Source organism: Mirounga leonina, unplaced genomic scaffold (genome assembly GCF_011800145.1).
Source record: "Mirounga leonina isolate KUSES-001 unplaced genomic scaffold, KU_Mleo_1.0 Mir_153, whole genome shotgun sequence".
Lineage (NCBI taxonomy): Eukaryota > Metazoa > Chordata > Mammalia > Carnivora > Phocidae > Mirounga > Mirounga leonina.
The window spans coordinates 37127012-37252272 of NW_023270387.1; the positions used below are offsets into that span (position 1 = coordinate 37127012).

The following is a 125261-nucleotide window of genomic DNA, read 5'->3' on the forward strand; positions in this document are numbered from 1 at the left end:
ATGGTTTCTAAAAGTAACTGGCCCCATGTTGCTCCAGCTGAGTTTTAGCACCAGGAGGGGGTGGGGCTAATTTTAGACTTGTCCTGGATTAACATCTGAGAAAAGGCGAGGCCAGGCAAGTCCAACCTGCCCCTTAGTATCTGGGTTGGACTTTACAGAGAAAGGTTGGGGAGATTTTGCCCCAGACTTTGTGTACCTGTATCATCCCAGGCACCTTATTGGGAAGTATCTTAAACTATTTGCCTCAAAATCTATTTGGATTTGTGCCTCAGGTGCTGTGCTGAGTGGGAGTAACCACAATGTAAACCAGGGTTTTTCATATGTTAATATTTGTGTGGAGGGGCGCCTACGTGGCTCAGTCGTTAAGCACCTGCCTTTGGCTCAGGTCATGATCCCAGGGTCCTGGGATGGAGCCCCGCATCGGGCTCCCTGCTCAGCGGGAAGCCTGCTTCTCCCTCTCCCACTCCCCCTGCTTGTGTTCCTGCTCTCGCTGTGTCTTTCTCTGTCAACTAAATAAATAAAATCTTTATTTATTTTTTTTAAAGATTTTATTTATTTATTTGAGAGAGAGAAAGAGAGAGAGCATGAGAGGGGGGAGGGTCAGAGGCAGAAGCAGACTCCCCGCCGAGCAGGGAGCCCGACGCGGGACTCGATCCCGGGACTCCAGGATCATGACCTGAGCCGAAGGCAGTCACCCAACCGACTGAGCCACCCAGGCGCCCCTAAATAAAATCTTTAAAAATATATATTTGTACTGAGCTAGGATGGATTATTATCTCGGTTTACCTCAGGGACAGGATCAGACAGATGTGAGCAGGGCCCCAGGCCTGAGATCCTGCAGGAAAGAGGCTCATGAAAAAAATAGAAAAGGTTATTGATGTATTTGTGTTTTAGAGAAACTGAGAGAGAAATGAGATGGAGCAGTGCAGTGATAGCCTGGTTGAGAAAAGGAGGGATGGCATGGAAGCTTCCAGAACAGGCCTGGCCCACAGTAGACGCTTAATGACCGCTTGTTGCCTGAGTGTGGAATGAGAGGCTTCTAAGGTCGGGAAGAGATGCTTTGAGGAGGACCCATGAGTATCTTGTGCTTTGTAAGGAAGGGCAATTAACTTTGGGTGTACAAGTGTTGTCCAGGGGACCCACAGCATCTGGAGGGATGGGTATCCTCTGGGTCAAGGAAAAGCGAGAGGGAAATGAGCTCTTCTGTGATCAGGACTATAGACTAACAACAAAGAAGGGTTGACACCACACCCCCCTCCCCATGAAGAGATACCCACCATTCTCCCACTTAATGCTGTATGATCTCGCGCAAGTGACTTCATTACTCTGAGCCAGTTTCCCCACCTGTTTATTCAACATTCACCAACAGTTTATTGAGCATCTACCACATGTGCCAGCCCCTTGGATACTGTAGCAAACAGACAAGCTTCTTGCTCTTAACAATTCGGTGGGGAGGCCGACTGGAGAAAAGTACACTCATGAAGACAGATGGTGCTACGGGCTATAAAGCACGCCCACAGGATGACGTCATGGAGGATAATCTGGATAGGGAAAGCTTCTGCAAGGAGGTGTCATTGGAACTAAAGAGGGAGCCAGTTCTGAAGAACATTCTCAGCAGAGGGAACAGCAAGGGCAAAGAGCCCCAAACAGCAAAGAGCTTGATCAGTCTGAAGAACAGAAAGGAAGCCAGTATGGACAGAGGACCGTGAACTGAGGAGAGGGGTGAGGGAAGGTGAGAGAGGGGGGCAGGGACACGCCAGGCCTGCAGGAAGAGGGATTCCCATCTCTTGGGGTTGAGCAGGAGCCACGGCCTTGGAGGACGTAACTGTGGGTCAGACTCTGAGGGCAGAGGAGGTGAAGTGTCTGAGATTAGGAGAGGGACCTGGATCCTTAGAAAGCATCCCAGATGCCAACTGGGACCCGATAGGTTGGAGCCCTTGTAAGAGAAAAAACACTTTAAATCTGGTCTAGGACAGAACCTTTTTGATTGATGTAATTCCAAATCGACTTCTGGGAAGAAGTGGGAGCATTCCTGATAAAATGATTAACCAATCCATTTTTTTATCAGCTTGAAAGAGATTAAGCTTTGTTCTGGGCATCTAATCACCCAAACCCATACCTGCTGACTGTCAGTCAATTGTCTTAGTGTTTAATCAATTGTTTAAAAAATGATCTCTTTTCTTCTTGTATCTTAGACTAGTTATGAACTAACTGATCTCTTTTCCTACCAGATGTCCCTACCAGAAGTGAATCTTTGACTTAACCTACTGAAGCCCTTTTCACTTGTAGCAAGACTGTAATAAAACATTGAAATGTGGGGGGTGCCTGGGTGGCTTAGTCGGTTAAGCGTCTGACTCTTGATTTTGGCTCAGGTCTTGGGATTGAGCCCCACATTGGGCTCCTTGCTCAGCAGGGGAGTCTGCTGGAGATTTCTCTCTCCCACTGCCCCTCCCCTGCTCACACTCTCTCTCTCTTAAAAAAAAAAAAAAAAAAAAAAAAACCTGAAACAAATAAAACATTGACATGTGCCTTCAACTGAATTTCCCAAAAAGCCTGCAACCCCACAGAGTGCGTGGCCAGTAGGCATGGGAACCTTCCTCGTTTTCTGTGAGTGGGTCCACGGCCCCCTTGCCCCCGAGCTCCTGCTATGCCCTTCTTGTCTCCAGCGGCACATGGCCTTAGCCATGGGGCTTCCACCCAAATCCAGTTCTTACAGCCCTTGTAACTTGATGAGGAATGAGAGGAAGGCTGCGTGGGTTGACTCGTGTCTCCTGTCCACCAAAAGCTATGCTGAAGTCTGAGCCCCTAGTGCCTCATAATGTGATGTCATTTGGAGACAGGTTCTTTCCAGACGTAATAAGTTAAAATGAGGTCAGTAGAGTGGGCCCTAATCCAGCATGACTAGTGTCCTAATAAAAAGGGGAAATTCAGAGGCAAACCTACACCCAGGGAGGATGCCACATGAAGATGAAGGCAGAGATGAGGGTGATGCTTCTACAAGCCAAGGAATGCCAAAGATTCCCAGCACATCAGTGGAAGCTAGAGGAGAAACATACAGTCTTCCCCACAATCTTCAGAAAGAACCAACCCTGCCGACACCTTGGTCTCGGACTTCTAGCCTCCGGAACAGAGAGAGAACATGTTTCTGTGGGTTAAGCCACCCAGTTTGTGGTCCTTTGTTACGGCAGCCCTAGCAAACTAATACAAGGGTTTTAAAGGGAACATTACCAAGCTTCCTTCAGCATGCCCAGCATCGGGCAGTCCAGAATCTTCCACCTACCCAGTCCCCACCTCCCTCCACTTTGCTGACTCTTTCCCCCTGCTTCCCCTATCCCACCTCCCTCTGAGAAAAGCAAACGTATCTTCTTGTAGGATGTATAAGGGTCTCACTCCCATCTGAAACAGCTTATCAAATTTTTTTAAGTAAACTTTTACAGAATTATAACATAGAGCCCCAAATCTTCAGGAAAAACTAGAGGAAGCCCGGGTTTCCTGCTGAGGCTTCCTTCCGCTCCCTCCCTGTCACAGTGGATCCTAGACACTCAGCGTGTCGCCCACGCTCATCAGTGCTGCCACTTCCCAACCTTGAGGTTCTCCTTTCATCCAGAGAGACCCTTTTAATTTTAATCACCCAAGGAAAACAAGTTGAAGGTGTGTGTGTATATATATATATATAAAGAGAGAAATGTGGGGGATTAACAAAGATGAAGGTATCTTTCAGTTGGTTTTTTCCAGCTCCTGACTTCAAGTTGACAGAAGAGAAAGTGCCTCTGGATTTTTGTCTTCTCCTTTTAGTCCCGAGGGTGGCTCACACCTCCCAGACTTCTAAAAAGGCATTTGACCCTTCTCTCATAAAGTTTCTTTTCCCCAGCACAGGGCCCGTGAAGCAATTAGAGTAGAAAAATGGGTGCCCCATGGGTTGAGTTAAATTTGACAGAGATAGACCTTGAGAGTTAGTGTGCAATGTGAAAATTGCATGGAACTCAAAATAGCATAGAAAATCTCTTAAAAAGGTATCATCTTGATGACTGAGATACTATTTTTCAATAAGCCAAACACGACAGTTGCAACCTGGACCACCGTTTCTTCAGCTCAGGCAGACGGCTTCTCGGGGCCATGTTGCACGCACATTGTCTGTTGTTATTCCAGAATCCCATTCAGTGGCAAATAGGTCTCCCTGAAGCTGACCAAGGGAACATGAGGTTCATGTCCCCCATCTCACATTCCTTCTGGAGTACAGCTTTATTAAGCAGAATGGTTTATTAAACAAAATTGCCCACAGTATTTAAATGGTTGTTTTCTTTCTCTAACCTGAAGTGATTATGGTTGGATCTGCTTCATAATGAACTTTTACTACATAATAATTCAAGTTAATTTTTATCATCGTGAAACTTCTTTTGGTGAAAACCACCTTGAAGTGGAATTTAAAAAGAACACACAGAATAATTTTCAGCAGGCCAAACCTCCCACTGACAGACAAACAAACAAATGACAAAAAAGCTGGATTTCAAAACCAGTAGAAGGCATTAGAGTGTTTTCTGAGGAGCTGGACTTGAGGTGCCAAGGTCTCTGAGAGAAGAGGAAACTCCTTGAGGGGAGCCTGGCCCTCTAGGCTACTTTTCTCCTCAAGGAATTTGCCAGCTCATAAGCATTTTAGTCAGTCCGATCCCTGACTAGACTGCCCTGGAGAAGTCACTTGGGCTGTAAACTCACAGTAGGTCACTGCTGCCCACTGATTTCTGGTTACAAAAATAAGAAGAGGCTCTAAGTCACTTCAAGAAGGCAGCCCTTGGCAGGAATTCTAGAACTGTTGTGCTCTTCCTCAAGCTTGGTGGTCTCATGAGACATGGTTGGCAACACCTGTCCCTGCGTCAGGCATCACCCTGAATGTGGTTAATTTGATGTATCCCTGTCCTCAACAGGCTCACCATCTATAGCGGGAGACCAACAGGCAAAGAGCTGATGGCCACCCAGTGTGACAAGTGCTATGAAAGATTTAAAAGGATGTCCTGGTAGCTGAGGAGAGGGGCTCCTAATCTATCCTTGAAGTGGGGGTGGAGGATAGGTGAAGCCAGAGGGGGCTTCCCAGAGGAAGTGTCACCTCAGCTGAGTCCTAAAGGACTAGTAGGATTTTCCCAGGTGAAGAAGGTGAAATACTAAAAGCCGAGGGAACAACAGGTGTGAAGAGAGAGAGAGCATGGCTTGTCCAGCAGAGAGAAAATAATTCTGTTTGGTGACCATGTATCACTTTGGGAGACTCAAGAGGGAAAGCTCGAGAGACAGGCAGGAACCAGACCCTAAAGAGCCTCTTGTCCCAGAAGTTAAGGAGATCCTCAAGCCATGCTCAGCAATTTCAACAAGTCTGCTTGAGGCAGAACATTGACCTAGGGCATTGCTGCCCAGGAGCACAGCGTTTCGTTCCCTCTGAGAACTCTGCTTATCCTCCTATCTTGAGCTCTCATTGTCAAAGGCACATGCCTTAGATGAATAAACTAATCATCAAAGAGGCTAATCTTGCAATGTAGGTGGCACAGTAATGGCTTGAATTGGTTTGAGGTCTTGGAAAGGGAAAAGATAGGAAAGATATTTGGGAGGTGGACCTGACTGAGTGGCCTCAGTGGATGAGGACGAGGGAGTCAAGGATGGCGCCGGGGAGTCTAGCTTGGGCAACTGGACGAATTTTCTTCTGAGAAATAATTGTAGTCTTGGGCCTGATTTAATCTCCTTTCTAGAGTGAAAGCATCAAGGAATTTGGAGCCAAGAATTTGTGGAATACCAGCTACTTATCAGGCACCTCCATCTTCTCGTTCATTCTTCACGACAACGCAAAGAGGTGAATATTATTACTTTTACCATTTGGCAGATAGAAAAATGGCTCTAGATCCCCCAGACTGTGAATAGGTGACTTAGAATTTGAGTCCAGGTGCATGTTACCCTAGAACCTGAACTCTTTAATACTAAGCTTTTCTAGGAGATCAGACTTATATCTGAACATAAGGCTGCTCTGAGTTGGTTCCAGTTTGGTGTGGCTCATAAAGCTGGCCCCGCCATCTATGGGGTGAGTTGGTATTCCTAGGTCCTCTGACACTGGGAGCCTTAGATGCTGCATAGATGGAAACTGTTCCAATGGTTAAGGTGGGCCCAGCCCTGGAAATGGAAATCCAGGGGCCCGGGACTGTTCCTCGCCTCCTGCCCTCTGTGGGTCCCATCCTGGGAGGCTCAGACACATGAGCTCTTCCCAGCCGTTGAGTGCTTCTGCGGAGCTGCCAGACTTGTGCGGAGAACAATTAGTGTCAGCTGGGAGTGCAGGTGCTGTGCCTGGGAACGTGGCCTGCACCCAGCAGCAGGGGGTGGGCAGGGAGCTAGTTACCACAGAGCCTGTGACATCTCTCTTCCTCCAGAAAGAGCAGATGGAAATGCTCTATTGCATACCTCTCTGAGAGGCCAGTGGCCCCCCCTTCTCTCTCTCCCTAAAATGGCAGCCAGGGACATTTTAATCAGTGCCTCCCGATGACCCTATGGCTTATTTCCTGCAAATTGTCTCCAGACTCTACCTGGCTTTATTCCCTGGGTCTCCTGGCCCAAACCAGGGAGGGAGCATAATAATACTGATAATCAGCAGCAGCATAATCACAGTTCAGAATTTGCAAAACACTTCCACTTGGGTGATCTCATTTTATCGTTGCCACAGGTTTGTGAGATGGGCAGGGTAGGTTTATCCTTCCCATTAGTTTACAGCTGGGGAAACTGAGGCCAGAGCAGTGCAGCAAAGCCGGCGTGTGGCTGGTCCAGGGCTAATGCGGCTCTCCCTGGATCCTTTCAGAACCAAGTGTAGACGGAGGCAGGGAACACTGGTTCAGGCTAAGGGCTCCAAGCCAGCCAGCCAGGTAGGGGGGCTTCTCAAAGGCTGTAGAAGGTGAGCGTGTGGGAGGGGGCCGGGGCTGAGGTGGTGCTGGGGTGATTCGTTGGGAAAAAGGAAAACTTCTGGGCTGTTCCCTCCTTTGGTGGGTGCCTGGAGGAGCTTGTTTTAGGAGCTGCCTGGAGCCAGCCCGAATGTATCCGTACAAGCCTACCCCAGGCTCTTGTGCAGCTTAGAGGGCCAAGAATCTTCACCCACAGCTGTTGGGACAGGTCTAGACACCGCCCCCAACCCAGTTAGCCTAGGAGAGGGATGTCAGTCATCCTCCAATGCTATGCTGACGGGCCTGAAGAGAAAGGACTGGAAGTGGTGCCTGCCATCTTTCTCACTCCCAGGAGCTTTGCACATTGAGTTTGAATGGCGTCTAGTGCAAGACAGGCAAATTGAAGCACGTTCTCCTTTAGAGCTGATGACTGCTCCCCTCCCCATGCACGTTTGTTGTTTATTTGGACAAAGCTTACGTGTCTATTTGAAAGATGCACATTTCTGTCTCCAGAGACAGCAGAATGCCAGCTCCCTGCCCCGGGCCCCCGAAGCTCTTTGCGAGGTCCTCGTCTCCATCGATGAGAGCTCTCCTCACCTTGGATTAGCCCCCTTCCTCCAAGCCAGCCGCTTTGTATTCCCAGCCTTCCAATATGAGGAAGGAAGGAAGGCAAAGAGTGAAGGGGTGAGGGCCCCTGGTCAGTTACATGGTCAGTTACATCACCTTCTTCTACCAGGGACAGCAATAAGGTTGTAATTTCAAGAAACCGGGAGCTGGATCCTGATTCTGCCACTCAGTTTCCCAACCGTGACCAAGTACTTCCACGTTTCAGAGCTGGCTTTGCCCAGCCGTAGAATGGGGATATTAACACGCGCTCTGCCTGACTCAGACTTTTCAAGGATCGCATCAGCTAAATCAAGGCAGAGGCCTTGGTGTCAGCCTAGGACAGCCTTGCTGCTGGCTGGCACCTTCTCTGTTAGGCAGTTCTGATGGGGAAGGCTATGTTATAAATCCCAGTGTGGGCATGGGGATTGAGAAAAGTAGAAAAGAAGCAGTGGGTCGTGGTCATCAGTTAGGAAGGCATCAGGATAGAGGAAAGCTTCGCTCAGAAATGCCATCTCCCACAAGTTCAGCCTCCCTCTGGGCCTCCAGTTTTTACATGAAGGGCTGCTCTGTTTATGATCTCACCGAGCCTCACACAGCCCTGGAATGGGGAAACCATTAACTGAGGAGCTGCAACGAGTTAAGAGATGGGGTTAAGAGATATTAAGAGATGACCAAACTCTATGCCTCCTGAGGCTCGTGCTTGTACCTTTCTCCATGGTGACTGTCCTGATGGGGAGGAAAATTTTGACCTGGGGATAGAGAAAGGAAGGCTGAGATTGTTTCAGAGAATGGGCCACTTCACGGGGATGAGGCCTGGGGTAAGGGAAAGTGCATCGGGACCTGTCTAAGAACCACACAGCATAGAGTGAGGGCCCTGGGGGTCTGAGCAGAAAGTAGAAGAAGTAGTGCAGAAATTCACTCACTGATTGATTCATTCATTCATTCTGATAGCCCTTCCAGACCAGTGAGCGGCAGCTGAAATGATCAGACCCAGACTGGCAACTTGGGGGCCAGTGGGGTGGGATGAAGGTAGGGATGGGGATGGGGATGCTGTTGGACCACCCATGGGGGTTTTCAGAGGCACCGGGGTGAGTCTGAAATGATAACCAGAGCCACGTGTGCAGCCAACTCGAAGGGACTGGTCAAAGATCTAGTTGCAAGGCCTCAGGACTGAAACTTGGGACTCCAGAGCAGAGTGACAGGGTTTTCAAGGCTGCAGCTGGGCACGAAAAAGGTAGCCTGAGAGCAGGAGTGAGTGGTGGGAAGGGGCTGGAGAGGTGAGGAGTCAGATGAGAAAGATGCAGATTTATTCCTGGGACACGGGGAACCATGGGAAGATTTCAGTAATGGAAGGGGCCTGACTGAGTGTGCATTCTAGAAAGAGCAGTTTGGCTGCTGTATGGGGGATAAAAGGCAGGAGTCATTAGGTGGGAGGACGAGTACTTCGAAGGCTGCAGAGGGCCTGAACTGATTCAGTGACGATGGCAATCAGGAGAAATGCAAGGTATTAAGGAGGCAGAATCCTTTGGATTTAGTAATAATTTGCCTGTGGGATGGCTTGTCAAGGGGAAGGAGATGTCAAGAGCGCCTTCAGTTCTGCCGACCTGGAGGCTAGAGAACTCAGTTCAGGCTGCACTTTGCCATTACTTTCAAACTTTCAGAGCACAGGGTCACTGTCCCCTGGAGGTCTCTGCTTCTACTTCTGGGAATAGGAAAGTTGATCTAGAGTAGTGGTTTTCTAATTATAGTCCTCAGGGCCATTCTGCTGGGTGTGGCTGGGCCTCAGGGCAGAGCCTGGGGCTGGAATCAGAAGGTCTGGCTGTGTCCTCCCTCAGCCTGTGACAGTAGGCAAGACGCATTTATTTCTGAACCTGGGTCTCCTTTTGTATAAATGGAGATAATTTATTCATTTGCTCAAGAAACAAACATTTGAGGCAAAAGGTAAAAAGAAGGAGACTTGCTCACAGCTCAGGAGAAGACATCTAAGCAATTACAAAGGAGCTTGCTAAGTGCCCTAGTGATATAAACTGTATGCAGAGGAAGGTGGCGCAAAGGAGGGAGGTGACTAACAAGTGCTTCTTCTACTAGAGATAGGACAAGGGGTACCCAGTAGATCAAGGGAAAGTATGATCTGGATTGAGAAAGATAGGTGGCTCTCCTTCTCCCCCTTCCTGTTTTGGCCCTTCCTTGACCCTTACCTCCTCCTTCTCTCCCTTTTCAGTAACAATCCTCTTCCTTACCTGCAGGTGAGCCCCCTGAAGGATTCTTCCAAAAGCAAGACACTGATCAACACCAAGTATAACACTGAGCCTGCAGAGAGGTAGACTAAGCCCAATATTGAGGGTGGAGGCCCCAAGGATGGACTTCCAGGCATCAAAGACAAGCCTTATTCCAAATTCTACAAGCTTGTACCCACATATGTAGACTATTCCTTGCAGGTTCTGGAGAGCAGATACCGCACTTAGCTCATAGTTGTATCCCCAGGGCCTTATGCCATGCCTGGCACGTGATAGGTGACGAATAGTTGTGTATGGAATAAATCGAGCTCCACAGAATTTTTCCATTTTGAAAGGTCATTGCCTCATGCATTTCTCAGCCTCCAGGTGAGACTGTATCCCGACCACCACACCTGGAGCCTGTTGAGACTCTTGAACAGATGAGATAAAGAACTCTCCCAGCACTGCCTCTTTCAGTGAGGAAGTCTTTCTGTAAACAAACTGTCCTCTGGGCGCCTGGGTGGCTCAGTTGGTTAAGCAACTGCCTTCGGCTCAGGTCATGATCCTGGAGTCCCGGGATCGAGTCCCGCATCGGGCTCCCTGCTCGGCAGGGAGTCTGCTTCTCCCTCTGACCCTCCTCTCTCTCATGCTTTCTCTCATTCTCTCTCCCTCAAATAAATAAATAAAATCTTAAAAAAAAAAAAAAAAAAAGAGGGGCTTCCCCTCTTTCCTATAACAAACTGTCCTCTGACCTAAATCGTGTGTTTAGTGACCATTGATTTACATTCTGGCACAAGCTTCTCCGTGGAATCAGTAACAAATCGTTTGTAGACAGGCAGCTGGTCTACCAACCACACCACTGCTTTGCAGCTTACCAAGGGCTTTCACACAAACTCAAGGGTTTTTTGGCCCTCAGAAAAATCCTAAGAAGTCAGCAGGGCAAGTATCTTAATATTCATTTTACTGGATGGAAATGGAAACTCAGAGAGGTTAGGATTCACGCCACACAGCAGGTGAGCAGTGAGGCTAGGATTCGAAGCCTGGAGTCCTCTCTCAGCCCCCTAGGTTGTGGGGGAAAGCACCACTACTTGGGAGACGGCTCATGGCCAGCAAGTCCCTAGGAAGAGATGCCAGAGAGGCTGATATAGATGGGTCATGCGTGCGACCTCACATGGCATTTCTTCTGTTCCTCTGTCTCATATTGCTGTCATATCATAAATAGAGGCAAGATGACTCTTCCTTTCCATCCACCCACCCTGGAGCCACCCCCACCTGCCACCCCAGGAGAGCTTCCTCCAGCTCAGCCCTCTGGTTGACATTTCACTACCTGAAAGGGCTTGGCATTGGCTCCGTGGGGTAAGATTATCTCATGGATACAGCAGGCATCTACTCAAAATAGGCTTAGCTTTCCACAAATGCCACTCTGGGGCATGTTGTTCTTACCCTGGCCAGTGAGCCATGGTGCCATAGTGAGCTGTCCTGTCCTCACTTGGAGCACATTTCCCTGGGGATAGCCTTTCTTTTTTTTTTTTTTCTTTCCAGGTAAAGAAGCCAAGGGCGTGTAGAGACAGATATGGGAAAGGTCACATGGCCAGGAAGAAGAGAGCCTCCGGGCCTCAGGAACCATAAATTGGCAGCTACAGTTCCTCCAAGCAACAAACTAGTGGGGAAAGATCCAGAGGCCCGGGTCTGTGTTCCAATAGCCATCTGACTATGGGAACATTCTATGAAATTGGAGCAAGCGTCAAAGGGTCAATGGCTCTAACACCTGGCCTTCTGGAACACAGCCATGTGTCCTGTCTGAGAGAGGTTCCTGCTTGGAAGGGCATTCAGGCAGGGCTCCTCACATCTGCAGACCCTCAGCTGGGTAGCAGTCTGGGTCTCTAGCCTTCTAGTTGCTGAGCCTGGGATGCCTGACGGGGGTGGGGGGTGGGGGGGGAGGGTAAAGGAGGAAACAATTGGAGATATTCTTGCTATATGTGTCTTTCCTTCACTTTGGCCTGAGTCCCACATTCTGCAGTAGTACTGTAATGGAGAAGGGAACAGAGCACTGGATGGCACTCAGGAGACTATTGTTTACTTTTTCTTTTTTTCAAATTTTAATTTAAATTCTAGTTAGTTAACAGACAGCGCAATATTAGTTTCAGGAGTAGAATTCAGTGGTTCATCACCTACATACAATACCCAGTGCTCATCATAACAAGTGCTCTCCTCAATACCCATCACCATCTAGCCCACACCCCGCCCACCTCCCTCCATCAACCCTCAATTTGTTCTCTATCGTTAAGAGTCTCTTATGGTTTCTCTCTCTCTCTGCCTCCCATATGTTCATGTGTTTTGTTTCTTAAATCCACATATGAGTGAAATCATATGGTTTTTGTCCTTCTCTGACTTACTTCGCTTAGCGTAATACACTCTAGCTCTATCCACATTGTTGCAAATGGCAAGATTTCATTCTTTTTGATGGCTGAGTAATATTCCATTGCATATATATATATATACCACATCTTCTTTATCCATTCATCAGTCAGTGGACATTTGGGCTCTTTCCATAGTTTGGCTATTGTTGATAGTGCTGCTATAAACATTGGGGTGCATGTACCGCCTTTGAATCTGTATTTTTGTGTCTTTTGCATAAATACCTACTACTGTAATTGGTAGATCATAGGGTAGCTCTATTTTTAACTTTTTGAGGAACCTCCATACCGTTTTCCAGAGTGGCTGCACCAGTTTGCATTCCCACCAACAGTGTAAGAGGGTTCCCCATTCTCCACACCATCACCAACACCTGTTGTTTCCTGTGTTGTTGTATCTCATTGTGCCTTTGATTTGTATTTCCCTGATGATGAGTGACATTGAGCATCTTTTCATGTGTCTGTTAGCCATCTGGATGTCTTCTTTGGAAAAGTATCTGTCCATGTCTTCTGCCCATTTCTTAACTGGATTATTTGGTTTTTGGTTGTTGAGTTTGATAAGTTCTTTGTAAATTTTGGATTTGAAACTACCCCTTTACCAGATATGTCATCTGCAAATATCTTCTCCCATTCCGTAAGCTGCCCTTTTAGTTTTGTTGATTGTTTCCTTTGCTGGGTGGAAGCTTTTTATCTTGATGAAGTCCCAATAGTTCATTTTTGCTTTTGTTTCCCTTGCCTCTGGTGACGTGTCTAGTAAGAAGTTGCTATGGCTGAGATCGAAGAGGTCACTGCCTGTCTTCTCCTCTAGGATTTTGATGGTTTCCTGTCTCAAGAGGCTATCCTGATCCCAATATCAGCTCTTCTTTGACCCAGGGCGGATCCCTTAACCTCTCTGGGCCTCTGTTTTCTACTATATAAACTGGGGGTGCTGTTAATGGTCATAGCTGCCTCAAGAATGGTAGATAATGGCCAAAGTCATTAGGGGAGGCATCACACTGCAGCTGGCCATTTCCCTGGCCACAGCGTCATAGTATTTATCTCCCTATTCTGTTTACTTAGATCCATTGGTCCCATATACTATGATTTTTCTTTTCCCTCTTTCCATTAGAACAACCTTATAAGATCCTCCCATGCTGAGAAATTTCTATTTTCACCTAACTGTGAGCATCTTGTAGTCAGGGTCTTCACCTTATCTGTATTCACAGGACCTAGCACAGTGCTTACCTGACCTAATACGTGTCTATTGAATGGATGCCTGGTATTTTCCCCCAACAGAACCCCCATGACTCCAAAATATTTTTTTATATTTAACAAGCAGGTATATTAAGCTTACAATGCACCAGGCATTATTCTGAACATTAAACACGTACGAACTCATTTAGTAGGTACTACTGTTACACTCTCATTTTATATATCAAAGTCCATGTCTGATAAATCCAATAACTGGGTGTCCTACTGGTTTGTTTCTCTTGTCAATTTTTCTCTTGGTTTTGATCCTTTTTGTTCTTTTTCTCTTGATCTGTCTGATGATTTCAGATTGAATGCTAGTAATTGTTCATGGACAATGAATTGTAGAGACATTTCAAGGTTCTGGAGGATGTTACTGTTCTCCAGAGTGGACTTGCTTCTGCTTCTGAAGTCAGTTAGGAGAGAAGCAGATGAGGTTAATCAATTTTGATATTAAGCTGATCCGAAGTGTTCCTCAGTCTGTGATGACTGGCATTTCAGGTTCATCTTTGCTCCTAGCATGTTGCCTTTCAGGGCCTTCCACTCTGATGGGCCCTTAATCCAATTTTTAACTTTCCAAATCAAAGTGACTACCGCAGCTCTGCTCGGCTTCTTAGCTTCTCAGCTCCCATGTCACCATTTCCTGCTCAGATTCTTGGTCTCTTGGCTGCTGTTCAGAAATCAGCAAATATCTGGAGGGGAAAATTTACTTCAAATATCAAACCAACTTCTCATTTTCTTCTCTTCGGGATTTTGACCATTCAAGTCCTCACTTCCTTGTTCCTGTCAATACCTTTTAAAAATTATATATGTAATATATATGTACATACACATTATACATAATTATATATACTTTAAAAGTATATACTATATTGCATATATAATTTTTATATATTTATAAAAATATGTATTCGTTATAATACATATATTACAGCTATCATAATATATATTTTATAGTATATATTTACATATTTATGTATATATACACATATAAACTCTTAAATAGACATATTTATTATATTTAAATATATGTATTTCTGTTTTTATAGCTCTGCTTTTATGGTTGTTCTTAGTGAAAAGTTATTCTAATATAGTAGTCAGTCCCTTCTGATCCACTGGGGATATGTTCCAAGACCCATAGTGGATGCCTGAAACCACAGATAGTTGATGCACCCTATATATACTGATTTTTCTTATACATACATACCTATGATAAAATGTAATCTATAAATTGGGCACAGTAAGAGATTAACAACAGCTAGTAATAAAATAGAACAATTATAACAATATGCTGTAATAACAGTTATGTGAATGTGGTCTCTCTCTCTCAGTATTGCACTGTATTCACCTTTCTTCTTGTGGTGATTTGAGATGAGAGCATGCCTACGTGAGGAGATGAAGTGAGGAGAATGATGTAGGCGCTGTGACCTAGTGGCAGGCTACTATTGACCTTCTCACTACAGTCAGAAGGAGGATCATCTGCTTCTGGACCATGGCTGACCATGGGTAACTGACCCTCATGGAAAGTGAAACAGCAGATAAGGGGGGACAACTGTACAAGCTTGTCTGCCAGAGTTGGAAAATACAGTGCTTATCCCTATTTTATACATGAGGAAACTGAGGCATAGGAATAACTTGTCAAATTACTATGTTTAAGTGAGACATTCACTCATTTATTTTATTTTATTTTTTAATTTAAATTCCATTAATTAACATATAATGTATTATTTGTTTCAGGGGTACAGGTCTGTGATTTTATTTTATTTTTATTAGAGAGAGAGAACATGAGTGAGCGGAGGGGAGGGGCAGCGGGGGGCGGGGGGTGGAGCATAGAGCCTGACACAGGGATCGATCTCACAACCCTGAAATCATGACCTGAGTTGAAATTGAGAGTCAGACTCTTAACCGACTGAGCCACCCAGGTGCCTCACATTTACTCATTTATGTTTTAAAAATATTTACTAAGCACTCACCATGTATTAGACACTGTCCTGGGCACCTGGGACACAAAATTAACGAGCCAGTCCTTGTCCTTCAAGATCTCCCTATCGAGTAGACATCACTTATACTTTGGTGTAGCCAGGGACGCTACTGAGGCAGGTAAGGTGCTCCAGGAGCTCAGGTAAGGTGATAGCATGCTGACCTGTACCTCCTTCCCCGCAGAAATTTCTCTCCTAGTATGCAGTGAACGTCGTCAGGTGGCTCACTTCACTTCTCTATCTCCAGTGCCTAACAGTGCCTGGAACAAGGCAGGTGTTCTGTAAACACCTGCTAGATTGTGTTGAATTAATTTTCAAACAGGAAAGAAGAAAACTTGATGGGAGGAAAGCCACAAGATGCTGGAGCCTCGTTCAGCCTGGTGGTCAGAAGTCCCTGGTCCCCCAGCTCTTCCAGCGGCTCTCTGTGTGAACGTGGCAGGTCACCTCCCCTGTCTGACCGTGTTCTCTCATCTGCAGATTGAACACGCTGGACTAGATAACACCTAAGGTCCCTTCCAGGGCTATGTCCCTGTAGCCGAGTATGACCCCACGGAGGTGGAATGCCACAGCTCACCCCCAAGGTCCCCATGTCCCCTTTCAGTCCTGCAGCACAGACAGTCGGTCAGACAAAACCAGGGTGGCTATCCCTAGGTCTGTCTCCCTGTTTTCTCCTGTGGAAAGATGCAGCATCGTAAAAGTTTCCCAAGCTCACCTGGCCAATGCCAGGAGTCTTCCAGAGCCGGGAGCGTGAGGAAACGCTTTTTAGGTCCTTCGGCTGGGTGTGCTGTGGCCAGCCTACTCTCCCTCCCACTTTCGAAGCACAAAATCTGCTTTCCTGTTTGAGAAAATAGCTCTGTCTCTGTGGCAAGCACAATGCTTGTCCCAGCTCAAGCGTGGGAAGGACTCCAGTGACCTCGCCTCAGTGGCTGAGCGGGGATTCTCTCTGCAGACACCCATCTCCCCATCTCCCTGGGATCTGGACATGCTCACAAAGGCTTCCAGAGAAACAAATGGACACAGATGTGCACTTGGACCTGCAGCCCCTGAGAGAGCGCCTGCATCCACAAGGCTCTGCGGAAACCCCTAGGCCCTAGCACCAGAGCATCAAGGGGTGGTGTAGACGTCCAGCCGGCTCACCTCCTTTTATGGATGAAACGCTGGACCCCGAGAGCCCATGGCTCTCTGATTTTCAGGGTAGGGCATGGAATCTGATGTCACCATGAGACAGCCCAGCGGGGCCCCGGGGCTGGCAGCCCGGCTTGACTTCACTCTCGAACCTCACGATCAACCTTCTGGTCTTTTCTCATCACGCGTCCTGTGAGCCACAGAGCCAGCAGCCCCCCAGCCTCCCGGCCCAGTCCTCACCCCACACACTGAAGTCAGCTGGGGGAAGCATGTGGGCCCAATTAGGTATTTCCAAACAGACAACTCCAGAAGGGGTGGGGGGAGGCAGGGGAGGCAGCCAGGGTTGTTTTCGTGGATTATGCAGTTACTGACCTAAATTTCAGGCTGGGGGAGAAAAAAAAAGGGAGAACTGCCTCAGGTAACACTGACATGTTGGAGGAAGTGCGGAGGAGATGAAATGCCTGCCTGGAGTCTTTGAAAATGTTGTCTATTTTAATTGGATGTGTCTCTTCAGACCCGGCTGGTGCTGGGCCCATCACAGGCTCCTTTTAATCAGTGCCTTTCACATTTCCCCGCTGCGGCTTCACACAGAATAAAGAGCAATGGGGCAGGGGCCGAGGAGGGGAGGATGGGATTCCAAACTGAAATATGATAATTTAGGAGCGGGATTTTATTTAAAACGGAATTGCTGGGCTCCTTCTGCTTTGTGCCTCCATGAGTACATTTTTTTCTAAGGAGAAAGAAACCATTCTTCTCTTGGAGTCAGAGCCTGGAGTGAGCTCCTGGCCCATTTTCTTCTCTTTTTCTAGAATATGCATGTGTGGGGGGGGTGTTCTTTTCCAAGGTTTCCTACAGCAGAATTCACTGCTGCCCAGCCCAGTGGGCAGTGGAGAAAGAAGGATGGGCGCTTGTGGCTAAGGGTGGAGAAGATTTGACGCAGGAGGGGCCGGGCTTTGTCGTTGCAAGGGCCGGGCAGGAGCAGAGGGACCATTGACAGAATTACTGACATAGCTAAGAAAATAGCCGATCAATCTTTGTGGTGGGACAAGTATGAGAAAGGAAGCTATGAGAACTCAGAGCAGTCTGGTGGTCAGTCTGTGCATCCAGACAGGCTTCCTGGAAGAGGCGACCTGCTGCTGTAAAGGAAGTAGTCAGGGGGAAGAGCTGGAAGAATTAGTTCCATACCAGCAGAGCAGAGAAGCAGCTCCCAATGGCTACGCTTTGGGGAGTCAGGAGTGCCGGAAATAAGATGCAACAGAGGGTAAAGACTCTGGAGAGTGGGGCAGGGGCCATGCCCTGCAAGATTAAAATGGACCAGACTGCTGAGAGTCACCTGTCCTCTTCCTGGGCATCTTCCCGACTATTCTTCCCAACAGACATCTTCCCATGGTTCTGAAGCTTTTCCCTACAAAGGGAGCTCCGATTCGTCATCAGGAGCCCTGGCTTCGTGCAGAGGTCAAGTCCCGCTTATGGCACTTGATAGATACGGGCTGGATCATAGGTCTCTCTGAGCCTCAGTTTCCTCTTTAGTCAAATGGTGATGACAATGACCTCTCAGGGCAGCCATGAGGACCAAATGGGAAAACGCATATGAAAATGCTCAGAAATGCCCCAGAAATGCCAGGGTTTGTTGGCTGGCAACACTCTTACTCCAAGAGAAGAATGGTTTCTTCTGTGCCCTGCATCTCTTACAGGTTTCTGTCCTTGTGTCTGCTCCCACAACCCGTACCTTTCCTCTTCCTGGTTTTTCTGAGCTGTGGGGTAGCCCCAGATCTCTTGTCCTGAGGTTCAATGGGGCCACGGCCACCCCTTCTCTGCTGAGAAGAAAGCCGCGTCCACTTTGCTCACTTCCCCGAGATGCCCAGGAAGCAGCGTGGACGTTTCTGGAGCTGCCCCTCAACGTGGCCTTGCAGGACCTGCAGCAAGCGATCTGACCAGGGAGCAGTCCCCGCTGCGCTTTCTCGGTCCCGCCTCGGAGTCCGCCTCCTGCGGCTGGCCTGCCACCAAGTCCCACTTTGCTCTCCTAGAAAGCGCTTCTCCCTGAGATAAGTGAACACGGCCTCTGACTGGCTCTGCAGAGCCCATACGGGGCAGCCCTCTTCCTCTTGCCCTGTTCTACTGAGGGCGGTCCAGAGAACATCTCGGAAGGCCTGTGGGAGTGAGGCATTTCAGTGCTGTGGCTCAGTGTGCAACGTGGCTTGATCACCCACTCCACCCCTGCAGAGGCTCCAAGCTCGGCCCAGGGGCACAGGCCTGGGTGCAGTGCAGACCCTAACCCCTGAGTACACGTCACCACACGATGCCTGGAACATCTGTTCACGCGGACTGGAAAGTGAATGACACCTCCTGGGTTGACAGTGCGTAACCTGTGCAGCTGTCCGTGATGGCCCTGCTTACACATTCTTAACAGTGTGTTTTTACGGTAACTAGTAGAGCTCAGAATTTCACTGCTAGCTCGAACTGATCAGGCATTTAGAGCTTAGCGATTGAACAGTTCTAATAGAGGAGAAAGCACGGACTGCGAGTCAGCCTGACCTAGGTGCTAATCCCAGGCCTGGTGCTTACAAACTAAGAAATGTAGAAAATCTCTTTAAGCTTCAATTTGTTCATGTGGGAACATAATACTTAATTTCTGGAACTGTTGTGAGAACAAACATTTTACAGGTAAAGCACATTGTACAAAAAAAGAGACGACACAGAGGTTGAGGGCTGGCTTGAACCTAAGTGTCCTGGCACCAAATTACATATAAGAGGTATCAATAAATGCTTGATTGACTGAGAAATCATATCCACGACAGGCCTTCAGGGGATGGTTCTGTGGGAATTTTATTTAATCAAAGTAATTGTGAATACTTTCCAAATTTCTAACCATCAGTATGATGAGGCCCGAAAGAGAAGTTACTACTGAGCTAAGCCTTGGTAAGTGACCAGGAATGATCCAAGTGAAGGAGGGACAGCATGCTCTGGGGACAGAGATGGCACGCACAGAGACAAAGCCCTTGGCTCTTTGATCCTGGGCAAGTCACTGACCTCTCTTGGTCTCAACGCTCTCTTCTGTAAAATGAGAAGGTCGGACCAGCTCTCTGGTTCTCAATCCTGGCTACAGGTCACGATCATCCGGGGCACATAAGAAGCCACCAAAGCTTAAGCCCCACCTCGTATTAATTCGATCAGAATTACTAGGGGTGGAACTCAAAAGATGCTACTCTTGAAGGCCCCAGGTCAGCATGAGGGGCAGCCAGGACTGGGGACCACTGGGCCAGGAGGTCACTGAGCTGCTTTCTGAGTTTTTCTCTGACAGTCTATCTTACAGATTGAGATAAGTCTGATACAGCTTTCCCTTTAATTTTGTTTTCGCTAATAAAAATTTAATAGCATACAAAAAATTTTTTTAAAAAAACAGCAGTTGCTTTAAAAAAAAAAAAAGTACAACTGAACAGAAAGAAAGTTTTGGGAGAAAAAAACAAAGCAGAGGTTTGTTTGCATACCAGTTAACTGCTGCCTGTTCCTTCAGGAACGAACGTGGATGGAATCGTCCCTCCCGACCACTCACTTCAAGGCTTTTGGATGGGTGGCAGTTCATTTACCAAATGTAGAGAAATAAGTCACGGTCCTCATCACTGTGACCAGGCGTACCTCAAATGCGCCTGAGGGATGACTGGCTGTCATGAGTTTGCTAATCAACCGCCACAGCAAAGTACCATAAGGTGGGAGGCTTTGAAAGAACAGAAATTTGCTCCCGCACAGGTCTGGACCTGAGAAGTCCCAACTCTGAGTGTCATAAGGACGAGGCTTTCTCTGAAGTCTCCAGGAGACTCTCTGCCCCAGGCCCTTCTCTTAGCTTCTGCTGCTGCTGGCAAGCCTTGACATTCCTTGGCTCGTAAACCCATAACCCCAGTCTTTGTGATCACCTGCTGTTCCCTCTGTGAGCGTCTGCGACTGTGTCTCTCCTCTTGTAAGGACAGGAGTCACGTTGCATTAGGGCCCACCTGACATTCTTCTTCTAACCGGATTACACCTGCAAAGACCTTATTTTCAAATAAAGTCACACTCACAGGGACTGTGGGTTAGGGCCTCAACATACCTTTTTTTGGGGGGGAGTGGACACAATTCAACCTATAAAACTGGCCAAGGTGAGCAATTTGGTGAAACCCTTGGGCAGCTCAGAAAGCTGACCTAAAACACTTCGTTCTTTGAATAAACTGATTGAGCCAAATGATGAACCGACTAGACACAACTTCAATGTTCACTACTGAGGTGGCAATAAAAGAATAAAAATGCAACAAGAACATCTAACACAGGTCAGTATGTGAAATCCAAACTTACAAGGTAGGCAAATTATGAGAGGATTATGGGAGGGCATTTTGATTTGTGAAAATGTTTTACTGCTTCTCCAGAGACCAACATTTAGACATCACGTTATACTTTACAAATCCCTTTCATATATACTAACTTTCTCAGATACTCTCAACAATCTGTGACAGAGATGTTATGAACCCATTTTACCGATAGGATGAAGAGACTCCCCTAGAAATGGGAGACCCAAGGCTCCTCATGGTCCCACAGACACCGGGCTCTCCCCCCACCCCCAACACGCCTTCTCTTCAGGGTCTTGAGAGTAAGCTCTCCCCATCTTACATAACTGAATTTCTGGAATGTTGATTTGCAGCTTAGTGGGAGCATAAAATTCCTGTGTGAGACTGTGTAAAATAAAACTTATCTCTGCTTGTGGTCAACCCTAAAGCACTGAAAAGAAGAATCAGATTTTCTTGAGGAAGCAAAAAGAGCTTGGAAAACTTCATGCAGAGCTTGGTGAATTTTGCCCACTCTCAGTGACAGACAGGCAAGATCTGTCCTCCCCACCACCTAACTCCAGTCCCTTGGGTGCTCAGCACTTACCGACTCCTTGTACTATTTAAAACAGCAGGCTGGTGATTTTCTGTTGACATTTAACAGTAAAATTGGCATTGGGCTGGTATGTTTTCTCCGGTTAATTTAGAAAGAGGTCTTGTTTGAAAAAAGGATTTCATTAAGAATGAGGTTTCCACTTGGGAAAACAGTATCACAAACAAGTGCCTCTAACAATTATACCACTCTTAATTTAGTTCCCATATTAACTTGTGTCTTACTCGCCTCCTCTGAGAGAGGCCCAGAATCACATACACTCTCTAAGGACTGACCTTAGGCAAAATCCCATTGAAGTATTTGGCAAACACTTTCTGGGCACCCAACGTCTCTCAGCGTATACGTAGTAAATAAAACAGCAAAATCCCCATTCTCTGCTGGAAAGGAAGAGAGATGACAAGCCCACTAAGTAAAGAAGTCCTATACAGTAGCTTAGTAGGACAATGGGGTGAGGGGGAGAAGGGCCTTATAAGCCAACGTGAGGACTTCAGCTTCTACTCTGAGAAATACGGAGGTCTTTGCATAAAGGAGGCTGTAAGAGAGGTTTTTAAACAAAGTGACATGATCTGATTTATGTTTTAAAAGGATCATTCTGGCTGCCATTTTGAGAATAGACAGTGTGGGTTGTAGATGTGTGACAAGAGTAGACAAAACAAAACAACGAAGAATCTTGTATACCCAGGAGGCAAGTGAGGATGACTTGGGCCGGCGTAGCGGTGATGGGGGCCGCGAGGAGTGGTCAAGGTCTGTGTGGAAGTTAAAGCTAATAGAAGTTTCTTGATAGACTGGATGTGAGGCATAGGGAAAAGAAAGGAATCAGTGATGTCTCCAAGATTTTTGTCCTAAATAACTAGAAAGGTAAGAGTTGTCATCAACCAAGATGTGAAAGACTGAAAATGAATCAGGTTTGAAGGAGAATATGAACATTTGGAGAGTTTTCATATTTGAGATGTCTACTAGGTATCCTCGTGGAGATGTCTGAAGTTCCAGGGAAGTTGGCAGCATATAGGGGAGAATTAACCTCCCAAGACTGGACACAGTCATCAGGAGGATATAGGGACAGAGAAGAATAGACCCAAGGGACCCCAGGCACTCGGACATTTGGAGGCTGGAGAGATGAGGAGGAACCAGCAGAGAAGACTGAGAAGGAGTTGCCAGTGAGGGGGAAGGAGAACCAGGTGAGCCTGTGGCCCAGGAGCCATGAAAAAAGGAGGAAATGTGATCGACTCTGCCAAATGTTTGTGCAAGTCTGTGGATTGACTTTTGTTTTTGTTGTTTTGTTTTTAAGATTTTATTTATTTATCTGAGAGAGAAAATGTGTAAGCATGAGCAAGGGGAGGGGCAGAAGGAGAAGTAGATTCGCGCTGAGTCAAGAGCCCGATGTGGGACTTGATCCCAGGAGCCTGGGGAATCATGACCTGAACTGGAGGCAGACGCTTAACCGACTGAGCCACCCAGGTGCCTCGGGCTGACTTTTGGAGTAAGCAATGCAGAGGCCATCTTTAATACTAAGGGCTATGCCTAAAGATTTGTGTCCAGAAAATTTGTCGTGATACCATCAAGAATCCTGGAATTTGCAAATTCTTCTCTAAAATGATTTTCCCCACTGTTTAATTCGTTCAAACTTTTTTAAAGCCAAGAATAATCACATCCTTAAATTTCTCCAGAGTCTTTTCATCCCTTTTCACCATCTTCAGAAATCACTGGTGCTAGCTATATGTTCTGTGTTCCATTCTGTTAGTTTTGACCCTGAGATTGACTCCTGACTTCACTTGCTAGCAGTGTCAATGTGGGAAAATTACTTCAATTTCCTTATCTATAAAATGGGAATTTTAATAAGAGCTCATGGAAGTTTTGTAAGGGATGAATGAGAAGATGTTTGTATAACACTGAAAAGGTCATGTTGTTGGTAGAGATAAGCAAAGTTTCTCATCCTTCCATGAGATTACTGCCTACATGACCAAAGGCAGGCAGGACAAGTCACTTTGAGAGGTAAATGCTGGGTGGTTCACTAAATTCCCTCACTAGCTAGGAACTCCTTTCTAGACACATGCCTCCCAGCATACAAACTGGAGCCTCAGCAAAATCAGAAAATTCGTGTATGTCGTGGATGTTCCAATTGCTTGAGGACATTCAAAACCCATGCAATTTAAATCTGCAATTACTAATAAGGATCAATTACACTGGTGGTACAGTCGTTGCAAGAAGGAGCAAGTAGGGCGAGGGGTGGAGTAATTAATACCCCTTGAGTGGGTTTTCCCAGAAGACTCTTGCATGTAGTACTGATGGCTTAAAAAAAAAAAAAAAAAAGATATTCCAGGCCAAGGGAACAGCATGTGCAAGTGAACAGTCTTTAAAGAGCATGGCTTTTGTGGGTAAATAGTTCTGTAAGGACAAAGAAGACGGTAAAAGGGTCAGGGTAGGGGTGGGGCAGTGGGTAATGAGAAAGGAGTTCAAGCAAGAACGCAGAGACATGTCAGTGAGGTCCTGTGGGTTATGCCAAGGAGTGAGCTTTCCCAAAGGAAGTAACTAGAACCACTGAAGAGCTTTATGTAGGAAGTGGCATGGCCAGATTTGTATTTTAGGGCTACAACTTGGATGGCAGAGTGTAAGATGGTCTAGAGGGGAGGACAGTGGAAACTAAGTCTGCTGACACCATTTCCAGTTCTCTCTATATGACATATTCCGTTCTTCTTCAATCTCCATGGATGTCATGCGAATTTTCTTCTAGCATATACTTGAAGAGATCTCCCAGTTTCAAATGTCGTCACTCTATTCTCTTCCAACTCTGTTGTTCTTGCTCGTCCCAGATACTCTGAGACCACTGGAATTATCCTGAGAGATTTCCTTGATCTTATTCATTAGTATTCCAATGATTGCCCCCCCCCGCCAAATTCCAAATAATGGTGGCAGTTTCTCCAAAGTCAGCGACACCAGCTCTAGTAACAGATGACATGATGGATGCCTTCTCCTCACCAACTCCCCATCTTCTAGGCATGCTGTACCTGTCACTAGGGACTCCTGGGTCAGGATCAAGGCCCCCAAAAGGACTCTTCTTAGGGTTCAAAGTGTATAATCATCTTGAGATAATTCCTCCCCGAATGAGGTTTTATGGGATGCAAAGAACAGCAGCTTTGGAGTCAAGTGTGTGTCTTCTCAGAGGCCCTGCCCCTCTATATGTGCATTCTGGTACCTTCTTTAGTCCCAGAGAGAGACAAAGCTGCTTCTCCCAGGCTGCTCTTGCTGCCCTTTCCTCAGCAGGCAATGTTGAAAATAAAGATGCACTGTCATTGGCCTCATAAGTAGCTTCAGACCCTCTGTATCTTCTGTTGAAGGTCACTTCCCTTCCATCTTGCCCCTGTCCTCTTCCTGCCAAATCTCACGCCATCAGCCATGTCCTAGACATGGTCACGCTTGCTGAGATTTTGGCTTCCCAAGACTCCTATCTCCCAAGAACTTCAATATTTGGTTTCCACCAAACATCTTGTGGAAGTGCTATTTTGATTACATGCTTTTCCTACTCCTAGAAACTTCCACAATTACATGGAGTAATAGAATTGCAAGTTGGCCTCTCGAGGCCCTTCTGTCCTCCCTGCCTCTGGGCAGGAAAATAACAGAATAAAATATTTTGCCAAGGAAAATATTGTGGAATATCTGGCAAGTCACAAAATGTGTATTCGCATGGCTGGGAGAATGGCTTGGGAACTCACCTAGTCACTTGAGCCATTCATAGAGACAGACAGAATCTCCTCTGAGGATCTGGGCCTGGGCCGCAGGAGGAATCAGAGCACGGTTTGTGCACTTCCAGGTAGGTTTAATTAAAAGGGAAAAAAAAGGAAGAAAGGGGTCTTTTTTTTTTTCATCTTTCTCAGAATGCTGTATCTGAATGGAAGGAACAGATTGTAGCTAAAGGCCAACTTCCGGCTAATATTATGATGGGGCAACTCATCTTGATATTTGTCAGAAGTTTTTACTAATGTATCCTAGAAGAATAAAATGTAACTGACAACAAGCAGAGAAAAGTTAGCATCATTGAGGCTTTGAAGCTAATGGGGGTGAAGGCGAGGGAGGAGCTGAACCCAACCAGGTTTCTACTTGGGGACTCAGACATATTGCTCTTTCAATATTTTAAACCATCTCTCAATAAAAGACACAGAATCATCCTCACTCAAGCATAAATGAATAACAACAACCTACAATATGTCTGTTTTTTGAGCAAGGATCAAAACTTGAAGCTAAAAGTAGATGCACTGAACAATGGCAAGGAGGTATCTGGGACAGAGTTGGCTCAATGTTCTGCAAACCAGAAAGCATGAAAGGTTGGCCATGGCTTTCTTCACATGTCAGCCGGGTCCACCCTGAGGTGAGACCTGTTTAGAGCTCCCAGCTGCTTATTATACCCGAAAAGCCATTTCACACCTCCATGTTCCCTTACCCTTCCCTTGAATCCTACTGTTCTGCCTTCAAACCCAACTCAGACATCCCCTTTCCCCTCCTCAGACATCGCCCCTCCTCCAGCTGACCTCTGAACCCAGAACACATCTCTATCGCCATATTCTGGATGCTGTTTCATAATGTATTTGTTCACATGTCTGCCTCCTCCACTGGCCCATGAGATGGCCAACAGAGCACTGTGGCCCACAGGATTGGCACAGAGTAGATGTTCAGAAAATACCGGTGACTTTGAATTGAATTGAAAAGTGGTTGGATCCCTTCAATCTCTCACAGTGGGGACTGTTCAGGCTGAGTTTCTCTGGCAGCAATTTCTAAAGCAGACTTTTTTATTATTATTGTTGTTGTTGAAGGCTCATTGGGTTATCCATTTTGGGTATAGGACAAATGACTCCAGCTTTGCAGGTGAATGTCAGGGCAGTAATCTCACACATCATGAAGCTGCCATGTTTTATCTGGACCCATTCCAAACCAACTCTTAATTGTTTGGGAAAAAAACAGTTCTTCCTTACTTTTTCTGAACAAGCAGTTAGGGATTGCATTCTGACATGGGGAAAGTGGGTCTTATCATTTAGACCCCACCAGCCATGGTCCCAACCCTGCCACCCCTGCCAGGTAGGAAGTCTCGGTTATGAGAACACGCCCCCCTCCATCCTCACCTGTAGCTCAACTGACCTAAACCTGACCAGCTTTCTTTCTAGATCTTTACTGTGTCTCACCCTCTAGTCTGTACATTTGTGTCTTATGCCTCTTTAGGTCTCTCCCATCACCTTGCAAAATGACTAGTAGTAGTAGTACTGCTACAGAGTACTACTAGTACTGAGTACTGCTAGTACTGAGTACTACTAGTACTAAGAACTCAGTAAATATTTCTTTTTTTGAAATTCAAGTTACTTTTTTCATGAGCCCTCAATTTCAAATTCAAATTACCTTTTCCATTATTGCTAATGAGAGTGAAGAATTTTTCATTCAGCACCAGAGTCAAAACATACCAAAAACTGTTTTTTGAGTATATGCATGCTGACAACATGGTCACTAACATTTACTGAACGTCTCCTCTATGCTGGGTACCATGTTAATTTTGAATGCATTGTCTTACTTTTGTAATAACGTGTGAAGTAGAGGTTTTGGTCATTTGTGATACGGAAGGGGTGACTAAGATCCCCAACATCACACAACTAGCAAATGCAAGAAGCAGGATCTGACCCCATCTTAGATTGCAGCCCTGTGTTTTTCTACTACCTTGCTCTTCAAGACGTGGCAAGACACCAAGCATGAACTGAATGCCACCAAATTCTTTTCTTTCCAGTCTGTCACTCTGCATACATTTATAAACCCTCCCACCCCCAGGATTTTGAGGAGAAAATTTAAGAACCATTTTTTCTAAAATTCTGAGTCATTCTCTTGTCATTGTCCAGAGCAGCAGTCTTGGGTTTCAGAAACTGTGGTAAACCAATGGGCTTAATTTCAATACGGTATTTTGAAGATTTTATGGAACAAGACATTCCCCCATTCGTGTTACCTAACAAGCTATTTGTTTTTTCCTACCTGGGGAGAAGTTCAATGTCTTCTTCAAAGAGTCTGATCAAACAAGTGAATATCAAGTGGAAACATTTTGCCTGCTTTCCTGATCCTTTGGGAATCCTTAACAATGGGATATTTGAAGAGCTTTTCTAAGTTGGGTTATTTTTAAGAGCTTTTGACAAAGTTGAGGCCTGGTTGGCCTTCCTTTGTGATCCAGCTGCTGTGGGGAAGAGCCTGGTTTTGTCTTTGTTCTGTAAGAAGGAAGCAAACACAAGAAGCCTAAAAGAGAATGAACACCACGGAAAGAGGGAAATCTTTGATCCCTGTTTCTCCCTCCCCACCACCGTATCCCATCCGCATCCCTGCAGCCCCACTGCCATGGCACATACCATAGCCTTTGCTTGGACTATAGCTCCTCTTTTGCCTCCCTGTTTTCACTCTTGCCTTCTTCAACCTCCAGTCAGTTCCCTACATGTATTTAAAAATACAAATCTGAATGTGTGACTGCCTAGATTGAACACTGTCAAGGCTTCCTCTTGCTCTTTGAATCACCACAAAAATCTTTAACCAGAACTCTAAGGCACTTCGTGGTCTGGTCCCTGCCAGTCTGCCCAGCCCCATCTTGCCCTACTCTTCCCTTATTTTACCCTGCAGCCATATGAACATACTTTCCTCTTCCCTGAAGATGCTAGGCTATTCCCTCTGTCTGAAATCCTATCTCACTGCCAGTCTTCTGGTTAACAACTTTTGGCTTTTAGATGTTAGCTTAAATGCTATTCCCTCAGAAGAAAAGTTCCCAACTCTCCAAGCTAGGTTAGAGACCCCTCTAATAAACTCTCACAGAACCTTGCACGTCTCCTTCGTTATCACATTTTTAAAGAAGATTTTATTTATTTATTTGAGAGAGAGACAGAGAGCACGGTTGGGGAGGGGGGCGGTGGGAGGTGGAGAGGAACAAGCAGATTACCCTCTGAGCACAAAGCCTGCTGTGGGGCTTGATCCCAGGACCTGGAGATCAAGAACTGAACCCAAGCTGGATGCTTAACCGACTGAGCCACCCTGGTTATCACATTTTAACTAGTTTCTGTGGTTGTTGTTGATGGCTCAGGATCACACTTACCTGTTCACCGCCACATTGCCAGGACACAGCACAGTGCCTGGCACCTGGAAGACCCTGGGCACATCTTTGTGGAAGGAACGAATGAGCAAGGGACTCGCTGAGAGGAAGGACTGCTACTACCAGGCCTGGTTCTGCCACTCGCTGAGCTGTGTGATCTTGGACATTTAATCTCTCTGAACCTGTTTCCTCCTCTGTGTTAACCTTAAAAACAAAACTGCCAGTTATTTTGCCAGCAAAAGATGGGTTTATTCGGGAATAATGGAAAATGCAATCCAGGACAAGCAAAACAACAGCAAAACCCCACACAAGTCCCAAGAGCAGAGGAGAGCCATACTCTTTTACAGAGGAAAAGAGGGAGTTGGGAGGGCTGTTATAAACAAGAAGTCCATTGGACTAAACTGGGCGTTGGAAGTATAGTGGCTTCTCATTGGCTGAGCTGTGGCAATCTCTCATTGGCTGGGCTGTTGCCAGGGGAAAGTTGTGACTATCTGTCATTAGCTGAGCTGTTGCCAGGGGAGGAGGTAAGCCTTTCTTCCTCCGGCGGGGATAGTAAGTAAAGTAGTATCCACATGCAAGGTCTGTCTCTTCCTGTTGGATTTGCAATTGACCTCAAGTAGTAGGGCATGAGAACTCCCCCTGCCAAACCTCTCCACTCCACCTTAGTGAGACTTCCCTGTACTAATTTGCACAACTGTAAAACAGGGATGATGACAAATGCTTTGCTTCCAGGGCTATTGAGAAAACCAAGTGATAAATGGAGCTTAGAGTAATTTGGAACCTGTAAAATGTTATATGGATGCCATATATTATTACTCTTTTACAATTGGGTTGGTTACTAGAGGATTCAACAGCCCCAACACCCAAATCTCAAGCATCTTAGCCTTCAAGTTTTCCAGAAAAGTTCTGAGTGGCCAGGGGCCTTCTGGTGCCTATAACTTGTGGACTCTAGCCAATGGCGGAATGAGATGGGTGCTTCCTGCCAGTGCGGAAGCTCTGCCTAATTTCCTCCTGAGAGCCCTAAGTCCATGAAGAGATGAGGAAAGTTCTATTAGTAAGCCTTGTGCTCACATTTTATGTCAGAGCCAATGCAGTCTCACACGTGCTTTGTCCTTGGGACGAGGCATTCCTAAAAATCTCCCTCTCCCACCTCTGCCCTCACCGTGGCAGTGGCCGAGCTATTCTTTATGACAAGCCACCAATTCCACAGAAATCAGAGCCGAGTGACGATTTTCACAAGATTTCATGGAGGTAAAAGGCCAAAGGATAAAAAGTGAGAGGTAGGAATATAGCTAACTGACCTCTTAGAATCCATCTAGATGCTGGGACTGGAGTCATTACAGATCAGACCTGAAGGAGAAAGCTGGTTATTGTTTAAAGGAGAGAGAGGTAGGGCGGGGGCTTGAATAACAGCATAGCTAGTCATGAACTTTCTATTGCTGTGTAACAAATTACCACAAAACTAATAGGTTAAAACTGAAAAGTTTCCATACGTGAAGTCCGGTGAAGCACGGTGTAATTAAGTCCCTGGCTCAGGGTGTCATGAGGATAGAATCAATGTGTCAGCCCACCTGGGGTCAAGTCTGAGGCTCCGGGTAGTTGTCCAAGCTAATGGAGTTGTTAGCAAAATTCAGTTCTTTGCAGGTGTAGAGCTCATGCCTCTTATGCCTTCAAGAGCAGCAGAAAAGACTGAATCTCTGACCTCTAGACCCTCTTTCAAGGGCTCATCTGATTAGGTTGGATCAGCCCAAGATAATCTCTTGTTTGGTTAACTTACAGTCAAGTGATTAATGACTGAAAATTCCCTTCATTTTACTATATTCTATGGATCAGAAGCAAGTTACTGTCCCTCCCTCCAGCCCCACAACCTAAGGGGAAAGGGTTATATAAAAGCATGGATACTAGAGATAGGAATCACAAAGGCCATCTTAAAATTCTACCTGCCACACTTGCATTTGCTGAGCCTCTACTCTGTGTGTGTGTGTGCATGTGTGTGTAAGCAGAAATCAACTTGCTCGAACTCACCTAAGCAAACAGGAAAATTTGTTTTAAGGAAATAAGGATGTCTTGGAGACCAAGGCACTTGCCTCATCACGGTCTCTGTGGACCAACTTTATCTGATCTACAATTTATGCTTTACAGGTCCAGCCAATGAGAATTAGTCTCTCTCTCTGTGTGTCTCTCTTCTTCTTTCTGCCTCTCAGTCTCTGTCTCTCTCTCCCCCACACAGCTCTAAACTCTAAGAGAGGGAATCATGGACCAGATGCTCATCTCTAGCACAGTCATCTCTGGCAGAATGGGAGAGACTGATGCTACAAACACAGTCGTCACTCATGATGACCATGGAGAGGGGGAGGTTGGGAGTTACTCGCCATAGAAAGAGGCTGAAGTCCCAAAAGACGTCCACCGCTCAGTGTAAGGCATTGTCATCAGCGGCCAGAATGTGCATACTCCACACCATCTTGCATGTGATTTAGCAACAAAGCCCTTCACGGAGCAGTGGAGGGAGAGAATGAGACCTTTTTAATGGTGTCCCACAGGTGGTGCCATGTGCTATATGATCAGGGACCTGTTTCCAGCCAGAAGTGACTTTTCCCATCAAAATGAGTTTAAAACTATGCTCCCATTAGCACAGCACTTAGAAGAAAGGCCATCCCCCAGAAAGAATGTAGCGGCTGCAGAGAAGGCAGGTATAGGAGCACAGGGCCCAATTTAGATATGAGCTACAGTAGCATCTTACAAAACCCTTCCTAGTAATGGCTGAGGAAGAGCATGCTTTGAGGAAGTGCATAAAGCAAAGGAGGTCTGGGTAACCAAAAGCCCTGAAGGAGGGAGGGAATGTTCCAGCACAGACTATACTGCCCATGTTCTGATAAGAACAAAGTGAAACACATCAAAAATAATCCAGACAGCACCAGTAGCTGCTTAAAGCCTCTTACCAAATTGTATTTATAAGGAATTGGTATCAGAATCCCCCGTGTGTCCTACAGCTGCCTTATATAGATGTATATAGTGATGTGTAAACTCAGTGTGGGTTCTCACTCTAGGACGTGGGTGAATTACCATCAGATTCTTCTGTGGTCTTACTATAGTTCAAAGTTAAAGGGTCATTTCCAATGTTGTCAGATGTGTGTAAATGTGTACACCTGGACCAGATGGTCTCTACTGATGATCATAGTCAAGATTCTGATGCTCAGAGTAGGTCAAATCAGAGTAGGTAAATACTCCCCAGCCCCATGCCCTTAAAAGACCTTGGTTTGGTGAGGTTTATTTCAGTGAGGCTTTCCCTGAGATGTTCTACATGCTACCATAAAATTCTCAAAAGTGGGGATTTGACCTGGCTGGTGTTGGAGTCCCATTAGATTGGGCACATCTTGGTGACAGGGTCAAGGCTTGGGCATCTTCATATTGTGATGCTAGCATACATTAGGTTCTTAAAAATTGTTTCTTGAATGAAGAAAAAGATTACTTATAATTGCCATGTCATATAATAACTATAATTATCATCTCCTATCTGTCCTAATAGATTGTGATCTAGAAATGCACTGTCCAATATGATTGCCACTAGCCACATATAGCTTTTCTTTTCTTTTTTTTTTTCACATTTAGCTTTTCAAATTTAAATTTAAATTAATTCAAATTAAATAAAATTTAAAATTTGGTTCCTTCACCATGAGAGCTACATTTCAAGTGCTTAATAAGCACATGTGGCTAATGATACCAAGTAAAATGTTCCCATCATCACAGAAAGTTCTACAGGACAGCGCTGCTCTGGAAGGTGGTGGAAACTCCTCAGTACCCTTCAGAGAACCTGTATTAGGATCATACAGCATTGCGTTCGACAACTATTTCTTGTACTAATGACAATTATACTCTTCTGGTAAATCTCAGCCTCATCTTCATTTCTGCATGGAAGCCTTCACTGAGTTCACTTTAGGCTCCCCGAGACTGGGGCAAAACTCTGTCTTATCAAATTCTACATCAAAATAAACTAAACCAAACTAAACATCAAACTACATCAAGCTAAAACTTCTACACAGCAAAGGAAACAATCAACAGAGTGAAAAAGCAACCTATGGAACGGAAAAAAAAATCTGCAAATGGTATACCTGGATTGCAACCACATATAATCTGATAAGGGATTAATCTCCAAAATATATAAGGAACTCCTACAATTCAATAGTAAGAAAAACACAAATAACCCAATTAAAAAATGGGCAAGGCTTGAACAGATATTGCTCCAAATAAGACATACAAATGGCCAATAGTATACATGAAAAAGTGCTCAACATCACCAATCATCAGGGAAATGCAAATCAAACTCACAGTGAAATGTCACCTCATGCTGGTCAAAATGCTCATTATCAAGAAAACAAAGATAAGACTGCTGGGACGATGGGGAGGGGGGGTAGGAAGACCCTAAGCTCACCTTGTCCCACAGATACAACTAGGTAACGCTCACATCAGTGTAGATAACCCAGAAAATAACCCAAATCCTGGCAGAACAGACTCCAGAACTAAATGTAGAAAAGAGGCCACACTGAAGAGGATAGGAAGGGCAGAGATGTGGTTGGGAACTACACTGACCTGTGGGGTTGTCCGAGGGAGGCAGGGACCTGAAGGCAGGGAGAGGGCATAGAAACAGACTATCACACTGGGATCCACTACAGGGAAGATGAATCCCCATAACTTTTGGCTTTGAGAACCAAAGGGGCTGAATTCTATGAGTTCTTACAACCTGGAAGTTTAAAAATCAGTGACGTCTGTTCTGGGAGAGTTGGGAGGGCAAGAGGAAACTGAGTCCCTGCCCTTAAAGAGACAGCACAACAGATAGCCTGCAGAGACACAGCCTAGAAACAGCAGTTTGGAAAACACCTAGGGCATATGGGAAGGAAAGTTGTTTACCCAGCTCCGAGTGTGTCCTGGAGGGACAGAGATCTCTGGGGGACTTATCCAGGAACAAAGGAGTTGGCAGGTGCCATCTCCCTCCCCCACCTCCCAGCATAAACACACAACCACCTGCAGGAACCAGTGAAGCACCAACACTCACTACCTAACTTGCTAACACCAAGCATCTGGCCTGTCAAGCTTCAGCAGATCCACTTCTTCCAGCCAGGTCTAGCTCAGTCCTCTCTCCCAGAGGACCAGTGCACAAGCCTTGCAAACACTCTGCCTCCCGCTGCTGCACACATTGCAGATCTGACCTCTGCAATATGCTCTGGGTCTGAGACCTTCCAAGGTGGTACCACGAGCCTGGCAGTGTGCAAGCAGCTCCGACAGGAGCCAGCACCTCTCCAAAGAGACTGCTGCCCTGGAGAGAGTGGAAGATAACCAGACACACCAGTCATACTGCAGCCCCAGCAGTGGGCTGGGGCCAGACAGCTGGTCTGACTATAGGTCCCACCCACCAACAAAAGCTGCTCAGGGGACATCACAGGGAAGGCGCCCTTAGTTCGGTGCTACTGCATCTCATAAACATTTGGTCTGACTCAACTCAAGCCCCAAGTCCCCCCAGACTGGCCCATTAACATCACAGGGATGAAACACTGCCCACAAGAGGCAAAGAGAGCCACTGCGGGTGACTGGACTGAAGGAAAAAGTGGCTTAGCCACAGTAGCAGGGTGCATGCAACACACAAAGGAAACACCCCTGAAGCATCAGTTTCCAGTGAACAGAGGGCATGACAGGACCTCTTCTTCACAAGGCCACTGCTTTCAAGAACAGGAGACATAGCCAGCTTTCTTAACATATAGAAAAAGACACAGAGTGTTAGACAAAATGAGGAGACAGAGGGATATATCCCAAATGAAAGAACAGGACAAAAATCACAGCAAGAGACCTAAGTGAAACAGAAATAAGTCGTATGCCTAACAGGGAAATTAAAGTAGTTATCATAAAGACACTCACTGGACTTGAGAAAAGAATGGAGGACATAAACATAACTTATCTTTGACAAAGAAACAAAAAAAATCAGAGATGAAGAACACAATAAATGAAATTAAAAATATACTAGATAGAATAAATAGTAGACTAGAGGAAGTAGAAGAACAAATCAGTGACCTGGAGGACAGAGTATTGGGAAGTAATCAAGCTGAGCAGGTGAGAAAAAAAATTATAAAAATGAGAATAGATTAAGGGAACTCAGTGACATCATCAAATATAATAACATTTGCAGTATAGGGGTCCTAGAAGGAGAAGAGAGAGAAAAGGGTGCAGAAAATTTATTCAATGAAAAAAATAACTGAAAAATTCCCAAATCTGGTGAAGGAAACCAAAATCTAGATCCAGAAGGCACAGAAATCCCCCAACAAATTCAACCCAAGAAGATCCACACGAGGACACCTCATAATTAAGGCAAAAAGTAGTGGTAAAGAGAAAATTTTAAAGCAGCAAGAGAAAATAAAACAGTCACATATAAGGGGAGCCCCATAAAGCTGACTTCTCAGCAGAAACTTTCCAAGCCAAAAGAGAGTGGCATGATATATTCAAAGTGCTGAAAGGAAAAAGTTCTGCAGCCAAGGATACTCTATCCAGCAAAGCTGTCATTCAGAATAGAAGGAGAGCTAAATAGTCTCTCAGGCAAAAAAAAAAGTTAAAGGAATTCATGACCATTAAACCAGCCCTACAAGAAATGTTAAAGACGACTCTGAGTGGAAAGGAAAAACCACAACTAAGAGTAAGAAAAGTAGGAAACACAAAAGCAGTAAAAATAAGGGTATCTCTAAAAATCAGTCAAGGGACTCATAAAATAAAAGGATGGAAAGTATGACACCATATACCTAAAACGTGTGTATGGTGGGGAAGGAGTAAAGAAGTGAAGAATGGGTTCAAACTTAAATGACCATCAACTTAACACAGACTGCTATGTGCAGATGTTACACACAAACTGAATGGTAATCACAAATCAAAAACCAGGAAAGGATATGCAAAAAAATCAAGGAATCCAATCCTATCACTAAAGAAAGCCAACTAATCATGACAGAAGAGAGCAAGGGAAGAAGGGAATAGAGAAGAACTACAAAAACCACCATAAAACAAGTAACAAAATGGCAATAAATATACATCTATCAATAATTACTTTGGGGCACCTGGGTGGCTCAGTCATTAAGTGTCTGCCTTCGGCTCAGGGTCCTGGGATCGAGCCCTGCATCAGACTCCCTGCTCTGCAGGAAGCCTGCTTCTCCCTCTCCCACTCCCCCTGCTTGTGGTCCTTCTCTCGCTGTGTCTCTCTCTGTCAAATAAATAAAATATTTTTTAAAAAAATAATTACTTTGAATGTAAATGGACTAAACACTCCAATCAAAAGACATAGGGTGATGGAATGGGTAAAACACCAAGACCCATCTATATGCTGCCTACAAGAGACTCATTTCAGATCTAAAGACACATACAGATTGAAAGTGAAGGAATGGAGAAGCATCTATTATACAAATGGGAGTGAAAAGAAAGCCAGGGTAGGAATACTTGTATCAGACAAATAGACTTTAAAACAAAGACTGTAACAAGAGACAAAGAAGGACACTATTATCATAAAGGGAACAATCCAACAAGAAGAAGTAACAATTGGGGCACCTGAGTGGCTCAGTAGGTTAAGCGTCTGACTCATGATTTTGGCTCAGGTCGTAATCTCAGGGTTGTGACATCGAGCCCTATGTTGGGCTCTGCACTGGGCATGGAGCCTGCTTAAGATTCTCTCTCTCGGGGCGCCTGGGTGGCTCAGTTGTTAAGCATCTGCCTTCAGCTCAGGTCATGATCCCAGGGTCCTGCAATCGAACCCCGCATCGGGCTCCCTGCTCCTCAGAAAGCCTGCTTCTCCCTCTCCCACTCCCCCTGCTTGAGTTCCCTCTCTTGCTGTGTCTCTCTCTGTCAAATGAATAAATAAAATCTTTAAAAAAAAAAAAAAGAGTCTCTCTCTCCCTTTCCCTCTGCCCCTCCCCACCTGCTCGCATACTCTCTCTCTCTCTCTCTCTCTCTCTCTAAAAAAAAGAAGATATAACAATTGTAAATATTTATGCACCCAACATGGGAGCACCCAAATACATAAAACAGTTAATAACAAACAAAAAGAACGAATTGATAGTGATACATTAATAATAGGGGACTTTAACACCCCGCTGACATCAATGGACAGATCAACCAAACAGAAAATCAACAAGGAGACAGTGGCTTTGAATGACACACTGGACCAGAAGGATTTAACAGATATATTCATAACATTCCATCCTAAAGCAGCAGAATACACATTCTTTTCAAGTGCACATGGAGTGTTCTCCAGAATAGATCACATACTAAGCTGCAAATCAAGTCTCAACAAATTCAAAAAGATCAAAGTCATTCCATACATCTTTTCTGACCACACTGCTATGAAGCTCAAAATCAACCACAAGAAAAAATACTGGAAAGAGCACAAATACATAGAAGTTAAATAACACGCTAGTAAACAATGAATGGGTTAACCAGGAAATCAAAGAGGAAACCAAAACACACATGGAGACAAATTAAAATGAAAATGCAATGGTCCAAAATCTTTGGGATGCAGCAGAAATGGTTCTAAGAGGGGAGTTTATAGCAATACAGGCCGACCTCAAGACTAAAGGAAAATCTCAAACAAACAACTTAACTTTATACCTAAGTGTTAGAAAATAAGAGCAAACAAAACCCAAAACCAGGGAGCCTGGGTGGCTCAGTTGGTTAAGCGAGTGCCTACAGCTCAGGTCATGATCCTGGAGTCCCAGGATAGAGTCCCACATTGGGCTCCCCGCTCAGTGGGGAGTCTGCTTCTCTCTCTGACCCTCTCCCCTCTCATGCTCTCTCTCACGCTGTCTCTCACTCTCTCTCTCTCAAATAAATAAATAAAATCTTTAAAAAAATAAACAACCAAAACCAGTAGAAGGAGGGAAATAATAAAGATTAGAGCCAAAATAAATGCTATAGAAACTAAAAATACAATAGAACAGATCATGAAACCAGGAGCTGGTCTGTGAAGAGATCAACAAAGGGGTGCTTGGGTGGCTCAGTTGGTAAATGTCTGACTCTTGATCTGGACTCAGGTCTTGATCTCAGGGTGGTGAGTTCAAGCCCCATGCTGGGTTCTAAGCTCGGTGTAGAGCCTGTTTAATAAAAAAAGAAAAGAAAAGATTAACAAAATTGATAAAAGCCAGACTTTAGCCAGACTCACCAAAAAAGAGAGAAAGAGGACTCAAATAAACAAAATCGCAAATGAAAGAGGAGAAATAGCAACTGACATCACAGAAATACAAAAGATTGTTAAGAGAATATTATGAAAAATTATATGCCAACACATTAGACAATGTAGAAGAAATCAATAAATTCCTAGAAACATATAACCTCCCAATACTGAATCAGGAAAAATAATTTGAATAGACCAATTAATAGCAATGAAATTGAATGAGTAATCAAAAAATTCCTAACAAACAGAAGTCTAGGACCAGACACCTTAACAGGTGAATGCTACCAAACATTTAAAGAAGAGTTAATACCTAATCTTCTCAAACTATTTCAAAAAACAGAAGAGGAAGGAAAACTTCCGAATTAATTCTATGAAGCCAGCATTGGAAAGAGGAAACCAAAACCAGGTAAAGACACTGCAAAAGAGAGAGACAGACCTGTAGGGCAATATCGCTGATGAACATGAATGCAAAAATCCTCAACAAAATACTAGTAAACTGAATCTAACAATACATTTTAAAAAATCATTCAACACAATCAAGTGGGATTTATTCCCAGAATGCAAGAGTGGTTCAATATTTGCAAATCCATCAATGTGATACATCACATCAATAAGAGAAAGGATAAAAACCACATGACCATTTTTTCAATAGGTGCAGAAAACACATTTGAAAAAGTACAACATCCATTCATGATAAAAACCCTCAAGGGGGGGGGGGGCAGCAAGATGGCGGAGGAGTAGGAGACCTGGATTTCGTCTCCTCTCGGGAATTCAGCTGCATAGGGATCAAACCATTCTGAACACCTACAAACCCAACAGGAGATCAAAGAAAAGAAGAGCCACAACTCTCTCATCAGAAAAGCGACCACTTTCTGGAAGGTAGGACTTGCGGAGAAGGGAATCCGAGGCGATATTTGGGAGGATAGACGGCAGGGGAGGGGCCTCCATCGGCCGCTTCTGGCAAGTGATAGAACCACGGAGCACAAAATTGGAACTTTTAAAAGTCTGCTCCGCTGAGGGACGTCACTCTGGTGGCTAAGCGGGGGGTGGAACCCTCCGGGACAGTGTGGTCTCAGGACCCTCGGGGTCACAGAAAGACCGGGGGTGCCTGAGTGTGGCAGAGCTCCCAGGTATCGGAGCAGGGAAGCCGGCTGCAGAGGCGGAGCCCAGGCGCGGGCTCTCAGCTCGGGGTGGCCATAAACCGTGATCCGCGGCTCCTCCAGCAGGGACCCAACAAGCGGCAGATCCGGGGAGACTCACCTTCCTCCCCCGGGAGGAGCCGCGCGGGAGTGCACCGCAGGGATCTGCTGGGTTTGGAGACTCCACCCGGGGTCGGGTGCCAGAGATAGAAACGCGCGGTCACAGGCCGGGTGAGCACGGAGTGCGGCCGGAGACCGGGGAGATGGGAGTGACTGACGGCTTTTCTCTGGGGGCTCACTGAGGAGCGGGGCCCCGAGTTCTCGGCTCCTCCGGCGTGGAGATTGGGAGGCCGCCATTTTCACTCTCCGCCTCCAAAGCTGTACAGAAAGCTCGCAGGGAACAAAAGCCCCGGAGAGCAAACCCGAGCAGATTACTTAGCTGGGAGGGGGCAAGGGCGGGGCAATTCTGCCTCCAGCAGAGACATTTGAAAACCACGGCAACAGGCCCCTCCCCAGAAGATCAGCGAGAACAGCCAGCCAAGACCAAGTTTACCGATCAATGAGAACAGCAGAACTCCAGCGCTAGGGGAATAATGCACATAGAATTCATGGCTTTTTTACCATGATTCTTTAGTCTTTCAAAGTTAATTTTTTTTTAACTGTCTTTTTTTTTTTTTTTTTGAATTTTTCTTTTTCCCTTTTTCAACCAACATTTTATCAATCCCTTTTTTAAAAAAAACATTTTTATTTTTCATTTTTAGAGTCATATTCTATCCCTTCATAGTAGTTACCCATGTTTTTGGCTTATATATATAAGTTGTTCTCTCTTTAAAATTTTGAGATAGTTTCTTCTAACAGATTAAAATATACCCTAAATCTCTAGTATATGGTGTTTTCTATTCCCCTGCCTGATCACATCCTCTCCCTTTTTTTTTCTTCTTTTTCTTTTTTCTTTTTTTAAATCCTCTTCTTTCTTTTTTCAAACAACTTCTTATCAATTCCTGTTATAAAATTTTTTATAATTTCCATTTTTACAGTCATATTCCATCCCTTCATCATATCAACCCTTATTCTTGTACATATATGTTTTTCTTTCTTTAAAATTTTGGGAGGCACTTTCTTCTAAAAGACCAAAATACACCCCAAATCCAGTGAGTGGCACTGATCTATATACCAGCCTGATCATATTTGATCACATTCTGGTTTTTTTTTTTTATTGTTGTTGTTTTGTTTTGTTTGTTTTTGTTTTTATCTTTATCTTTTTCTTTTTTCTCTTTTTCCCTTTCTTATCCCAATGCTTCAGGTATTTTCTGATTTGTTTAGAGTATATTTTCTGGGGACGTGGTTACTCTGCTAGCATTTTGTTCTCTCATTAATCTATTCTCCTCTGCACAAAATGACAAGACGGAAAAAATCACCTCAACAAAAAGAACAAGAGGTAGTACCGACTGCCAGGGACCTACTCAATACGGACATTAGTACGATGTCAGATCTAGAGTTCAGAATCATCACTTTAAAGATACTAGCTGGGCTTGAAAAAAATATGGAAGTTATTAGAGAAACCCTTTCTGGAGAAGTAAAAGAGCTAAAATCCAACCAAGTAGAAATCAAAAAGGCTATTAATGAGGTGCAATCAAAAATGGGGGCGCTAACTGCTAGAATAAATGAGGCAGAAGAGAGAATCAGTAATATAGAAGATGAAATGATGTAAAATAAGGAAGCTGAGAAAAAGAGAGATAAACAACTACTGGATCACGAGGGCAGAATTCGAGAGATAAGCGATACCATAAGACGAAACAACATTAGAATAATTGGGATCCCAGAAGAAGAAGAAAGAGAGAGAGGGGCAGAAGGTATAATGGAGCAAATTATAGCAGAGAACTTCCCTAATTTGGGGAAAGAAAGAGGCATGAAAATCCAGGAAGCACAGAGAACCCCTCTCAAAATCAATAAAAATAGGTCAACACCCCGACATCTAATAGTAAAACTTACGAGTCTCATAGACAAAGAGAAAATCCTGAAAGCAACTCAGGAGAAGAGAGATGTAACCTACAAGGGTAGAAACATTAGATTGGCAACAGACCTATCCACAGAGACCTGGCAGGCCAGAAAGGACTGGCAGGATATATTCAGAGCATTAAATGAGAAAAATATGCAGCCAAGAATACTCTATCCAGTTAGGCTGTCATTGAAAATTGAAGGAGAGATAAAAAGCTTCCAGGAAAAACAAAAACTAAAGGAATTTGCAAACACAAAACCAGCCCTACAGGAAATCTTGAAAGGGGTCCTCTAAGCAAAGAGAGAGCCTAAAAGCAACATAGACCAGAAAGGAACACAGACAATATATGGTAACAGTCACCTTACAGGCAATACAATGGCACTAAATTCCTATCTTTCAATAGTTACCCTGAATGTAAATGGGCTAAATGCCCCAATCAAAAGACACAGGCTAACAGACTGGATTAAAAAACAAGAGCCATCGATATGCTGTCTGCAAGAGACTCATTTTAGAACCAAAGACACCCCCAGATTGAAAGTGAAGGGGTGGAAAACCAGTTACCATGCTAATGGACACCAAAAGAAAGCTGGGGTGGCAATCCTTATATCAGACAAATTAGATTTTAAACCAAAGACTGTAATAAGAGATGAGGAAGGACACTATATCCTACTTAAAGGATCTATCCAACAAGAAGATCTAACAATTGTAAATATCTATTCCTCTAACATGGGAGCAGCCAATTATATAAGGCAATTAATAACAAAAGCAAAGAAACACATTGACAACAATACAATAATAGTGGGGGACTTTAACATCCCCCTCACTGAAATGGACAGATCATCTAAGCAAAAGATCAACAAGGAAATAAAGACTTTAAATGACACACTGGACCAAATGGACTTCACAGAACATTCCACCCCAAAGCAACAGAATACACATTCTTCTCTAGTGCCCATGGAACATTCTCCAGAATCGATCACATCCTAGGTCATAAATCAGGTCTCAACCGGTACCAAAAGATTGGGATCATTCCCTGCCTATTTTCAGACCACAATGCTTTGAAACTAGAACTCAATCACAAGAGTAAAGTCGGAAAGAACTCAAATACATGGAGGCTAAAGAGCATCCTACTGAAGAATGAATGGGTCAACCAGGAAATTAAAGAAGAATTAAAAAAATACATGGAAACCAATGAAAATGAAAACACAACTGTTCAAAATCTTTGGGATGCAGCAAAGGCAGTCCTAAGAGGAAAGTATATAGCAATACAAGCCTTTCTCAAGAAACTAGAAAGGTCTCAAGTACACAACCTAACCCTACACCTAAAGGAGCTGGAGAAAGAATAGCAAATAAAGCCTAAACCCAGCAGGAGAAGAGAAATCATAAAGATCAGAGCAGAAATCAATGAAATAGAAACTAAAAGAACAGTAAAACAGATCAACGAAACTAGGAGCTGGTTCTTTGAAAGAATTAACAAGATGGATAAACCCCTGGCCAGACTTATCAAAAAGAGAAGAGAAATGACCCAAATCAACAAAATCATGAATGAAAGAGGAGAGATCACAACCAACACCAAAGAAATACAAACAATTATAAGAACATATTATGAGCAACTCTATGGCAGCAAATTAGATAACCTGGAAGAGATGGATGCATTCCTAGAGATGTATCAACTACCAAAATTGAACCAGAATGAAATAGAAAACCTCAACAGACCTATAACCACTAAGGAAATTGAAGCAGTCATCAAAAATCTCCCAAAAAACAAAAGCCCAGGGCCAGATGGCTTCCCAGGGGAATTCTACCAAACATTTCAAGAAGAATTAATACCTATTCTTCTGAAACTGTTCCAAAAAATAGAAACGGAAGGAAAACTTCCAAACTCATTTTATGAGGCCAGCATTACCTTGATCCCAAAACCAGACAAAGACCCCATCAAAAAGGAGAATGACAGACCAATATCCCTGATGAACATGGATGCAAAAATTCTCACCAAAATACTAGCCAATAGGATCCAACAGTCCATTAAAAGGATTATTCACCATGACCAAGTGGGATTTATCCCTGGGCTGCAAGGTTGGTTCAACATCCACAAATCAATCAATGTGATACAATACATTAACAAAAGAAAGAACAAGAATCATATGATCCTCTCAATAGATGCAGAAAAAGCTTTTGACAAAGTACAGCATCCTTTCTTGATCAAAACTCTTCAGAGTATAGGGATAGAGGGTACCTACCTCAATATCATAAAAGCCATCTATGAAAAACCTACAGCAAATATTATTCTCAATGGGGAAAAACTGAGAGCCTTCCCCCTAAGGTCAGGAATGCGGCAGGGATGTCCACTATCACCACTGCTATTCAACATAGTATTGGAAGTCCTAGCCACAGCAATCAGACAACAAAAAGAAATCAAAGGCATCCAAATTGGCAAAGAAGAAGTCAAACTCTCACTCTTTGCAGATGATATGATACTTTATGTGGAAAACCCAAAAGACTCCACCCCAAAACTGCTAGAACTCATACAGGAATTCAGTAAAGTGGCAGGATATAAAATCAATGCACAGAAGTCAGTGGCATTCCTATACACCAACAACAAGACAGAAGAAAGAGAAATTAAGGAGTCGATCCCATTTACAATTGCACCCCAAACCATAAGATACCTAGGAATAAATCTAACCAAAGAGACAAAGGATCTGTACTCAGAAAACTATAAAGTACTCATGAAAGAAATCGAGGAAGACACAAAGAAATGGAAAAACGTTCCATGCTCATGGATTGGAAGAATAAATATTGTGAAGATGTCAATGCTACCTAGAGCAATCTACACATTCAATGCAATCCCTATCAAAATACCATCCACTTTTTTCAAAGAAATGGAACAAATCATCCTAAAATTTGTATGGAACCAGAAAAGACCCCGCATAGCCAGAGGAATGTTGAAAAAGAAAAGCAAAGCCGGCGGCATCACAATTCCGGACTTCAAGCTCTATTACAAAGCTGTCATCATCAAGACAGCATGGTACTGGCACAAAAACAGACACATAGATCAATGGAACAGAATAGAGAGCCCAGAAATGGACCCTCAACTCTATGGTCAACTAATCTTCGACAAAGCAGGAAAGAATGTCCAATGGAACAAAGACAGTCTCTTCAACAAATGGTGTTGGGAAAATTGGATAGCCACATGCAGAAGAATGAAACTGGACCATTTCCTTACACCACACACAAAAATAGACTCCAAATGGTTGAAAGACCTCAATGTGAGACAGGAGTCCATCAACATCCTAAAGGAGAACACAGGCAGCAACCTCTTTGACCTTAGCCGCAGCAACTTCTTCCTAGAAACATCGCCAAAGGCAAGGGAAGCAAGGGCAAAAAAGAACTATTGGGACTTCATCAAGATAAAAAGCTTTTGCAAAGCAAAGGAAACAGTCAACAAAACCAAAAGACAACCGACAGAATGGGAGAAGATATTTGCAAATGACATATCAGATAAAGGGCTAGTATCCAAAATCTATAAAGAACTCATCAAACTCAACACCCAAAGAACAAAGAATCCAATCAAGAAATGGGCAGAAGACATGAACAGACATTTTTCCAAAGAAGACATCCAAATGGCCAACAGACACATGAAAAAGTGCTCAATATCGCTCAGCATCAGGGAAATCCAAATCAAAACCTCCATGAGATACCACCTCACACCAGTCAGAATGGCTAAAATTAACAAGTCAGGAAATGACAGATGTTGGCGGGGATGCGGAGAAAGGGGAACCCTCCTACACTGTTGGTGGGAATGCAAGCTGGTGCAGCCACTCTGGAAAACTGTATGGAGGTTCCTCAAAAAGTTGAAAATAGAGCTACCATATGATCCAGCAATTGCACTACTGAGTATTTACCCCAAAGATACAAAAGTAGGGATCCGAAGGGGTACATGTACCCCGATGTTTATAGCAGCAATGTCCACAATAGCCAAACTGTGGAAAGAGCCAAGATGTCCATTGACAGATAAATGGATAAAGAAGATGTGGTATATATATACAATGGAATATTATGCAGCCATCAAAAGGAATGAGATCTTGCCATTTGCAACAACATGGATGGAACTGGAGGGTATTATGTTGAGTGAAATAAGTCAAAAAGAGAAAGACATGTATCATATGATCTCACTGATATGAGGAATTCTTAATCGCAGGAAACAAACTGAGGGTTGCTGGAGTGGGGGGTGGGGTGGGAGGGATGGGGTGACTGGGTGATAGACACTGGGGAGGGTATGTGCTCTGGTAAGCGCTGTGAATTGTGCAAGACTGTTGAATCTCAGATCTGTACCTCTGAAAAAAATAATGCAATATATGTTAAGAAAAAAAAAGAAGAAGAAGAAGGTAGTGGGAGGGGAAGAATGAAGCAGGGGAAATCGGAGGGGTAGACGAACCATGAGAGATGATGGACTCTGAAAAACAAACAGGGTTCTAGAGGGGAGGGAGTGGGAGGATGGGTTAGCCTGGTGGTGGGTATTGAGGAGGGCACATTCTGCATGGAGCACTGGGTGTTATGCACAAACAATGAATCATGGAACACTTCATCTAAAACTAATGATGTAATGTATGGGGATTAACATAAGAATAAAAAAAAAAAACCCTCAACAAAGTAGAATTAGAGGGAACATATCTCAACGTACTAAAGGCCATCGATGAAGAACCAACAGCTAACATAATACTCCCTGGAAAAAACAGAGCTTTTCCCCTAAGGTCAGGAATGATACAAGGATGTCCACTCTCATCACTTTTATTCAATATAATATTGGAAGTCCTAGCCACAGCAATCAGATAAGAAAAGGGGATAAAGGGCATCCAAACGGGTAAGAAAGAGGTAAAACTTTCACTATTTGCAGATAACATGATACTCTATATAGAAAACCCTAAAGATTCTGCTGAAAAGCTACTAGGAATGATAAATGAATTCAGTAAGGTCACAGGATAGAAAATCAATGTACAGAAATCCATTACATTTCTTTTTTTTTCTTTTTTTTTTTTTAAAGATTTTATTTATTTATTTGAGACAGAGAGAATGAGAGAGAGAGAGCACATGAGAGGGGGGAGTGTCAGAGGGAGAAGCAGGCACCCTGCCGAGCAGGGAGCCCGATGCGGGACTCGATCCAGGGACTCCAGGATCATGACCTGAGCCGAAGGCAGTCGCTTAACCAACTGAGCCACCCAGGCGCCCTCCATTACATTTCTATACACTAATAATGAAACAGCAGAAAGAGAAATTAAGAAAACAATCCCATTTACAATAGCACCAAAAAAGAATAACATACCTAGGAATAAACTTAACCAAGGAAGTAAAAGACCTGTACTCTGAAAACTATAAAACATCGATGAAAGAAATTGAAGATGACACAAACAAATGGAAAGATATTCCATGCTCATGGATTGGAAGAACAAATATTGTTAAAATGTCCATACTACCCAAAGCAATCTACGGGTTTAATGCAATCCCTATCAAAATACCAACAACATTTTTTCACAGAACTAGAACAAACAATCCTAAAATTTGTATGGGACCACAAAAGATCCTGAATAGCCAAAGCAACCTTGAAAAAGAACAAAGCTAGAAGTATCACAATTTCAGACGTCAAGTTATATTAAAAAGCTGTAGTAATCAAAACAGTATAAAAAAAACAGTATGGTACTGGCATAAAAAAAAAAAAGACACATGGATCAATAGAACAGAATAGAAAGCCCAGAAACAAGCCCACAATTATATGATCAATCAATCTTTGACAAAGGAGGCAAGAATATGCAATGGGAAAAAGACAGTCTCTTCAACAAATGGTGCTGGCAAAACTGGACAACTACATGCAAAAGAATGAAACTGGACCATTTTCTTACACCATACACAAAAATGAACTCCAAATGGACTAAGGACATAAATGTGAGACCTGGAACCATAAATATCCCAGAGGAGAGCACAGGCAGTGATTTCTCTCACATTGGCCATAGCAACATTTTTCTAGATATGTTTCTTGAGGCAAGGGAAACAAAAGCAAAAATAAACTCCTGAGACTACATCAAAATAAAAAGCTTTTGCACAGCAAAGGAAACAACCAACAAAACTAAAAGGTAACCTACAGAATGGGAGAAGGTATTTGCAAATGGCATATCCAATAAAGGGTTCATATCCAAAAGATATAAAGAACTTATACAACTCAACACCCCAAAAAAACAAATAATCCAATTAAAAAATGAAAACATTATGGAGGATCCTCATAAAATTAAAAATAGGACTGCCATACGATCCATCAATCCCACCTGTGGGTATTTATCCAAAAGAATTAAAATCAGGGTCTTGAGATCATTAGCTCGCCTATGTTCATTGAAGCCCTATTCACTAATACCGTGATGAAACAATCTAAATGTCCATCAGCAGGTGAGTAGATTTTGTAAAATGTAATACATGCATACAGTGGAATACTATTGAGTCTTTTTAAGAAAAGGAAATTCTCTGGGGTGCCTGGGTGGCTCAGTGGGTTAAGCATCTGCCTTCGGCTCAGGTCGTGATCCCAGAGTCCAGGTATCAAGCCCTGCATCGGGCTCCCTGCTCAGCGGGGAGCCTGCTTCTCCCCTCCCTCTGCTGCTCCCCTTGCTTGTGCTCTCTCTCCCCCACCCCTCGCAAAAATAAATAAATAAAATCTGAAAAAAAGAAAAAAAGAAAAGGAAATTCTGCCACATAAGCCAATAGGGTGAACCTTGAGGACATTATGTTAATTGAAATAAGTCACAGAAAGACAAATACAGCATGATATCACTTACATGTGGGATCTAAAATAGTCCCATTTACAGAGTCAAAGAATGGAATGGTGGTTGCTGGGCCTGTGGGGAAGAGGAAAAAAGAGGAGTTCCTAATCAATGGGCAGAAAGTTTCAACTAAGCAAAGTGAACAAGCTCTAGGGAGCTGCTAGTAACTATATCGATATAGTATCTATATAAAAAATTGTATCTATACTAAAAAATAGTGCATTGTGCACTTAAAAATTTTTTGAGGGTAGGGCTCACGTTAAGTGTTCTCACCACAATAAAAGTAAAATAAAGTAAGTTTCTGCTTCAATGCTGAAAAGGTTGGTGTTTCAGGGCAAGGTTCTGCCGCCAGGCAGCAAAGTCTGGAGAGTAGGTTAACTCGGCCCCTGCAGCAGGTGGCTACGTGGCTGACGGAATCGAGATGCTCTGTCACGTGTGCTGAACAAAACCTAACAGGGAGAGTAAACTGCTGGCTTATCGCACTATCTCTGTTCCGTGTCAAGTTGATGACAGGGTAGGAGCAAATGTCCCAGGCTGTGTCTCTGAAAGAGGAAAGGACTCCTGTGCGGCACATCTGGGCGGGCTGGGGAGGGGACACGACACACAGAAAACACAGCCGTGAGGGTCTTTATTTTCACTCATACCTAGTTTTTCAAGGCATCCCGGTTTCTTGGGGAGCTTTTCATACTCTTGAGCTTCTTCCCTCTCGATTCCTTACTTCTCTACGACTTCTTTTCTTTTTTGCATAGTTTTAAAAATGCAGAAATTGCAGAGAAATAGCCACCCCTTTAAACCCTGTATCAGGAAGAGTCCCAACAGGAAATATATAGCAAAGGAATGAGCAAGGTGTAGGAAAGCCCCAAGAGATAGTGCTGTACCCCCAGCCTCAGGAGCCTTAGCATCTTTAAGGGGCGAGGTTGGGAGCTTTCAAGAACTTGACAAGATAAGGCTTACTGAAAGGAGCCTGCCTTGCCACTGAGTGGGAGGGGGCTGGGTGAATAAATACCCAGAGCCCCGCTCCCCTCTCCCCCCCATCCCTGCCCTGTTCCTAACTGGATGAACTGGGTGGGAGCCGCAGGGCGGGGCAGCTGAGCAGAGAGGCCAGCCTCCTGGGCCACAGCAGGGGCTGGAGAGTAAGTGCTTCTAGAGGGTGAGAGGGAATGACCCGCGAAACCCTTCATCAGGAGTTAAGAAATGGTAACATCTTGTTATTTTTGCTTCTCATTTAAAAATGAATAAAAAGAACTCTACAGAGTTAGAAGTCTCTTCGGTTCCACTCCCCTCCCTCATCAGAGACAGCCAATTTCATAGATTTGGTGTATGCCCTTTGTGTCCATGCTCTGTTTTTCTGTTACGTCTATTACACATATATAAATAAACATGGGAGAGCATTATTTTGGCATTTTAAGATTTCTATAAATGTTTTCATGCTGTGCATATATAATTCCGCTTTTTTTAACAGTGTGTTTTGAAGATATTTGCACTTAGTATATATCAATATATTTCATTCATCTTAACTGCTGAATAGTATCCCAATCTATCTGTTCTCTTGCTGATGGATATTTACATTGTTTTCAATATTCACTATCCAGGGGCGCTGGGGTGGCTCAGTCCGTTAAGCGTCTGCCTTCGGCTCAGGTCATGATCCCAGGGTCCTGGGATCAAGCCCCGCATCGGGCTCCTTGCTCAGCGGGAATCTACTTCTCCCTCTCCCTCTGCTGCTCCCCCTGCTTGTGCTCTCTCTCGCTATCTCTGTCTCTCTGTCTCAAATAAATAAATAAACAAAATCTTTAAAAAACAAAACAAAATATTCACTATTCAAACAGTGCTGCGATGAGCAACCTTGCTCCCTGGCTCAAAGGGTTTGAATATTCTCAACTTTACTAGAAATTGCCCAATTATTCTCCAGGATGGTTGTACTAATTTATATTTTTACCAGCAAAATATAGGAGTTACTATTTCTTATCCTCACCAACTGTCAGTGTTTCCGATTTTTAAATTTTTTCCAACAGAATGAGTAAGTGGTATCGTACTATTGTTTCAGTTGGCATTTTCCAGATCTCTAATGAAGGCAAGCATCTCTTCCAGATATTTATTGGCCATTTGAGTTTCCCCTTCTGTGGATTGCCTCTCTCTATCCTTTGCCTACCCTTTGTTGAATTGTTTCTCTTTTCCTTCATGATTTGTGAGCCCGTAGGTTTATTCTGGATGCCAACTTACTGCATAAAATGTGATTTGTAACCGAACTCTCACTAGCTCGGGGTGAGTTTTTATAAATATCTGAATCAGCCTAACAGGTACATCATCCTCAAAGAAAAGGAAAAGACCAACCAACGGCAAGGCTGTATTTGCTCACTTAGGGGATTTTTTTTCCCCACGCAAAGTACTGGAGATTAACAGGAAAGCATATCAAATGCAAAAGGGCTACTTTAAGTGAAGGCTTGCCTTCTCTTCTCCTTGGCGTCGTGGTCCCCTTGTCCCCTGGCTCCAGATGGATTGCACCATGAGATGGAATCGCTGTTTTTGGCTTCGTTGTTCTGACTTGACAAGATACTGCGTGATGAACTGATGCTGTCAGGGAGGCAGAAATGCATAGCATTTTAAGCCACTGAAGTCTGTGAACTAAATCCCCCACCTCGTCTCTCAGGAACAACTGCCTGAGGACAGGGTTCTTTCTGCACACTTAAGCTCTGAAGACAGCTTTGCCTCAACAGAGTGCGCCACACCTTGTTTTAGAAAATGCCTTCACAGGCAGCGCCATGATTTGGGCGAGGACTCGGCAAGACGCACTCGTGCCTGGGGACAGGTGTGGGAGGCCACCTGCACCTACCAGCTGGTCACCTATGCAAGCTGTCCCGTGTTTCTACTCCATGGCCCAGTCACTGACCAGAACCACGGGTACACATCTGAGGATGAGACCCAGGGTCTGCTCTTGAAGAATGCTCAGTGGGACAGCAAGAAGTATGCGTAAACCAATGGCCAAAATACAGTGCAGGGTTAGGTGCCGTTCAGAGGAACGTGCCAAGTGTTATGCGATCCTGGAAGAAGGATCGACTAACCCTCTAGCTCCTCCCAGACGCAGCTCTGGAATCGTCCTGACCCCACTTCTGGACACCTCCCCTCTCTCTTCCCTTTTCTCATTACTTGGCATTGTCTGCTCCTGGGTCTTTCCCCCCAACAAGGCTTTAAGCCCAACTTCGGCACCATTTACATTTTGCACCAGATACATTTTTGATGGGAGAGGAGCTGTCTTGTGCCTTGCAGAATGTTTAACATCATCCCTGGCCTCTGTGCACTACATGCCAATATCTCACACACACACACACACACGCACGCACATGCACACACACACACATGCACATACAACATGCACCAGTTATGACAACCAAAAGTGTCTCTGGGCACGGCCAGATCTCCCCTGGGCAGCAAAAGTGCCCCAGCTGAGAAGAATTCCCAGTGCCAAGGACATGCCTGGCACTGTGAACCCAGCAGAACTTTGCTTGGAGGGATGATGAAAGGCCTCCGATATGGATTTTGAAGGATAAAGAGGAATATTCTGTCAGCATTCTCCTCTAGAACTTTCTGTGATCCTGGGAATGTTTTATACCTGCCCCTTCCAACACGGCAGCTACACCACAAGTGACATTTGGGCACTAGAAAATATGTGACCGAGGAACTGAAGTTTTAAATTCCACTTCGTTTTAATTACTTTACATATAAATTTCAAAGGCCGTAGCTGGCCAGAAGCTGCCATATTGAATAGCACGGTTCTAAGCGCGGACTAGCCCACCCCCATGTAAGCGAGTTTGGGTTTGGATAATTTCCCAGATACGCAGAAACACATTTACATTTCCCATTTCTCTGACCATTATCCAAATCTAAAGCGATATAGAATGGAATGAAATGAATATTACCAAGCTTCACTGCACAGGGTGATAGAAGAGGCTGATCCCACCCATTGCAAAGCAACCAGGGATACCAGGGCCTAATGGCAGGTGCTAGTGAAATTCTCAGACCTGCCCAATTCAAAAGCAGCCCATCCATCTACTTATCCTTCCATATATTTATCCAAATGACACATATTGAGAGCCTACCGTATGCTTTCACTGAGATAAAAAAATATGCAGAACAGCCAGAGACTCAATGTGTCCACAACTAACAGCAATACTTTGCCAGCCGAGCAAGAATGGAGCTCTGTACGTGGTACGGTGAGTTCAGAGAGAGGGGAGCTCGTAAGTCTCGTAAGCACCTGAGAGATGGGTAGAGAAAGCTTGTCAGTGGAGCTGGTGCTGAGTCTTAAAGTTTGAGAGAGAATTAGCAGAGTCTCTTTCCTAACAGAGAGCTCAGACTTTGCACTTGCAGCAAAAACCTCGGGCAAATCTAGGAAACAGGTGTTAGGAGGATGGGCCCAATAATTCCCGAGTGCGGAGAAGAGCAATGTCAGGTCTTGACGATGAGCCTGATGTCTGGTGTGTGTCCATATATCACGCCTGCAATATAAACATCTGCCTTCAGCTCAGGTCATGATCCCGGGGTCCTGGGATCCAGCCCCGCATCGGGCTCCTTGCTCGGCAGGGAGTCTGCTTCTCCCTCTCCCTCTGCCGCTCCCCCTGCTTGTGCTTGCTCGCTCTCTCTGTCAAATAAATAAATAAAATCTTAAAAAAAAATAAAAAGAACAAAAGAGAAAGTGAAAGCCACCCACAGTCTCACCATCCAGACCTAACCATTGTCTGCTATTTCTGCTAAATATTTTGCTTGTCTTTCTGTTTTTTACACACACACACTCACTCACATGCTCACACAAAATTGGAATGATTCTGTACCTGTTCTGTTTAAATAAGCTTTTTTCATTTTTGGGTAATTTTAGATTTAAACAAAAGTTGTGAAGATGGTCAGAAAGTTCTCAGATGCCCTGCGCCCAGTTCACTATTCTGAATAGCTCCCATAAGTACGGTGCATTTGTCACAATGAATGGATCACTATTGATCGTTACTGTTAACAAAATCCATACTTTATCCAGATTTCCTTAGTTAGGTCCCATCATCCTTCTTCTGCTGGAGGATCAGATCCATGACAGCACATTCAGCCATCATGTCTCCTTAGGCCCCTCTTGCCTACCACAGTTTCTCAGACTTTCCTTGTGTTTTACGAGCCTGTCCGCGCTGAGGAGTACTGGCCAGACCTTTCATAGTGTCTTTTAGCTGGGATTTGTTTGATGTTTTTCTCATTATTAGCCTGGAGTTTGAAGGTGCACATATCCTCAAACCCAGAATTGCCATTTGTTACCGTTTTTGTGATATTCGATCCATTTTTTAAAAACGAATGGAAGTTAGATCCCTGTTCCCAAGCATCCGTATCTACAGCCCCCAAAACATCCTGGCTGCAACAGCCTTAAACTCCGGGTGTAATGCTCCATCTCCACTTTCCCCTTTTCCACTGTGGATATGTGCACCTGCACAACCAGGCAAATAGATGCTGTGTTATGTGTATTTTAAAACTTTTCCATGAATGGCATCACATGCACCTTGTTCATGTTTCACTCAGCATCGTTTCTGAGAACCATTAGGGGAGATCTCCACAGACCTAGCCAGCCCCCCTGTCTTTTTTTTTTTAGATTATTTATTTATTTATTTATTTATTTATTTATTTATTTATTTGACAGAGAGAGAACAGCAAGAGAGGGAACACAAGCAGGGGGAGCAGAAGAAGCAGGCTCCCCGCAGAGCAGGGAACCCCATGTGGGGCTTGATCCCAGATCATGACCTGAGCCGAAGGCAGATGCTTAATGGACTGAGCCACCCAGGCAACCCCAGCCCCCCTGTCTTTTAACTTTGTATTCTAGAGTGTGACTGCAGTATATGTTACCCATTCCCTTCCTGTGCACACACACCAGAGACTCTCTACGGCGCACGCCTGGAGATAGAACTGCTGGTTTGTAGAGTGTGAACCTTCCGTTACAATCATACCAGTTCACACTCCAGCAGCAACGTTCCCAGCCACAGGTAGTTTAAGCAGACTTTGACATTTTCTCCCAAACCTCCGAATGTGAAATTAAATCTCATCGGTTTTTATTCTTAATTTCCCTGATTATTGGTGAACTTGAGCATCATCTCATATATTCATTAACGTTTGGTTCCCTTGACTGTGAATTGTTTGTTCTCCATCCCCCTCCCCCCACCACTTTACCACTGGGTCTCTTTTTCTTTCTTTTTTTTTTTAATTAACCTGATAGCATTTTTTTTTTACTTATTTTAGAGAATAATCCTTTCCCATTGTATATGTTACAAATACATTGTGCTAGTCTGCTGTTTCTCTTTCAGCATGACTATTCTCATTTGTCATTCAGAATCTGACATTTTGACATAGTCAAAATTATCATTCTTTTCCTGTATAATTTATGCTGTTTTGTATATTGCTTAAGAAGTTGTTTTCCTACCCTAATATCCTAAAAATAGTCCCTGTATTTTCTTCTAGTTGTTGTAAGTTTTTATATGTTTTTAATGTGTAGGTCCTTAATTCACATGAAATTCCCCCCCCCCTTTTTTTTTCTGCATAAGATGAAGATCTAATTTTCTCTGTGCAAGAAGCCCAGCTGCCCAGGACCTTTTATCAAAGTCATTCATCCTTTTCTCTCTGGTCTGTAATGCCAGGTCCATCAAATGACAGCGTCCATAGATGCAGTAACCTGTTTTGGAATTTCTAATCTGTTCAACTGATCTTTTATCTATGGATTAGCCAAAGCCACACTATTGTACTTACTTAACTTCATAATAAACTCTGATGCCTAGTAAAATAAGCATTCCCTTCTAGTTATTCTTTTTCAGAATTGCATTGGATATTTCTACAGTTTTTTCTGCCACATGAATTTTAAAACAACTTTATAAAATTTTATAGAAAACCATATTAGGGTTTTTATTGGAATTGCACTAGTGTTATAGATTTATCTGTGGGAAGATTACCATTCTTACCATACTGAACCCTTCCTATTCATAAGACAGTTTATTTTTTAAGAACGTATACGTTTTCAATACAGTTTTTGAAATTACCTCAGCAATAATTTTTACCTTTTTTGTTTTATTGACTCTTAGGCATCAAATTACTTTTATTGCTAGATTAGATTTTTTTCAAAGTCTTTGTGTAAATATTAGCTTGTAGGAATCCTGTTTGTTTTGGTGGCCCTTGGATGGCTCAGTTAAGCGTCCGACTCTTGATTTCAACTCAGGTCATGATCTCAGTGTCATGAGATCAAGCCCCATGTCAGGCTCCAAGCTGGGCATGGAGCCTGCTTGGGATTCTCTCTCTCTCCCCCCCTGCCTCTCCCCTCTACCTCGCTCACACTCTCTTCCTCTCTCAAAAAAATAATAAATAATGATGATAATAATAATAATAAAACTGCTCCCATCAGAACAAAGAAAAATCCATTTTAAAAGAGCAATGTTATTTGTTTTTGAAAGTAGGTTTATATGATCTATCTTGTTGAATAATTTTATTAGTTCTGTAGAATTTCTTAGATTTTCTAAATAGACAATTATAGGGGAGCCCGGTGGCTCAGTCAGGTAAGTGTCTGCCTTCAGCTCAGGTCATGATCTCAGGGTCCTGGGATCGAGCCCTGGGTCAGGCTCCCTGCCCAGCGGGGAGTCTGCTTCTCCCTCTGCCTCTGCCCCTTCCCCACCCCCACTCATGTGTGTGTTCTCTCTCACTCAAATGAATAAATAAAATCTTTAAAAAAATAAAAATGAATAATCATGCCATCAAAAAATGATAATTTGTCTCTTCCTTTTTTAAACTTATTTTATTTAAATTCAGTTAGTTAACATATAGCATGTCATTAGTTTCAGATGCAGAGTTCAGTGATTCATCCATTGCATAGAACACCCAGTGCTCATCACATCACTTGCCCCCTTAATGCCCATCACCCAGTTACCCATCCCCCCACCCCCTCCCCTCCAGCATGTCTCTTCCCTTTTCATCCATGTTTCTCCACTGCCTTATTGGCAGTACTGATGATAACTATATTATCAGTGTGGTAGTGGGTATCTTTGTCTTGTTCTTGACTTTCCTAGAAAAGTCTCTAAACACTTATTTTAGGATCTTTGATAAAATGTATTAAGATATGATAGAGATTTTTGTTAGATTTTTTTTTAAGTCCAGTATGTTCAAGTTCCCTTCTATTTATTTATACTTTAAGAATTGTTTTAGTAAATCACAGATGAGTTGTAAATTTTCCTGAATGCTTGGTCGAACCTATTGCAGGGATCATGTGGATTGCCTCTTTTAATCTGCTCCTTGGTGAATGAAATTGATAGATTGTCTTGTGTTCAAGCTTCTGTGCATTCCTGGGATAAACCTTGGTCTTATTTTGAAAACAACAAGAGTTGGCAAGGATGTGGAGAAAAAGGAACCCTCATGCATTGTTGGGGGGAATGCAAACAGGGGCAGCCACTGTGGAAAACAGTGTGGAAATTCCTCAAAACATTAAAAATAGAACTATCCTATGGTCCAGTAATTGCACTACTGGGTATTTACCCAAAGAATAAGAAAACACTAGTTTGAAAGGATACATGCATCCCTATGTTCACTGCAGCATTAAGCTAGCCAACCTGTGGAAGCAACCCAAGTGTCCATTGGTGGATGAATGGATAAAGAAGATTTGGTATAACTATACAATAGGATATTACCCAGCCATAAAAAAGAATGAAATCTTGCCATTTTCAACAACATGGATGGATCTAGAGAGTATAAGGCTAAGCGAAATAAGTCAGGGAAAGATAAATACCGTATGGTTTCGCTCATATGTGAAATTTAAGAAATCAAACAGTAAACAAAGGGGGGGAAAAGAGTCAAACCAAGAAAAAGACTCTGAACTATAGAGAACAGATGGTTCCCAGAGGGGAAGAGGGTGGGGGGAATGGATGAAATAGATGAAAGAGAATAAGAGTACACTTGTCATGATGAGCACTGAGTAATGCATAGAATTGTTGAATCACTACATTGTACACCTGAAATTAATATAACACTGTATGTTAACTATACTGAATTAAAATTTCTAAAAAAGACTTATGCTACAAAAATGTTTTAATAAAATATGAAAATACTGGGGCACCTGGGTGGCTCAGTCGGTTAAGCCGCTGCCTTCGGCTCAGGTCATGATCCCAGGGTCCTGGGATCGAGCCCCACATAGGGCTCCCTGCTCAGTGGGGAGCCTGCTTCTCCCTCTGCCTCTGCCTGCCTCTCTGCCTACTTGTTCTCTCTCTCTCTCTGTCAAATAAATAAATATTTTTTAAAAAATTTTTAAAAAAATATGAAAATACTCACATCTTATGTGAAAAATGAGCATAGAAAACTATGCATATGGTATAGTTAAAGCACTAAATGAAAAGTATGCATCAAAGTGTTGACAGTATATACTTCTGGCTAGCAGTTGTACTGATGTGGTTGTTTTTCTACTCATCACACTTTTTTATATATTCCATAATGTACATCTATTATTTTTATAATGTTTAAATCAAAGATTAAGAAAATTTTCTCGAATTGGAAGGAACTTGACTCAGCCATAAAATCTTCAGTTGTGCTTGGCCTCTCCCCCTTTGAAATGAGTCCTTATCTCATCTTTCTCGTGGGCACTGTTAGGTTATTCCTGGCCAGTGGACACTGGATCAAATTGAAAGCAAAAAGTGCAGGTTCATCTGAGCAACAGAACTCAAACATTTGACAATAGTTCTCAAAAGCAGTTCACATTCCATGTCTGAGATCTTTAAGTGTGTTAGAAAGGTTTAAGAGTAAATTGTCCCATGGAAAATTGCTAACTCAAAGTCTAATATTTAAAAGGTTGGAAGAGCCCCCAAACTACTGGGCAGTTCTCAGAAAGCCCTGGTTTGGTCAAAGAGGAATACTCTAGCGAAGACTGCCCAATAGGGGATTCCCATGCTGGGCAGAAATGGCCCAAACCTAGTACCTCTGCTGAGCTCAGTCAGCGGCTAGGAGCAGCTGGGGGGATCCTGCCTCAGCAACACTGTGGTGGACCCTGTCAAGCCAGCTAAGGGAGATCTGAGAGGAGCACCTCTTGGATGCCATGGTAATGTATTTAAAGTACACTCTCTTCAAAGTCTCCTTCTCACCGTTGAAATAAAAACAAAACTAAAAAACCTTCTCCATAAAACAGCAAGTGGTAGGCTGCTTATATAGAGAGAAAATATTGAGCTTTCCCTTAAATGGGATTGTAGAAGAATACAGAACTTAGAATGGTTCCTAGCACATTATATATAACCGAGTATTTGTCGACTAAATTGTTACTTGATCCTTTTTTTCTTTTTTTGCGTATAGTTGACACACAGTTACATTATTTTCAGGTATCCAGCATAGCGATTTGACAAGTTCATACATAGGCTATGCTCACAAGTAAAGCTACTATCTGTCCCATTACATCGCGATCACAATGTCATTGACTGCATTCCTTAACTGCACTCGGTAGATGGAGGCCTATATCTCCTCCCCTTCACCCATTTTGCCCACCCCCACCCCCAGCAACCATCAGTTTGTTCTCTGTATTTATAGTTCTGATTCTGGTTTTTGTTTACTTATTTTTTAATTCCATTTATGAGTGGAATCATATGTCTTTCTCAGTCTGACTTGTTGTACTTAGCATAATACCCTCTAGATCCTTCCATGTTGTCTCAAATGGCATGATTTCATCCTTTTTTATGGCTGTGTAATATTCTATTCTGTATATATACACCACATTTTCCTTATCCATTCATCTACTGATGGACATTTAGGTTGTTTCCATGGCTATTGTTAATAATGCTACAATAAACATAGCGGTGCATATATTTTGAGTTAGTGTTTTTGTTTTCCCTGGGTAAATACCCAATAGTGGAATTACTGGATCCTATGGTACTTCTATGATTCTTTTCCTCTTATGAGGCATAATAATATGCTGTTCTTAATTAAAGCCAGGTACTTTATTTTTTAAAGATTTTATTTATTTGACAGAGAGAGAGAGCACAAGCAGGGGGATAAGCAAAGGGAGAGGGAGAAGCAGACTTTCCGCTGAGCAGGGACCCCAATGTGGGGGTTTGATCCCAGGGTCCTGGGACCTGAGCCAAAGGCAAATGTTCATCCGACTGAGCCTCCCAGGTGCCCTTAAGCCAGATACTTTAGATTTGATATTTCTAATCCTTATAAGAACCCTACAATTTGGACATTGTTAGCTGTCTTTACAAGTTGATACACTGAGGCTCAGCGAGGTTAAGTAACCTGACCAGGTCATTCAGCTAGTAAGTGGTGGTTCTGGGACTCAAACCTAGTACTGCTCCAGACCAGAAGTCTTCAACCCTGGCTAACCATCAGAATCACCTGCAGAAATTTAAAATATTCAGATGATCAGGCTGCACGCCAGACTGATTAAATCCCTATTTCTTGAGGTGGGCCTAGACATTTGTATTTTTTTAAAGAGCTTTTACATGTGGGAAGTTCTATCGTTTCCAAGGTTGAGCACCACTGATCTATACCAACCCCTTCTCTTATTACAGATTGGGTAACTGGGCCTCAGAGAGGGGAGACTATCGCATTTCACATTCCACAGCCGAAAGTGTCGGACCCAGAACACAAATGAAGATTTTTCTAATCCCTTGTTGCCCTGTCCGAGATTACTTAACCATTCTTCCACTCTGGCACCACGTGGGCAAAGGGGCAAGGCTCTGCCCATATGACGGTTCTTGTGTGCCCCCTGGTGGGATAAAATGGTATGGAGCCACTGTCTTGGGCAGTGCTTCATGGGTAAGAGAGTAAGGAGCTCTCCAGGCCTCTGTATTGCTAATCTAAACGCTGCATGTTGATTTATACAAGGTGGCTGCTAGGTTGGTGGCACTTTATAGCATCCTCGCACTTGGAAAGAAGAAAACAACAACATCAAAACAAAAACACAGCCACTCTGGATTGGTACAGTGCCTTCCCTCCAAAGACTTGTATATCACGCCCACTTGAAACCATATGAGACACTTCCTCGTCTAATAACTCGGTGAGAAATTTTTAAGATCTTACAGAACCTGTTATTAAGGCAGTAGACTTATGGATCGTCTCACAGTCAAACATACCTGAGGACAAATTCTAGCTCTACAATTTATTGATCTTATAAACTTGGGTGAGCCACAGGGCATCTTTAGTCCTCAGTTTTATCACCTGTGAAATGGTCATTCTAGATGAGAAGATGAGCAGCCAGCAAAGGAGACAGAGGGAGAACGAGGGACTGGCACAGTAGAAGAGAAACCAGGAGAGTATGTCATCCTAGAGGCCACTCGAGTGTTGCGGATGGAGGAAATGACCAGCCGGGTCAGATGCTGGGATCCCTTAGGAAGGCAAGGCCCGAGAATGGACAATCCAGTTTAGCAAAGAGGAGGTCGTTAGTGACCTTGACAAAAGCCATGTTGCTCTAGTGGGTGTGGTGAATTCTGACTGGAGTAAGGAATTTGATAGATGAAGCGTCGGCTACTCTCTGAGTTTTTCTATAAAGAGGAGCAAAGAAATGGGGTGGTCACTGGAGGACGAAGTAGTTCTGTCTTTAGAATGGAAGGACTAACAGCCTATGGGTGATGAGGCCGGGGATGACCCAGGGTGAGGGAAGAAGGGCTGCTGCCGGAAGGAGAGGAAGAATTCCAGGAGCAGCTCCCTTCCTAGGTCAGCGGGAGCGGGATGTGGTACCTGCATGAGCAGAGACATGGTTCATTTGCGATGACAGGACTGGGGGGGGGGGCTCCGCACACAGCTGCCCTGCGGTGGGGGGAGGGGACGGGGCCTGGGCCAGCTCTCTTCTTGTGGAATCCGTTTTCTCAGTGCCGTGGGAAGCAAGGTCATCAGTGAGACCACCTGCTTTTAAGTGAAACCAAGTACCTTCAAGAGGGCACCTGGGTGGCTCAGTTGGTTAAGCGACTGCCTTCAGCTCAGGTCATGATCCTGGAGTCCCGGGATCGAGTCCCGCATCGGGCTCCCCGCTCGGCGGGGAGTCTGCTTCTCTCTCTGACCCTCCCCCATCTCATGTGCTCTCCCATTCTCTCTCTCAAATAAAAATCTAAAAAAAAAAAAGTACCTTCAAGAGAGCAGGTGGTATGTTCCGATTTAGAAACATCACTCCGAGTGGTGGTAGTGTGGTTAGCGGGTAAGTCTGTGCTGAAAACCAATCATGAGGTTTGCATGTAACTTCAACTGAAATCCAAACAACAGTAAACACGATACTCTGAATTTTCTTTATTTTCTAATAACTATTTGAACCACTCTACAAAACATTCTACATTATTTAACAAAACTTCCGCAAAATTTAGAGTGGGAATTAGACCCCATCTCTTTACCATCAAAAACATCTTGCAAACACTTATTTTCTTAGAGGATATTCAGCTTTGTGAAATTACTTACAGATGATGGTACCTTTTAGTTCCATCTACCAGCATGAGAATTTACCGTGAGCAGAAAACTCTTTAAAACAAAACACTATACACATTTCTTTTGAACCATTTCAGATTAAGCTGTGTTGGGTGTTTTTCCAAAAGTTACGAGTAAGCTCAGTCTCCTTTCCCCGGTCACAGGCTCGCATTTGTGGCAGGTTTGTACAAAACCCACCCACTACTCCTCAGACTGCCCATCTAGGGACGCCCGTGGTTCCCATCGTCACAGGTAGAAGAGAGAGTTGGCTAATTCCAAACTCGGTTCTTTGTGAATGCTCTGTGCCACCAGGAGGGTCAGCTTGTGCGCGTACTGACACGGGGCTGGGATGCTGATTAAGCCCTGAGGAGAAAACGTATTGACAGCAATTAAGAGGTTAACCTGTTCTTCAAAATAATCTATGTTCCTGAGTTTTATCCTCTGCTAATCCCAGACACAGTCGAAGGCATTCGCGGGTAGACTTACTAAACTCGGCCGACAAAGGGCCAGCGCATCACGGGGAGTACAGGCTCAGCGGGCGAGACAGGGCGGAGGGCCAGTTGGGCTCTGATGAGCTGGGAGCCGGGAGCCATCACACTTAGCACTAATCTACGTTTCCTGTGACTTGAGGCTCCAAGGGGCTCAGAGCAAACCTTGGCCTTGGACTCTGAGAGCAGCCCTGGGCTTCATGCACGGAAACACAGAACAGACGCGTCCTCACGTTCCCACCAGACACGGCTTCAGTTTCTTCAACTGCAACTTGGAAATAACAATACCCCGAGTTCCTCCCCGGCTCGCATACGAGAATGCATAGAATAAAGTCCCCTGGAAATAAATACTAATGTTCTAAGTAATAATAATAATGTTAACAGTTATTGCTGCTTCGTTTCTATGACAGACCGGGTTTCTCCCACTGTGGACTCAGAACTCATTCATTCATTCATTCCTGCACACATGCATGCATTCCTGCCTCGTGAAGTCAGGCGCTGTGCTGGGGGAGTTGGGGGACTTCGCCAGGCGGGAGCACTGAGCGTCCGTGTCCCACAGCGTCACTCACCGGCCAGTTGTAGTACACGTGGCACAGTTTGAAGGTGAGTCTCTGCATGTGGTCGGGCTTCAAGCCGTTGTCGTCGTAGATGACGTTATAGTGGGTGGGAGTAATCGTTCCCCGGCGGGCAGCCTGACTGATCAAGTAGAAGTCGTACCTGGGGGACAACCGGCAGGAATGTGAGAAAGAGGCCTGACGCGGAGAACGCGCAGCGAACGTTTCACTGAAAACCGGCTTTCGAATAGCACTTGCCATCCGGGGCGCGTGGCTTCTGAGTCCACCACGGTGCCGAGTGGCGGGTTCTGCACCGACCGGCTCACTTCGGTGAAGAACCGCGGTGCGCACTTCTTCCTGACCACAATCACCGACAGTTTGACACTTGGAACCAGAAAGGCAAAAAGTGAGATGCAGAGAACCAAAACCAAGCTTGCAGCTTTCTATTCATCTTTCTTGGTAATTTCTAAAGAAATAAATTCACTCATTAGAAAAACACTGCAAAAATGAAGAAAGTCAAAATTACCCCCAACCTCAACTCCCCCCGCCCTGAGATACACAGTTTTCAAAATTAGAGATTGTTCTTATTTGTGGCAAAAGTATGGCATGTCCACTCACCTGGCTGGTTTATATCACTTGGACAGGACAGGGGGGAATGGTTAGTAAGGCAATGAGCTCCAAATAGCACTTCTAAAGGAAGATTTTCCAGAATTTTCCATGGAGACAAGATTTCCTTTTTTCCATTAGCAATAGTCGCCCTATTTCACCTTCACCCTTCCTCTCAATTTCTGAATAGCAAGAGACCCACAAGTTCCTCTTACTCCTCAATCGTCGTTCCTGAGTCCTGCAGGACACACGCCTGGGAGGACGGATGGATGGACCAAATGTACATTTGGGCCAAATGTTGAATGACCAAGGATTAAAGTCAGGATTTGGTAAAACCAAATCCAAATACTGGCCATCATTCTCAAAGGAACCTCTGGGATGCAAAGATTATGGGGAGATCTCACTTTAAGCATTTTATTTTAAAAATATATTATTGTAGGGGCGCCTTGGTGGCTCAGTCGTTAAGCGTCTGCCTTCGGCTCAGGTCATGATCCCAGGGTCCTGGGATCGAGCCCCGCATCGGGCTCCCTGCTTCGCGGGAAGCCTGCTTCTCCCTCTCCCACTCCCCCTGCTTGTGTTCCCTCTCTCGCTGTGTCTCTCTCTGTCAAATAAATAAAAAAAATCTTAAAATATATATATATATATATTATTGTTTTCAATATTGAAACTTTTAAAAGGTGATGTCATATTGCAAGAAAACTCCTTAGCTCTGTCAGCTGCTAAATGTATTCCTGCTAGCCCGAAATTGCATGCTTGTGATTCGGAATAGATAGACACAGTCACCTGAGGTCAGTGGGGAGGGAGAGATTTGGGCTGTGGGGCTCTGGAGGCAGCTGCCGCGATACTGCCCCCGAGCCATTATGCTCTCCCTCCTCGCTGACCGTCCCTCATGAGGTCCGGGCTCCGCTCCTCCGCGCCTCATGGCGGCAACTCTGCCGGTGGTGCTGACGGTGCTGACGGTGTCACCCGACAGACGAATGCGCTGCTCTGCTTGGAGTAAGATGCGCTCCGAATATTTTAAGAAGCCACTTAAGATGATCATCCTCCCCCGTTGGTCAGTTCTAGTATTTTCCTTGCACCTGACACTTGACACACTCACTGAGGAAAACGTACCGCACCACCGAATCTAGAAACGTGGCGACGGAGCAAGGTGTTTAGGGTGGTCTGATCATCGGCAGCCCAGCCGGCCCTGCCCTCCACTGCTTTCAGCACCTCCCACCGACCTTAGCCGCACACCAGGGCCTGCACTTGAGGGGCCTTAGCCCTGGCTGTTGGATTTGGGCCTTGAATTTCAAACTGCAGCTTGTTCAGTTCCGCGGCTTATCAATATGCATGAAGCATCTTCCCCGCCAGCAGCCCCGTGGGCTTCCTGCTGAATCTCCGCGTGAGCTGTTTTGCAGGACACCCGCCTTCCTCCAGGTGCCCCCACCCGGGCTCACCCCACCCTATTCACGGAAGAGCAACGTGACCACGCTCCAAGCCAGGGGAAATCTAACCATCCGGCTGTACCCACAGGATGCAAACACACAGCCATACTCCTTTTAATAGTTATAATCAATGTGCGATCATCGCGAGTGTGGGGAAAGAACGGTAATTGAATACCTGGCATGTGAACTTGCTTGCGTCACACTGCTCAGCAGCTGCGGAACCTCGTACTCAGCCAGTGTTTGCAGCTGCCCGTCCCCTACGCCGTCCCGGTACACGACCACGCGCGCCGGCAGAGCGTGGTTGTGGTCGTACCATCTGCTGAGTGCTCCTGCAGAACGTGGTGTTGGTGAGAAGAGAATGGCTCGTCCGACGCCAACAAGGAATAACATCCTCTTAGAGTTCAATGTTTTAGAGAAGTCCGTTATTACGGACCACTATAAAAGAGGGTAATTCCTAACTTGAGTTGTAACTGCAATAATATAAAAGCGGGTAACTTTAGGGAACATTTGGCATCTCGGCTGTTTGAGGAATCATAATGGTTTCTATGGTATAACATCTTCTTAAACTTAGCATACACCTCTGTAGTGACATTTTAATATTTAAGCAATAAATGAAGTCATGCAATAGACATACAAATTCCCAAAACCAAATTAATACTAATTTAGTTCCTCCGAGTCTTTTTTAAATGCTATCAATAGATACAGACTGGATAATTTCATGTCATTTTCTTCCCCAACAAGCATAAATACGAAGACATAAGGAAAGGACGTGGCCGCCCCTCTGAAAGCATCTCTTACCATGGACTCACCCAATTCGCTTCTAAGTTGCACCGACAATGCAAACTCTGAGAACATTTCCACCACTCCAACCAGAAACCGCCCCAAGACAGAGACCAGACAGTAACTCTTACTCAACACAAACTTTTCACAACTACTTTAAAAAAAGGATCAAGTTTTGAAGTGAGGGTAAGATAATATAATACTTATTTTCATGTATATATTGGGCAATTGTTTTAGAAGAGTTTATTGTCGGGGAAATTCATTTTAGTTCAACAGAAGATGATCATCTAGGTAAGGCCATAACCAACACACATCACCAAATTCACTTTTTTAGGAAACAATATTTACAACCTCCCCCCACCCCCAGAGTTTATAGATGGGAAAAATGCACATCAGGAGAGGAAGTGAACTGTATGAGCTGCATTGCGAGGGAGCACCAAAGCCAGACCCCGACCAGGGCTGGGGAGGAGACGGGGACGGGAGCCCCAGATACTGTTCCCACCGCATCCCACCCTGAAGAAGGCGCCCTTCCTCGCCTGCCTTCTTCCCCATCTTCTCCTTCTATGCCGCACTTCATCTGCCAGCATTCCTATCCCGGCCCCAAAAGGCTTCCTTCCTACTTCTAGACCTCACACCACTCTGTCACAATCCTTGTTTCTCTGGGGTAGATTCCTTTGGTCTTTGCACTGCTTGCCAGAGCCACCAGCAGCTACAACGTGCCCTTCCTGTTGGCTTTCTGTTTATTGCACACAGATGACACGTGTAGATTCTACAGCATCTGTGAGCATGGGGCAGGACACAGCTGGGAATCTCCCACCGGGTGACAGTCGCCTCGGGCAGGCTTAGGGCATCTGCTTCCACCGCCTGGTCTGCTATGGGCACAAGGACTCTGGGTCGGAAAGACTAGCGCTCAGAGCCCACCCCCACTGCTATACTTTGAGTACCAGTCATGAAAACTTTTAAGCAATCTGCAACATCAGTTGTTGTTCTCTGGAGGATACAGCGAGAAAACCACCTAAAGTGAGAAAAACACAAAAGTAAAGTTCAAATTCAAAATGTCTTCTATAAACATGCATTAGGATTAAATGAAGAAACAGAACCACCTAAGTGTCCACCGACAGAAGAATGGATAAAGATGATGTGACACACTCTTGTGTGTGTGAGCCCGCATGCATGTGCGCACACACAAAATACTATTTAGCCACACAAAAGAATAAAATCTTGTCATTTGTGATGACATGGATGGACCTTGAGGACATTAGGCTAAGTGAAATAAGTCAGAGAAAGACAAGTACTGTATGATCTCACTTGTATGTGAAATTAAGAAGAGAAAAAAAAAAAGCTTCTAGATACAGGGGCAGACTGGTGTTTGCCAGAGGCAGGGGGTGGGGGTGGGGGCCTTGGGTGAAGGAGATCGAAGGATACAAACTTCCTGATAGAAAATAAGTCAGTCTTGAGGATGTAATGAACAGCATGGTGAGCATAGTTAATAACACTTGCTGCACATTTGAAAGTTGCTGAAAGAGTCGATCTTGAAAGTCCTCATCACAAGAAAAATGAATTTTATGACTATGCATGTGATGATGTTAACTAGACTTACTGTGGTGATCATTTTGCAATATGTACAAATATTCAATCAGTAGGTTGAACACTGAAACTGATAAAATGTTGTATGTCATTATACCTCAATCGAAATAAAAAGAAACAGACATTATGAGTAGTACTTAATGCTCATGATTTTGTATATGCTATAGGAGCACAATTATATTAAAAACCTGCCCTCCCCAAAAGAAATTTATTGGTAAGAGAAACTAAAGCATAGTGCTGGCATCAGACATAGTTGGGTTCAAATCCTGCTGGCATGCTCACCAGCCATGTGAACCTAAGCCTCGGTTTCTTCATCTGTACCAAGGACATATGCAAGGTGGTAAGGTAGTTACTACCTCATAAGGTTGTAAAAATTAAATTAGATAATATATATAAAGGACTTAGCACAGTACTTGGCACAAAATAAGCAATAATAAATAGAAGCCACATTATTATTATTACAAAGGAATTTATTAGTTTAGCAGATCTACTTTCAAAATATTCAAAGATTTCTCAAGCATAAACTTCTACTCTTATCAATGAGCCTTTTGGACTTGAAATCTGAACATGATTCACTTATTTAAATTTCAGAAGAAGTTCTCCTGCTTAAGTCATTAATTAAATAAAAGCACTTGGAAAATGAAAGTCATGGCTTAGTGGTAAGTATGCATCGACATTATTATATAACCAATAAGGACACAATTAGGAATGTGGCTAACAAACTGGAAATCCTTTATCTGCTTGATTAACGAAGTGACAGATGGGATCTCATACAACCTGGAATGAATTTGGAGTCACACCGCTACTCTTCCTGTTTCTCACCATCCCAAATATATACCTTACCACAAATTTAATGGAGTAAATCAAATAGCTTACATCCAGGAATAAAATACGTCACAAACAGCTCCTGCAGCCTCAAAACACACTGCTTAGTTGCAAATAATGAAACAATTCTAAGAACTACAATTTATTAAGTACTATGAGTCAATATTTAATGTGTTACCCCTGAACCTGCTTATGTTTTCAACAGCTGCATGAATAACTACATCAACTCTCTGCAAGTGTTAATAACAACACGCATGTATTGAGCATATTGAGGCTGTGTTTTAAGCACTTTATCTTAGGTAATTTCCATACATGCCCTATGAAATAGGCATCATTGTCATCCCCATTTTACAGGTAACTACAAGTGATGCACAGCAAGCTTAAACAGCCAGATGTCAGACACAGAATAAGTAAGTGGCAGATCAGGATACAAATCCAAGCAATCTGAATCCAAAGCTCAGCGGCTTGACATAATATATGTGAAGTTCCTAGTACAGTACCCAGAACAGTGCAGATGTATAGAAAACAAATTCGTAAGAATTTCCATCACCCATCATTTTGGGAATATGATAGGTATATGAGTGATAGCTTGTCCTGATGTCTGCATAAATATAGTTTTTTCATAAGGCTACATATTATCTTGATATTATCAATTTATGACTAAAGTTTCATATTTTTAAAATGAGTGAGGAATACAAACTGTTTCCTGCTGTATGGTTTTTAGCTAAACCACAAACAATAATTAGAGAATATGTTGGGGTAATTGTAAAAGTACCTGGTGATTCCGGGGTTAATACTGGCCACAAATCCAACCACCACCATTCCCTTGCTGAATTCATCTTTACAGACATCGATACCGACCACCATCAGGGACTTTAACTGTGAAAGTAAATTTTTCATGATTTAATGGAATGGGGCATCATTTCCCCAAGTGATGATTTAATATCTTTTGAACTTTTAAATAAGGAACTTTTGAAAAAAACCGTCCCTAGTTATCAAACTGTTTAAGTGAAGCTCTATACCAGCGAGACCAAGGGCCCGAGGAAGCAGGCTATTAAAACAGAAAGCAAAGAGACTAAAAGATGCAGGGCTGGCTGTGGGCACACTTCGCTCCAGAGCCCCACTGCAGTGGCTACCGTCCTTTGGGGAGATGGACCAGTGTCTTCGGGGGCTGGAGAGGTTCCAGGCAGTGGGCAGTCATTTATCGGGGCCTCTGGGCTGTGGGGATCTGAAGGGGAAGTCCATTCCCCACTCTTCAGGTGTCTAGGGGACCCTCACGGCTCCGTGGCTCTGCACCCCCTGGAGGCAGCCGGGGCTCCCCGTCTACATCCTGCTGATGGAAATGTAAGGAAGGGACAACATTCCCTCACTTCCCATCCCCTCCCCTCCTTCTTCCTTCCACAGTGGCCAATAGTTCAGGAAGGAGAAGAGGACTTTCTCAGTTCCCACCACAGGTCAAGATCAGAGCTCTGCCGGCCGCCCGAGCCCCGGGGAGGCCCCTCCAGGGTGTGGAGCTCCTCCGAGGGCCAGCAGCTGCTGAAAGCTGATAAAAGCAGAGCCCCGGGGCACAGATTTCCTGTAGCAGCAAGACGGCCCCAGATCAAGGCCCTCCAAGTCTCTGCCAGCCCAGATTCTCGGTCATGAAACATGCTGTTAACAGCTCACCCGAAGCTCCCAGACAACGGGAGCCACACCTCAGCTTCTGGATGGTGTCCCGAGTCACACCGGAACCCAGAGCCCACAGACAGCAGACCCAACAAACAAAACAAACACTTCCGGAATCATGGGAAAATATCTCCCACTTTGATTTCATTGTTAAATTAACGAAAGGACTGATTGACTGCTAAAAGGAAAAGACTGTCGGACTGCTCACAGGGATCTCAACAGCCCACAGCTCGCCTCCGAGTTTGCAGGCCATTTGCATGGCGATCTTGGTGGCGATGCTCATCATCATTCCCTGTTTATTCAAGGTCCGAGTGAGCACACACTGGCTCGGCACTGGGCAGACGGAGCTCAGATATTTTTTAATGGAATCATAGTAGCTCTTCTGATTAGAAGGCAGGATACACATTACCTAAAAGGGAAAAAAAGAAGAAAAATGTCAGTTTACTTATGCTTAGAAGCAGCTTTACAAAAACTGAGGGGCACCTCAGTCGGTTAAACGTCCGACTCTTGATTTTGGCTTAGGTCATGAATGATCTTCAGGGTTGTGAGATGGAGCCCTGAAGTCAGGCTCCGCCCTAGGTTCCAAGCCTGCTTAAGACTCTCTTTCTCCCTCTCCCTCTGCCCCTCCTCCCCCACCTCACGCATGTGTGCTCTCTCAAAAAAATAAATGCATGGGGGCGCCTGGGTGGCTCAGTTGGTTAAGCGACTGCCTTCGGCTCAGGTCATGATCCTGGAGTCCCGGGATCGAGTCCCGCATCGGGCTCCCTGCTCGGCAGGGAGTCTGCTTCTCCCTCTGACCCTCCTCCCTCTCATGCTCTCTCTATCTCATTCTCTCTCTCAAATAAATAAATAAATAAAATCTTTAAAAAAATAAATAAATAAAATAAATGCATGGATTCTCCAAATATCTCTTGCCCTTAAATTCCGAAGAAGCAAATACTAACATGCCTAAAGTTGTCTTAAATGGCCCTTAACCACTGACAATTGGTCAATGCCACTTGAAACGCCCTTTTACCAGCCGCCTGCTCTGCAGTCCCACTCCAAAGCTACCCATCCCTCTTGGCTTTCCCTGCCTCACATCTCTTCTGATTTGATTGTTAGGTTCCCCAAATTCCCTCCTAACCTAGCTCCTTCTCCAGCTCCCTCCCTGCCCCCTTATTGGCCCTTTCCTGTGGCTCCCCAGCTCTCATTCCCCACCATCTCCTCCCCCAGCCTGACCCACACATAGGCCAAGTGGAGGATTAGCTTACAAAGTGGTCTTTTCTAGGTACTAGGTACTAGACAACAAAAATAAAATAAACAAACAAGTATTTGTTTGTTTGTTTACTTTGACTTGAGAGTAAGGATATGGCAGGGGAGGGAAAATAAGGAGAAAGAAGCTTCAGGTCCCCAGGTATTTTTAAATTCTACCATCTCTTTCACCGCCCCTATTTCTTATCAGGGGTTTCTCTCCGAAGGGCCTCTCCTGGCCTACCTACATCTTCTGTCTTTTAGCCAAATTATAGAAAAGACAGGCACTGTTATGATTAGCAGAGGACAAAGTGATTTTCCACCTACAAATCTGTTCAAAATATAATGTCAAGGGCTAAAATTATTTACACTTAATTATATAAAATAGGGAAATATATTTGTCAGCAAAATCCTCTTAGAAGTCTTCCTTCCATCCTATGAATTTGGGGCCAAGCCAGGTAGGTGACAGAACAAAGCAGTGGTCCAACGGGGACTGGGGCCAAAAGAAGGTGAGAGACAAGTGAGATCTGTTGCCTACGAGGGGATGGAGGTGTAGGCGATATGTGAATAACAGGAGCCATGCTTCCCCCATCAGAGAAGGGAGGTACAAACATGGATGTGGGGAACACATCCCTGTGCTACTGGACTGGAACTGGAGGTGTGGACATGTTTTTAACATATACATAGACACACACGGTAATAACACAGATGTAAGTGTGTATGTATCTACAGTCAACCCTTGAACAACTGTGCAGGTCCATTTGTATGCAGATTTTTTGATAAATATAGTCCAGTACTGTAAATGTATCTCCTCTCCCTTACGATTTTTTTTAAATTTTTTATTGTTATGTTAATCACCATACATTACATCATTAGTTTTTGATGTAGTGTTCCATCTTAATAATATTTTCTTTTCTCTAGCTTTCTCTATTGTAAGAATACAGTATATGGTATATATAAAATACAAAATATGTGTTAATCGACTATGTTATAGGGCTTCCAGTCAACAGTTGGCTAAGGAATTAAATTTGGTGGGAGTCAAAAGTCATACAGGGATTTTTGGCTGTGCAGGGGTCTGTACCCCTAACTCTCACATTGTTCAAGGGTCAACTATATATGAGTACATATATGTAGACACATGCTACACATATTCCTAGCTATGCCCATTGAGAAAGCCAGGAGGCAGTGACACCCCAATAACAAATGAGCACACCTAGTTGACCAGATTTTGATTTCTAAATACTGTACTCTACCAAAAGGCATCACGGCTCATTGGAGAAATATCTAATTCCAGAGCTGGGCAGCAAAACTTCAAGATTAACTTGGAATACCTTATTGTGCCAGACAGTAAGGAAGTGTCCCAAAAAAGATGGGGACATGTCAAAAAGACACAGAAACCAATCTGAATGGGTCTCCCACTAACAAAATCAGGAACAATTTCGGCATCAAAATAAACAGTAGTAATAGATGATAAGCTGGTAAATAAAATAGGAAACCATGAATCCATAGCAATATAAATAACTGAACAAAGAAATGGGGAGAAGAGAAAGCTCTTCCTTGTAACATAATGCTACCTACTAAATGTAGAAGGAAATACAATGCTACATACTAAATGTATGAAATGAGAAAGCCACCATTTGGCAATCACCATAGTAATAATGGGTTCAGATAAGAATATTCAATGGATTCTGAAACTAGCAGGTAAAAGTTTGATGAGAAACAGCATATTTACATAGTCTCAAAGTATCTTTCTGCAAAAAACAAAAACACCTGATTAATTACAAAGAGAAGAGTAGATGTACAACAGAGAAACTTGGCAGATACCACCTTAATGGGGTACCTCCCAGTAGGACGTATTAAGAAAACAAGATCATTGCTGCAATACTCTTGCTGAAAGTGCATAACTTGAATTGAATTATAAGGAAACATCAGACAAACCCAAATTAAAGGACGTTATATAAAATAACTGATCTATACTCTTCAAAATTGGAAGGTCATCAAAACTATGGGACTGTTCCAGATTGAAGGAGGGTCTAAAGAGACAAGACAGCTAAGTGCAATGCATCAGATCCTTTTACTAGAGAGGACATTTTGAGGACAAATGGAGAAATGTGAATGGAGTCTGTGGATTAGCTGGTCTTACTGTTTCCTGCTTTTGATGGTTATCCCATGGTTCTGCAAGAGAGTGACCTTGCTTGTAGAGAATATGCACTAAAGTATTCAAGGGCAATAGGGCATCATGTCTGTAACCTACTCTCAAACGGTTCAGGGGAAAAAATGACAGATAGACAGATATAGGAAGGAAGGAAATGATAAAGCAAATACGATAAAATGTCAACAATTGGAGAATCTGGGTGACCGGTATATGGGAGTTCTTTGTACAATTTTTGCGATCTTTCGTTAAGTTTTTTGTTTTTAAGGGGAGAAAAGTGCTCTTAGTGTTAGAATTCCCTTTGTTTAATATATCATCCCCACGGGCCTTTTTTTGTGTCTGACTACAAGAGAAACAGACATGGCTACGCTGCTTTGCGGGAGATGCAGAGAGGCATGCTGGGAGTCTGGACGCATGTGCTAGGGAGGTAAGACACTGCAGTGCAGTGAGAGGCTGGGGCCTGGGACAAGAGGAAGCATTTCCAAGAAATAAGAAAGGCTGAGAGGTTTTCAAGAACAAGGATGCCAATTTCAACTTGTCTGCAGTGTTGGGGTGTGTTCTACTCATGCCTTGGCCCCAAACCCTCCACCAAGCCAGCTCCACCCATGCATATACACAGTGCTTTGGGAAATGAGGCAGTTGTGGGAGCTGATGCAGCGCAGGGGGCATGGCACTCGGGAAAGAGGCGAGAACCCAGAGGAAGCCGCCATAGTGACGGAGAAAAACCCAAGCTCTCCAAGAACCCACTGAAACACTGGGGGCCCCAGCATTTACGGGGTACGATGGGAATCACTTTATCTTAAATCTTAAATAAAAGATGACCCCCCAGCAAGTTAAAAAATGTAGTAGACATTCAAGAGGATGAGATAGGAGTAAAAACAAATATTTAAAAATTAATATTAGAAATATGAAAAGGAAATAAAATATTGATTAAAATACTAAGATTAATACTTTCTTGGGTTCTTGGGGAAATGCACAGCCATTTGCAAACATATCATGGGAGAATGTGCTCACATTCCTTCTTCTAAGGAAAGAAGACTGTTAGACATAAAGAAAAAAATAAAATTATACATCAAAACAAAAATTATCCTATACTTACCAGCTGAACATTAGGATCAACATATTTCTGTAGAGCTTTAAGGAATACAGCTGGATTTTCTTGTACTTTTATGCTACATAAAAAGATTAATTTTGAGGATATGTAATTCCCTTTTTAGTAACACAGAGTTAAAAATAATACAGCTTTTTATAATCCCACTACAAGATACACCAAAACACTTACTAATCAATTTTATTAGCTTAAAAATAGTCTGGTGGAAAAATGCAGTTTTCTCAATTGTATATAATCCCTACAATTAATAATTCTGTTGTTCAAAATGAGGTTAAAAGTGAGCTTTTGAAATCACAAGTCTCAATACCATGGGTCTGAAACCGCTTTGAGTTAAACTGGAATTAAGATTTCTCTAGGGGCGCCTGGGTGGCTCAGTCGTGAAGCGTCTGCCTTTGGCTCAGGTCATGATCCCAAGGTCCTGAGATCGAGCCCCGCATCGGGCTCCCTGCTCCGCAGGAAGCCTGCTTCTCTCTCTCCCACTCCCGCTTGTGTTCCCTCTCTCGCTGTGTCTCTCTCTGTCAAATAAATAAGTAAAATCTTTAAAAAAAAAAAAAAAGATTTCTCTAATACTGAATCTCTGTAAGAACTTTAAAAGTCTCAAAAGTCATCAGATGAATGAGACCAGTTTATTCAGCTAATCTGAATGGTTCAGACTAATAAAAGATTTTTTTTTCCTTAGTGACTGCTTGTTTGGAGCCTGGAATATTTAGCCTGTATCAATCAGTCAGCAAGTACTTATCTGTTCTGTGCTTACATTATGTTAGGGGCCAGACGCTATAGAAGTAATTCCCACACAGAGGACTTCATAGATAGTTTCTTTATGTAGAATCAGCTTCTGAGAGGTGTATAGGATTGGACTGTCCTAATGCCCAGTGGCCTTTTAAAACTTGCCCAGCAGGTGGCAGGACCACTGTTCCCTGCTCACTGATTCTAACTGAGCTCCAAGAATGGCCCGCAGCTCTGAAAACAACTAAATGTTCCTGACTTTTCCAAATCAATCTCTTGCATGCAGACTCAGCAGCCATCTTACTGTCCATTCTTTCCAAACTCATCAGGCAAGTGTTTCAGATAGGAGGAACTATGCATATAAATCCAGCAGGTAAGGGGCGCCTAGGTGGCTCGGTCAGTTAAACACCAGGCTCTTGATTCCAGCTCAGGTCATGATCTTAGGGTCGTGAGATCTAGTCCCACACTGGGCTCTGCAGCCTGCTTAATTAATTCTCTCTCTCCCTCTGCCCACCCCTCCCTCCCCACTCTCCACTCTCCCTCTCTCTAAAATAAATAAATAAACAAACAAACAAACAAACAAACAAACAAATGTAACAGGGAAATGGATACTTCATGGGAAAGATAAAAGGATGGAATAAAATATGGGCTTTCAAATAAAACAGGCTAAGAACAGAACATGGCACGGGCTTGTGCGTAGAATTCACGTAAGAAAGAGCTTGCGCCGTCATCCCAAGCCAAGTCTGTGACTTGGGCTTGTTTCATTCATCTTTTCCTGCTTTTTTAGCTCCTAGGTTAAAAGAAATTAGAGCAGGTGAAACTGAAACCAGGCGATTTGTTAACAGATGTGATAAGAGATGCATTCTAAACTACAGCGTAAAATGAGACTTTGGGGACATCTTTGGTTTTCAACAATGCTTGTACTGCTGATGTAGTTAATTAGTAACCATGTGTTTAAAGAATAACTTCCCACCTTGCCAATTAGGACATTTGCCCTTCCACAATAACAGCAACAAAAAGAAGTATGCATTCCTCATATCAAGCTCAATAAAATGAGGCATGACCAATTTTACCGCTTTTCTAAAGCAAACAATATCCAATTTTGAGTGATTGTGCATGTAGAGATCCCTTACTAAACTGAAAGCAATTTATTTATCTTTCTCATTCCCAGCAAATGGCATAGCATCTAGTATACAGTAGACACTCAATAAATGTTCAAAGACTAAATGCCCAGAAACTAAATAATCTTCTACTACAGTAACAGAATCAGAAAAGCTTATTTCAGATCTATTTTTACATTAAATTTTCTTAAAGGGTATTTATTTGAGAGAGAGAATGAGTGGGCTGCAGGGGCAGAGGGAGAGAGAGAGAAAAACTCAAGGAGGCTCCATGCCCAGCGCGGAGCCCAATGTGGGACTCGATCTCATGACTCTGAGATCACGACCTGAACCGAAACCAAGAGTCAGACGCTTAACCGACTATACCACCCAGGCACCCCTCTTTCTTACATTAAATTATAAAGCATAAAATCTATCAAATAAGTCAGGAAATGCAACTTTTATATTTTTCAATATCCTGTTTCCTATTAAGTTTTATAAACAACTGATATGAAAGAATTAAGGAAAAAAAAGTTAACGGACTTATTAAGGATTTATGGCCCAACTAGTACTGAAAAGATCTTGGGAGTAATGAGACTATTGCCTAAAGAACTGTGAAAACAGTTTTACAAAGACCAACATAAAATATATTTCAACTGTATAAAACTTCAGTCACTACAAAATCTATCTACTTATAACTATTTTCTTGGTACTTTATATTAGGAAACTTTACTGAGATAAAGCTTTTGTAGCTACATCAGCCATCGTTTCTGATCTTCTAACTAAACCAAATTAATAGATGAAAACAGTTGGGATGATTTTCTGTGTATTCTCACATTTTGGGGTAGTCCACATTAAATCCCATGGAACTTCCAACTCTCCTCAAGCAGTGCAGAAAATTCTCGGTCACATTTTCATCTCTGTTGCTACATATAATCAACCATTTATTCAAAGACTGTGCACTTAAAATCTTGCAATTTCGCATATTCTTGGACCACTCAGCAGCAGATCCAGGTTGACACTGAGAAAAATAATGACCATGAAAGGGTTGAACACATTTATTCAGAGAGCAGTTAAGACTGTGCTAAGATGGTCCACATTTGTAGTAAGAGACCTATTTAGTACAGTTTGCTATTCACAGACTTAAAACACTGATCCAAGCACTGCACATTTGGACAGACTACGTGGGCTTCCTGGAAGGGGAGGCATCTGAGCATCACCGCAGGTCAGCCACTCTCTGGCTGCAGACGGCTGGGCAAGTCCCTTTACCTTGTGCGCCTCTGCTGTGTGCAAAGAAAGGTGCCTGGTTCAAAGATCTCTAGGTTCCCTTCCAGCTCTAAGATCGATGCCCTTTAATACAAATGCCTCAGGCAAGTGGGCTAATTCGGTCTCTCTAGGCATAAAGCTATCTGAAAGAGAAAATGCTTACTGTTGATACTCCAGGTCATCCAACTACAGCTCACAAACACTACGGGGCAGTTAAGAACATACCATATGCCAGGAGTAGCTATGTCTAGGAACAAAGATGAGGCCAGGGCACAACCTCCTTTCTCACTCTTGGATGGTCCCACCCCCGCCGCCCCCCCGCCCACAAGTGACCAGGAAAACTAAGCTCCCTGCACTGAAGAGCGGAGATTTTAGATTGGTTACTAGCCTTCTGCTTATTTCCACAGACAGGAATTGAATGGAAATGTCCTTGGTATAGTGAGCCAGGAAGAGCCACTGTTAGAACTGAAAAAGGACCACACTGTAATCGAATCCCTTGCTGCTCAGCATGGCTATCTACTGAGAGCTTGTCAGAAACGCAGAGTCCTGGGCCCCATCCCAGACCCACTGGATCGGAATCTGCATGTTAACATGTTCCCAGTCATTCGTCAGCACATGAACGTTTAAGAAGTATTCCAATCCCCTTGTTTTACAGACTCCAAAGCTATGGCTGAGAGACATTATGGAGTCAGTTGGTACAGTGACAGATTTAGATTGGTCTTCCTGACGTTGCAATCAGGAACGTTGTACTTTCCACCAAGCACTCTGAAATCCAACCACAGGCACCCTCATAATGCCCTGCCATTAGGTGGCCAGGCAGGGTCAGTTCTGGGAGCCAACCTTAAAGAACGAAGGGGGACGTTTAGCCCTCCATCAACGGTTCTCTCTGGAGTCACGGTTCATTCTTTCCATTACGATCAGCATGAGGAGCACCTCCACTCCTATTATTGTTATGAGCTGGTGGAAGACCCAGGAAAACTGCCCAAGACACTCTGAGGCCTGTGACCTTTAGTCTACTCAGTTCCTAGAACCCAAGTTCAGAAAAGCAAGCATTGGTCCAGAAGCCCATGACCACCGCTAGGGGGCGGGTTCTCCCATTTTAGTGCCCCTTCTCCTAAGAAGACCTGTTTCCATGCTAAAGAGATGCAACAAAATAGCTCTGAGAAATATGATTTTGCTTACAGGGATGCTGATATAGATCATATTAAATATTTAAATCCTACTTCATATGTGGAATTGAAACTGAGCTTCTCTTTATTGACTCCTGACCAAAATCTTAATGGGGGCCTACTTTTTGGTACTTTATAAACTTTGGTTCTGTTTTGCTTTTAAAAGTAGTTTTTCCTCAGCTTCTCCAGTGAGGGTTTTGGTAACCTGGATAGATTATAGAAAAGAAATGATGAAAAATTCCCATGCCACCAACACGAAACTTCCGTTGCTCAGTTACATTCGTTTAGACATGTCAGCTTGTTATATGAGAGAAAGATGAGAAGAGGGCCTTTAAAAATGAAATATGTAATTGGCTTTAAAAACTAGCAAAACAGAGGAGAAAGTAGAAAGATAATGCACCATTTTTGCACAAAATAGGTTCATTTCTTCAACTGAAGCCTGAAAGAGGTGTCTCTTCAGGTTTCAGAATGCCCCTCTCCCTGGGGATGGGCTGGGGATGGGCTCTGGGCACATTCCTTCATGTTGATGCCAACAAAGCAGCATTTTACTTTGGGAGGGGAAAGAAAGAACCCTGGTGTCAGGAAACACAGTCTACTGGAATTAACTCTCACCAGTTAAAACATTTTCTCAGGTACTATGGATTGTGTGTGTGTGTGTGTGTGTGTGTGTGAGAGAGAGAGAGAGAGAGAGAGAGAGAAGAGTACTACAACACCTAATAGGTGGGCATGTTTTAATTGTCATAGCTTGAAATGCCATTTTTCTAATCCATCGTTAAATGAGAAACCAAACCACACTGACCTAAATCAGGTCCAGTGGGTGCTAGGTCCTTACAAGTACACTCAGACTGAAAAGGAAAACAGAAAGGACCTCAAGGTTTAGGACAAAGGGAGGACATGGACATGGAGAAACCAAACAACTATTAGAAGACCACTAGTCACTCTTGCATATGGTCAAACGTACACATATTTAAGCAAATACTTTTAAATGAAAAAAGAATCACAGTACTTACTACATGGTCTTGCATTAATATTTTTTCTGAAGGCAAAATCCGCCCAGTCAGAGACATCTGGCATCCAAAATGCAGCCCCCAGGTCTCCAGTTCAAAACGAGCATCCTTGTTTCTGTTGACAGAATTGAGTTTTAAATCATTAATTATTTTCTAAAGACTTTATATCATTAGAGAGAGAATTATAACTTAATGAATTATTCAGAGACTAATTTATTTTTTTTAGGATTCCTGACTTCTATTTCTACTCACCATCTTTTTCCCCTGCTTAAACGAATGATGGGACAACTGAACCCATTTAGGACATGCAGAGATGGAGAAGGTTTCCAGTGTGGCACTCTGGTCAGCAAAATGGGCCTGTGAGCCAGACAGACCAGGGTTTAACTCCTAGTGCTGACATTTCATAATACGTAACCTTGAGTAAGATCAAATCTCTTAAAGCTACGGTTTCCTTATTGGTAAAATGTAGGGATAATAAGCCTAGCTACTTCGGAGGGTTGATGTAAAGATTAAGCTGACATGGAAACTGCTACCACAGTTAGTGGTGTGCTCAATAAATGTTCGTCATTTTTCCCAATAATAAACGTGTTAATAAAGAGATATTATGGAGACTCTGCATGTGGAGATGTCTTCTGGGAATATCTGAATTAGTTGGCTTAGGAGTGGATGGAAGATGACAAAGGACGGGAACATACGGACTTGGACTTCAGAAGGTTCATAGGCAAGACAGGGCAGGAGGAAGATCGTGAGGAGAATATTAGTGTCAGCAGTAATCACTGCTTTATATTTGTATGGTACTCTAAGTTTATAACTTAGTAAACCTTGATCATAGTTGATGTGTAATCTCATTGGATTATGATATATGGTCATCTCTAGTAAGCTGTCAGTTCCTTCAGGAAAGCAAGCATGTCGACTTTTCCTCCTGGCCTCCATTACGGTCGCTGGCACATGGGGAGCCAGGCACTCACTAGAGAGACTGATGAGACTCGTGCTTTACCACACAAAGCTTCCCCTCTCTCTGTAGGGGAGCTCAAACCTCTTTACATGGACTTTCTGCAACAGTTCGTTATTTCCATCTGGTAATGCTATGTCTGGTCTGGTCACACGAATACTTTGAATTAATTATTTTGCTTCAGATACTATCTGCTCAAGATGAGACGGGTGAAGTGATCACGGGTCAAGAAACTGGGTTGAAGTGAATGGGATTCCGGAAAGGTGGCAAGGAGAGGCGTCAGGAAGAGTAATCCACAGACCGGAATAAGGGGGAGAGAACTAGGAAATGTCTGAACTACCTGTTAAGTCTGGGGGATGTCCAGGATAAATGACATAAAGTGTAGCCATAAAATGGAAAACTATGAGTCCACGAGCATAACAGAGATGCACATTTACCATATGGAAATGTTCAAGAAAAAGCAAGTTACAAAACATGATGTACAGTACTATGCCATTTTCCTAAAAAGAACATGATTATACATGATTATATGCATTTAACAATATCTGAGACAATATACACCATTCACTTACGATTCACTCATGCATGAAACAAATATTTACTGAGTGTACATACACATGCATTTCTTTCTGTTTATGTAAGTTTCCAAATGTGTCCTCCAAATTTTTTATCTTTAAAGAAAAAAGACCATTCTACAATGTTGTCCAGCAGAAATATAAAGCAAGCCACATATGTAATTTTTAAATTTTCTAATAGCTGCATTAAAAAAGTAAAAATTGTCAAGTAAAATTATTTTGAAAATATATGTTCTTTAACCCAGTAAATTCAAAATGTGACCATTTCAAGATGGTAACCACCCTTCAAGATACTAACCACATTTCATATGTCCTATAGTTACATGGGGCTATCGCACTGGACAGTGAAGTTTGTCAGAAGGGAGAACCAGGAGCAGCTCAATATCAGCATTCCAGGTGACATCAAACTGTCAGAATGAGGACAGGAATTCAGTGTGGGGGTAGGTGGGTTAAACCAAAGGGCGCCAAGGTATTCCTAAGTTTAAGGACTACACAGTAGAATTTTTCTAATGATCAGTGTGCTGAGGCCACCATATTAAGATCTGAACATTCTCGACCCTGAATAAGGGGGGCCTGGTGTGGTTGTGTTTTGTTTTTTAAACTACAACCCTCTTCTTCATTCAGATGTTTATCCAAAACCTCCATGTATTAAAACAGAGGAGAGGAGGGTTATCTAGTTGAAGCCAGATGGCACTTAGGCCAGCATGGGCTCCAACCACCTCCCCGCAGTCCGTGATCCCGAGGCCTCAGGGCTGAACCTCTGGCTCTGGACTCCACAATCCAAAAGTGCCTTGCTCTGAGTCAGCAGCAAAGAGGCATTCCATCAAGGAATGGAACATTCTGTAGACCATCCAACTCCATAAACCAGGCCTGAGGCAGGATACACTCTGGCCCCAGCAAAGTGGCCCAGTACCTCTGAATGTCGTCAGCAAGCCTGGCCAGGCGCTGCTGCCTTCCCAAAGGGCTGAGACGCGTTTCTTCAGCCACGGCCTTCATCAGCTGGAAATCAGAGGTTGCCTGGCGGGTCAGCCCTATTAATGGAAATGAAAACAAAGGGAAAAATGAACAGCATGCAATATAACCCAGCCCAGCTCAGGCAGATTTTAAGCTTTGCACTTAAACTGACTCAGATCTAGCATATGGATAGCACTGTCCCAATAAAATGCAAGCCACTCATGTCATTCTAAATTTTCTGGTAACCACATTTAAAAAAACCAAAAAGAGGGGCACCTGGGTGGCTCAGTCAGTTAAGCATCTGACTCTTGATTTCAGCTCAGGTCATGATCTCAGGGTTGTGAGACAGAGCCCCGCATCTAGCTCTGTGCAGCGTCTGCTTGAGATTCTCTCCCTCTCCCTCTGCCCCTCCCCTGCTCTCTTTCTCTCACTCTCTAAAATAAATAGATTTTTAAAAAAGTCAAAAAGAAACATGAAGTTATTTGAATAATATATATTACTTAATATATCTAAAATGCTATCATTTCAACATAAAATCAATATTAAAAAAATGAGCTATTTTCCTTGTTTTTTCACACTAAGTCTTAGAAATCCAGTTTGTATTTTACACTCACAGCCCTCCCCACATTTTGAGGGCTCAATAAATGCATATGGCCAGTGGCTACCATATAGGACTGTGCAGATCCAGAATATCAGAATACCATTAAGAACAAGCATCCTTCCCTTCAAGAATTATATCCTTACTAATTTTTCTAATTATGAAATAAATATATACACACTGATAACAAAATGTAAAAGTCCTCCTTGCTTAGTCCCACCCTATTAATCAAATGAACATGATTAAAAGTGCTTGAGACAGTTACTCAGATTCTACTGTATAGTGAGAATTACCTTCTAGAACTCATGCAAAAAGAAAACAAGGATCATTTTGGCACCACACAAACAATGTACCTGAAAAAAATCAAAGTCCTATTGCTTCCTATACTAGTGAAGCTCAAAAATGCTGGAGAGAAGCTTGGTTTAATATGATCCAGTAATTCCACTAGTAGGTATTTACCCAAAGAAAGTGAAAACACTAATTCAAAAAGATATATGCACCCCTATGTTTATTGCAGCATTATTTACAACAGTCAAAATATGGAAGCAACCCAAATATCCATCAATAGATGAACAGATAAAGAAGTTGTGATACACACACACACATATACACATGCATATATATACACACATACATACACAATGGAATACTATTCAGCCATAGAAAAGAATGAAATATTGCCAGCTGTAACATGGATGGAGCTAGAGAGTATAATGCCAAGTGAATTAAGTCAGACTGAGAAAAACAAATACCATATGATTTCACGTATACGTAGAATTTAAGAAACAAAACAAAACAAAGAAAGAGACAAAAGGACAGACTCCTAAATATAAGGAACAAACTGGTGGTTGCCAAAGGGGAGGTGGGGGATGAATGAAACAGGTGAAGGGGATTAAGAGCACACTCATCATGATATGCACTGAGCAATGCACAGAACCGTTGAATCACTACATTGTACACCTGAAGCTAATATAACACTGTATGTTAACTATACTGGGATTCAAAAGATAAATTAATAAATTTTTAAGAAGAATATTCAGGCACAGGGAACAGCTAATGCAAAGGCCCTGAGGTAACAGCACACATGGTGCTACCATTTGTAAACTACTCCTGAATTAGAAAAGTTTAACCTTGAGAACTTATCTCTTATTAAATTACTAGCACCTCTAGAGTCTCTCCCAAATAAAGTAACTCAAACTGGTTCTTTGGCTACTCCCTTCTAGCTCACTCTAATTAGGTAACACCACTGGAAAGGTTTCTGGTTCCAACCTCAACCAACTCCCTAGAATCCCCTCGCTTATTCTGGGATGAGAAGTACCATAAGAAAGAAATTAAGATCTGAAGTTGGACAGGTAAAAGTTAATCCTAACTTCTGAGGTGCCTGGGTAGCTCAGTCAGTTACCATCTGCCTACAGCTCAGGTCATGATCCCAGACTCCTGGAATCGAGTCCCACATCAGGTTCCCTGCTCAGCGGGGATTCTGCCTCTCCCTCTCCCCCTCCTCCCCTTCATGTCTCTCTCTCTCTCTCTCTCTCTCACTCACTCTCTCTTTCAAATAAATAAATAAAGTCTTTTTTAAAAATCCTAAATTCTGCCTATTAAAAGGCATAGGACTAAGAGTAAGCTCGGAGCTTTGGCTCCCTCAGCTATAAAATGGAGATAATAATGATACCTAAATCATAGGGATTTTCATGAAGATTACATGGAAGTTAAATAGAATAGTGTGTGTCAAAATAATAGTAATAATAATAACAAATAATTGGGGAAGTAAGATACTTTGGGAGGTGAAGGACAGGTCTATGACCTTAATGATGATGATGTTTTTCTAAGTGTACACCTACCTCAAACTCATCCAGTTGTATTCATTAAATATATACAGCTTTTATTAGATAATTTTTTCTTTACTAAGTAGGCTTCACACCCAGTATGGAGCCCAACACGGGGCTCAACCCTGAGAACATGACCTGAGCTGATATCAAGAGTCAGACACTTAACCCCGACTGAGCACCCGGGCTCCCCTAAATATGTACAGCTTTCGATCATTCCTCAATTAAGGAGGTCAATCATTACCTCAATTAAGTGGTTTCAAATACATAAATAAAAAAGTGAATAGTGCACATAAAAAAAAAGAGAAGCTTGGTTTTAGGAACATCTCTGGGGGCCTATTTTATGTCAAAGTAACAAATGGAATACATGAGATAAGGAAACCATATAACTCTTCCTGTGCCAAACAATCCCCAAAGCGCTCTCTGTCCTCCCACTTTCTCTGTCAAACACATCACTTCACAGGTCCACCTGCATGGGTTAAATGAATGCTCTGGCACCCCGAAAACTGGGGGAGGTTCTGCCGAGCCTGGGATCAAGAGCCTGACTGCTGGAGTGTAAAGCATAAACGTTACCTGTTAGAAAGCAGAGCTCGGGGATCAGGTGGGCCACCCGAGCCTCAGTATTGTCATTTCTCTTGCTTTTCAGCAGACTCACAAGCACTGGCTGGTTTAGGTCGGATAAAGTAATATCATATTGCTACAGAATGCAAGATTAATGAGGGAAAAGTTAATATGGAAACACTGTAAAATGAGCACCCTCGCTTATAAGGAACAAGCTAACCCCAAAATGAACAGATGAGCAAATCTTCTCAATAAAGAAAAAAAAAATCCCTACCAATCCCTATGGTTACCCACTCATATCTACTTCCTTCCCAGGACTCATCTTTCATTTCTCAGGGTCCGTTGTATGATTTTAATCATTAGCCTTTATAACGCAACACTTTTTAAAAAGGAAAAAAAAAAAAAGATTATTTCCTTGCTTCCTCCTGAGTCCAAATCGCCTCCAGCCGGCTTTGTCCGTAAAAGCCCCCCCCCCCTCCCCCCCGGAGCTGAGTCAGCGTCAGCATTCCCACTATTGATGACTGAGGCGGACTGCTCCATGCATAACCAACCTGCTCCAGGCATCTGTCTTCATTCTGAAAATTTCTAAAATTGGAGGCAAGAGTTATACTGAGTCAACTCCATTTCCCAAAAAAGCATGACTGCCCTGATTTCTAGAACTGCATGATGTTATTAGGGAAGCAGCTCTGAAGTCTGACGAATGTAAATCTGATCCTTGGCTCTTGGACTTCATTGGACTGTGACACTGGGGAAGCTTCTTACCTTTCCTCAGGCATGTAATGAGGTGAACAGTAGCTCAGAGGCATCTGACATAAACCCTAGCACAGTGTCTGGTTTATAATGAGTCCTCCGCCACTGTTCATCCCTATCCCACCCCCCCCTTGAATTTCCACATTCTCACCTTGAAAAGTTCATTTTCTTTCCAACAGCAAAGGTTCCAATTAATACTCATTTCCAGTATAACTGACTCAACATTAATGACAGAACAACTGGAATTATAATTTGCAAATGTCTGGGCACTATATGATGCTGACATCAATAATTATAATTAAGGAAGCGAGAAGTGGGAGTTTCTCTATTCAATAAGGACTTCTAGTCATTAAAATAAAAAACAGTTCGGGAAATTGCAATTCGAAGGGCTGATTGCAACTAATGCTCCAGCTGAAAAGCTTGGGGAAGTCTTCATAGAAGGAGAGTTTTTATACATTACTTCATTAATTCAGTACACATCTCGTGTGTACCTCTTGTTATGTTCCAGGAGCTGCCGTGGACACAAGGATGAGAGGTACAGCCCCTACCTTACACATAACTACACTATCTATGAAGCAAGGGAGATGAGAAGCACCAATAATGATATGCTAAGCACTTGTATTTTTCCTCTTTTAATCTTAACACTACACCTATGAGTCAGATACTATCATCATCCCCTCCACAGATGAGGAAGCCCACGAGAAATTAAACAACTTTCCCAAGGTCCCATAACTGGAAATTAGCACAGCCAGGATTTATCCCATAAGACTTGGGAACCTCTGCTTGTTACACCATTCAGTACTGGGCGCCTGGGGAGGAAGGGGGGGCGGGGTATGGTGGTGGCAGTGAAACAATTTATGGCTGGTAAGTCAGGAAAGGCTTCATGAAGGAGGCAGAGTCCAAAAGAGCACCTTGAAGAAAATATGGGAGTATAAAGAGTCCCGGTAGCAAAGCTGGGGCATGTTCCAGAAAGAGGGTATTGTATTCACCTGGGACATGGCCAAAAATTCTGCACCCTAAGCTATATCATAAAGTGAACTTTACTCTCTCCCTTGCCCTAATTTTCTTAGCATTTGAAAATGTTTTTCACAAGATAAAATAGGGAAATATAAAGGCTAATATCAAGATGTCCACTGTGAGAGTTGACTACATAGTAATTTAGTGTTCCTTCCCTGAGACAGAGAGGAAGACATTCTAGAATTGGCACAATTTCTTTTTCTCCCTAATTACAATAAACATGCAGTGATGCACAACTCATTGCAAAGAAAGTGAGTGGGATTGTAACACGATTCCCTTTTCAGAATGTCACAGATCCTAAAAATACCTCTGTTCAAAGAACACATTTACTCAGGCAAGAAAGAAACCGATTGTTCAACAAACTTGGTGTTTAATAAACAAACACTTATGGAGCACATTATGCACAAGATGCTTTGGTAGGCACTATTCATCACGGGTTAGCCAAATGCCATCCCTGTTCTACAAGGAAGACATTCTAGAAGCAACGTGTAATGCGTGGAACAAGTGCTCAGGGAACGGCTAGCTCTTCTGTGAATGTGACAGGAAGCATGGTCAGAGAGGACTTCACAAATGAGGTGACATTTGACTTCAAAGCTAGGGCATCAGCTGGTGCTGAAGGGGAAAGGTGCGGTATGGGTTGGTGCAGATGTCCAGCGAACATGAGCAAAGGCTGAGAAACGCTTAGCGACAGTGAGTGGATGGGGGGACAGCAGTATGGGGAGCCTGGTGGCAAGGCGGGGAGAGATGAGGCTAAAAGGTGAGCCAGGATCAAAGGGTGTGATGCTGGAGGAGAAGAAGGGGAGGCTGGGAAAAGAGGGGCGGGTCTCCTCCATGGATCCAGTGCTCACCGTGTGCAGGTACCCGGCTGAAAGCTCTGTAGGCATGGTTACCTCACTCAGTGCTTGCCCCGCACCACGAAGGCAGGTCAATGGCTCCCTTTTACATAGGACACTCCAAGTTTGGTGCTTTGCTCAAGGTAACACGGCCAGTGCCGGGACTACCTCATTCCATTGCTAATGCTCTTAACCACCCTTCTGAGAGGCATTTCAGGAGGACTCCTCTGGTGGCAGTGAGGATGATGGTCACAGTGCAGACAGAGCTGGGGCAAGGACACCAAAAAGGGGTGACCAAAATCCCCCAGATGGGAATCCGTGAGCGTCCTGCATTCCTGCAGTGGTGATAGAGGGCTGGGGAGAGGGATGGGTTCCAGGGAGAATCCAAGCGCAAAGGAGGCAAATGAGAACAAAAAACAGGAAGGAAGGAAGAAGCTGAATTCCCAAGGAGAAATGGGAGTGGGAAAGACAATGAATTCGTTATGAACGATGCTAATCTGAGATGCCTGCAGGTCATTCATGCAAATGTGGTCTGAAAATGGAGATGAGTCTATAATTTAGGAATGAGGGCAAGGCAAAAATACTCTGTTTGAGAGGTCTCGAGATAAGATCAGACATACATGAGGGAGCCATAGTGAATAATAGCATTTAACATGTGGGGAAAAGGAAGGCGAAACAGCTCAGGAGGCTGAGACTGGAACAAAATCTGGCAGAGAGCCACCAGGGGAGCCGCTCCAGCCAGGTGGGAGGGGTCACTGGTGTCAAGTGCCACCAAAAGCCCCTCAGAATAAGAACGGTAGCTGAATTTGACCTTCAGAGAGCCATTTCCTTAGCAGCAGACCAGATGCCAGACTACCGAGGTTTCAGGGAGGAAGAACAGAAGAGGTGCTTGGAGCTAGTGAAGATGACCTTCCAAAGAAATCAGCTAAGGAGGAAAAAAAAATAAGCTTTTCTGGAAGGTGTAGAAAGGAAGAGTTCTTGCTATGTGTTTGTTCTTGTTTTTGAAAACATCTGTGAGATTTTGGAGACTGAAATATGACCGTACGTTAAAGAGAAGGAGCCTCTGGAAGGAACTGCGGATGGAAGGTGGGGGCAGAGGTAATGGTGACAAGTCGTGAAGCCAGCTCCCAGAGGCAAATGTTGGAGTCCCTGCTATGTGCAAGGTGCTGTGCTAGCCCTGAGTATCCCGAAATAAAGAGCTCCAAGTTCAGGAGGGAAATCAGACCATTCACATCCTGCCCATGATAATGTGATGCCACCAACTGCAGGAAGGGGCCCCTGGGGGGAGCGCCACGGGGCTCCCTTAAGAGTTGACAGCTGAGCTGTGGATGGAAAGGTGGTCAGTGATTGGCTGGCCGTGCAGGGGTGCCCAAGAGGAGGAAGGAGCATGAATGGGAATGCACAGGGGAGTAACTGACCAAAGGGACCAGAAACAGGAAGCACAGCAGAGCATACAAAAGAAACCAAACTGGTAAGAGAGGAGGCTCAGGAGGCAGGCAGTGGCCAGATCATAAAAGGGCCCTGCCAGGGAGCTCAGATCCAGCTTCTAAAGCACTAGAAAGTCACAGAAATATTTTAAGCAGGGCAGTGACATTAATCAGATATGCTTTGAAGGGAAATTCCTCAGACTACAGGAAGAAGGACAACAGGAGACAGGATGAGGGTCTGAGCCAAGCCAGGGAAGGTGCGGGCGGAGGGGAAGGGACAAGTCGAAGAATGATGTCAGAAACAGACTCAGACTGACAGTTTGGGGGACTTGTTAGATTTGGAAAGGAACGGGGAGACTTCTCTAAGCAAAGAGGAAGAGAGATGAGAGTAAAGTAAAAAAGTCCAACCTGTTTATAGTAATCCACGTAGGTGATCTCAGTGCCGTCCTGCTTCCGAAAGGTGTGTGTGGGCTTCACCGACCAGTCAATGTCATCGATGCGATAGGTTTTGTTATTGTATCTGGGAAATGCAAGGAATCTTTAAATGTTTTTCCCAAATCATACAAGACAAAGTGGCTATTTCACTACAGTTATAATTCAAAGTATTAGACTCCAGAATTTCCGAAATTACAACAGTAATACACAAATAGTCATTTTTTTAACGATCAGCTTTTATCTGAGAAGAGCATTCATTAACTCTTCAGTATACAGGAAAACCTCCACATTCCAACAAAACTGGTGAGAAAGTCATTAGACCACAATCTTTCTCACTGAGAGACACTCTAACTTCACTATAAATTACTCTTCTATGTTCAAAGGCTGAAGCATTGCTCAAAACTTTCCCATCAGCTTCTGGTGTCATTCAGAGTTTTTCAGCTCCCAGATAGTTGTTCTGATAAAAAGCACCCAAACAAGGGGCGCCTGGGTGGTTCAGTCGGTTAACCGTTCAACTCTTGATCGTGGCTCAGGTCATGATCTCAGGGTCCTGGGATCGAGCCCCACATCAGGCTCTGCGCTCAGTGGAGAGTCCGCTTGGGGATTCTCTCTCTCCATGTCCCTCTCCCTGTCCCCCTGTCCCACCCCGGGTCTTTCTCTCTCAAATGAATAAATAAATCTTAAAAAAGAAAGAAAGAAAGAAAAGCACCCAAAGAAGGCTGACCAACCATGCAATCTGAGTATCCCACTTAATCTACCATCTGGGGCTGACCCTTAGTGAAACTGCAAAGTAGGCTGGATAAAATCATTCTAAGCTCTATTTCCCCTACGGCACTGTGTGACCTGCAATATTCTCACACGCTGCCCCAGCCTTGGGACAGAAACCTCCTTGTCAGGTTTCTCCTAGGTTCTTGGTACTTTGCAAGGTTACTTTGGAATAGTGTGATATGCTAATTCATGACAATCAGGACAGGAGGATAAGAGGGTGGCCTTCTCATCCAGGATAGTACGGAATTCAACCAGTCCCACCTCCCTGCTGTATAACCCAGAAAAACAACTTTAAGTGGAAATTCCAAACCAGATTAGGAGAAGGCTAGCATGTCCTCTAAAAGAACTATCTGTGGACTAGCAGCAGTACATGGTGAGCTTTCTGGTACTCAGGAAGTAACCTAATTTGTGTTTAATTCAGTTCAATGTGCACTGTGGGCAAATTATATATAGACAAGTCTAGGGACTGGAAAGGTCTCAGCCTTAAAGATCTCATACTCTACAGATAAGAGGAGCCGTGGACCTAATGTTCTCTCCTGTGATGTAATAAAACAATATAAAATGGCTATAAAGAGGTGGCTGTGAGCAACGTGCTATCGGAACGGCACAGGGGAGGGAACTGAGCACTTCCAACTGAGTGGACAGGTGAAGGCTCCAGAAAAGCAGTAAGGTTTGAGCTGGATTTTGTCAAACAGAAATTTAAAAGTCAGAATTCGGGGTGGAAAATCCAGACAGAGGCACTGAAGCAGCAAAGTGCAAACTACTGGGGGTGGGGGAGGGGTGCAGCAAGAGATAATGCAGGACCGTGTCAGGTGGTGGAGGGTCCCCGAAGGCCACTCCTGGAAGTCTGAACTCTAGTCAACAGAGAACGGCCAGGTCTAAACAGGTGAGTAAACAGATCAGATCTGTGCTCAGGACAACGCCCCGATGCTATTCCTGTTCCCAAAGAGCATAAAGAATGCATTCCCTAGGGAAAAGTTTTTAAAAATGCACGCTTTTACCTTGTTAGGACAATGAGCCCAAGCAGCTGTTTTTCACACGTCTGGGTAAAGCAGGACATACCAGTTTCCTGGCAGATACCAGTCATGAATTCTAGAACAGTCTCATTCCGGAGTATTTTATAACTCACATCAGCAGTAAATAGGAGCCTGCTTTCAAACTGTGACACAGAAATTGCAAACCCAGGCCAAAGGGACAACCTTCAAATAAGCAAATATTTAAAAATACATATTTTAAATGTCATGTCATAAAACAATCATTATTTTTACATGCTGATTTTACATTCTAATTTTCTAGATTTTATGAAACAATTTTCCTTTAGTCTGATTTCTTCCACTTGCTGATTAAAACTTCACTTATTTCCAGCTGGAGTACCTTTACACATGCATTTACGATAAACACATTCCCACAGAGCAGCACGTGTCCACCCGGGGAACTACTGACATTGTGTAGGTACTTAACGTGCACTCCAGGTCGTTCTCTGTCAGGAGCTATGCTGCGCCTTGTAGGACGTCTGGCAGCACCCCCGGCCTCTACCCCCAGATGCTAGTGGCAGCCTCCAAGCTGTGACCACCAGAAATACTTACAGACCCTGTCAAATGTGCCCTAGGGGGGCAAAAGTGCCCTTGGTGGAGAATCACAGCTGTAAGATTGATATGTTTATACAGTGAACTATCCCAGCAGGAAAACCTCTAGGTTCAGAAAAGCACACAGACTCAATGGTGTAGACAGTGTAGAGACTTCACGAGAGTAAGAAATAATCTAAATGGTATCATGTACAAACACACAAGGGAAACCGTAGCAGAGGCTACAGCCCCTTTTCACATTTAGGGCTATCATGGACTGAAGCCGTGCGTAAGAAACACTTTCAGTTCATTTTGTGGACTTCATTCACGATGCTACTGAGCCAGCCTTTAGGACAAGCATATGCACTGGCGTCCAGTCCAGCTCACAAGAACTTCTCATCTAGGTCAGGGGATGAGGGACGAAGATGAACAGGATGCTTTATGCAGACCACTGTGACACACTCACTTACCATATGGAAACCCTACCATTTTTCCCCTACCTGGCAGAAGGCTGAACAGCCTGCCCCCTCGTTTTCTATCTTTTATGCACTCCTTCCTTTGTTTACATATCTGTCTTTGGGTTACCAATTGCCTCTCCTGTCTTTAGCTTGACCACATATTTTGGAGAGCTAACAACCCATCCTAGACACAGCTGATGGCTTTCCCTGAAGCATCTACTTCCCATTTAGAGTGGAAATTCCAGTTTCATTTAGCTGACTTGTTTGTCTGGCCTCTGCTTATCCAACATCAACCATCTTTGGCTGTGCTAATTTCCTGTCAGCAAGAAAACAGAGTTTCAACTATGTGGTATAACATCATCCTGCTTATTCTGCTTTCATTATTACTTGTCACACACAGAAAACGCAGTTTCTGAATTCCTTCTAGGATTTATGATAATGAGCTAGCACACTAATAGAAGAAAACAGGCTGCTAGCTTCACACTGACGTTCTCCATTCTATAAAAAACTCGAAAATTAAAAAAATCCATTATTTTTCATAACAGAGGCTCTCATAGGAGGCATAATGGTATAAGATTGCATTGTAAATTATGTTCTTCACATTATAACAATTTCAGAGTAACAGAAAATATAAATAAACGTACTTGTGCTGGGGAATTTCCACTGGTTCAGAAGGTTTATAGAAGTTCCGTCCAATTTGGTACATAGCCAACTTTTTTAAGATCCTACAAGTATACATTTTTTTTTTAAATCTTTGGTCAACATCAGGTAATAACAGTGTAATTCTAAGTTTGTCCCCATGCTGAACATCTGATAAAAATATGTCGAAACTATAGAACTCTCATTCTTTTAGCACTGGAAGGTTTAGATGCTAAATATACATATGAATGTATACATAAGAATTATGACTTTTCTATTCAAGAACGATACAACTGAAATTATTTTTGTCTGTTTGCACTTAACTGCAATGATAAATACGTGGTCACAATATGACTGTGGTTGTCACATTCTGGTTAGCATGGATGGGGTGAGGCAAGCCATGGTTGAAGGTTCTTCTGGCCTCTTCCCTATTTTGAGATGGGGAGGCTTTTTCTAATGAGGCTCCATAGCATGGCTGCCTCTTCAGCAACTAATCCTGGCCACCTCTGGAACTGGACACATCACTGATCAGAGGCTGCCCACTGCATGAGGGAAGTGCAAGCATTTCAAGTCAGGAAACACAGATAACAACCACATGATTTTGGTTACCAAATGTCATTGAGCCTCAGCCTCCATCTGATGATGTTGAATATGATCTAAAGCTACTTAGCAAGACTTCTGACTAGAATTAAGAAATAACGTATCTGGGGGTGGGGGTGGATTCCTTTTATGTGTCCTACCGAGCAAAACCCAAACCCCCTGTCCTCCTCCTGTGCAGAGGCCGTTATTGAGGAAAGGGCTGGTGTCGAAAGTTTATTATCATCTTGCTGGTCCACACTAGTAGTGTGGAAAATACTGGTTTACAAGCCTCTGTGTTCCCACTGGTCATCGGGGAAGCGTGCTAAAAATGTGGATTTCAGGCCCCACTCTTGAAATTCTCTTTACTAGGTCCAGTGAGGGGCTAGGAAATCTGCATTTATGGAGTTCCACCCAACAACCCCCGAGATAATCCTGAGGCGAGTGATCCCCACATCAGTCTGAAGGACACTGGACAGTGTAGTCACAACCTTCCTTCTGCCCCAGGGGTTCATGTGGCAGGGGGCTGAGGGTGGGGGGTGAGAGCAAAGAGCAGCTGGTGAGGCTAGAAGAATAACAAATCTTTCAGCTGACCAACCCAGACATACCTGATTTTTCAGTCTGGGTGGAGGGTGGGAGAGGGTACAGAAAAAGAAGAGAAAGAAAAGGCAGCCCCGCCCCACTCCCCCCACCCCTGCTACCACTGAGACAGCACAACCCTTGAGTTCTTTGTCCCAACTAACTCAGAGAGCACTGGATGACGAGGCAGATGCCGGTGAGAGGCTGTGAGGGACTGCGGGGCACATCACCGCACAACTACGTGAAAGCACGGGGAAACTGCCCTGCAGACAACACAGCTGCGGGCACATGGCCCACAAGATGGCCGAGGCTTGTCATACCCAGGCCCTGTACTGAACGGCATGGCTAGCCTCAATGAAAGAGACGTGTGAGGTTCCTCACTTTCTGAAGATGATATTGAGGACCTGGATGCACACGGGGGAACTTGCTGGCAGCTCCCTTGTCAGAGTGATAGTCATCTTTACAGTATTGCCTCTCGAAGTTTCACTTGACAGTTCTGTGACCTGGGAAAAGAGGTACTTAATGTGCACTCTAGATTTATCCTCAAGTGTGAAGAGCTAGAGATGATACAGCCATCACAATTTAATATGCATTAACAAAACAAAACTGCAGGTGTTAGTATGTAATAATCTAATCACATTACACTTGGAGGGTCTTCCTATCTTGCTAATCCTAGAAAAGTAATACATCTCTCTCCTAACTTCTTTCTTTCCTTTTTTTTTTTTTTTTTTAGGATTTTATTTATTTATTTGAGAGATAAAGGTGAGCGAGAGACAGAGTGCAAGCAGGGGGAGCGGCAGAGGCAGAGAGAAGCAGGCTCCCCGAGGCTCGATCCCAGAACTCTGGGATCATGACCTGAGCCCAAGGCAGACATCTAACCTACTGAGCCATCCAGGAGCCTCTCTCTTCTCTAACTTCTTAATGGAGAATCAAAATCAGATTTAGGGAAAAGAGACTTGATCCAAAGATAAAGTGTTTCTTGACCTTATTTAGCTAAGGGGGGGGGGGGCAGGTCACAAATTACTTTGAGAGTCTGATAAAAAGTTATAGGCATTATCCCAAGAAAACTTCACATACATATATAACACAATGATTTACCCATTTTCAGGGGGTTCATGGACACCCAGAAGCCTATCAGCCTATTCCAGAGGACAGCTTCTCAAAAGTTTATTCATAAAGAGAAAAGCAGAGGGGTGCCCGGGTAGCTCAGCTGGTTAAGCATCTAACTCTTGATTTTGACTCAGGTCATGATCTCAGGGTCCTGGGATGGAGCCCCGAGAAGGACTCCATCCTCAGCGGGGAGTCTGCTTGAGGAATCTCTCTCCCTCTCCCTCTGCCCCTCCCCCACTCGCACAGGGGTCACACTCTCTTTTCTGTCAAATAAATCCTCCTAAAAAAAAACAGAAAAGCAGAGAAGAGAGGAAGGAAGGTAAGGAGAGGGGATTTGCAAGAGGGCAAGTAAATGCGGGGAAAGTGGGGAGAAATCAGTAGACATTAAAACAGATAGGAAATCTGTTTTATTAATTTTTGAATGGTCTAGAGAAATTCGTAGGTTTCTTATAATCTGGAACAATGTTCTAAAAATAGAATGAATGCATGAATAGGTTTCTATACCAGCTCCCCAATGAAATTTGAAGCTTGTTAGATCAGACAGGACTTGGTACAGGCTTTTGGAATAATCAAGAGTGATCAAATCAGACAATAAAAATCAATGACCAAGGATTTTTCAGAAGGGTAAGGAATCAGAAGAGGCCAGTTCATTAGCAAGTATTTATGTATTTCATCCCTACTTTCTGTAGTTAAAGTGTAATTGTAATCACTTTCAGTTTGAACCAAAAATGTAGGGCAGGAATGGCTCATTGCATGGAAACAGAGAGAAATGTGTCCTTCCACAAAGTGATTTCTTACTCAAATTGTGAGAAATTCAGAGCCGCAACTTCCATTCCTTCCTGGCTAAACCTGAACGATCAGAATTTTCTAAGATACGCCCCTTGCCTTCTATCATTGTGCCTTTGCTTTCCCGTCCTCTTGTCTAGGAATCCCTCCTCTCCCCATCATCCCCTTCATTGACCCAAATCCTACCCAAGGAGCCTGTATCAGCTCCCACTGAAGTATTCTGCTGGGCAGGATCTTTCCTTTCGTCAAGCTCTGTATGACGACCTTGGACAAGATACTTAATCTCTAAGGCTCCAGGGGTGATGAGAGAATTAAGTGAGATCACACCTATAAAGAGCCTGGTAGAGTAGGGTATTCAAGAAATGTAATCTTGTGCTGTATTCATTGGTAAATAACTCTGCACTGTATTTAGTCGTAAATAACTTTAGTACTGAGTTGAAATGTTTTGACAAAAGCCTTGTTTCTTCCATGATGTCAGCACCCTCGCAGTCAACCGCAGGCTCTTTGTAAGTGCAGAATGAATGCGTACGAGTGGCAGCTAAATGTGACCAGTGAGGGCAAGCCACGTGGTGGCCACAGATACACAGACGGGGTCTACAAGACAGTAGAAGGCCAGGAAACAGCAGAATAGGACTTCTAGAACTGCACTTTGGGGGGCTGCGAACAATGCATTAGTGGAGGGGCTTTCTCAATAACAATAAGGATCCTACAAAGTGTGTAGAGGATGGACGGGAGTGCAGGATTAAGCCTAAGTCGATACTAAGACCAGAATAAAAAGATGAGCATAGTAAAATGTTTGTTGGGACACTATTTCTTTTTACTATTTCTATCTCACCGTCACTGGGTAGGAAGGACATGTGTTCACAAGGTATAAGACAATACTCTTGTAGAAACCTAGTATCACCTGCGTCTGGGAAATAAAGTCAACAGGCCTGATTTGTCTCACTACATTTTGTTTTGTTTGTTTTTAAAGATTTAATTTTTTATTTATTCGAGAGAGAGAGAACATGCAGAGAAGAAGCAAGTTCTCTGCTGAGCAGGGAGCCCGATGCGGGGCTCGATCCCAGGACCTGGGATCACGACCTGAGCCGAAGGCAGAAGCTTAACCGACTGAGCCACCCAGGCGCCCCATTATCTGACTGGGTTTTTACAATCTCTTTGCTCTTTACTCACCTGCCTCTTCATTAGATTCCATCCCTAAGGTCATACTACATGCTCATTTTGAATGAGAAGCAAATAATACGCTTATTCTGAGCATCTGTAAAGTAAAATTTCTCCATTTTGGTTAGGTACAATTGAAGTAAGCTGGACCACTCAAGGGGGTATAAAATATTAACATATTTCATTTACTGTTACTGCAGATGTATCTACAAGCACAAGATGATCTTTAATGATAACAATACACCTGAAATATAGCATTTAAGTATGAGAGATACAATATTAGCATGCTATCGATGACTGGTCATTGGACACAATACTGAAGGATCAATAAGGACTTATGATGAATTAAAATGTTTCTAAATTTACAGATCCAGATTTTCCAAGCCCCTAAATTTAAGCTTATGGTATAATTTTTAAATTCCATATCCAGAGAAAATAATCACTCAAGCGGCTCCTATAAATCTCAGGCTCTCATAAAAAGATAAAGGCCCCAAGGGTGCTCAGAAATGCATTTCTTGAGGAAATTCACAGGGATTTATGTGGAGTCCAGAAATTTAAATTTATGCCTTGGTACCATCCTGTCCAAAATATTGAACTAGAGGATTAAGCTTTCTCAGGGATAGAAGCATAAAGTTTTAATTCAATGCTCTATTTTAATTTTTTATAAAGAAACTGGTTCTTTTTTCCTTGTAGTAATTTAATACTGCCTTAGAACAAAGCATGTGATAAAAACATCAATAACAGTATCTTTATTTTAGGATTGAAAATTTGAGGGTATAAAAACATGGATAAAGGCATATGAATCATGCAACTGCCATACTCAGTGATCACACCACTAAAAAATATCCTTAGGATTGATATCAATAACTCATATTTCATGTGATGAAAGGAATGACAGTTTTTGAATCAGAGATTGATCTGAAGTTATTTGGACACACAGGTACAACTGTGCAGGAGCAAAAGAAAAGGAGAGCAAATTTAAGGCTCTGAAGCCATACGCTAAATGGTGTTTCTTAAAGTCTTGCCTATTTTGGAAAAGTTTAAAAAAGATGCCTATTTCAAGGACACTTTGCCTTAAAAAAAAAAAAAGTAGCAGTTGAAAAAGCAGTGTTTGTATTACAGCTCTTATTTTTAAGATGCCACATCATCAGCTTCCTAATTAAGAAATCAATTACTGATGAGGTCTTAATTAGGAAGTCTTTCTGCTCTCAGGCATGGAAACAGGAAAGAGTAAAGGAGTGAGACACTCATTCCAACTGTTACGACAATAAGCTAACCTCTTAACTATACACGAATGAGTGTAAGTATATACATGTGTGTGCAGGCATAAAAATTAACCATACTGTACCTTTTCTTCCAGTTTTTGTGAGAGAAAAAGGATGACGCCATCAAATGCTTTTGCTTTGTTGGAAAGTTCCTTATGACTATAAAGCAAAGCAATTCTCAGCCTTCTAGATTCTATATCTGGGACATATGCCACATGATACTGGTAGAGCTGCCAGTCCTGGGGCAAGTCTAATCTAAAGAGATTTGTGACCAGTTTCACAGGTACTCCACTGGAACCTGAGAAGACAAATAAAAAAAACATTTTTTAACCAAAATAAAATCACACCATGTTAATATTAATCACATCATTTGAAGTTTTTTTGGTTTTTTTTTTAAGATTTTATTTATTTGCGAGAGAGAGAATGAGAGACAGCATGAGAGGGAGGAGGATCAGAGGGAGAAGCAGACTCCCTGCTGAGCAGGGAGCCTGATGCGGGACTCGATCCCGGGACTCCAGGATCATGACCCGAGCCGAAGTCAGTCGCCCAACCAACTGAGCCACCCAGGCGCCCCTTGAAGTGTTTATTTGCCTATGCATAGTTGTTGCTGTAAAGCAAGGATTCTCGTTCAGCGACACAAGACAGGCTCTAATGACCTATAGCCTGATAACCTTATGGAATCCTACACACACACATTTAGGAATTAAAAAGGGGTCATGTGATCATGTGTAAAGCAGGCCTCATAGGAACATAAGAGAAGACACTGACATTCTTGTCCTTGCGAGAAGAGAAGCCTCAGAATTCAACTACCAAAGCCTGCCTTCCAGCTCTGAGTCTGTGCAATTAAAAAAATGGCTCAAGTAATATTTTCAAATGCTGCTCTTAGATTATAAAGACACTGTCCAGCTCTTACCATGAGCACAACCCCTAGCCCCTTGGAAATCCAGATAATCAAAAGTGAACCATACTTGTGAAAATTCTGAAATAGTTCAATCAGGGAAAATGGAATGCCCTCCGAAACTGAGGGGAGAACAGGGAGAGAGCAAGATGTTACACTTATCTTTCATGCATGAAAACAGACAAGGCCTCTGGGCTTGTTTGCTGCAGACACAGGGAGGCTATGTGGGCTTCCAAAAATTCCATCCCCTACAGAATTTTTTATTCACCTCTTCAAAGTCTACCAGACAAATTCAGAGGTGGCCTCGATAAACCTTTCAGTGCTCAAGATGGCATAAGCTCCCTCCAGGATAGAATCTAGGAGGGCACAAAGGAGGTACTTCTGACTTCTTGCAGGGAATCATCCAGTGTTTGTCTTACAGGAAAGACTTCTATTAAATGGGCACTATTTTGCTTCCTTTCATGAAGGAGGTGGAAACATGAGCCCCCAAGGTGGTGAGAAAGAAAAAGAGCATCGTGTGTGTTAATATTTCCTCAGTTTCTATGTATGGTAGACATCTGTTAGGAGCAAGGAATTCTTGTGCTATTTTAATTAAAGAAAAACTTTCTTTTGCTCTCCTGTATCCTGGGAAAAGGCAACATATTTTAGCTATTCATATTCATGGACAAAGAGCAGTCAGTCCAGAATGTCAGAGCTGGCAAGACCCTTGGAAATCACCTACACCAGTGTTTGCACACTGTAATCATGACCCATTAGTGCTGAAGTTAGGAAAATATATGAGATGACCCAACACATTTTATACAATGACTAGAATGCAATAGAATGGACCTGAGTGCCTTGCACATAGTAAGTGCAAGCACTGTTTCATAAAACTTTGTTTCAATTTTGTGTGTTAGTGTGTGTATGGTAGATAACAATGTATCTATTCCTTATTTTTTGCATGGTTGCAAAAAGTTTGAAGAAAATTGATCTGCATCAGGGAGTCTTTCTCAACTCTTAGGAGGGTGTCACAAAGCCTTTCAAGAATCTAATGAAAACAACAGACCTAACTTCCTGAAAATGCACATGCCCATAATTCTGGGTGCAATTTCAGGGGTGACCTTGGAAACTGGGTTAAAAATTCCAAAAATAGACTATATCTTTTTTTTTTTATAGCTGAAGTCCAGAGATGTTATTATTTCCCGTATAGGAAAAGTGTTGGAAAAGAAAGAGAGCATCTCTTTCAACCCCTACCCCAAGTGTAAGGAGAAAATCTTTTCAACAAATGTCATGTTTGGGGGAAATATTCTTACTTCTACAAATAAAGGAGAGAATTAAGGCTAAAACAACTAGTGTCTAAATAATGCCTTGAACACAACAGATATTCAATAAATGTCTTTTAAGTCAATATATAAACTTGTTTATTTTAGATCTAGAAATTAAAATTCCTTAAGCAAGATTTGGTAACATTAAAAAAGTAATACAAAGGCTACGTACCTCTTTTGCAATCTCTCACGTGGGCCAATTTCTCTCTGGTACAGACACTCAGATCTGCGAAGTCCCGTCTGATTTTCCCACCTCTTTCAATGAAAGTACATCCAGCATCACCAGAAGGTATAACATCTTCACCTAAAATGTGAAGAGAACGCCATAACATCTCATGTTTCATTCTAGTGATACTGTTTACAACTACTCTATCAAAACTGCATCTCTAACCAAAGCTCAGATTTTTGTGTCTTTAATTAAAACTGGCCCATACTGCTGAAAACAAACATGACTATACAGAAGTCTTCAACCTAAAAATTGAAAATTGTAAAGGAAGCATGGTACATTTTGTTAGAAATAACAAACCATGAGTTAATTCTACCTCGTAATATTTATGTATAGTCTGATTCTCCTCTTGGTTAAGGAGAAAAAGCCCTATCCCCTATGCCCTGCTCCACATTCATGTATGGAGGGTAGCTCTCCCCCCTTCAGCTCTTGCATAACACCCTGAAGACTCGCAGACAGACTGTCCACACCAACTTCTTTACAGATTGGGGCTGAATCTCTTACCTCTCTCAACCACGAGAAGAGAACTGCCCAGAACACTGATACTAGTTTTTGTGCTAGGTAATTCCTGTGAAAATGAAAGCCAGCATTTCACCTTGGGGCATATTACTTACTGTTAGGTTCTGGCAAATATGAAAGTAAAATCTGTTTCTGTTTAAACAAGTACAGAGATGTTGGTTTTCTGGATACAACTTTGGCACTTTGAAGATAATGTGAAAATAGGAAAAGTATAGAATATTACTACAAAGCAAGCGTAGTAGTAATATTACTATGAAGTAATAGTATGACCAATCTCTAACACTCTGACTCAACCTCTGTCCTTTGATACAACCACTGCAACTGCCTCAAAAAACACCATCATTTGCTCCAAACTGCTGCTCAGACCCTTTCAGTGGAGTCTGAGTCTCCCAGGAAAATCACAAGATTTAAAAATGTTTAAAAATTATTCTTACTAGACTATCTATATCACTCACTGCTTTTGGTTTCAAAAGATGTTGGGTGGTTTCTAAAAAAGCAATCTACCATAAGATGGTAGTTGCCAGGTGGCACCTGGGTGGTTCAGTCGGTTAAGCGTCTGCCTTCGGCTCAGGTCGTGATCCCAGGGTCCTGAGATCAAGCATGTTGGGCTCCCTGCTCAGGAGGAAGTCTGCCTCTCTCTCTCCCTTTGCCATTCCCCCTGCTTGTGCTCTCTCTCACTGGCTCCCTCTCAAATAAATAAAATCTTAAAAAAAAAAAAAGATGGTAGTTGCCAGGGGTTAGAGGGATGAGTTATTGTTTAATGAGTACAGGGCTTCAGTTTTGTAAGATAAAAAAAGTCCTAGAGATGATGGTGGTGATAGTTGCACAACAATGTGAATGTCCTTAATACCAACAGACTATACAATTGAAAATGGTTAATATGGGGCGCCTGGGTGGCTCAGTCGTTAAGCGCCTGCCTTCGGCTCAGGTCATGATCCCAGGGTTCTGGGATCGAGTCCCACATCAGGCTCCCTGCTCAGTGCAGAGCCTGCTTCTCCCTCTCCCTCTGCCATTCCCTCTGCTTGTGCTCTTCTGTCTCTCTCTCTGTCAAATAAATAAATAAATAATCTAAAAAAAAAAGAAAGAAAATGGTTAATATGGTAAATTTTATATTATGTATATTTTACTATAATTTTTAAAAATAAATAAAAGTTCCATCTCCAGCCCTTGCTAGTCACAAGAATGTGCAGCAGACATGGAATGCAAGTCCCAAGAGAAGCCGGACAAGGCTGTGGGTGATGGCAGTGGTGGTGGACCTGACGCACGGCCTCTCAGAGCAGGTGTTCTGAGAGACCACACGCACTTCTGTGAGCTCAGATCACAGCGGGTGCTTGAGGAGAGTTAGAAAAATCCCGGTGGACAATAAGAGAGCCCAGCAGATGACGGTGGAAGGCCTGATGATCCACAGAGTCTGGGAGAACCTAAGTGCTTAGAGCTTACATCACTTAACTTCATAGTCAGAGCAAGGGAGATGGCTAACAAGTTTCAGCAGTGGTTACCGGGTGATTTTTGTGTCCCCCAAATTCATATGTTGAAGATCTAACCCCTCATATCTCAGAATGTGACTATTTGGAGATGGGGTCTTTAATAAGGTAATTAAGCTAAAATGAGGTCATTTGCATGAGCCCTAATCCAATTGGACTTGTGTCCTTATAAGAAGAGATGAAGTCACAGACAAATACAGAGGGAAGACCATGTTATGACACAGGGAGAAGACAGCCATCTATAAGCCCTGGAGAGAGGCCTCAGAAGAAACCAACTCTGTGGACACCTTGATCTTGGACCTCCAGCCTTCAGAATTATGAAACACCACATTTCTATTGTTTAAGCCACCCAGTCTATGGTACTTTGTCATGGCAGCCCTAGCAAACCAGGGTACAGGGAAGGCCAACCACACTGCAATAGTGACTACTTGCGGTAGCATGTGGACACGTATCCTGAGTCCAAATCTGGATTTGCAGTGAACAGAGCTACCATCAGATGGTAGGGAAAAAAGAAGAGAGCATGGCAGCTGCGGTGCCAGGTTTCTACCACCCCTGCAGGGTGGGGCACTGACACTTCTATGTCATAAAGAATTTCTGAACATCTTTCAGAATTATTCAGTGAACAGACAAAAATCAGAAGACTGGATTCCTGGTGCCTGTGGATGCCCAACTGCCAAGCAGTATCAGCAAATTCAGTGGCAGACTGTGTTTGGGAATCCCAAAGAAACCTAACACACACAGGGGATCCTCCAAGAAGAGGTAAATGGGATACTCGAGAAATGACCCTGCTGCTGTAAAGCTTAGCAGTCACTCCTGTTCCATTCGCATGGAATGGAACGGAATGAACAGACAGAGCTGCACTTACATTTCTCAGACATCCTGCTTGTTCCCACGAAGCCACTGGTAGAGGATGCTTCATTGTTGCCAATATCAACAGATGCAGGCTAAAATGGGGGGGGGGGAAGCTTGGTTACATTTAAGTCATAAATCAAAAGGTTATCACAAAATAAGAACTGTATCATGTCCTAAGTCATCAGACTACCATGAGCTAATGATGAGGTAAAATGCTTACGAGATGATGGGAAGAGACTGCCCATTCTAGAAAAAAAGGATAAAGAGCAGCTATAGTTTTCCCCATTTATCAAACTTTAATTTTGACTGTGAGCCAGATATAGCTGTTACTCCTGGAGGTGTAAAGAGGTAGAGCTATGATTCTCATGCCCACGGGGCTCATCAGAGGGAAGGCAGTAGAGATGAACACAGACCTCATGCTTCTGCTGCCTCCAGACACGGGGTCTCCAATGTAAACACGTTTGTAGCAAGAAAATAAATTGAGCCCAGAGGACTTGGGCCACCAGCTCAGGTGATGACTCTCCTGAATAAATGGGTCCCAAATTAGTTCATGAAACAGACCAAGCGAACCCTTAATATTTCCTCTTTTCACAGTAACTACTTCTCTTTGCTCAAGAAGTATACGCTGGCCTGCTAAAAAATGCATGAAGTCAAGAGAAAACAATGACATGAAAATAAAGACACAATGACCACCGCCTACTCACTTGAGAACTTTTGGTCTAAGAGACTGCTCCAATCCTGACAGGTAGGAGTAACATCACTCAAAAGTTGCTGATTTGCCGGCCCATTTAATCTAATCTTGTCTAAGTCTAGCCAGGAGTCCTACCCACCGTGGCTGGTCAAGAAACAGCGGGTGAATCTAAACCACATCTGTGTTTGAGATTACTTATGCGAGTGTATGAATTAGTGAGACAAATCGTATCAGAGCATATGCCCTACAATGGTACAACAGTTCTTTCCAGGAGACTTAAAACCGAGTCAAGTAATTAAACACTCAGAAAGCAGAAGGGAACGACGCACTTGCCTCTGATCTTCAGTACTCTTCACCGGCCTCTTACTCGGATAACCCCCCCCCGCCCGCCCCCCAAGAAGGGAAAAAGGTGAGAAACCCTGGAAAGACCCGAAGCCGAGCGGGAAGATACCCCACTACTTCCCAGCAGAGAGGGAGAGGTAAAAGCAGAGGAAGGCGGTGTGCGTGAAGGCCACGGACGGGGAGAGAGCGAGGCCCCGTGGGCCCCGCGTCCTACACACCGAGGGCGAGGGCGAGGGCGAGGGCGAGGGCGAGGGCGGCGCCGGGGTGCGCCCGGCTCCCGCCGCGGCGCTGGGGCTGCGGGCCATGCCTCTGGCCCTCACGCGGGCGCGACCACTCATGTTCCCGAGGAGCGCAGGGGGGCTTCCAAGGCAGCGAGGCCTCAAGGAGGGTATTTTCCCCTCGGCATCCGGAGGGCGAGGCTGGGACGCCAGGTGGCGGACGGGGCCCGGCTCGGGCTCCGCGGCGGGAGACACAGCGGCGGTCCACGCGTGGGTGGAGGGGCGCGCACCGCCCGCCCGGATCCCGCGCCCCCCGGGGAGCACGTGACCGGGGGCGGGGCCCAGACTTCCCTTGGCTCTCCATCCCCCCTCCCCCATCCCCCCTCCCAATTTGGCATCGTCCAACTCCTGGGTTTTGCCCATCGTCCGTGTGTGAGCTTGCAAAAGGCTTGCTTTTCGCCTTTCGTCTTCTGTGCTCACTGGTGTGGGCAAGCACCTCTCCCTATGCGTGATAGCTACAGAACTTTCCATTAGGTGAATTGTCTGTGTACATCTGTTGCCATTTTAAGAATTGGGTTTCTCATGTTTTTTCTTTGTGATTTGGAAGAAATTTTATCCTTTTTTTTTTTTTTTAACATTGCAAATATCTACTCCCAATCTATCACTTGTTAATTTTAACTAGGAAGTCCTTTATCTAACCCAAATCCTTAATCTTGATGTAGTCAAATCTACATGGCTTGTACTTTTGGGGTCTTTTAAAAGAAAGTTGACCCTGCCTTAAGTGTACAAGGATATTATGGATATTTTCTTTTTTTTAACTTTATAAGCTTACTGTTCACATTATTATCTTTTATCCTTCAGGACTCCGCTGGAGTTTAGAATACTTTTTCTTCTTCTCAGACAAGAAAAGATAGTTATGACCCTGGTAACTGTGTGAACACATGGAAAGGGTCACTGTAAGAACAGTGTGATGACTGAGCCATTCAAATCATGTTAGCACCTTCACAGGTATGGGCAAGGGCAAGAAATTCACTTCACAAGCCCCTACAGAATGAGGCTCTTTAAAGAGTGCACTTATTTACTTTATTTTAGAGAGAGAGAGCAGGGGGAAGGGCAGAGGGAGAAAATCTCAAGCTGACTCCACAATGAGTGCAGAGCCCGACTCTGGGCTCAGTCTCACAACCCTGAGATCATGAGCTGAGCTGAAACCAAGAGTCAGAGCTTAATTGACTGAGCCATCCAGGTGCTCCCCAGAGTGAGGCTCTTTAAACCCTGTGGTGGTTTTTCAGTATATGTACAGAATCTCTGATTCTCTTCCCCTCAAAAGGCCGAGCCTAATTCTCTCCCATTAAGCATGTGCTTCTCCTAGTGACTTTCTTCTAACAAAGAGAATGTGGCAGAGGCGATGTATTGTCTTCTGTGAGTAGGTCACACTGTAGCTTCCTCCTTGCTCTCTCTCTTAAATCACTTGCTCTGGGGGATGGCAGCAGCCATAGCATGAGGATACTCAAGCAACCTTAGAAAGAGATTTACATCGTGAGAAGCCAAGGCCTCGTGTCAGCAACCAGCACAACTTGCTAGAAAATAAGTCTCATCAAACTTCTCATCAGAAACCAGGCAAGCTGGAAGACAAAAGAGTCACATTTCTAATGTGTTCGAAGAAGAAAAAAAGTCAACCCAGAATTCTAAAGCCAGCAAATATATCTTCAAAATGAGGGTGAAATAAAGGCTTTCTCAGAGAAACAAAAACAGAGAATTCAGGGCCAGCAGATCTATACTATAAAAAATATAAAAAAAATTCTTTAAGCAAAAGAAAATGTGAGACTACAGAAACTTGGATCTATATAGGGACATGAAGAGTGCAGCAATAAATAAATGTAAAATAAAGTGCATTTTTTGCATTTTTACTTTCTCTAAAGGATAACAGTCCAAAGCAAAAATAGTAGTAATGTGTTGTTACATATATATATTGTTACATATAGCATGTGTAAAAATAAAATGTATGCCAACAGTAGCCAAGGGTGGGAGGAATTGGGAATACACCGCTATAAGATAACACTATTCAGGAAGCACTAAAACAGCAGTTCAAGGTAGGCTCTAAGTACTTATTGATATATTAGTAAACCTTAGGCAATCAATAAAGAATTATAAGGATAGTTATAAATACATAGTAAGTCAATTATGGAGATAAAATAAGATCATAAAAAATGCTCAATTAACCTGAGAAGGCAAAAAAAAAAAAAAAAAAAAAAAAAGATGGAATAGAAAACACCTAGCCAGATGGTAGATTTTGATCCAACCATATCAATAATCATACTAAATATAAGTGGTCTAAATGTGACAATTAAAAGATAAACTATATGCTGTCTATAAAAAACCTGTTTTTAAAATATTACATATTGATGGGTTAAAAGAATGGAAAAAAGATATACCATGTAAATCCTAACTAAAAGAAAAATGGAGTAACTGTACTACTATCTGTTATGGCGTGAATCAAGCCCCCCATATTCATATGTTGACATCCTAGTCCTAAGTATCTTAGAATTTGACCTGATTCAAAGATTAGGTCTTTATGGAAGTTATCATGGTAAAGTGAGGTCATTGTGGTAGGCCCTTCTCCAGTCTGACTGGTGAACTTGTAAAAAGGAAAAATGTACACAGAGACACATAAAAAGAAAGATGATGTAGAGAGACATGGGGAGAAGGTGGGCATCTACAAGCCAATGAGACATCCTGGACCAGATCCTTCCCTCAACCCCTTAGAAGGAACCAACCCTAGCCCACACCTTGACTTTGGACTTCTATCCTCCAGAGCTGTGATACTTTATTGCAATAGCCCTAGCAAACTTGTATACTATTAGACAAAGTAGACTTTAAAACAAGAAATATTATCAGGGATAAAAAGGGAAAACTTTTTTTTTATTAACATACAATGCATTATTTGTTTCAGGGGTACAGGTCTGTGATTCATCAGTCTTACACAATTCACAGCGCTCACCATAGCACATACCCTCCCCAATGTCCATCAGCCAGCCACCCCATCTCCTCCCGTCCACTCCAGCAACCCTCAGTTTGTTTCATGAGATTAAGAGTCTCTTATGGTTTGTCTCCCTCTCTGGTTTCGTCTTGTTTCATTTTTCCCTCCCTTTGCCTATGATCCTCTGTCTTGTTTCTCAAATTCCTCATATCAGTGAGATCATATGATAATTGTCTTTCTCTGATCGACTTATTTCACTTAGCATAATACTCTCTAGTTCTATCCACGTCATTGCAAATGGCAAGATATCATTTTTTGATGGCTGCATAATATTCCATTGCATATATATACCACATCATTTTTATCAATTCATCTGTTGATGAACATATAGGTTTCCATAGTTTGGCTATTGTGGACATTGTGGACATTGCTGCTATAAACATTGGGGTGCAGGTGCCCATTTGTATCTTTGGGGTAAATACCCAGTAGTGCAATTGCTGGGTTGTAGGGTAGCTCTATTTTCAACTTTTTGAGGAACCTCCATACTGAAAAAGGGAAAATTTAAAATGACATTGTAGAACATTCCACAACAGCAGAATATATGTTCTTTTCAAGTGCATCTGGGCCATTAACCAAGAGAGACCATATGCTGGGCTCTAAAACAAACTTTAAAGGATTTAAAAAAAAATAGAAATCATACAACATATATTCTGTGACCAATGTAAGACTCAACTAGAAAACAAAAACAGTTATTTCGAGAAGATACCATGTATTTAGAAATTTTATAACACACTTGTAAATAATCCCTGGGTCAAAGAGGAAGTTTCAAAAGTATCTTTTTTTTAATGATTTTATTTATTTATTTGAGAGAGAGAGAGAGCACACAAGTTGGGGGGGAGGATAGAGGGAGAGGGAGAAGCATACTCCCCACTGAGCAGGGAGCCCGGCATGGGGCTCAATCCCAGGACGCCAGGATCATGACCTGAGCTGAAGGCAGACGCTTAACTGACTGAGTCATCCAGACACCCCAAGAATTTTTTTTTTAATTAGGACCAATTAAAACATATGAAAAATTGGGGGGTGCAGCTAAAAGAGTGCTTAGACAAAAATTCATAGCATTAAACACTTTTTTTAAAAGAAAAGGTTATCAAATCAGTAGTCTAAAAACTTCCATCTTAGGAATCCAGAAAAAGTACAAAGTATGCTCAAAGCAAGAAGAAAGGAAATAATGAGGCTGAAAGCAGAAATAGACACACACAAATACAATAAATGGATATCTGTCAAATTTTAAAGGCAATTCAATGGAGAAAGGATCATTTTTTCAACAAATGGTGCTGAAATGATTTATTTGCAAAAAAAGGAAAATCTACCTATACTTCACACTTTGTACAAAAATTATTTCAAAATGTATATAGACTTAAATGTAAAATATAAAACTGTGAAACTGCTAGAAATTAGGTATAGGAGAAAATATTTACAATTTTTTATTAAGCAGAGTTCTTATATGCACCACAGAAAGCACAATCTATGTAAGAACAAAATGATTAATTGGACTTTAACAAAACTATACACTTGCTCTGTGTAAGATGCTATAAGGACAATGAAAAGGCAAGCAAGAAACTTGGAAGAAATACTTGCAAATCACATTTTGATAAGGGCTTTTTCTCAGAATATATATAAAATTCTCAAAATTGAACAGTAAGAAAAACACAATTTTAAAAATGGGCAAGGGATGCCTGGGTGGCTCAGTCGGTTAAGCATCTGCCTTCTGCTCAGGTTGTGATCCCAGGGTCCTGGGACTGAGTCCCACATCAGGCTCTTTGCTCAGGGCAGAGCCTGCTTCTCCCTCTGCCTCTCATGCTCTCTCTCTCTGACAAATAAATAAATAATCTTTAAAATTTATGAATTAATTAATTAAAATGGGCAAAAAATAAATAAAATAAAAAAAATAAAAATGGGCAAAAGACCTGAAGAGACACTTCACCAAAGAGGTAAAAACAGCACCAAAAAAATATGTGGGAGGCAGCTAAGCATACAAAAAGATATTCAACATCATTCGCTATATGGGAAGTGCAAATTAAAACCATGGTGTGATCTTTTTACACAGCTAGTACAGTATCTAAAAAAAAAAAAACACCACCCAAAGCCGACCGTGTCAAATACTGGCAATAACATGGAGCAACCAAAGCTCTCATATATGTTGGTGTGAATGTAAAATGTTACAACCACTTCGGAAAACAGTTTGGCAGTGTCACATAAATTTAAACGTGTACTTACAATATAACCTAGCAACCCCACTCTTACTGATCTAAGAGAAACGAACACTTAAGTTCACACAAAAACCTGTATAGCTGGCTGTTTTTGCAACTGTATTAGTAATCATCAAAAACTGGGAGTGGTCCAGATGTCCTTCAACAGATGAATGCATAAACAAACTCTGTTACATCTATACAATTGAATGCTACTCAGCAGTAAAAGGAATGAAATATCACAACAAATTGAATGAATCTCAAATACATGTTGCTAAGCAGAAGTAGCCAAACTCAAAAGGTGAAACTGTAGAATTCTACTTCCATGACATTTTAGAAAAGACAAACGATAGGGATGGAGAACAGATCACTGCTAAGTTTGGGTATAACATGATGAAATTTTACAGGAGATGGAACTCTTCCATGTGATGACTATGGTAATGGACATACACTCTCATATGGGAGCTTTTTGCGAAAACCCATGGACAATATCATGAAGATTAATTTTTTCCTCTATGTAAATAAAGAAGACAGTAAATAAGCTAAATATACCAGTTTAATGACAAAGATTGTCTGGCTTTAATGACAAAGATTGTCTGGCTAGTTAAAGAAAACCCCCCAGTACAAGCTATTTAAAGGGTACATTTTAAATACGGGGACACAGTAGATTGAAAAGAAAGGGGTTTAAAATGATACCATGAAAAGCTAACCAGAAAAGAGCTAGAGTAGCTGTGTTAGTGGGGTCTGAGAAGGTAGACTTAAGGCAAGAAGAATTATAACGTATTATAATCTATTATTGACTTCATAATAAAGACAATGTCATGTCAGTTTAGTAGAAAGATATGACTGTTTTATATTTACCCAATAATTAAGCCTCTAGATATATAAACAGAGAAATCCATTCTCATGGGCATGAAAGATAAAACCTAAAGTTTGCATTTGTGCCTGGGGTTTAACCTCTATCTATAAAAGGGTTTGCCATGCTACGTGCCCTTCAAAATTCAGTATCCAGGAGCCCAGTGGCCTGACTGTTCGGTGGGTCGGTCAATGAAGTCTCATGAGTCTATGTGCTTCAGTCATGTCAGTTTGTATGCTCTGTGGCCAATCGATGTTCACCCTAGCTGCACAGTTTCCAGTGCTGTGGACTGTCAGCACTTTACCTTCCCACAGTGGATGGCTGCAGCACTCCTCTGGAGGTGCCACAATGGAACAGACTTCATTCTCAGGTGGCACATCTGTTGTCACGTCCCTTGGTGGCCAGGGGTTTGGGAAAGCAGCAATGAGCATGTGCGTTGCCCACATTCTCTTGGTGCAGATTGCTAAGGCCTCTGCATCCAGGCTTGGCCTTCAAGTAGACATGCCATTTCCATTTCATATGGGAGCTTTTTGTACCTATTGGAACTTTGGTTCAGAGAAGACCCCAAGTGGGACGAGAAGTCATAACTCTTCCTTGGGCATGACCGTTGTTATTCACTAGGATTTGAGCACATCAATGCAGTTACATCTCAAAGGGCTTACACTCCTCAGAGGTGGGGGGAAAGTGTGAAGTGGAAAAGCCCAGAGCCCACTAAATAATGGGGGGCTGTCACTGACAAAGGCTACAAAGAGCCGTCAGGTTGATGAGAGATTCCCGTAACTTCACAGTTCTGAGGAGGATGGCGGACAAAGGCAGAGCTTGTTTCAGATTTAACTGAACCACTTCCAAGGCCACCATTCAGATTTAGCTGCATTTCTGGTGACTGCATTCAGAAAACGTGTGAGAATTCTCAGGTACGTAATTTGTGGTCTCCAACACTAAAGAAGCAATGACATGGGGGTGTCCTTTGTCATCGTGGGTTGCATGAACTCAGTGATTCCCCTGGGGAGTTTGTGTGCCCAGACCCCAGACCTAATCTTATTTCCATGTGAGAAAACTGAATAGTGAATCTCTGGTGCCTAGATCCATTTTAGTCTCAGAAGATCAAAAGATGGCCTATGGCCTTCCCTCCCCAAAATCCTCTTGCAAGGTGGGATTTCTGATAATGGCAGTATGAAGAAGCAGAGCAAATCTTCCTACAGAAGACAATTCTGAAAACTGGACAAAAATATTCAAAACAAATATTTGAAGTCACTGAAAAATAAATACAGGCAGAAAAGAACTTTGATATTGAATTACTTGAATCTTGAACGAAATGGGTAGGAACTGCAAATCATAGCCTTCTTACCTATGGGAGTGTTCTCCTAACTCTTCATTGCTCTCTTCTTCTCTCGTTCTCTCCTTCTCTTTGATTATTTGATAACTGCCGCCCCAGTGGCTCAAGAAGGCGGGTGATGGCTTTCATGGTGCAGAGTAATTGGAAGTTTAGAGGGAAAAATATGAAAGTGAGAGAGCAGCAAAAGTATTGAGATCCCAAATCTAGGTACAAGCTGCAACAAAATCCCTGGCTGACCATTAATCTGTGCATGGTTGTGGGACACTCAAGAGAAACTGCTAAAAAAGCAGCAAGAACTAGACTGATCCTGGTGAATTCTGCAAGTCCACACTTCAACTGATGAATTCTTCAGTTAGCACAAAGCTTAGGCAGCAGAAAGCAAAACCTTACTGGTTTGAGGTATCGAAGGTCAGAACTTGTGGTTGGGGTTGGTATCTGGAAATTTAGGGGAAATACCAAGGACAAGGCAACCACAGAGACAGTGAGTCCAAAATGGGAGTAGAAACTGTCCAAATCCTTGGCTGGCCACTAAATTACACAGATGCAGGACAGATCACTTGAGATTCAGAATTAAAATGCAGCAATTGGATTTGGAAAAACAGAGCCAACACACCAACTATTGCATACAGCAGGGGTTCACATTTCACTGTGTGGTCCAGGCAAATTGACCACTTTCTAGGAAAAAAAATAAAGGCAATACTCAGAAAAATAAAATAGGTTCCAGATTTGCTAAAACAGATCTCTGATATCCACTTTTAAATTACATATTATCAGACCTTCAAAGAAAGAGAAATATGTGACCATAATGAGAAAGTCAACAGAAATGTATTCCCAGGGATGCCTAGGTGACTCAGTCGGTTAAACGGCTGCCTTTGGCTCAGGTCACGATCCCGGGATCCTGGGATCGAGTCCCGCGTCAGGCTCTCTGCTCGGTAGGGAGCCTGCTTCTCCCTCTTCCTCTCCCCCTGCCTGTACTCGCACTCTCTCTCTCTCTCTCTGACAAATAAATAAAATCTTAAAAAAAAAAAAAAAAGAAGAACTGTATTCCCAGCATGTCCCAATACTGGATTCAGCATTCAAAGACTCCCACGCAGATCTAAGAAATTCAAAGAATTGAATGAAAACACGTTGAAGGAATTAAAGGAAATCTTGGTATTAAAGGGTGCATAGGCAGGAAATCTGAATGAAGAAAAGTATAAAAAGGACCAAATAAAAATTCTCAAACTGAAATAAAAATTCAGTGGATAAGCGCAAAGGTCTTGGGAAGGCATCGAGGTTGAATATAAATCCATAGAAATTGCCCAATCCAAAAAAAAAAAAAAAAAAACCCAACAGAGAAAAAAGAATGAAAAGTAAATAAATCCTTAGAAACCTGTGGAAGAATATATAAAAGGCAATAGGCAATAGACAATCAATCGGAGTTCAAAAATATGGAGGGAAAAGAGCAGAAAAAAAGATTTGAAGAAATCACATTTGAAAGGCTCCAACTTTAGCATATAGATCCAAGATGCTCAATACACCAAGAGAGACCACCCAGGCACATCTCTATACAACTAATGGAAACCAAAGATAGGAAAAAAATCTGGAAACAAGCAGGAGATAATGATACTTTACATATAGGGTGTGGTGGTTTTAAAATGTTCACAAACTCTAATTTTCCTCCTCTTGAGAGGTCAAACTAATTCCTTTCCTCTTGGGTGTGGATTGGACTCAGTGACTCACCTCCAATGAAAAGAAAAAAGTGGATGCAATGTTTAGAGATTAGGTCATAAAAGGGTCTGTGGTCTTTTGCATTCTCATTCTCTCCTTCTCTTTGATCATTTGTTTTGGAAGAAGCCAGGTGCCGTGTCATAAAGATGCTCACGTGTGGCAATGGCCATGTAGTCGAAGGCCAGGGCTTCCGGCTAAGTGGCCAGCAAGGAACCGAAGCCTCCAGCCAACAGCCCCATGTGTGAGCTTGAACACACATCCTTAGCCCCAGTCAAGCCTTCTCATCATTGCAATTCCAGCCAAACTATTGATAGTAACCTAATGAGAAACCGCTAGCCAGAAATACCCAGCTAGACTGCTCTTAGAATTTGGACCCTCAGAAATGGATTGAGATAATAAATGTTCACTGTTTCAAGCTGTCTCCTTTTTTTATAATTTGTTACACAGCAGTAGATAACTATTACAGGATTTGATGTCTGGAAATGGGGTGCTGTTGTAACAAAAAATTTAAAATGAGGTGGTAGATTTGGAATCAGGCAGTTGGTAGAAGCTGGACTTTGAAGTGAGATTTTGGGAGAAATAGATTTACATAAATACCCCAAATTTTCATTAAAAGGTGCAAAGACAGTAAGGAGTCCTAGAGAGCCCTAAAATTCTTCTGTGACTGGAGATTCGGGGCAGGATTGGGAAACACAAATATAGTTATGGGATGGGTTTAGAGAAGCTTTGAAGAGAAAGCAAGCTGAGACACTTGTGCAACTGCTAACACAGGCCATCCTTCATGGAACAAGATGGGTCACTAAAAGTGCAAAACTAAGATCCCAAGTATGTAGACAAGAGCCTCTGGCCCAGGGCTGGGGGATGTCTAGGCTCTCATTGTCCAGTTTTCTCCCTGGCCTCTCGCATAATATTTTCTTCCCACAGGAGAGAAGGAAGGGGGCTATGCTCAGCTGCAAGTGAGTTTGGGTCAGGAGGTTGATCCCTAAGACCCTTAGGCCCATGGGCGGGGCGGGAGGAGGGGGGGTGTAGCTTGCTCACTCCATGATTCCTCTAGTTACAGCTTGGACCACATCCCATTGTTGTTCTGCTCCAGGAAGTGAGATTGCCTAAGGCTCTGATGTGTCTCTCAGGGTTCCTAAAGGTGAGACCCTGGAGGGCCTGGAGTAGGGGAGGGGTTGGGGCAGAGGGGACACAATGGGGTCATGGAGGTTCTTTGAGTGGGACATTTTAGGCACTTAATGGACCGCTGAGAATGTCAACACTTGCATGACTGGGACACCTGGGTGGCTCAGTCGGTTAAGCGGCTGCCTTCGTCTCAGGTCACGATCCCGGGGTTCCAGGATCAAGCCCCACATCAGCCTCCCTGCTTGGCGGGGAGTCTGCTTCTCCCTCTGCCTGCCGCTCCCCCTGCTTGTGCGCATGCGCGTGCTCTCTCTCCCTCTCTCTCTGACAAACAGATAAATCTTTAAAAACAAAAACAGAAAAACACTTGTGTGATGTGACCAACCTGAATTCGTTCGTGATTGCTTTTTTCTACAGTGTGAGACAGATGCCTTGGGTCGGACTGGTGACACGAGATTCGGCCCCACTCCCACGACAGGACTTGCGGATGCCCTGACTTCTCGTCCTGCAGCTGGCATCTGGAGAAATCTGTGCTCCTATTAGCATGATGCGAGGAGCTGGAGAGACTGGCCCACCCCTGGCCCACGAGGACCCCCCTCCCCACACTGACCTCTACGTTTCTTCCCTCGTCCACTTTCCGGTTCCCGCAGAAGCAGGGCTGGGCTGTCTCCCTCCCTGTTTGTACTTCACGTCGCACTGACTAGCAATGTCTTACTTCCCTATTTAAAATACAAGTCCAGATATGAATTTCTTTTTTCTACTTCTTGTCACATGGGGTTGGTGGGCTAATAAAGGAGAAGATTTATAAAGTTTGAGACAGAAAATAAGGGGAAGCACTGAGAACCTTCCAGAATCTGCATGTTTGCTTCGCTCAGTCTGTTGTGGGTGGGGACAGGAGAGGCTGTGAGGAGACTAGCATGGACAGGGCCTGTGTGGGCTTTCACCACGGTCACTCTTGGGCATGGTCATCTTCTCTGCTCCTTTGTCCTTGTCCCTTCAGTAGAACCTTGTCCCACTAGGACCTGCGATCATAGGGACTTGGACACAATGGGGACCTTGTCTTGCTTCCAGGGCCCTGGGCAGCAAGGGGTTCATGTAGCTGGGTAAGCCTGCGTTCTGGCCTGGGTCCAGCCCTCAACCCCTCTCCTTTCTGTAGTTATATTTTGCTTCTGTGGGTTCTTTTGGATTCTGCCTCTTCTTTTTCCTGTGTAGAGTTCTGGTCTCCTTTTCCTCTGGGCTTCCCCCATCTCTCACAGCAGGAAGAGTCGTTCTGCCTGTCAATGTTCTTACCAGTCCCCGGGGAACCCCTGCACGCAGGCATCTGTAGCATCGAGAGATTAATTTTCACACTCATCCAGCTCTTGCCTTCCTTCCAGGGCTGTTTCCTGGGCTGTTTTCCCCATCTTTCCCATCTTTTTTTAAAGAATCAGATTCTGGAATCAGTAGAGAGGAGGGATCTGATAGTTTTTCATCTTAATTCAATTCCTGTTGGGTTTCTACGTTCTCTGCAGCTTGCCCCCTTCCTCTGCCCTTCACTCCAGTTATCCAAGCTCTGGCTCTCATGCAAACTCATGGATTTATAAGACAGAGTCTAATTTAGGTGCACAGTTGGTTAGAAAATAGGACCCATAAGCCTAAGATCATCTTTTCTGAAGAGAGAAATGTAATCTTGTGCTGTGCAGGAGGGTTGGGGTGGAGGGAGGAGCTGAGCAAAGGGAGAGAGCAGCATGTGAGAAAGCATGGGCAGCGCTGATGGCAAGTGAGGGGATTCGTGCTGCAGAGGCCACCAAATAGCATTTGGCCTAGGGTTGCATTAATGAAGATACTGTCTCTAGAGCAGAGAGGTGCTCTACACTGATTATTCATTCAACTGATTTCTGTTGTGTGGCAGATATATGACAGACTCTTTTTGATGTAGCAAACCTCAGTGGAAAAAAAAAAAAGAACAGGTAACCATTGCCAACCTTGTGGAGTATTTGTTCTATCGCTGAGGGGCAGGCTGTACACGACAAGCATAGTAAAGAAGGAAAGGGTCTACATTACACGTTTGCATTAGAAGCCTGACCCAGGGCTCAATCCCATGACCCCGAGATCATGACCTAAGCCGAAATCGAGAGTTGGATGCTCAATGGACTGAGCCACCCAGGTGCCCTGATCCCAGCCTTTATTGGGCACAGGAATCACCCGGGTCTGTCATTAAGATCCAGATAGTCTGGAATAAAGCCCGAGATTCTGAATTTATAATAAGTTTGGCACTGATGCTTCTGGTCTTCGGATCACACATTTGGTAGCAAGACTGCAGGCCAGGATTCCCACATGACCGTGCAGCAGCCTCACATGTAGGGCTTGTTGACCAAGTGATTCCTGAGCTTTGTTCCCAACATTCTAAGATGGCGGTTCCAAGAAGAGGCCTGAGTATTTTGTAATAAACCCACAAGCAATTTTGGCACTCAGCCAGATCAGGAACCACTAAGGTCAGTGATCAGAGAGCCCTCAGGGTGGGAAAGGGACTTAAATTTAAATGTTATTTTTTCTGTGTTATTTTTTCCTGTGAAGAAGTCAAAACTTGCTAGGAGATACATGTTGTTTTTGCTATCGTGGAGTATAGCCAGGTGGAAGATTTAGGAAGTGATTATCAGCTCAACATAAAGAAAACCTCTGAGTTGCTAAGAGGGTTGCTAAGAGTACATTTCTTAAATGTACTCACCACAAAAAAGAAATGGGAATTATGTAACCTGCAGGTGTTAGCTGACACTGGGATGATAATCACTTTGCAACATGTAAGTGTATCAAATCAGCAGGTGTACATCTTAAACTTATACAACGTTATATGTCAACTACATGTCAATAAAACTGAAAAAAAAAATCTCTGAATCCTTGCTGAGACTATTTCTTACATGAATTTCTCTCACTTCTTGGTGTGAACAACAGATTCCAAGTTGTTCTAATTGAAATGGATAGATGATGATAGATAGATAGATAGATAGATAGATAGATAGATAGATAGATAGATAGACAGATATTTATATTTATTATATACTTACATATATAGAGATATATATACACATACATACACACGCCTTGTTTTATTTCAGGGAATACCACAGAACAGGCTTGAAGCCGGCTACACAGCCAGGAACAGAATCCAAAATCCCACGCTATGTGGTTCCACGTAGGAATTTATAATAAGCCCCTGCTGCTGAGCATAAATGCCCCTGCCCACAACGCTGACTCCAGGGATGCTGGCCACTGGACCTTGTGGCAGGGATTGCTGTCTCTGCTGCTCCTGGCAATGGGATGACACTTTGCAACTCACACCACCTGTGCCAAATGCATTCAACACTGTCCCAGCCTATCTGTCCGCACGTCCTGAGTCAGAAGCTGGCATGTGGTCACCTGAATACTGGAACTTCATGCTCTGTTCAATGAAAGAATGTTTGGGAAGGTGAGTTTTCCTCTCCTATGGAGGCAAGCGGGCTCTGCTTCCTACCTAGACTCTGTGAGTGTGGGATTCTAATGTGGGAACAGGGTACAGGTTCTGGGGGTGGAGCATGGAGGTAAGCGATGGAAAAAAGAATGGTAAATTTTCCTTTTTGGAGCAATGATCTGAGATCTAGAACTTTATCTGGTACATTGCAGGCACTTGGGTTTGGTTGGATGAATGAGTGACTAATAAATGACATCTTTCAACTTACTCCCTTGATAGTCTGTTACGGGGCCCCCCTTTTGTCTACTCCGGTTTATACTCACAAATAAATGGAGTGGCAAATAAGTTGAATGACGAAATGATTACTCAAAATCATTCCCCAGGGGCGCCTGGGTGGCTCGGTCATTAAGCGTCTGCCTTCAGCTCAGGTCATGATCCCAGGGTCCTGGGATCGAGCCCCACATCAGGCTCCCTGTTCCGCAGGAAGCCTGCTTCTCCCTCTCCCATTCCCCCTGCTTGTGTTCCCTCTCTCACTGTGTCTCTCTCTGTCAAATAAATAAATAAAATCTTAAAAAAAAAAAAATCATTCCCCAGAAAACTTGTCAGGCTTTGTTCATCCAAGAAGGGTTGGGAGGACAGATGCGGGAGGGACCATCACATGATACCGGGGGTGGAATGGGGGGTGCGCTGGACCCCAAGCTGGCTCCTCAAAAACCAGGGGAGGAACAGATCCACTTCTTCTCTGGGAGTGGAGTTCCCGGTCACCAGGCTCATTTCTTACCCTTGATGAGGCTGTCACTGCCCCGGGTGAAACTTTCATTCTGTAGGTTCAGGACGAGTTTGTCAGCAGTGAGATAGATACGGTTCTGTGACGTGGAAATTGTCTTGGAGATGTTCTGGGCTGCCCGGATCTTGCACAGTTTGATATAGCCAGGGTTCTTGCTCGGGGCTTTTCCAAGCATTCTGGCAGCCTCAGCCTCACCCTCAGCCTGCATAATCTTCTGCCGCTGTTCCTGCTTTGCTTTATCCACCAAAAATTGGGCTCCCTGGGCCTCCTGCTGAGCCACTTGTTTGGCTTCCAGCGCAGCTGTGTATTCTCGGCTAAAGCTGAGCTCTGTGATGGCCACATCATCCAGGATGAGGCTGAAGTCCTTGGGCCTCTCTGTCAGCTCCTGCCGGATCAACAAGGATACCTGGGCCCCCTGGGTGATCAGCTGTGAGGCACTGAACTTGGCCACCACACTCTTCAGCACCTCGTTGACAATGGACGGCAGCACTCACTCCTCCTAGTCTAGACCTAGGCATTGATCCATGCTGGGAAGCTCCATGGCATTGGGTCGAGACCGCACTCGCTGGGAGCTATTCACCATCTGCAGGTCTTTGGAGCCTATGGGGGAGGAAATTTCTCGGGGTCTGGCCCAAATGTCATAGATGATGGGGTACTGGAACCAGGGGATCCTGAAGTGAAGGCCTTCGGCCAGTATGGTATCCTGCTACACACCACCGATCCGATTAAAGAAAATGGCTCTGTGCCCGCCTTCCACCGTGAACACGGATTCGCGGATGCCGTAGGCCACGGCGCCAGCCCCCAGCAGCAGCTTCAGCGCCGTGCCCATGCCCTGGGGCCCGGAGGGCAGCAGTCCCGCTAAGTCCTTCAAGTTCTGGGCCATGTCCGATCCTGAGGCCGGCGGCACCAGAGGTCAGAAGCGGGTGCCGGCCCACCTCAACCCCACTCCAGTTCAGAGATCTCACCCTTCACACGAGTGTCCAGGGCCCTTGCCTTTGTCTGTTGCTGGGATTAAAAGAACAAGATCTGTAAGATTTCAGAGGATCTGTATATATATACCCTGATATTTTATATTAACTTCTATATTTCTCTTTATGTGCACATATTTCTGGGGAGAGTATCCATAACATTTATCAGATTTTATGTGGTCCCAGCAAAAGTCTAAAAAACCATCCTAGTTTAGACATTGTGCTACTCAATCTCTGGCCCATGAAGAGCTATCAGTCTTCAGCAGATCCACTGACATGATATAAATACTCATCTTTTTTTGGCAATTACAGTCTGGGACAAGATAAGGTAGAGGTTTAGTCGCTTATACTCACTTTCAATTCCCAACTGTATCTTGATAACAAATAGTTCACAAACCAGCACTGGCTTACAGAAGACACAAAGTAGCACTGGTTTAGGTAGACCTGTATTCCAGGACCTGTCCTGGTGCCAGATAAAGAACAGGAGTGAAAAAATAGTTCATGGGATCCCATGTCCAGTAACAGGGTAGACTAGATTTTAAGTTGCCTTTTTCACTAAAAATAATTGATAAAATATAAAAAAAAATCTAAAACAACTATCAAGAGACTAGTCATTTAGTCTAAAAATATAAATGTGGGCAATAATCCAGAGAGAAAAGTTAGGGCATTTGCCAAATCTGGAAAAATCTTAGCTTTGGTTTTCTAAGGCTCATGAACTGTAATAGACAGGAAATTATGCCCAGAGCTTATCCATGTGGGGAGCGTATGAGATATGCCCTCCCTGAAAATCTGAGAAAGGAAGGTTCATATTCTCAGAGTAAGAATGAAACAAAAAAATAAAGTCTGGGGGCGCCTGGGTGGCTCAGTTGGTTAAGCGACTGCCTTTGGCTCAGGTCATGATCCTGGAGTCCTGGGATCGAGTCCCGCATCGGGCTCCCTGCTCGGCAGGGAGTCTGCTTTGCCCTCTGACCCTATCCCCTCTCATGTGTTCTCTCTCATTCTCTCTCTCTCAAAATAAATAAATAAAATCTTTAAAAAAAAAAATTTTTTTAAATAAAGTCTGTTCTACCCTCTAATAAGAAAATTTTCATTTCAGACAGCAAAAAAAAGGAACAAACAACTGTTTTGGGGTATTTGCAATCATGAACTAACCCGTCTCTGATTTATAGTATAAATTTGCTTTACCATTTGGACTAAAATAACCTCAAGCCATGAATTCATTTTATAGGGGCCCTGGATTTGTGATGACCCAAAAATTGGAAGAAAGAAACAAAAATCTCTAGAGAAATCCATATTGAACCTAGGTGTCAAAGAATTTACACAAATAATTTCATGAGAAAAAAGAGCAACTTACACAAGAAACGAGTAAGTACAAATGGAAAAAGAAACTATGATTAAGAATCAGCAGAAAGAATATATAGTAAAAAGAAGTTCATAAAAATTCAATATTGAAATTGTGAGACACAGAACATAACATAATCAAAATTTTATATAAATACATAATATAAATATATATATGACAAAAAGAAAAAACTTAAAAATGCCTGGAGCAAAAATGACAAAAGAGCTACTTAGAAAATAACTCAGAAACCTAGTGAAATATCATTAAATAATTTAAATATTAGAGTAGAAAACACCCACTTACTAAAAAAGGAGTCAGTAAAAGAGAAGGAAGTACACGAGAAACATAGAACACAGTAAAATGGCATCATAAATCCAACTGGATCAGTATTCACATTAAATGTAAATGGATTAAACAAGTGAATCAAAGTACAGATTGTTAGACTGAAAACCAAACAGGAACCAACTATGCTTTCTATAGCAGACACACTTGAGATTTAATTACAAATTGATTAAAATTAAGGGGATGGGAAATAGCCAACAGACACATGAAAAAGTGCTCAATATCGCTCAGCATCAGGGAAATCCAAATCAAAACCTCAATGAGATACCACCTCACACCAGTCAGAATGGCTAAAATTAACAAGTCAGGAAACGACAGATGTTGGCGGGGATGCGGAGAAAGGGGAACCCTCCTACACTGTTGGTGGGAATGCAAGCTGGTGCAGCCACTCTGGAAAACTGTATGGAGGTTCCTCAAAAAGTTGAAAATAGAGCTACCATATGATCCAGCAATTGCACTACTGGGTATTTACCCCAAAGATACAAAAGTAGGGATCCGAAGGGGTACGTGCACCCCAATGTTTATAGCAGCAATGTCCACAATAGCCAAACTGTGGAAAGAGCCAAGATGTCCATCGACAGATGAATGGCTAAAGAAGATGTGGTATATATATACAATGGAATATTATGCAGCCATCAAAAGGAATGAGATCTTGCCATTTGCAACGACGTGGATGGAACTGGAGGGTATTATGTTGAGTGAAATAAGTCAAACAGAGAAAGACATGTATCATATGATCTCACTGATATGAGGAATTCTTAATCGCAGGAAACAAACTGAGTGTTGTTGGAGTGGGGGTTGGGGTGGGAGGGATGGGGTGACTGGGTGATAGACACTGGGGAGGGTATGTGCTCTGGTAAGCGCTGTGAATTGTGCAAGACTGTTGAATCTCAGATCTGTACCTCTGAAACAAATAATGCAATATATGTTAAGAAAAAAAAAGAAGAAGGTGGTAGCAGGAGGGGAAGAATGAAGCGGGGGAAATCGTAGGGGTGGACGAACCATGAGAGACGATGGACTCTGAAAAACAAACTGAGGGTTCTAGAGGGGAGGGGGGTGGGAGGATGGGTTGACCTGGTGGTGGGTATTGAGGAGGGCACGTTCTGCATGGAGCACTGGGTGTTATGCACAAACAATGAATCATGGAACACTTCATCTAGAACTAATGATGTAATGTATGGGGATTAACATAAGAATAAAAAAAAAAAAGAAAAAAAAATTAAGGGGATGGGAAAAGATATCCCAGACAAACAACAACTGTAAGAAAGCTGGAGTGGACAAAAGTGGACATATTTAAAAAATATGTGTAGAGATAACAGGGACATTCTATACTGATAAGAGGGTTAATCCATCAGAAAAATAAAACAATTATAAACATATATGTGCCTAATAACCAAGTACCAAATACATGAAAACAAAACTGATGGAAATTAAGAGAGAAGTAGACAATGTATATAACAGTAGATTATATATATCAATATATATATCAATATTGATATATATATTGATTATATATAATCAAAATTGATATATATATCAATATATATAACAGTAGATAATATATATATAACAATAGATATAACAATAATAGCTGAAGACTTCAATATATCACTTTCAATAATGGATAAGACAACTAAGCAGAAGGTCAACAATAACAAAAAAGAAGACTTGAACAATACTATGAACCAACAGGATAAACTAACAGACATTTACAGAACACTTCACCCAACAGCAGCAGAATATACATTCTTCTCAAATGCATATGGGACATTCTTCAGGATAAACCATTGCTCTATAAATTTAAAAAGATAGAAATAATACAAAATATGTTCTCTTATCACAGTGGCATGGAATTAGAAATTTATCCGCAACTGAAAGAGATGAGAAACTCACAAATATGTGGAAACTAAACAATGCACTTCTATATAACCAGGATCAAAGAAGGTATCAAAAGGAAATTAGAAAATACTTTGAGATTAATGAAAATGAAAACACAACATACCAAAATTTATGGGATGCTACTAAAGCAGTGCTGAGAAGGAAATTTATAACTGTAAATGTATACATTAAAAAAAAGAAACATCTCAAAACAATTACCTAAACTTCCACCTTACATCAAAGGAAAAAGAGAAGCAAACTAAACCAAAAATAAGCAGAAAGAAGGGAAAAGTAAAGATTAGAGGGGAAATTAATGAAATAAAGGGAATATATAAGCAATACATGAAATTAACTGAATCAAATTTGGTCCTTTGAAAGAGCAATAAAACTAACAAATCTTCACCTAGACTCCCAAAAAAATAAAGAGAGAAAGAGAGAAAGAGAAAGAAAGAAAGAAAGAAAAAGAGAACAAGAGAGAGAGAGAAGGAAAGAAGGGAAAAGAGAAGACAAATTACTAGGATCAGCAATAAAAGAGGGGACATTATGACTGACCATACAGAAATAAAGAGACTGAACAATTATATGCCAAGAAATTAGATCACTTAGATAAAATAGACAAATTCATAGAAAGACGAAGTACTAAAGCTGACTCAAGGAAAAATAGGCAGTATGAATATATCTGTAACAAGTTAAAAGATTGAATCAATCAGTAATCAAAAACTATCCTCTCCCCCCGCGCCCCGCCCCAAAAAGCCTAGGACCAAATGGCTTCACTGGTGAATTCTACCAAATATGTGAAGAAGAATTAATAATGATTATTCAAAAACACTTCCAAAAAGAAGAGGAGGGAACACTACCCAATTCATTCTGAGGCCAGTATTAATCAGACACCAAAACCAGCAAAGATATCACAAGGATAGAAAAGCCAATATCTGAGTATAGAAACAGAAATCCTCTACAAAATATAGCAAATTAAATCTAACAACATATAAAAATAAATATACACATGACCAAGTGGAATTTATTCCAGGAATGTAAAGCTGGTTTAACATCCAAAAAAATCAATTAATGTAATACACCATATTAATAAAAAAGAAAACCCCATGCTTACCTCAATAGATGGAGAAAATAGCATTTGATAAAATCTGAAACCCTTTTATGACAAAAACCACTCAACAAACTATTAATAGAAGGAAATCTCAATCTGATTAAGGGCATTTATGAAAATCTTACAGCAAACATCATACATAATGGCCAAACACTGGTTATTTTCCTCCTAAGATCAGCAATAAGACACAGTTACTTCACATAAAGCCTGGTTCAACATTCTAGTTTTCATAATCTTATTGACCCTGACATGTTGACATGCTCTCAAAACTAATCGCAGCCTGAGTGAGGGCCTCACCAGTGGGTTTTGGTACCACAGTTTGTGGGACTCCTGAATCAAATAGTCCTGGGAATTTCTCTTCTCCACCCCTGACCTTTTTACTCACTCTTGTGCAAAAGGCTTTGGCTCCCTAGCTAGGAGCTGAACAAGGGACCCACGCCCTTTGGTGACTCTTTAATTTGATTAATTGGCCTGTTGCCTCGGGGGATTGCTGGTCAGGTTTCTCCTAACAATCCCTGCCTTCTAACTTTCTGAGTTTCTCCAAACAGGGGTAAATAGAGTAGACTTGTTTGGGGCCCTTTAATGTTGGTAGAGCAGTAGGGAGTCCCTTTGTCCCACCTAACATTAGGTAGTGCTGTATTCAATTGTTTTAACCCCATCAATATCCATTTTATTCATCCCCCCCCTTTTTTTTTTAGTAATCCCCAATGTGGGGCTTGAACTCATGACCCCGAGATCAAGAGTCACATGCTCCTCCAACTGAGCCAGTCAGGTGCCCTTATTTATCCCATTTTTAAATAAACATCTAAAAGATTTCCACCCTACGGGAATGAGATACGTCTCCTGACCTACCCCTTTCTGTTTCCTCTTTGTTTCACTCCTATCAGTACTTGCTTTATTCACTTACTTTTTTTTTTTAAGATTTTATTTATTTATGTGACAGAGAGAGATACAGCGATAGAGGGAACACAAGCAGGGGGAGTGGGAGAAGAAGAAGCAGGCTTCCCGTGGAGCTGGGAGCCCAATGCAGGGCTTGATCCCAGGGCCCTGGGATCATGACCTGAGCCGAAGGCAGACGCTTAACGACTGAGC

At 43.2% G+C, this 125261-nt stretch overlaps 1 protein-coding gene and 1 pseudogene across 1 annotated transcript; both read right to left on the reverse strand.

Annotated features, from left to right (window-relative positions):
- Positions 1-60959: 60959 nt before the first annotated feature.
- PIWIL4 (piwi like RNA-mediated gene silencing 4) lies at positions 60960-104187 on the reverse strand. Its single transcript, XM_035008762.1, has 20 exons — positions 104068-104187; positions 102824-102908; positions 99908-100033; positions 97617-97831; positions 93593-93714; positions 92062-92142; positions 90396-90593; positions 88600-88711; positions 84177-84300; positions 81139-81256; positions 78702-78813; positions 76093-76277; positions 73422-73494; positions 69149-69349; positions 68051-68154; positions 65808-65878; positions 64259-64412; positions 62309-62434; positions 62066-62213; positions 60960-61371 (listed from the first exon to the last, which is right to left on the reverse strand). The coding sequence occupies exons 1-20, from the start codon at positions 104185-104187 to the stop codon at positions 61255-61257; spliced, it is 2592 nt and encodes an 863-aa protein (XP_034864653.1). The 3' UTR covers positions 60960-61254.
- Positions 104188-118439: 14252 nt separating this feature from the next.
- Positions 118440-119730, reverse strand: LOC118013128 (annotated as a pseudogene).
- Between the last annotated feature and the right edge of the window lie 5531 nt (positions 119731-125261).

Bases quoted from the DNA above. Each gene is read 5' to 3' on its own strand.
- PIWIL4 (XM_035008762.1), bottom strand. From the start codon at position 104,187: ATGAGTGGTCGCGCCCGCGTGAGGGCCAGAGGCATGGCCCGCAGCCCC. The intron at 100,034-102,823 runs GCAGCTCTGTCT...TTTTAGGTGAAG, and splicing joins GATGTCTGAGAAATGTAAGT to ATGTTATACCTTCTGGTGAT. The intron at 90,594-92,061 runs GTACGTTTATTT...GCTTATTTGAAG, and splicing joins GTGGAAATTCCCCAGCACAA to GTTGTCCCTTTGGCCTGGGT.